Source organism: Bubalus bubalis, chromosome 4 (assembly GCF_019923935.1).
Source record: "Bubalus bubalis isolate 160015118507 breed Murrah chromosome 4, NDDB_SH_1, whole genome shotgun sequence".
Taxonomy (NCBI): Eukaryota; Metazoa; Chordata; class Mammalia; order Artiodactyla; family Bovidae; genus Bubalus; species Bubalus bubalis.
Window position 1 is genome coordinate 8,845,936 of NC_059160.1, and position 141,258 is coordinate 8,987,193.

Here is a 141,258-nt window from a genome sequence, read left to right on the forward strand (position 1 = left end):
ACTTAAAAGTCGTTTGCATATAAACATGTAATACAAACCCATATCGGAATAAAGGATATGACTATCATCCCAGAGGGGCTTCCCAGGTGTCTCAGTGGTAAAGAATCTGCCTGCCAATGAAGGAGACACAGGAGACTTAGTTTGATCCCTGGGTTGAGAAGATCCCCTGGAGAAGGAAATGGCTACCCACTTCAGTATTCTTGCCTGGGAAATCCCATGAACAGAGGAGCCTGGCAGGCTACGGTCCATGGGGTCGCAGAGTTGGACACGACCCAGCAACTGAGCACACGTCATCCCAGAAAGTGTCCTCCCGCCTCTTTGCAGGCAGTCCTGCCCCTGCTTCCAGAAGGCAACCACTGTTCTGATTTGTTTCCACTACAGGTTAATCTTCCTGTTGTAGAATTTCACATGATGCAGAACAGGATTCATAACACAGGGCTGTGTGTACTTGTGTCAAATATCTGCGGCTGTATAACAAATTACTCCTAAACTGAGCAGCTTAAAACATCACCACCTAAGAGTTCACAGTTTCTTTGGGCTGGGAACCGGGATATGGCTAACTGGTGTAATCACTAAGCCGTGTTTCTTTTGCGACGCTATGGACTGTAGCCTGACAGGCTCTTCTGTCCATGAGATTTCCTGGGCAAGAATACTGGAGTGGGTTGCCATTTCCTCCTCCAGGGGATCTTCCCAACCCAGGAATCGAACCCACGTCTCCTGCATCACAGGTGGATTCTTTACTGCTGAGCCACCTGGGGAGCCCCCTGGCTTAACTGGACCCTCTGGCTTGGGGGTCCCTTAAGGCTGCCATCCACACACTGCCAGGGGCTGCAGTCTCTCATCTGCAGGCTTGGCTGAGGGAGGTCAGCTTCCCGGCTCATGGTGTGGTTGGGATCAGCACTTTGAGGGTTGTTGGACTCGGGGCCTCACCCCTGTGGATGCTGGCCTGAGGACTGCATCTTTCAATCCTTCATCACCTAGGCCTTGCATAGGGCAGCCCACAGTGTGGCAGTTCCCATCAGAGCAAGGAGGTAAGCGGGCCAGACAAGGCGAGGAAGATAGAAGTCAGAGATAGAAGCCAGATTCTTGCCACTGGCTCTCGGAAGTGACATCCCATCACTTTTGCCATAGTCTAGCCATCAGAAGGAAGTCACTAGGTCCAGCCCACACGCTAGGGGTGGGGACTCTACAAGGGAATGGGTACCAGGAGGAAGGCTCACTGAGCACCATCTGACAAGCTGCCACCTTCCCTGGGTGAGACACCCAGGGCCTGTCCATCCCCTGCTGGGAACGGTCTTCCTGGATGCTCTCTCCCAATCTTCCTCTGGCTCTGGGAGGTAACCATGGTGATGGTGCCTGTGTCCCTTGTTGTGGTGGCCTCCTGGAGGGAAGATGCTCCTCTCTGTGGTTGTGGATGGCCTGGGCCTTGTCCCAAATCCAGCTGGGACTCTGAGTTCCTGATCTTTGCCTCTCCATCCTCTCGGGATGGAGTGTCTTGTGGGGAACACCCTTCCGGGTAGTATGTGATATGGGGTGCCCTGGAGTGGGGGTGAGGACCCCCCCAGTTCTTCATTTAGCTGACAAATCCTGGTGGCATCTTTCCTCAGGGCCAGAGCTGGCCCTTTTCAGCACCAGCACAGCAGGCTGTCCCCTGATTTGCCCAAGCAGGATGACTGTGGACCATGGTAACTTGGTGGGCAGGACAGGGACCCTGACCTGAGTGTCCTTCCCATCTCCCAAGACAGAGGAGGTGAGAGCACATTAGACAGGCACCGTGTGGGGAGGAAAGAGAATAGAATCAGGTTGGGGCTCTGACCCAGCCTCCAGCCCACCTGCAGACCTCCGCGCCCTCCCTGCGGGGACTGAACACAGAGGGCCTAGGGTGGCCGCATGGCTGGTGACGTGCTTTCTGTTATTGCAAATATGCAGGGGAAATGGTCAGGACACCAATGGAGAGTCAGAGATGAAGGAAGATAAGACAGAGAGACAGAAGCGGATGGAGAGATGGACAGAGAGAGACAGACGTGGAGTGGGGCAGAGAGGGAGGGACAGCAGCAGAGGAGACTCGGGGGCCAGGAGGCCAACGCTGGCAGGCTGCAATGGGGTGAATGGGGGTGGCGGCGGCAGCACGAGGAGACCTTCCTTCCTGCGCCTGGCATCTTCCAGGGGAAACTCAAAAACCTCATCCTGAGGAGCTGACATCTGGAGCCATCAATGGGTGGGGGCGCTCAGGGATCCCAGGCAGCCACTCAGGAGAAGATCAGACCAGATCCGACCTGGGAAAGTCAGTTACCTCCTCCCTCTGATAGGATTGGCAGATCAGCAAATAAGAATCTGACGTCCAGACAAACCACAGATAGGGCTTCAGCGTCAGTATGTCCCCAGTATGGTATGGGACATACACTAAAAGTTTATTCATGATTTATTCGATATTCAAATTTAACCGTGCGTCCTGGATTTGATCTGGCGGCCCGACTCTCTGAGGGGTGGCCAGTGCCTTTGCATGGCTGTCTACCTCTTGTCCTCCAGGCTCAAAGGACTCCCCTCCAGAGAGGTCTCCCCTGGCAGAAGGACCTTGCCCCCTCCCCTCAGTCACCCTCTGTCAGAGCCCCTGGTCCAGAGCAGTCCTGGCGCTTTCAGGTTCTGGAACAACCCCACTCATGTGTTTGTTTGCGTTTATTTTCTATCTCCCCATCTGAGACAGCAGGCTCCTGAACTCGGGGACCCATCAGCACTGTATCCCCAGCAACTGTCACCTGGTGCATAGTAGGTGCTCAGCAAACATCTACTGAAACACACAAGCGCAGAGCCATCAGGAAGGGGAGTGAGAAAGAGTCGTGGGTGACGTGGGGACGCTGTGCGTACCCCACCCCTCCCACTGGTGACCTGTCCGCTCGCCCGTGAGTCTCCGAGCTGCCCCGGGGGACAGAGCCGTGGGGGCCCAGCCCGAATTCGGGGGCCTGCAGGTCCGCACCAGCCCAACGGGGCCCTCTGGCGGCCCCTCCCCACAGGACCAGTCTCCTATCCACTGATTCCCAGAGCAACCCTGTTACCATGACAACGGCAATCCGAGGTCACCGCGCAGGAAACTGGAGGACGCCTCCCTCCTGGAACGCTACCTCCGAGTCAGAATCTAATTTTCATTACAGCCATAATAGCGGTTTTGCATAATCGTCCATATATTAATACCTAACATGCCAGTGTTTATTTGGTTAAAATTCATGAATTCAGGTCTAAATAAAAAGTGCTTATGGGTGAAGTTTTTCATTCTCTTAAAATGTTCTTTTTTTTTTTCTCTCTCAATCTCTCTCCTTGGCAGCAACTTGCCTTTAATCCCATTATTAACGCGTAAGGGAGAGCAAAACAAAGCACGGCTCTGCTGTCTAGGGCCCGCAGTGGCCTCGGTGCGGAGAGGGCTGCTGCTCCGCAGCTATGGAAGGGGCGGGCGGGCCATGGTCACCACTGGCACCGCCCCCTTGTGTGACTTGGCACAGGTCATACCACCTCACTGGGCCTCAGTTTCCTCGGGGGAGAAATGAGGGAGGGGGTTAGCTGGGCACTAGGCTCTCGGTTGGGTGGAGGGACCATGGTTGCCATTGTTGGACTGGTGCCCTGTGATGGGGACTCAAGAGATAGACAGGACACGGGGATAAAGAGTTGGTGTGGAGGGAGAAGTGGAAGCTGGAGAGCAAAGCCATGGGCAGCTGGGAAGGCTTCCTGGAGGAAGTGGCATTCGGGTAAGCTGAAGTGGTAGGCAAGAGCCAGGGGAAGGGGAGAAAGGGAACAAGGGACACTAGGTGGGGGAGGGGCTGTTCTTACAGGACACAGGGGAAGAGGCGTGGGGTTGGCAGCACGTGGGTGGTCTGCAGAGTGACAGAGGCTGATGAGGCTTGGGAAGGAGGCAGAGACAGCCTGGGGGCTGGGAGGGAGCAGAGTTCCAGGAGGAGGGACAGTCACCTCCAAAGGGCCCTGCAAGGTGAGCCAAGGGGCCAAGGAATGTGCCCTGGGGGGTCAGCAGGGAAGATTGGGAGGTGGTGAGAAGGAGCTGGGTGGGGGAGCAGAAGGCAAGCAAGGGTGAGGTGGGCAGTCAGGCCAGGGGCCCCTGGTAGGGGAGGAGAGGAGTCTGGGGCCCAGGCTTCCAGAGAGAGATGGGTGTTGGGGGTCAGGCGTCTAGAGGTTTTAAACAGGTGGAGTCTGAAGCACCCTGTGGAAGAGTCCAGCAGGCCTGCCTCTGGGGGCTGGGAGAGGAGGGGCTGGAGCAAGGCGTCTCCCCAGGGAGTCAGGGCTTGCTGGACGATTTGGCCATGAGAGCCGAGGCTGGGCAGCTGGACCAAGTCTCACGGGTAACGAGCGAGGCTCAGGCTGGGGCCTGGACGTACACTGGGACTCAGAGCCCTGCCTGCTCTGGGGAAGGCCTGCCCTGCCTGTTTCCTCATCTAAAAATGGGGGTCAGACCCCTCCCCAGGTGGAGGCAGGCCGGTCCAGGAGTGGGGGCGGGGCCTCATGCACCAATGTGTGTGCAGCAGCCCCCACCAGCCGTCGCCGCTCTCCCTGCCCCCATGCCTCATCTATGGTGAGGCAGACGCCCAGGCCTCGAAAGGGCTCCTGGTGAGACCCCCTCTGCCTCCCCCTCCTCAAGCAGGGAAGACCTAGTGCTCTGAGCAGCAAAGCCTGCGGCTGGAAGCGTCCACGTGGGCGCCATGCAGAGAGACCTGGAAGGCTGCAGTGATGTCTCTGTCCACACCACCACCACCCCACCCAGAGCCCCCCGGGGCCACCAGAAGGGGTCTCAGAGCAGATGGGAAAGCCGGGGTTACAGGCCTGTCTGTGGGGTGGCCCCAGGTCTTCCTGTTCTCTGCCGTTCTCTGAAGTGGACACCACTGGAGGTCACCCACGTTGTCCCCAGGTCCCTCTCCTGTCCAGGCCAAGCCCTAGTTGGCCCTCAAGTATAGAGAGCACACACCAAGGGGGTGGGGGGACTAGATAAGGCTGGTGGGGACCATGTAGGCCTCTAGCCACTGCTTGGCTGTTCCACTCCCACAGCTTGTAGACACCCAGGTGCTCAGCCTCTGGACCTCTCTGGGTCCCTGGTCTGATCTGAGGGGCAGTGATGAGAGCACCCTTCCCAGGGATGAGGCCGCACGCAGCTTAGCCGGAGGAGAGACAGCCCAGGTTTCTCTGCGTATCCAGCCTTCAGCCCCTCCTTCCAACAAGCACACAGTGGTTCTCCTTGACAGTTTCTCCCTTTCTTGCTCTCAGACCATGATGCCGGTGGGTCACCCCCATCCCTGGATCCCAGAGTTCAGACCTGGCCAATCAGAGCATGGCACGTACCCCAGTCAACCTATGAGAGTCCATGAACTTTGCCAGACTGTCAGGGAGAGACGCCCTCCTTCATCTGGGGCTGGGCAGATAGGCCCCAAGCCTGGGCTTCTGGTGGCCACTCAGAGAGGAGGGAGGTAAACTCAGAAGGAAGCAGAGACAAGAGATAGAGAGAGACTTCGTCCTAGCAACATAGTTGGAGCCCTTGATCCAACTGCATCTGAAGCTGACTCTACCTCTGGACTTGTTAGCTACTTGAGCCACTAAGTTACTTTCATCTTATTTCTCTCTTTTCTCCCTGCCTTCCTTTCCTCTCTTCCAGCTTTTTCTTTCAAACTCATTTGAGTTGGATTTTTGTCCTTTGTGAACTGTGGTGTTGGAAAAGACTCTTGAGAGTCCCTTGGACAGCAAGGAGATCCAACCAGTCCATCCTAAAGGAAATCAGTCCTGAATATTCATTGGAAGGACTGATGCTGAAGCTGAAGCTCCAATACTTTGGTCACCTGATGCGATGAACTGACTCATTGGAAAAGACCCTGATGCTGGGAACGATTGAAGGCAGGAGGAGAAGGGGACGACAGAGGATGAGATGTTGGATGGCATCACCGACTCCATGGACATGAGTTTGAGTAAGCTCCAGGAGTTGGTGATGGACAGGGAAGCCTGGCATGCTGCGGTTCATGGGGTCGCAAAGAGTCGGACACGACTGAGCGACTGAACTGAACTGAACTGAACCAAGAGTCCTGAAAATACCCACAGTATGACTTTAGGTAACAGTGCCAGGTAGGTAGATGACTTCTCTCTTGTTACTCTCTCACCCAAGTCCAGCGTCTTCACTAAAGAGCCAGGTTCTGCTTCCTCCCCAGCCCAGCAGCCCCCAACCCACGCCCAAACCAGGAGAGAAACTTCCATCGGTGTCTCTAGGTCCCAGACACCCCAGGCCCCGCAGCCTGGGCATAATAAACACATCACCACCACCACGCCCACCCACCCCCCCAGCGGGAAACCCCCCAGTTCAACACCCATGCCACTAGGGAAAGAACAGCCCAGACACACAGAACAATTCTGAAATAGGCTTCGGGTTTTATTCAAAACAACGCTGGTGGCGGCTGCCACTTGCTTGCTCTACCCCAGGCCGTCTGGGCCAGTAGGTACCAGCGCCATCAGCAACTAGGAGGGAAGTGTATTCACACCATAGAAACTGTACAGCGACTGGGAGTGCGGTAGTCACGGCAGCAGGGCTGGGTGGAGGGCTTCCAGGAGGAGGCGGCCTCTGTCTCCTCCTCAAACCCTGGCTCAGCCCAGGCTCCGCCAGGAACACTGATTATTGCACAAAGACAAAAAAGAGTATGTGTATCTGGGCTAAACAGCGGTTTCTAAGACCCCAAGCCCTTACACAGCGCAGCAAAGGGGGCCAGAGGTGGCCCTGGAAACAGAAAGCTCCAGTGGGAAGATTTGTGGGGGGAAGACAGGCAGACAGGCTGATACTGTGCACATTTGGTCCACTTTTAGGGGGCTGCCTGGTGCAGGAGAAGGCCTGGCAGGAGACAGGAAAAGGGTTTGGCCAGGGCAGGCCATGTCCCATCTGGTCTTGGGTCCCTTTGTATAGGTGTTGAGGTGCATGCCAGCCACCATCCTGCAGAGATCTGCAAACACACAGCTTGGGGTGTCCAGCACCAGGGTCCCCACTCTCCTCAGGGCCAGGCCACGTGGGTTAGGGTAGGTTTGTGCTTTTGTGATAGACAGGCCGCAGGATCGGAGAGGGCAAAGGGGCTAATCACCCAACCCTTAGCCATTTGGGCTTCTCCTGGCCAGCCAACCACAGCTTCCCTGGTCCCCTATCACCTGTAACTCCCAGGAACAGGACCAAGTGCCTGGGTTCAGCATTTGAGGCCCTCCAGGAACAAGCCCATCTCTCACGACTCCCTCGGGCAAAGCTTCTATCTTCTGTGTTCAGCTCTGAGACACATCCCGCTCTGACCAGATCTCCCACCATCACTCAGGTGACGGCTGGATCACTCTTCCCACGTGTCTGCTTGTTCTGAGGTCACACAGATCCCAGTAAAAGGATGGCTTTATGTCAGACACAGCCAAGATGTGTTCCCTGCCCAGCCCCTGATAACCTGGGGACATCAGGAAAGTCAGTTCCCTGGTCTGCGCGTGGAGCAGCAGTGCGCGCGGCTCAGGGCCTCCCGACAACACCTGAGCCCAGAAAACGGGAGCTGCTGACCGGAGTCAGACGCCATCCCCTGAACCCCACTCACCCTCCACACGGGCCTCCCAGGCCCCACTAGCCATCCTCCAGCCCCTGGCACACACGTCCCTCCAGGAACACGCTGTCGGGCACAGCTACTGTGTGTGCGGCCTCCCCTCCACCTCGATCGCTGGGGCCAGCGTGGCTCACGGAGGGAGGGTGAGGCACAGCCCAGCAGGCTACCCGCGCCCTCTTTTTCCCCAGACAAGCAAGCACCCCCGTGATGAAACCACCAGCATGGCCAGGGCAGCCAGTGCAAGGCTCTCTGGAGCAAGCAGCTCAGGACTAGGGCCCAGCCTCCGCCTCCAGCCAATGGGCCCCTGGGGGGCAGGAGGGGACATGACCCCAGGCCCAGCCAACCCCTCCCCTGGAAGCTGCCACCTGAGAGAGTGCAGAGCGTGTAGGTACCGCCTTGTGTGGCCTCACAGCGACCCCTCAAAGAGGACTGCCCACCATCACACTTTCAGGTGAGGAGAGGGAGGCTCCAGAGGCTCAGGGGCAAGTCCAGGACTGACCACCAAGATGGCCCAACTCCCCCACTGCCAGCAGAGAGGTCTGCAGCCCGGCTGTGACTTTCTGAATCCACCTGCTTTGAAACACAGGGTCCCTGTTTCACATTTCAGGTACTCGGGGGCTGGCCGCCCACAGCGCCCCCGCCTCTTTGCTCCCCGGGTTCTGAGGGTCCTGGGGTGGCCCCTTCACCCCCTGGGGTGGACCTTGGCTTCCTCAGGTGTGAAGTGGACCAAACAACCCTTCCCCCTACCAGCTCTTGGGGAAAGGCTTTGCAGGCCACATTACCTCCTCCCTTTGCACGATGCCCAGACCCCAGGGGTCCCTCTGCCACCTAGAAGACCCAGAGCCTGTCAAGAAGACCCTTCTCCCGAACCCGTCTGCCCAGCCCAAAGCCAAACTCTTTAAGGTCAGGTTTGGGGAACAAGGTCAAGGGCCCCTCAGCGGGGCCAGCCGAAGCCTTTGAGAGGCTCTCACACTGGCCGAGGGCCTGGTTATTGCTGAAGGGCTGTGAGTCCCCAGCTTTCGGCATTTCCCACCCCACAACCTCTGCGTGTCTGCAGATCACTGCATCGCTATGACCCAGCCTTCTTCCTCAAAATGACTTCAAGTCCATTCACTGCTCAAAACCCAGCCCTGATCTGAGCACTATGTCTGTGATGTCATGGGTCCAATGTACTGGGTTTTTTTTTCCTAATAAGTACTGAAATAAATGCACAACTATTCAAATAAATACCCATCTGATAAATCTAAGACTATTCAAATAAATACCCGTCTGGGAACCCATTTGAGAAGTATTGCAGCTTTGGGAAAGCTGGGAAGGGGAATAAAACAGAGACTCAGAGGCAGGCAGCAGGGAGAGAGGATGTGGGGATGTGGGTCTCCAGGTGCCAGGCGGGCGTGGGAAGGTGTAGGGCCCAGGGCTGATCCCAGGGCCCAGGCAGCTACCCCCACCCCTACTTAGGGTCCTGTCAGATCTATTTTACCCTGAACTCCATGGAGGATGGGGGCAGGGAGCAGAGTTGGTCAGGGGACAGGGAGTGGAGGGGTGTGTACAACCTCCAGCAATAGCCATGGCTCAGGGTCCACCCCGGGCTGGGGGTAAAAGGCAATAAGTAACCGGCCACTGATGGTCAGAACCCAGGAGCCCTGGGGGGCAGCACGACCAGCATAGACCAGGAGGGTTCCCTTGACCTCCAAACATCTCATCTGCTTAATTCCTCCACTGTCCCTCTCCTTCCTGCAGCCCTGCTGCTCTCAGCTCCTTGGGGGCAAAAGCCCCTGAAACCTCACCTAAATGTGAGGCCCCCCCACCCTGCCCAGTCGTGGAGCCACTTTCCACCCCCACCGCTGTCCTTAAAGTAATACCAGGACTCACCCCTGGTTTTTCTAAAGAAAGACATCTAACTGGTTGACTAAGAGAGTTTGTGTGCTCTGGGGCATCTGTGAAGGACTGTCAGAACAACTAGACGGTCAGGAACAAGACAGACACCCCAACATGTAGAGGGGCGGGATCTTAGCAGCGTTTCTTCTTTAAAGGAAAAAAAAAATGCACCCTGAATTCCACCTCTTCTTCTGGGCCTGTCTCCCCGGCCACGGTGGGGACCCTCAGAGGCCTGAGAGCCCTCTCCAAGCCACTCTCAACCCGGGAGGGAGACACCAGAAATTCCAGCGGCCAGTACCCCGGAGTGGGCCCCCACCGGCTATGCTCAACTTTAGCACTTTCTGGAAGTCATAAGCTCTCGGTAGAAAAAATAAATATATATGTCTGTCTCTCTCTATGTATATGCATATGTATACACGTATACGCACGGGCAGGACCACCGTTGGGCCCTTCTGAGCCTCGGCTACCGGGCGGGCGTGGGGGGGCCTGCTCCTCCCGCCCCGACGGCGGCCCCCCGGCGCGGCGCCCAGGTCCAGGTGGTGGACTGGACGAAGTATTGCTGTCTGCCCCTGGCTCCTGAGGTAAAGAAGTGAAACGGGGCGGGCGGGCGGCGGCCCTCATCTCCTCCCCTGGCTCGCGGCGTCCCCGGACGGCGGCTCCCCCAGCGGCGGCGGCGGCGGCGGCGGGGGCTGTGGCTCGGGCGCCTCGGGGTCTCGGGGAGCGGCCGGCTCGGCCGGGCGCGGCGGGTCCTTGCAGCGATCGGCGGCGGCCCAGGAGGGGCTGCGGGCCAGGCCGCGGGGCCCAGGGGCGGCGGCGGCGCGGGGGCGGCCGGGCCCGGCGGCCAGGCTGCTGGCGCTGCTGAACCGGCGCGCGGGCGGGAGGCCGGGCGGCGGGGGCGGCGGCCCGAAGAGGGAGGTGAGCGAGAGGCTGCTGAGGGTCTCCGAGTGCTCGCTGCCCGCGCCCCCGCAGCCCCCGCCGGCCCGGCCGCCCGCGCCCTCCTCGTCCGAGGGGTCCATGGAGTCGTGCCGCGTGCAGCCCGGGCTGGTGGAGCCCCCGCTGCTGTGGCTGCGCTGGTGCGCCCGCAGCCCGCGCAGGCTGAACGTGCCCCGGCCCCGCGGGCTCGGGCGGCGGCGCGCAGCGGGCGACGGGCCGGCGCGGGGCCCCGGGACGGACGCGGGCAGCCCCAGCCCTCGCCGCGGGCTGTCGCTCAGGGTAAGGCTGTCCTCCAGCGTGGTCTGCAGGCTGCCCGCCGAGCTGCTGCGGCTGACCTCCAGCGACGTGTCGCTCCCCGTGGCCTGCGGGGAGGGCCACAGGGGATGGGGGTGCTGCCCGGTGTTCCCCTCCCCCGATGGGCACCCCTCCAAGCCCCTCCGACCCCTCAGGAACACACCGGGCCTGGCGAGGCTTTCCCGCTGTCTGAGCTGCAGGGTGGCCCTCCTGGTGGTCCCTGCAGTAGCCTGCGACTGGGCCCCACCCCACCCCACTGCCTGGCCCTCAGGGTGCCACCAGCGTCATCCTGCTTAGACCCCAGTCAGGCACCTAGCAGAGGGGGATCCAAGTTCACTGGGAGGAAAAGCTCTTGGGCCCCACCCCATCCCTCTTGACCTCCCTCCCCCCTTACTCGCCTGGCTCCTCCCACCCCACCCCGCACCCCCACCCCCACCTCTGGCTGGAAAGCTCTTCCCTGATACACCTGTGTCGCCACTCACAGCCCTCCCAGTCCCTCCACCTGAACTGTCAGCACCCCACTCCCCCGCCAGCTCCCTCCCCTCTCCCCTGCAGCATTCCTCCTGGCCCACATCACTGCCAAACAAACTGTACTTTCCCTGCATTTATTCTGATCATCTCTCCTGGCACATCCCTGATACACACTAAACGGTAAACCCTCCCCTCCCCGGAAGGCAGGGATTTTTTCACCCTGCAGCCAGCTGTAGCCTGGCGGGTAGCTGGGGTCAACAGTCACTGGGCGAACAAGTAATTGCAAGAGCCCTGGGCTGACTATGCCTCTCACTGTGCCTCTCCCTGAGACCTGGTCCCCTCCCCCGCCCCCGCTGCCCCCCATCCACACCCCCTGACCAGGGATGTCAGGTCTGCAGACCCTTCTGCTCTGTGCCCTGAGGGGTGCCCAGGTGGTAGCCCTGGCCAATGCAATACAGGCGGCCCCACAGACCGAGACCTCCATTCCTAGCAATCACACGCCAACCCCTTCACCCCACCCCCACACCCTGCAATGACTCCCAACACCCCCCTCCTCCCTGTCCCCTCAAGCTAGAGCCCAGGTCTTCCTCCAGGGCCCCCAACCTGGGCACTCCCCACACTCTGCTGTCCCCAGATGCTCTAGGACCCAGCCCTGTCCACTTCATCAGCCTCTAGTGTCACCTCCTCCCTCCAGTCTCACCACTATGCCCCTCTTTCCCAAGTGTCCCTGGAACCACCCTGCCTGGTGCCTTTGGTTGGGCCTGTTCCCTCCTCCCTCACCTTGGATTTCAAGATCCCCCTCACATGTCCCCTGACAGGAGAGCTCTCAGAGCCAGGAGGGACCGTACCTGTCGAAGGAGGGTGCAGTTGACGCTAGGCGACCGCAGGGAGGCCCAGGAGCCCTGCAGGGCGATCTTGGGGAGGGTCCCGGCTCTGGCGCCCTTCTCCTGCCCTTCCTGGCTGGCGGCCACGGCAGGGTGGAAGAACTCCGCCGGCATGGGCAGGAGCGGGCTGGAGGCATCCGGGGAGAAGGGGCTCTGAGGCGCTGCTGGGGAGGGAGGAGAGGGACAGGGGAGCAGGCTCAGGCTGGCGGGCCCCTGAAGGTGGGCTGGCAGGAAGGGCCCCCTGACAAATTGGCTGTGACTCCACAGGCGAGCCTCCCTCTCTGAGCCTCAGAGTCCATTGTGAGAGCAAGAAACACTGAGCCTGCCTTGTGAGCCCTGGGAGGACGGGCACTGGGTGATGGCAGTTTCTGGAGCCAAACAGACCCAGGCTCAAGGCCCCCCAGGTTCCTTCCTCTTTAAATGGGGACCGGCTGCCCACCTCGAGGAGTGCAGACGTGGCTGTAAGAGCAAGAGGCAGCTATGGAGCTCAAGCCCCATGAACAGCAGCGCTCACTAAGACACTCACTCCCCAGTGCTGACACCCTCAGGGCATGGCCAGGCCTGGGGGCCCCCCACCCAAGGACAGCACACAGGTGGGCACCACGCTGGACAGCAGAGCAGACAGAGTGCTGGGGATGGAGGGGGCAAAGAGAAGGTGAGGTGGAGATGAGGGCAGTTCTGCAGGTGGGGGGCAGCAACTTCTGCCCATGGTCCCCTCAGTGGCTTCCAGGATGAGGATGGAAGCTCGAATGTCCCCAGGTAAGGGGGATTCCTCATCTTTGTCATCTTATTTAAGGAAAAATGCTAATGAAAGGTTAGGTAAAGAAGATGGGACTTCATCTGATCAGAATGGCTCTTCGGTCCTGTGCCCTAACTTTTGATTCAGGAGGTCTGGGGTCTTGGCACCTCAGCCATCATATCCAGGCCAGAGGCCATCAGCTTTAGGAAAGTCCTTGAAAGAGTCACTCCACCTTTAGCTCCTGGAAGGTGCTCAAGGCCAAGCCTCCTCCCAGAAGAGTACGTGGGGTGGGCTCAGGATCTCAGGGCCCCTCTTCCGACGAGTTCATCTTTCTGCCCCCCTTCCCCAGCCGGGACTATGAAGCCAGATCCCATCACCTTCCAGAGAGACTGGAGGTGAAGGTGAACCTGTGATGGACCAGTCAATTGAGTCCTCTGTCCTCAAGCCCAGAGCCCAGCCACAAGCCCAAAGTGCAAACAGAGGACACTGAGGGTAGGGCTTTGTATGAAAGAGCTATTGAGGACCACAGGCATCTGCTGTTCAACATCACCTTGTATGACGATCTTGTGGGATAAACCCCTCTCAAATTCAGCTCTAGAAAAACGCTTCAATAATTAGGCAGCTTGCCTTCTGCTTGATGAGAGCTGTGTGTGCCAACCTGTTTCCTTTTTCACCACAGCTCCCAGGACACTCAGTATGAATCATCCATTAGCCCAGATTTTTGGTATAATTATGACCTCATCTCTCTGTATTATTTGGCTCCTGGTCTTTTGTCATTGTTCTATCAGGCCTGAGATTCCTATCTTTTATTGTCAATTAACCATCTGGTTCTTTCTGGACTCGATGTAATAGTCTAGGCAAAATTACTCAGGAAAAATCTCAGCCAGCTCCCTCTGAAGCCAACACCCGAGATCAGGGCCATGGGAGCTGGCGGGGTTCCCACTCTTACCTTGGCTGCTCTCGTGTTTCAGCCAGGACTGGACGGGGTTGAATGGGATGGCCTCCATCTCGCACAGGAAGTTCTCCGGACCCGATGAGACGGCCGTGTTGGGTAAGGGGAAGAAGCATTCGCCCAGGTCCCCTACCCGCATGGGCTCAGGCGGGTCAGGCTCGCCCTACAGGAAAAGGGAGGTAGAAGGGGCAGGATGGTGGAGGGGGGAACAGCCCACCATAGCTGCCTTCATGCCCCTGCTCTACACCCCTTTGCTTCACTGCTCTCACTGCCTGGGACGGCCTTCTCCTCCCCTCCTTCCCCTGGCCAGCAATAATCATCTTCCAAAACTTTCTGGAGGTAAAAGGACCCCACCTCCGGGAAGCCCTCTCTGATGTCCCAGGCAGGTAGCAATTTCCCCACTCATTCCCCTTGTGACCCTGAGACTCTTGAGGCTCTTCTTTGTCTCTGTAGCCAAGTGGTACAGACCCTGGCCAGCAAAAAGGCCAAGCCTAGGCTAGTGAAGGCACCAGAAGACAGACCAAGCAGCTTCAAAGCCTCCTTGTGAGCGTGGCCCTGGGCAGGTCCCTTTCCGTGGCTGAGCCTCAGTTTCCACATCCATAAATGAGAGAGGAACCACTCCTTCTGGCAACCAGCTCTCCTTCCTGGCACTCCCTGAGCCCTGCCCTTCTTCAACCCTGCAGCCCAAGGTTACCTCTGAACAGTATGTGTCTCAAAAGCTGCCTCTATGCCCCCTCCAAGGTAGATGAGCCCCCTATGAACTATTATTTGAGTCCTAATAAAACAGCACTCACCTAACACCCACCAGACCCTAGAAACTGTGCACCCCAACATCCTGTGTGGGAAAATAGTGCAGCGGTGCAGGAGATGCAGGAAGGGGCTGGGGGCGGCGGGGGACAAGGGCTGTCAGCTGTCAGAGGGGGACAGAAGGGGTCGGCAAGACCCACCCCCCATCCCCACCTTCCTGGAGCTGATGGAGGACAGCCCTGGGGGCGGTGGTGCCAAATCCAGGTTGTGCCAGGGGTCAGGGGGACAGAGACTCTCTTAGCGGAGGCCCACTGCGTACCTACCTTGGGCCGGGGGCTCTCGCACCTCCCCCAGCCTGGGCAAGCACGACTAGAATGCCTCGGAGCAATTAAGACCCCCGATGCAACTACTGGGACCACGCACAACAAGAGTCCGTGTGCCGCAACAAAAGACCACACACGATGCAGTGAAGACCCTGAATGCCACAGCTAAGACCCAAGTGTCCCACTCCTTGCGACCCCATGGACTGGAGCCCACCAGGCTCCTCCGTCCGTGGAATTCTCCAAGCAAGAATACTGGAGTGGGTTGCCATTTCCTTCTCCAGGGGATCGTCCCAACCTGGGGATTGAACCTGGGTCTCCCACATTGCAGGCAGACTCTTTACCATCTGAGTCACCAGGGAATCCAAATAAAGAAATATATACTTTAAAAAAGAAAAAAAAGAACGACTCTGCCTCAAGGTCACAAGCCCGGTGGCAGACCTCCCCTCCCTGAGTCTGCAGGATCAACAGAGCGGCCCTTCCAGCTCTCCTGGCCTCCCCTAGACTGACCACCTTGAGGGCAGAGGTTGGGGACCATGCCCAGCTGTGCAACAGGACAAGCCACCTCACCTCTCAGAGCCCTCATGCCCTGGCCTGTGGAATGGAGTCACATCATCCCTAACGCACAGAGCTGGGGGACGGGCCCCCTGAGTGCAGACAGAAGGGCATGCAGTAGGTGCCTGCACCTGTTTAGACTCTCCAGCCTCCCCTGGTCCCCCTGTAAAGTGTGCCCACCAGGGACAACTCCCAGTGGAGCAAAAACATCCAAAGCTACAGTGAGTGGCCAGGGCCACTTGGATGCTGTGATTGGAGCTCTGGCTTGTTGCTGTGTGACTTCAGGTAAATCACTCCACCTCTCTGTCCCCAGCCCTCATCTGACCAACAGGAGATGAGGGCCCAGCATGCAGCAGGTACCACTTAAATGGTGCACCAGGAAGGGGCAGTGTCCCAGCATGGCAGGCAGAGGCCAGGCTGCAAGTTCAGATCTGCCTGCCCAGGAGCCCACTGGGTGTTCACCTTGCCGTCCCTGGGGCCGACAGGGCAGGCTGCAGGGTCCTCCAGACTCAGGTCATCGCCAAGCAGGATGGACGAGGACCTGTCTGAGTTCAGGGAGAAGGCCTCCGTCTCGGCCAGCTGCACCTGCAGAGAGAGCGGGCCACCTCGGGTCACCCCTGGGGCAGGGGTCCTCCAGAGAGACACAGGGCAGTGGTCAGAGAGGGCAAGAGATCTGAGCACAGATGGCACGTCCATCCTGTGCAGGGACCTAGCCTGGGCTGGGAACGGGAGATGACCCGAGGATGTCACAGACGGCAGAGTGCCGGGTCTAAGCTGGGCCAGCGGGCAGGTGAGCTGCTGAGGGCTGTGAACCAAAGCTGGTCCACGCAGACCAAGTGCCCTTCAAGGCTTCTGGGTCTGACTCACCTGTAGCCCTGTGCAGGCTGCCCTCATGGGCTGGGGGTGCTTGTGAGCCCCTAGGACCTTGGGGAGTCTGAAGTCACCTCAGGCTAAAGGGGATCCCTGGGGGCTGGCCACTCCTAGGGAGGTGCTCAGGGCCCCACGTGGCTGGGGAGAGGGGACAGGGCCCTCCTGAGCCTGCACAAGACAGGCCCAAGGCCACAGATGCCCTGCGGTGCCCATCAGGGAAACCCCACCTGCAGAGGGCGGGGCTGAGCCCTGGAACCAGGACAGGGGCCCTGGGAAGAGGCTCCGGGGTGCTCAGGCCTTGAGCTCTGGGACGATGGTCCTGGGTGACCCCTTCACAGAAACACAGAAACCCCTTCACCCCGTCACAGAAAAGGCACACTGCACCAGAGGTGACGCCTGGGCTTCCTGCTGGCGCCCGCAGCTCACCACCATGGTGGGCAGCCGCCCTTTCTGAGCACCTGCTGTGTACAGGCTCAGAGCAGGGCCTCGCAGCTCCTGAGGCCACAGCACAGGCCTGGACCGAGCAGAGGATCAGGCCAGGCTGGGCTCAGGGAGGAGGCCTGTCCACCACAGCCCCCTGGGACCAGCCTTGATCTAGTAGGCCCTGGCGGGCTTCCACCCAGAGTGGCTCGCCCCTCAGGCTGGCCCTCCACCAGGACTGGAGCCACCCCCCAACCCCGAGGCCCCAGCTCCCTTGGGGGTGCTGCCATTACCTCCTGCTTGTCGTGGTGACATTTCTCGCAGCCGGCCGGCGAGGAGTAGTGGTAGAAGATGGACCCGGACAGGTTGTCGATGATGGTCAGCTCCCCCTCCAAGGAGTCCTTGATGATTAAAGAGACGCTGTCCAGCCACAGGTTCTCCTAGGCGGACGGGGACGGGGTGGGGACAGGTGGGATTATCGGCCGGCTCGGGATGGCTGGGTGGGCGGGTACGGGCTGCCTTCCTGGTTCTCCGCCCGTGGCCTGGGCCCGACCCCGCATCACAGGGTCGCCCCTGAAACGGAGCTGAGCAAGCGGGGCCCGGAATGACTGAGCTCTCTGCCCAAGCCCCCCCGCCAGCCCAGCTGCCCTCCCAGCCCTCGGCGACCCTGCTGTCCTCTCTGGGCCCCGCCCACCTGGGCTGGTGAGTAGCAGCTTCGGCGCAGGCGGCCCTCGGGGTCACCCTCGCTGGCCGCCCCTCCCGGCCCGTGGGCGGGCACGGACGCCCCCAGGGCACTGGCAGGTGGCCGCGGGCTGGGGCCCAGGCCGTGGGCCAGCTCCAGCTCCAGCTCGGCGTCCATCTCGGCGTCCTCCTGGGCCTCCTTGTTGCTGTCGTCCAGGTGCTTCATGAGCACGGCCACCACCACGTTGATGAGCACGAACTGGGCCGTGAGCACGAAGCTGACGAAGTACAGCGGTGACACGAACTGCAGGCTGCTCAGGCAGCTGCGCTCGTCGTGCGTGCAGTCCCGCAGCGTGTCCTGCACCGGGGACGGGGGAGAGAGGGATGCAGCAGGGAGCTAGCCATGAGGCCCGGGGGTCTGGGACACAGGCCTCATCTCTGTCCTCATGAGGCCCCTCTCCACTCAGCCCAGGCTGAACTGCAGGCCAGAGCCAGGGAACCGGTGCTGGGTGATGGACAGTGAAGCCCAAGCTAAGGAACAGTCTGTTTGGGGGGAGGGTGTCTCAGGCCTCCCCACCCTGCCGGGACCCTCCCTCCACTACCAGACCTGTTCCATAGCCCACCCCCCAGGCTGGCTTCAGCGTCAGAACAGTGGTGTCTGGAGTCCCTGGGCTCGGGCCCCCAGCACCCCCTCTGGCCCCGGGCAGAGTCCTGTCCCCTAGATTCTGAGGTCTGATCCCAGCGCAGCATTCAGGGCGGACAGAAAACCCATTCTGGCCTCACGTCCACCTTGCTGTGCCCCAGGGCCGTGGGTGGTCCCCACGCGTCTCTGTGCCCTGCACACCCTCCGTGTGCAACAGGCCACTGGGCAGGCAGAATCCAGCCTGACTCTCCCTCCCCTGCCCACCACGTGTACCTTCATGATCCCGTTCCAGTTGTCGCCAGTGGAGACCTGGAAGAGCGTGAGAAAGGCCATGCCGAAATTCTCGAAGGTGGCGTGCCGGCTCATGCCCTCACAAGGGTTCTCGTCGTTGCAGACTGGAAGGAGAGTGGGGTCAGCCTGGCCCGCTGCAGAGTCCCCTGCAGGGCCTACCCTGTGCTGCTGCCTCTCAGCCTCATCTCAGACAACCTCAGAGGCGTGTGCGGACTGTGCACACCCACAGATGGAGAGACTGAGGCTCAGAGAGGGGGCACGCTGGTGGAGACTCAAACTCAGGTGAGCCTGGCTCCTTGCTCCACCCAGATATCAATTTCTGAGGGAGAAGCTGGGCTAAGGTAGGTAAGGGCTCATGCCCGGAGGAGCCCGGCTTGCTGGAGCTGGCCCTGTGCAGGGCTGCCTGGATGTGGGCTGCGTTGCCCTCAGTCTGGGCCCTCTCCACTCTGCCTACTGGGGTAGCACTGACTGGGGATGGGCACTGGCAGGTGGGACTGGAAGGGGCATCCCTGAGAGGTCAGACAGCTAGGGGGGCTCCAAGTGGGGGGTCCACTGCACAGGTATGGGAGTGCCCATGGACCCAGGCGAGCATCTCTCCAAAGCCTCTATTCACACTGGGAGGGGGATATGGATGGCAGAGGGTCACCCATCCAGCCCCCAAAGGCTCGCTGTGGGAACATTTCCCCATCACAGAGACCGTGGCATGACAGTCTGTTCGGGAGAGGGTGTCTCAGGCCTCCCCACCCTGCCGGGACCCTCCCTCCACTACCAGACCTGTTCCATAGCCCACCCCCCAGGCCGGCTTCAGCATCACGCACCCAGCTTCCCGAAGAGCTCCACTCCCAGGGCGGCGTAGATGAAGAAGAGCAGCATGAAGAGGAGGCCCAGGTTGCCCACCTGTGGGGACAGTGGGTGGGGCTGAGCAGGGTCCGAGGAGGGGGCACGGCAGGCTCCAGGCAAAGGGCCAGCCTAAGGGTCAGGGCAGGCTCTGCGTCCGTGTCAGCCACCCCCCGTCCCACCTCCTGGAGGGCCGGCTGGGTCCAGCACAGGGCACAAGACAATAATATAACACGTGTGAAGCCCTTACTGGTGGCCCCTATGGCTCAGTGGTAAAGAATCCGCCTGCAGTGCAGGAGCCACAGGAGACGCGGGTTCGATATCTGGGTCAGGGAGTTCCCCTGGTTAGGAGAAGGCAGCCCACTCCAGTACTCTTGCCTGGAGAATCCCATGGATAAAGGAGCCTGACGAGTTATAGTCTATGAGGTCGCAAAGAGTCAGACAGGACTGAAGTGACTGAGCATGACGCCCTTCCTATGAGCGGTCCGATTTCAAGCATTCCTTAGTCATGGCTGCACACAATGATCTATGGACTCTCTTTTACCCCTATTCTTCAGGTGATTAAACAGATATCCTGAGAGGTGAAGTCCTTGCCCAGGACCACATCGCTAATAGTGGTAGGACTGGGGTCAAGCCTAGTAGGCTGGCCCCAGGGTCTCTGCACACAGCTTCTACACCTGTGTATGGTCAGTACCATCCCACAGATGAATGGAGAGAGGGAGAAAAGGAAGTTACATCAATAATGCTACCTCCTTCATGAAGCCTGCCTGAATTCCTTCAGATAGACAGGGATTCAGTCTTACAGCGTGAGTCTAACTGGTGTATCCCTGTCACTGTCTCTGCCAGTCTGGGAAGTCCTGGAGAGCAGGGGCATGGCTGGAGTAATTCAGATCTGCTTCCTTGGGTCAGCACGAGCCCTGGCCCCAGAAAGGCATGAACATAGGAATCATGCAAGACTGGGCCCCCCAGAAACCTCCTGCAGACCCAGCCACCCCCCTCCCACAGCTCCGGTGGGAGAAAAATATCGCAGATTTCAAAGTCTATCTATAGGCCAGAGACCACCTTTAGCTCATGTTATGGGTAAGATAAGGCTCCAACATGTTCTTGCCCTAGAAAGGAAGTGTCTCTGAGAACCCTCAGAAGACCTGCATGAATGGAATCTGAGGATGTTCGTGTTAATTGCTGAAAAGTAAACCGTGTTAATCACGGGCTCCTAATGTTTCTCTACTCCACACAAGGGTTTCCTTCTGAGCTGCGCCACAATCACACCAACAGAGTCTAATTAAATGATGCTGGTTTATTAAAGAGACAAGCTCTCACTGAGCACCTCTGAGGCCAGGTGTGAGGCCCCAGCTGCTGGGGTCCAGCCCTGTGGACCCCTCCCAGACTGATCACCCAACTCCAGAGTCCAGCCACACAGAGAACAGATCCCATTTGCATATTCTGTTTTCTCTACCAGGAAGACCTTCTCTCTGCCTTTGCCTAGAAAATGCCTACTCCCCACCCCTCAATACCCGGATCAGGGGTCACCTCCTCTGAGAAGCCTTCCTTTAGGCCTCCTCTCTGGGTGCCTGAGATAAAGCCTGGAAGGAAAGGGCTGAGGTTTCGTTTTCATGTCACTTTACAAAGAACCAAAGAAATGTCCAGCATCAGCTAATAGATTTTGAGGGGTAAGTCCTCACCCCAATACCACATGGTTCCAGGCACACACATCTCTTAAAGTAGTTGTAATTACTATCCCATGTCTCCTACCTGAAGCTGGGACCTCTTAGGCATCTCCATGTGCCCCATGCCAACATAGGGTTAGGATGCCCAGGGGTCAGAACAAGGGGAAAGGGAGAGGGGAAAGGGCCAGGAGGCCAGGCAGGCAGGGGCACACACTTGCCACCCCATTCCTGTCCTTAGCAGACTCTCCCATGGTGCTGCTTATGAACCAGTGCTTTACAAGCTTTAACTATTTTAAGCCTCACAACAACCCTTTGAGATAAGATCTACTGCCACCACCACCCCTCGCCCCGATTTCACAGGCAAGAAAAATAAAGGCACCTCGTCCCCAGGCTCTCACAGGGCACTAGGCTTTGACCATAGGTTCCCTGGTGGCTCAGATGGTAAAGAATCTGCCTGCAACACAGAAGACCTGAATTTGATCCCTCGGTCGGGAAGATCCCCTGGAGAAGGGAATGACTACCCACTCCAGTATTCTTGCCTGGAGAATTCCATGGACACAGGAGCCTGGTGGGTTACAATCCATGGGGTTGCAAAGAGTCGGACACGACTGAGTGACTAACACTTTGACTCTCAGGGAGGCTTGAGTCTGGTCTCCAACCCATTTACTATCTGCCCAGAACTCACCCCCATCTCCCATGTGACAAATTCCTCCAAAGGAATTTCATGTTAGGAAAGACCACAGCTCTCTGAATGAAAGCCCTTGCTTTCCATCCAGACCGGCTGTCTGCTGTGTCACTTGCCCTTTGCAACGAGGCTGCCAGGAAGCTCCCACCAAACTTGAGAATGGAATTCAACATCCTCAGCCCAAGTGCCTGAGAGAATTTGCTTTCACTCTCCCTGGGCTGTTAATCTTTCATCCTCATCTTTAGCATGCTGTATCTGTGCCTTTTACCTTAGGACAGCTAAAGTTCCTTAAGACTAGATGAGTCATCGTGAATAAATGAATGTATATGAGGCTCACCTCAGAGCGAGGTGAGGCCTCACTGATGGGAGGGAGAAGAGGAGCCATCGGTAGCTGGGACAGCAGGGGAGGAGGAGCCTGGGACTGCAGAGCTCCCAGGAGGACAGAAGATGCACCCTTGTGGCCCTGACCTATCTCCCTTCCCCTCACCAATGGTGGGGGGCGCTTTCCTAACTTCCCAGGGTCCCCACCCCCAGGTCAGTGTCTCATGCTATCCCCTCCTAGAATGTCATACCTGTCACCTCTCTATCCACATCACCAGCTCTTACCAAGCCACCTACAAGGTCAAGCCGCCCTATAAGGTCAAGCCGCCCTATAAGGTCATGCTCGAAGTGCCTTATGCCTTCTCCGATTCCCCATGTGCGGGCCTCTCCCCACACTGCCCTGAGGCCTCTGTTGTTCCCCTAGACTCCCGAGGGCAGAATCTGGGTCCTCAGTGGCCAGCTCAAGGGCGGGGTACAGAGCAGGCAGGTGGGGGAGGGGTGGGGAGAGGGACCAAGTGCTCAGCCAAGAAAAGAAGGAAGAAGTAGATGGGAACCCGCCCATCTCTCACGCCCTGAGTTCACAATTGCTTCTCTGGAGGCAGGACTCTGCCTCGGCTCGGCTCCTGGCAGATCTGGAGAGAAGGGAAGTCACAGCCCGCGCCCCCCAGGGGGCCCAGCGTGACACCGATGATGGCCAGGTTGGGGGAGAGGCGGCTCTTACCTGGGGTAGAGCTTGCACCACGGTGTCCAGCAGGGCCCGCATTCCCGTGGCCATCTTCAAGAGCTTCAGCACTGTGGGCAACACCCAACCCAGCCCACTCAGCCCAGACCAGCGGGGACAGGCCTGTGCGTGTGTGTGCGTGTGAATGCAGTAGAGCGAGAAAGTGGAGGAGCGTGAACGAGATGCCGCACTACAATCCCCTGGGTGCAGATGAATGGGCGTGGTGCACAAAAACACGTCCCCCCAGGGTGGGTGTCGGTGTAAAAAAGCCCAAGAGAAGGAGGGCAGGCATAAGGGAGCAGTGGGATATCAAGTGTGTGAGTGGGCACGTAATTCACCGTGATGAGGCCACAATGTCCAGCGCGTGAGGGCCCCTGGGTCTCTCCCTTCCTCTCTGGCTGGAGAGGCCCCAGGGTGACTGCTGAGTTTCTCCACCGGATCCCTCACCACCTCGGAATCTGGGGGCACCGGGCGGGGCAGGTAGAAGGGTGAGGCCAGAGGCAGGAGGTGTTTTGAAACACGTATGAGGACAGCCTTGGGGCGAAAGGGAGGCTTCTGGGAGAAGAAAGAGGGTTTCAAGGACAGGGTGTCCCAGACAGAGCTGGAGAAAGGCTGGTGAGGACCCAGTGTCTTCTTGGCTGCACTGGGGTCCTTTCAACCCCACCTGAGACTGGACCACACTGGGCAGGGTGTTATATGGAGGGGGCATGTCCAGCTGCAGTACAGAGCTGCCAGGACGAGGGCAAGTGTGGGCACACAGCATGGGGACGTCGAGTGTGTGTCAGGGACGGGCTCCTATTCCACCCGCTCAGCAGGCGGCCCATCCTGCCCCACCTGACCCTCACCCCGGGCGATGCGCAGGACCCGCATAATTCGGATGATAGTGGGGTTGATGGGCAGCGCCGCGTTGATCTCAATCTCCTCCAGCGTGATGCCCATGACCGACAGCAGCACGATGGCCAGGTCCAGTTGGTTCCACCTGTGCAGCCGAGCAGAGGAGGGCGGGAGTGAGATGCAGGGCGAGAAGCACTTGAGTTTAGACACACTCCAGCTGGGAGGAGTTTCCCAGCCCTCCACCCTCCTGCCATGGCCCTTGGGGATCCCTAATAGCCCCTCCAGATCCCAGTGGTTCCAGCTCCCTTGCTGCCCCCCAACCCCAACCCCACCACAGCCTCTATCCCTCAAGCAAGAGGCTGACCAGGCTAAAGGAACATCTGAGGAGGAATGGGTTCTGACTCCTAGGTCTGAATCTTGAGCCAGCTGCTCCCTCTGTGTGGCCTTGGGCTAGTCCATCAACCTCTCTGAGCTCCACTTGTTCCCTCTGAAAAGAAGGACTTGCATGAGGTACGCCCTGCTCTACCTGTGGGGTATGGAGGACCCATGAGAGGGGTTCAGCAGAATGCCCGGCACCCATCAGGGCTGAAGGCAGCACCTGGGGTCAATGGCCATCAGTCCTCGGACTCTCACTGGTTCCCCTCCTCCAGCTGCTCCAAGCTACCCCTGGGGTCAGGATAGCTTCCCCGGGGGTCAGGACTGCTTCTCTCTCCTGCAGTGCACTCTCCGCTGCCTCAGCCCAGCCCAGTTTTGCTCACCGGTCCTTGAAGAAGCGTCTCAGACCAAATGCCACCAGCTTCAGCACAGCCTCCAGCACAAAGACAGTGGTGAACATGTAGTTGCAGTACTTGAGGGCTGTCTCCAGAGACTGCAGGAGCAACAAAAAGAAGCATGATCCAGGCCCCATGACCTGTCCACCGCCTTTACTCCAGTCAGAAGAATCTCTGCCTTGTAAGGGGAGAATTTACTCCATTCACACTTAATGCAGTGATTTACATATCTGCTTTTACTCTTCCCACCTTACTTAATGTGCACTATTTATTTTAGATTGCTGTTTCCTTTTCTTTATTTCTGCTGGTCTGGTCCAATCGCCACTCAGTGGAGACAGTATGGGGTAATGGTTAAGGTAGTGGTTAAGAACCAGGCCACTTATTAATCGATGTGAATTCAGACTCAGCACTTATTCCTTGTTTGAAGCCTTGGCAAGTCACTTGACCTCTCCAGGACTTAGTTTTCCAGTCTATGAATTGGATGATAATAGCACCCACCTCAGAATTAAACGCGGTAATAGTCCAAGACCAGACAGAATAAATACTTGGTTAATATGAACTTATTCCATTTCTTCATGTTAATTTAAAAGTTCTACCATTACGGCCGCATCCCATCAATGGCTGCCTGCACTCATTGTATTTCACTCCTACCATTTAAAATAACGCACCAATTCCTCATCTGGAGGCCCTGCTCTCGCCTCTTCCCCCAGTCCAGTAAGTCTTCCCAGAGACTCGCCCCTACATAACACACCCCTCATGTCCCTCATGAACACTGCCTGCAACCAGCTGGGGACTGGTCACCTCTCCTACCCCAGTTTTTGCCCTCAGAGGCCCTGCCCCTCTGCCAGGCTCCATATGCCCAGTAGCAGTGGAGCCAGGTGGCAAACCAAAGTTCTAGTCCCACCTCCACTCACTGGCTGAATGACTAGGGCAGTGTGTTTTATGTCTCTGAGCCTCGGTTTCTTTATCTACAAAATCTGGAGAAAGCCCACCACACACACACATTAAGGTTGCTGCAAGGATTGGAGAGTTAATATCTGTAGTGTGTCCTGCAAAGAGTCTCCGTGAACACACCACGGCTACTGTCACCCATGTTCAAGGCTGGACCCAAATGTCATCCCCCACCCCACTCCCACCCCATCCCACCCCACGCACCAGGACCTTGCCCTGGAAAGGAGTGACCTCTCCTCTCACTCATCCATCCTACCAGGCCCTGAGCTTCTTAAGCATAGGACCCCGTGCAGGACCTGCTCAGACCCTGGCCCGCCCATCCCTGGGGTGGGGTCCCACTGAGGACCCGACCCCACCACATGACCTCGGGCCAGGGGCCAGGCCAGGGCTCACCGTGGGCTGGTTGTAGTGCTCCAGGGACATGGTGACCACATTGAGGCAGATGATGAAGGTGATGAAGATGTCCAGGTAGTGGCTGGTGCACATGGAGTGGATGAGCAGCCTCGTGGGACAGTAGGTAGCGTAGTAGGGCAGCCGCTGGGCCTCTGCAGGGATGCGGGGTGGGTGGCACAGACCACAGAGGGTTGGAGCAGAGGTTGGGGCAGAGCACACAGAGGGAGAGGCAGATGGGAGGGAGGAGGCGACGGGGAGAGATCAGGTCCACCCCAGGCCCTGGGAGTCAGCTAGGTCCACCCCACCCAGCCAGGGCACCTCGAGGGAAAGGGGTTAGCACGTGAGGCAGGGTGGCAGAGAGGGATTGTCCTCTTTGTCCTGATTGTCCTCATCCACCCCAAGTGTGCCCATTCAGGGGCTCTGGGCCTGCTGGGGGCAGGATAGGGGTCCCACAGCTCAGGGCTGGGCATCCGGGCTCTGTCTCTGTCTGCTCTCTTCCTGGACTGAGCTGCCGGGCCTCATTTGGGCAGGCAGTGGGGTCACCATCAGACTCTGGATGGACACTGATGACAGAGGTCAGGTCAGGCAGATGCTGGGGAAGGGCAAGGCCAGGGGCACAGAGACCTCTGTTCCCTCTGGGTCCAGAGGCCCAGTGGCTGGGGTCAGGCCCGGGCCTCCTCAGAGCAGCAGGCAGAGGAGCCCTGGGGCCAGGGGGCCGTCCCCCTCCCCCACAGGTCACCCACTCACTCCGGCGCTTCTTTTCCAGCCGCCGCAGCCGCTTCTCCTCGCGCCGCCGTGCCTCCTCGGCCTCCTGGTGCTGCCGGCACTTGTGGAAGTTCTCCACCACGACGCCCACGAACATGTTGAGCACGAAGAAGCTGACGATGAGCAGGAAGGAGATGAAGTAGAGCAGCATCCAGGGGTTGTGGTTGGGCACGGGCTGCGGGGACCAGAAGGGGCTGAGGGAGGCTGGCCAGGCACCATGGGGCCCACTGAGGGGGGTGCCCTCCCTCGACGAGCCTCCGTGCAGGGCGGGCACTGGTAACAGCCTCCTGGGCAACTGGGAGATTTGAAGGTGGAGGTAGGAAGTGCCCACCCTGCCTGGCACAAGGATGGTGCTCAGCAAAGACAGTGCCCCCCTCCCTGCCCTCTGTCTTCTTTCTCTACCCACCATCTATTCATCCACCCGCTGACCTATTCATTCATCCACTCATTCATCCATTTACCCATCCATCACCCACTCATTCATCCATTTACCCATCCATCCATTCATTCATCCATTTACCCATCCATCCACTCATTCATCATTTACCCATCCATCCACTCATTCATCCATTTACCCATCCATCCATTCATTCATCCATTTACCCATCCATCACCCACTCATTCATCCATTTACCCATCCATCACCCACTCATTCATCCATTTACCCACCCATCCACTTATTCATCCATGTGCTCATCATCCATCTATTCATCCAACCATTCATTCATTTATTCATTCATCTAGAAACAAACCAGGAAACAAAGCAGCCAGCAGAGGAGTGATTACAGCCCTGATGGGGGGTGTGTGTGTGTTTGCATCTGTGTGTGTCCATGTGTGTGTTAGTGGGGGTGGCAGGCAGGAAGAGTGTACAGACAAAGAAGTGGAAGGTGATGTCACCACGTGTTCTCATTCCTCCATATCCCCAACCTCCACCTCTATGTCCACTCCAGAGCCATCCAGGGTGAAGCCAAGAGCCCAAAGGGGCCTACAGGCCTAGGGGCATCCCCAGCTCCGATGCCCTCACTGAGTGGGTCCTGGCATGACCTAGAGCATCTCCCTGCTCCTTCTCCCGATGACTTCCGTAGCCAGGACACTGCTGACCCTGATCAGCCATGTGTCTTGCCTAAGGCCCCCACCTAGCCCCTGAGGGGACCCCTGCTCTCAGAGGGATCTTGGGGGTGAGGGCTCAGACCTAGCCTCCTCGCTGACCCCTTCCACCCTCCCATTCCCAAATCCATCCTTACCCAGCAGGCCCAGGAGGCTCCCACAAGCTCACCTCACTGTTACCCCTTCACTGATGCCCACTGCCCTCTGCTCCAGCCCCAGCTGTGCACCTAGGCCTTCCTGCCCTTTCTGCCCTGCTTACCTCCTCCACCTGCCTCCTGCCACTCTCCTTCCACCTCCTACCCCCAGCCCTGGCCTCATGACTCCCTGAGCCTGTCACTGTCCTGCCCAGGCATGCACCTGCTGTCCTCGCAGCTGGCCCAGCCCTGGGCCTCCTCTTACTCTCGTTTCTCCATCCACAGGCTCTGCAGCCCTCTGGACAGAGCCAGCTCACAGCGCTCTCCCTGCAGAGAGCAGGCTTGCAGAAGCAATCGGAGCACGGACTTATACCAGCCAGAACACAGCCCTGACGGAAGGGCGCAGGCCAGGACAGGGAGGGGCGGGTACGGCTGACAGGGGGAGACGCCAGCTTCAGACCCCGGGGGCCCCAAAGACACCATGTCCCTCCCCTGCTGCCCGGCAGACCCAGCCGGGCCATGCCCACCTGCTGGTCCACTGCGACGGCATCCAGTCCATTGTACATAATGTTCACCCAGCCATCCTTGGAGGCCAGCACGAAGAGGGACATGAGGGCCTGGAAACACGGGAGGAAGGGGGTGGGGAGACGGCACGGGCATCTCAGGCTGCATCTGCCCCCTCTGAGGGACAGAGAGGCCTTCCCCGAGTCAGGGCAGAGCTGTGTCCTTGACCGACAGACCTTTTCTGAGAACACACCGCGTGCCTGCCATGTGCCCTGCAGGCACTGCTGCAGGAGAACGAGCACTGGACTGGGAGTCCTGGGCTCCAGCCTCAGCTCTGAAATTAACCAGGCAAAAAATTCATGACATCTTTTCCCCTCACCCACAGAATGGTGCTAACCCTTCAGGGCCTGCCTGCCACATTGGCTGGGAGGATCAGCGGAGACTTTAAACTGGAAGCTTCCTGAAAACACGAGGGGCCCTGCCTCTAGCACCTGAAACAGGAGCTCTCGAGAGAAGCCAGGACCAGCTCAAGTTCTGCCACTCACTGGCTGTGTGTCTTGGGGCAGGTTCCTTCATGTCTCTGGGCCCCAGCTTCTTTGTCTGTAAATGGCAATATTTACCCTTGCTAATGATATTAGAAACAGAGGTGATCCCCAGGGGATAGGCAGCCAAGGCTTCTATATGGACAGCAGGCCAAAGCATCCACGGGAGAGGTCTCCTGCCCTGTACCGGTCCCTCCGTCCTATCCATCCAGGCCTCAGACCCTTCCTCTTTGCTTCCCAGAGGGAATGGTGCTGAGGGCTGCCTGGAAAGGGCTCAGGCCCAGGAGCAGGACAGGGGACAAAAAGGGAGCCCTCTCAACTAGGGAGGCACACGAAGCCCTTACAGCTCAAGAGGCAAATGTCCCTGTGAGCCCTTAGATCACAGAGGACTGAACTGCAGAGAGACTGGGGACCTTGGAATCACAGACCTGCTATCACTGGTCCCATTTACAGATGAAGACACTGAAGCACAGAGAGGGACAGAACTGGGTGAGGGCACACAGCTGCCAAGAGGTCCAGGAAGGGACCTAAGGCTCCAGGCCATGCTGGAACCTCCCACGTGGTTCTGTAGAGACCTACTCAGGGGCCTAAGGTCATCAGCCTGCCATTAAGCAGATTTTCCAGAATGGGAAAGGGCTGGGCGGGGAAGGGGACCAGGAACCAATGTCCACTAAGGCACTTACTAAATGCCAAGCACCTGCCAGACACTCTGTATTCAGGGTCCCTAAGCCTCACACTACCTGTGAAGGGAGTTCTACCCCTACCCATTCTACAGAAAAAATCAAGGCTTGAAAAGCAGAAGCCCTGGCAGGGGAGGACTGAAGCCTGGTCTGTAGTCCTGTTGGCACTGAAGAGGGCTGTTGGCACCGAAGAGCTGCCACCCCCACCCATCTGGGGTGGGGCAGGTCAAGACCAGGAGGGGGTGCTCACCTGGCCCAGATTGTCGAAGTTGTACTTCTGATGGACCCAGCGGTAGTTGGCAGCCACGCAGTCGGAGCGGTTGGTGATGTTGCGGGTGTCTACACCCAGACAGTGGTAGAACTTGCCCTTGAAGAGCTGGGGGTAGGGACACAGGGCTAGTGACCATCTAGCCAGTGCTCCCAGGGGATGGTGGTGGATGGGGTACAATTGGGGTGCAAATCAGAAAAAGGACCTGCCCTTCCAGGGGCACGTCCTCTGTGCATGCCTCAGCCAATCCACTCTACCCTACCCGCTCTCCAAGTCCTCCAGTATGAGGCAGGGCTACGCTCATCCCATCTCACAGGTGAGAAAACTGAGACCCAGTGATGTTAGGTTAATTTCCCAAAGTCATTCCAGGTTCAGGAAGCAGCAGAGCCAAAGTTCACAGCCTGGTCTGATTTCCAGCTCTTCCACAGACCCCAGAGATCAGACCCCAGTACGTACACTGAGGATTCGGGCAGGGACTTCACACAAGAAAGTTGCCTGTACTTCCCCAAGGGAGAGAGAGAAAGAAGCAAGGGGACCCTCTTAGGGACCCAAGCCCTGTCCATGTCAGCTGCCTAGAAGAGGCAGATCCACTGTCTGCACGAAGCCCTTCCTGCCCAGGCAGCCACGCTGTGATCTCTCAGCGACCCCAAAGGACACCTGTGCACGGGGCTCCTCCAAAGCTACAGCCTAGAACACAGGACCAGGCGGGGAGCCTGGGGGCCTCGAACAGGGCTCAAACCCTCAGGAAACAGGGTCTCAGTGGCACTCGGACCACAGATGGCCCAGGTCATTCTGGCCACCCCCCAGTACAGTCTATGGTCTGCAACCCCTCATCCCCGCCCAGCCCTGAGGCTCCATCCTACTCCCAGACTGGGCTCCAAACCAAAATCTGAGTCAGCTCAGGGCCCTGCCTGGGTCAGAGGCTCTCCATGGTGCCCACCCCAGTGAAGCCAAGCTGCCCTTCCAGATCTCGCCCTCCTTGGTCCAGCTCACCTCTCCATGCCAGTCGTAGCTCCAGGGCTCTCTCCACCAGTGCTCTGCTTGTCCCTGCCTCCCCATGTGCCCGTCTGCCCCTGACATTCATTGCCCCTACTGTGACCTGCCCAAACCACTTGTCTTTCAAGGCCCGGTGAAAAGGCCACCTCCTTCCCCATTGTCCCCAGCCCTGTGTTCCTGCCTCCCTTGGCCCCCTGTGATCCCATGTACCCCACCTGCTCTGCGCTCAGCCCTTGGGGGCCTGTCTGCCTCCCTGCCTGGGATGGGAGCTCCCTGCATCAGGGCATCTGCCACAAGGTCCCGAGAGCTGGGCAGGAACATGGAGCCTCTTACTCAACTATAGAGCCCAGCCTACTGCCAGCCCAGCCTGGGGCCCCTCACCTGCACCCCCAGGATGCCGAAGATGATGAAGAAGGCGCAGCAGATGAGGACGATGTTGCCGATGGGCTTTAGGGAGGAGATGAGCGTCTCCACCACCAGCTTCAGGCCAGGTGCCCGGCTGATGACACTGCAGGCAGGGAGGGGCCAAGGATACCATGAGCCATCAGCCAGGCCTGGGACAGCCCCTACTGGGCCCGAGTCACCAGAGCAGAGGCCCCCAGGCCACAGATTATATGCACAGCAAGGCAGGGTGCTTTCACCCCAATCCCTTGGGATACGTGCTGCCCCCTCCTCTAGATACTAGAGGCCCAGAGATGGCAGTGAGCCCCCCAAGGACACACAGAGATTGGGTAGCAGCCCTGGGGACCACCTTCAGCCCCCTCCTTCCAGCACCTGCTGCAGACCCCGCCCCCAGGAGTAGGGCCCACAGCCCGGGGTTCAGATGGTGCCCTGCACATGCTACAGAGGACCACGTGGGTGCAGAGGGGGAAAGTGAGGGGTCCACTTAGACCCTGGGAGATCCCTCCGGCAGTGCAGGGATCCCAATCCGCGGGGGCGGGGTCCTCACCGCAGGGGTCGTAGGGTGCGCAGGAGCCGCAGGACCCGGAGGACGCCCAGGATCTTGGCTCCCCCAGCCGAGGCCACGGACACCACAATGTCAATGATTGACACGAAGACGAGGAAGCCGTCCAGTACGTTCCAGCTGCTGCGCAGGTACGCCTGCTCCCCGAAGTACAGGCCCAGCGAGACCACCTGGGGGCGGGGCGATGGGTGGGGTCAGGTAGGTGTCCAGGGAGCAGGTGGGCGGGAGTGGATGCGTCCACTGCCACCCCTCTGAAGGCAGGCTACAGGTGTCCCCTTACCCAAGGGGCCACTCCCTGAAGCACAGGCCCACGACTGCCCGGTTCCCTTCTCCCTGCATATCTGGCTAACCCCCATTGGAAGCCAAGCACTCCCAGAAGCATCCTACACGGAACCCTCTCCTGTGCCCCACGCCTCCAGCAGGTACCTCCATGACACTGGAAATGCGTTGTGAGCGCCCTCCCGGCAGACATGAAGCTGACCTCGCCCCCCTCCTCCTTCCTCCACCCCCCCCCCTCCTTCCTCCGCCCCAGGAGCCCAACCCAGTGGCTGGCACCAAGTGGGGATGGGCCTCCAAGGCCCCCTGTGGAATGCTGCTGAGGGGCAAGTGGATGACCAGCTGACGGAGGCTGGACCAGAGCCTGGGGCCCCGGGCAGGGGGAAGGAGAGGTCCCTTCCTTCAGTGAAGCCAGTACCTTCAGTGTCATCTCGCCCACGAAGATAGCTGTGAAGATGTAGTTGGACACAGTGAGGAAGATGCGTTCCTGAAAGAGCCGGGAGAGGCCGTGGGTCCAGGGGCCTCCCAGAACTGTCACCCTCTGCCTTCAGCCAAGGGGCACCCAGGAGAGGCTGCCACTTCACAGTCCATGGAGGCGGCCCCCCCTCCAGAGGCATGCTTCCGGCCACACCTCCCTCCATGGCATCCGGCCTCATAGAGCTCTCCAACCCCCTCCCCCCAGCCCGGCATGCTGTCCCACAGCAGGCCCTGGCAGTCTGTCCCTCTGGTTTGTCCCCTGCACCGCCTGAAGGGCCCAGCCACTCACGGTGCTGCCGGCCTCAATCTGGGGCCGCTCCAGGGCGATGGTGATGCAGTTGAGGAAGATGAAGGCCAGGACGACATAGTCAAAGAGCTTATGGGCAATGATGGTCTGACACAGGACCCGGAACCTGGGCAGGGTGGGCAGGGGACCACGTGAGTGTCGGTTCGTCCCTCACCCTGGCTGGAAGGAAGGCAGAAGGCCCCAGCACACATGGGGACCAGGGTGTCCTGGAAAGCTGACCCTTCTCTTCTGGACACATCACAGGTGGCGATTGCACATCTTCTCAGGATGCCACCTGACCACACTGCAAGCTCCTAGCACCCCAGGATGAAGGGCGCCCACCTAGCCTCAACACTCAAAGCTTTCCAAACACCAGCCCATGTCCCTGAGCCTTGTCCTCAGCCGCATGGGCACACACGGCCAGATACCCTCAGCTCTTGCCCCCAGGCCTTTCCTCAGGCTACTCTCTCCACCTGGACAGCCTCCATCTTCTCACACCCCCTTCTTCATCTGCAGAATGCTGTCTGCTTCCAAAGCCCAGAACAAAGGCCACCTCCTCCAGGAAGCCCTTTGATGCTCCCTCCAGAGGGAAGAACTCTAGGTTCTCAGAAGATTTATCCAACCTGGTGCCCAGCACAGGAATGGCTTAGGGTAGAGAAGATGCTCAGAAAAGCCCCCACCCGAACCCCTCACTCCCCTGCAGGCTCTGAGGTATAACTGACGCTCCCTCAATGGTCCTGCTTGGCTTGGCAGAAATCTCTCCCTCCCAGACACGTCAAACCCCTACACTAATGGCATCCCAAGCCTGGCCCTGCCCACCTGTTCTCGGGGGAGAAGAGGTAGACGGACCAGTCCTCACGGACTTCACACCAGTCAGGCTTGTAGACGTCAATCATCTTGCGGACTCGGAAGCACAGAGTCTGGCAAGAGAAGGCTGCGGGGTCAGGCAGGTCAGCGCTGCCCAGAGCTGCTCACCTCCACCCATCCTGGCCATCTAGCAGAGTGTGGCCACTGGATGACCTCCGAACTCTCCTAGCAAGACCAGAATCCTCGACCCACCCAGGGTAGGCCAGGAGGGCTTCTGTGCTAGGGGTAGGCCCACTCAGAGGTGGGCAGTCCAGGCCCCGCCCCCTGCTCACGCACCTGAAGTCCTCTCACCACGCCCACTTAGGTGGGGCCCCACTCAAGCCCCGCCCCTCGGCCCCTCCCTGTTCTATGCCCGCTCTCCACCTCCTGGTCCCTTCAGCTGCCCCAGAGCCCCGCGCACTCACGTAGTCGATCTCCTCCTCGTCCTCCCCGCGATCCCGGCGGTCATCCATCTTGGTGAAGACGTCCTTGGCGATGCTAGGCATCCTGCCATTGCAGTCCTCGTGCCCGGGGGCCGGGCCCGCCACCCTCCAGGCCGCCCGGGAGTGGGTGCCCACGGCGGGCACCAGCTCGGCCAGGTCCACTGAATCTCTGGTGTCGAGGGACAGCGTTCGGCGGTGGTGGCGGTGACGATGTGCCGGGTGGGGACCATGATGCGCGTGGTGGGCATGCGGAGCGTGCAGGGGCGCGGTCCGTAGTGGGCCCTCGTCCCGGGTGCCCTCGCAGCCCCGGGCGCCGCCACGCTCAGAGGAGAGCAGGGACTCATGCTCCGCCGATGGTTGCTTGTGCTTGAGGCTGTTCCAGCTGGAGCGACGGCTGGCCCAGGCCCCGCTGCGGCCCCACGGCCCGTAGTAGGAGCTCCGAGAGCTGGACTGGGAGGAAGCCCGGGGCTCTGGTCAGCGCCATCACACACAGTCACGGCTGTGACTGAAGGCAACCTGCACACCCGCTGAGGCCCAAAGAGGGCCACGCACATGGCCACTGGGGGACAGAATGGGCCAGACCCCAAGAGACCTGTCCCTGCTCTGCCTCTCACTCCATCCTCATCTTGGGACATTTGGTCACCTCCACCCTGTGGTTCTGTCCCTCCTGCCACCTCATTTCTCGTGAGAAAGGTACACCAAGTTAGAGCATCTACCCATTTTACAGGAAAGGAAACTGGAGGATTAGAGAAGCATTGTAACTTGGCCACGGTTACAAAGCTTCGCGGTGGCAGAGGCCAGATTGAAGCTCAGGTCTCCCCAACCCCAAAGCCCAGCTCTTTACCCTGCACATTGCTGGTAAGACAAAAACCCAACTCTACACCAGACCCACTGGCACTTATTCATTCATTCCTTGTTCCCTGGGCACCCAGGAATACAATGACATGGTCCCTGCCTGGTTCTGGCTGGGCAGTCTGGTGTCCTAAGCCTAGGTACCAGTCTGAGTACCAGTCTGGTACCAGACTGGCAGACACATCTTCTCTGGGTCACTCAGCACACACCCGGCAGGAAGCAGCCATCCAGAGCACCCCACAAGGACTCACCAGGGAGCGCTGGTCGTAGCTCACCCTCCCCAGTGACATGACACTGCTCTTGCGGGAGCCCAGGGCCATTAGCACGGGGTCTGGCTGCAGTGAGAGGCGGGGGGCAGATGCTGCAGCCCCAGTGGGGCCCAGATGTCCACCCAGTGGGAGATTGGGGTCCAGGTGCCCATTGGGGGTCATGGGGATTGGGCAGAGCTTGGGATCTGGAGGGTTCAGATAGAGACAGAAGGAGGGGCAGACAGGAGGACAGAACAAGAGCAAAAGAAGCCGTGAGATGAAGAAATAGACATGGACAGTAACAGAAAAGAATTTTTCTGGAGAGACCTCCTCCACCAGGAAGTCCTCCTGGTTGGACCCCATTACACGTGCCTCCCCTATGCCCATCGCCAAGGCTTTCAGCTTTGCTTTTGGATGAGTGAAGCCCTTGCATTCCATGTTTAGAGGCCAGCTCTGGGCTTCACCCAGCATAGGAGCCTCACTCCTGTACTCATTGCAGGAAGAAGGCAGAACCTGTCTAGCCCAGCTGCTGAGAAGGACACAGCATAGGCTGGGGAGGTTTCTTCCCAGCTGCCCAGAAGTACTCAACAGAACCCCAGCATCCTGAGGCCCAAAGCTCTTCCTAACAGGCCAGTTGTGTGGAGGGGTGAGGGTGGGCTGCATGGCTAGAATTCGGGAGAGCCATGACTGTCCCTGACCTTTTTGAGATTCGGCATTTCTGTCTATTATAAACGTAAACAACAAACCATAGAGAGGTAGCAGCCCTGGAGCCTTGGCTTGAGGGGAAACTAGATGCTGTACCCTCTGCCCACCTGGAGCTCTGGGGGAAAGTCCTGGCCTCCCAGGTGATGAGTGGAAATCTGTTTACCTCCACTGCAGTCCAGGCCCTCCTGGAGCTTGTCAAACTCCTCCATGTTGGATGAGCTCTGGTCCTCGTCCGAGTAGGAGCGATTGGCATCACCCTGGGAGACCATCCCTCACATTGGAACGAAAGTCAGTTTAGCCCTCTCCTCCCTCCTGAATTTTTCAATGGGTGTTTTTACCATTTCCCCTACACACACACCATTTTACAGATGGGGAAACTGAGGCTCTGAAAAGGGAAGTGAGAAGCTAATGAGGACCTCAGCCAGAAATCCACATCTGCCTGACTGCAAGTGTCCCCCAAGCCTCAGAAAATGGATCAGGCAGGATCCAGCATCCCAGATCTTGGGGACTCTAGGATCTCAGAGATGGAGAGGCTTATTCCTACATCCCTGGGGGATAGGCAGGGGTCCTAGATGCAGCCTCCACTTGCATGCTTCCTGTGATGGGAAGCTCACCACCTCACTGGTAACACCCTCCTCTGGAGACCCGTTGCCTGCTAGATGTTTGAATTGCGGTCCTCCTCTATCCAAGCCACCCCCCCCAGTCTCATATGGTCCCCAAAGGGGTGCTTCCTCCACCAAGGCCACAGTCACCTCCGCCTGGAAGCCCTCCACCAGGATGGCCACCAGCAGGTTGAAGAGCACATAATTGCCAAAGGTCATGAGGGCAACGAAGTAGAGGGAGGCCCAGGGGGAGGTGGAAGCCATGCCGTTGTAGAGGACGACGTTCCAGTCCTCCTGGGTAAGGATCTGTCGGGGGAGAGGATCGACTGCTTAGCCCCTCAGTATCCCAGGCCCCAGCCCCCTGGGTGTCCTAGCTGCAGGCACACAGCAGCCCATGCACACCTACATACAGCATCCTCTCACAATCGTGCACACCCAGGGTCCTCGCGTATCATGGCCTCGGCTGGGGCACAGCCACAGACCCAAGTGCATGCGCATGTGTGCACACACACACACACACACACACACACACCTTTCTCTTCCTGCTGCCTGGCTTGCCCACACCCTCAAGGCCTGCATCACACACTCCTGCCCTAACACTCGCTCCCCGGTGACCAGCGTTCCCTCCTGGCTGCCCCCACAACCCCACCCCCACGACCACAGTACCCATGAGGAAACGGTTTCAGGGAAGAATCCTAACCCCAAAGTCTCGGGGCAGGAGTGGATGCACAGGGACGGGCACTGGGCGGTCAGTCCAGCTCTCACAGCCAGAGCTGTGGCAGCCTGGCCACTGGAGGCTGGGGTTGAGGGGCCTCCTTGCAGGCTGCTGTTCTTCCCCGGACTCTCTGAGGCTGGGGACACCTCCAAAAAGTGACAGACACCCGTGGACACAGGCTGGGGCTCACCTGGAACACCGTGACGATGGCCCACAGCAGGGAGTCGAAGTTCTTCCTGTCAGGGACTGTGTCTCCCGTGTCCGTGCGCAGGCTGAATTTGCAGCCAAAGATGTGCATCCCGAGGATGCTGGGGGAAGGATGGAGGTGGCTCAAGGGACTCACACACACACTAAGCTCTCTGCCTGCCCACGCTGTTTCATTCTCAGAACAGCCCACTAAGAGGAGAAGCACCAGAGTTGGTCCCATTTTACAGATGTGAACACTGAGGCTCAGAGGGGCAGGATTTGTCCAGAGCCATCAGGGATGAAGTGATGGTGCCAGGATTCACACCCAGGTCTAGGGTGCTGCGTGGAGAAGCTCAGTCACACTCCCCCAGGCCCCTGCCCACGGGCCCTAGCAGACCCCGCGGGTGTGGCGCCAGGGTAGGCAGGGCTCACCTGAAGATGAAGATGAAGAGCATGAGCAGCATGCAGAAGGTGGCCACGTTGTCCATGGTCTTCATGAGCACCACGAGCTGGCGCCGCAGCGCAGGCATAAAGCGCACCAGCTTCAGCACCCGCAGCAGCCGGAAAGTCCGCAGCACCGACAGCCCGCCGTCCGCCTGCCCCACGATCTCCCAGATGCTGCGGCCGGGCCAGCAGGCAGGGCGGGGAGGGGAGAGAGGCAGGAGGGGTCAGCGGGAGGCCGGAACGGGGGCAGAGGAAGAAGCGGGGCCGGGGAGACAGAGACGCACGCCTTCTGTTCAGACACTCATTCACCCAACAGATACTGTTTGCCAGGTCGCTGTGGCTCGTGCACCCTAATCCCGGGGCTCTGAACCTGGATTCCACGGACCGCCCCATTCAAGAAGTCTACAGCTCATGAATATCTGACCTCTTTTTGAGATTCAACATTCCTTTAATTATGAAGGTCAACAACAAACAGCAGAGAATTAATTAGCAGTCCCTATGACCCTGTGGCCAATCGAAATCACTGGTAGTTTTCTATCACGTGATGGCTGATACAGATATTTCCAGACGCTAGTTATGCTCATCCTTTCTCTGGAATGTGGTTGTCATGGACCCACTACTATTGATCTTGATATTTAATTCATTCACCCAGAAGCACATCTATATTGATAAATCAGACATTTTCAAATATTTTCATAACTGGTTTTCAGTATAATTGACTTCCTTTGATCTTATGTACTTTATTTACATCCATAGTTGGATGGCATCACTGACTCAATGGACATGAGTTTGAGCAAATTCCGGGAGATAATGAAGGACAGGGAAGCCTGGTGTGCTGCAGTCCATCGGGTTGCAAAGAGTCGGACATTTACTGGCTGGGGTCAGTGCATTTAATCCCCCTCCCGCCTCGCTCTAAGTCCGCAGGCTGGGGAGGTGGGGTCAGCACCTGATGATGACGATGATGCTGTCGAAGATGTTATAGGGGTTGCGCAGGTAGTCGAAGAGCCCGAAGGCGGCCAGCTTCAGCAGCATCTCCAGGGCAAACATGCTGGTGAAGACCACATTGCAGATCTCCAGGATGTTGGTCAGCTCCTCAGGCTGTGGGGATGTTGGGGCAGGCGACAGGGACCCGGTCAGGCCAGAGGGCAGCCGTGGGTCCCCCACTCTGGACACCCATCAGCTCTCAAATCCCCAGGGAGGGCCTGGCTCTGCCACCCTGGCCCCATGGCCCGCAGGCCCGTGTCCTCGTTGGACCTCCATTCTCCCCCTGCGCTTGGCCTCTGCATCATCTCTGCTGTCCCAAGAGGGTTACTGAGATGAGAACACTTGGGGCCGACCTCCCATCAATGGGGCAATGATGCCCGTACTGCTCACTGAGGGCCACGTTATGATACCCAATTTACAGATAAGGAAGACAAGGCTCAGAAGGCAGCCTGAGGTCACACAGTTAGGCAGAGAGCAAGACAGGAAGGCAAACCAGTGACTGCTGAAATTCCTGTTTGCCCACGACCCCAACCCATTTAGTGAGTGTGTGCAGGTCCTGTTCTGTGCACTTCATAAGTATCATGTCACTTAGTCCTTCACAAGAGCCCATCTGTATGCAGGTCAAGAAGCAACAGTTAGAACCAGACATGGAACAACGGACTGGTCCCATACTGGGAAAGGAGTACGTCAAAGCTGGATATTGTCACCCTGCTTACTTAACTTATATGCAGAGTACATCATGTGAAATGCCAGGCTGGATGAAGCACGGGCTGGAATCAAGACTGCCAGGAGAAATATCAATAAGCTCAGATATCCAGGATGTTGGTCAGCTCCTCAGGCTATGGGGATTTGGGGATGTATACCTGCTGATTATTAGCAGCACGTGACACCCCTACACGTGGGACTACCCAAGGAATGCCAGTGTATTAAGCAAGCTACCCTATAGCCATGACATTCCCATAGCTCCTCAGGCTATGGGGATGTTCAGATAAGATACCACCCTTATGGCAGAAAGCAAAGAGGAACTAAAGAGCCTCTTGATGAAAGTGAAAGAGGAGAGTGAAAAAGCTGGCTAAAAACTCAACATTCAAAAATTGAAGATCATGCATGGCATCCAGTCCCATCACTTCATGGCAAATAGATGGGTAAACAGTGGAAACAGTGAGAGACTTTATTTTCTTGTGCTCCAAAATCACTGCAGATGGTGACTGCTGCCATGAAATTAAAAGATGCTTGCTCCTTGGAAGAAAAGTTATGACCAACCTAGACAGCATATTAAAAAGCAGAGACATCACTTTGCTGACAAAGGTCTGTCTAGTCAAAGCTGTGGTTTTTCCAGTAGTCATGTATGCATGTGAGAGCTGGACCATAAAGAAGCCTGAGCGCTGAAGAATCGATGCTTTTGAACTGTGGTGTTGGAGAAAACTCTCGAGAGACCCTTGGACTGCAAGGAGATCAAACCAGGCAATCCTAAAGGAAATCAATCCTGAATATTCATTGAAAGGACTGATGCTGAAGCTCCAATACTTTGGCCATCTCATACAAAGAGCTGACTCATTAGAAAAGACCCTGATGCTGGGAAAGATTGAAGGCAGGAAGAGAAGAGGACGACAGAGAATGAGATGGTTGGATGGCATCACCAACTTGATGGACATGAGTTTGAACAAGCTCCAGGAGATGGTGATGAACAGGGAAGCATGGCATGCTGCAGTCCATAGGGTCGCAAAGAATCGGACATGACTGAGCAACTGAACTGAACTGAAGAGCCAATTATGCAGATGAGGAGACAGGTTCAGAGAAGGCCAGTCCCCTGCCTGAGGCTGCACAGCTAGTACCTGGATTTGAACCCAGGCAGCCTAACTCCAAGGCTCTGCCCTTCGGCCCTCCATACCCAGCCCTCCCCCCACCTCCTTCCTTCCTTCGCAATTGCCTTCTCAAGACTGTGGGTGGCTGGAGACCACCAGCACTGTGAAGGGCAGACAGAGGCCCTGCCCCTACCGTGTGCCACCACGGCTTTCAGTACACTGGGCCACCCGGTCAGTGGGGCTTACTTCACCTGCTGCTCAGAGGAGAACACTAAGGCCCAGAGAGGTTGAAGGTCAAAGGGAAAGTCACTCAGTCGTGTCCGATTCTTTGCGACCCCATGGACTGTATGTAGCTGCCAGGCTCCTCTGTCCATGGCATTCTCCAGGCAAGAACACTGGAGTGGGTTGCCATTCCCTTCTCCAGGGGATCTTCCTGACCCAGGGATCGAAACCAGGTCTCCCGCATCGCAGGCAGATTCTTTACCATCTGAGCCATGAGGGAAGCCGCTGAAGGTCAAAGTCCCAGCTACTCAGAGGGAGACTAGCCCCTCGGTCCACAGACCCACCCTCTGTCCCTGGAGCTGTATACCTGCCGATTATTAGCAGCACGTGACACCCCTACACGTGGGACTACCCGAGGAATGCCAGTGTTTAAACAAGCAACCCTATAGGCACGACTGGGGGTGGGGTTCCAAGTCCACCCTCACTGCCCAGGCCTCAGTTTCCTCATCCATAAAATGGGAGATGGAGTGAGGGGAGGGCTATACAGGGCTCCAGCCCCTTCTCTCTCCACCCCTCTCCCCTCCCCTGGTTCTGCCAGGACTGGTAAAGTGTCTGGTCTCTACTCACCACCGGGTCAGGTTGTTCCTGCCCAAATCATGCAGCAGGAAAGGGCCATTTGTCAGGCCTGAGCTCACCCCAACTCAATTACTGACACCTCAGCCAGCCTGCGAGGCCACTGTTATCGTCTCCGTTTTACAGATGAGGAAACTGAGGCTCAGAGAAGGGAACCGCCGTGCTCAGAGTCACGTGGCAAGGCTGTGGCAGAGCCACCAAGTCAGACTTCAGACTGCGCTCCCAGCCCCCACCCCCGACCTCATCCATCCATCCATCCACTCGTCCATTGCTGCAGGCTCTCCCCAGCATCGGTCATGGGCTGGGCTTGTGCCACCCAGGCTGGGCGGTGGTGAGCCAATCGTGACATTCTTCCTGCCCTTGAGGAGTACAGGCTCCACTGGCAAAGCCCACCATGCAGCTTAACAAACCAGTTGGCAGGTGATAAAAACAGAGGGAAGTTGAAGGTGGTTTGGGCCATAGGGTCAGTGGAGTCTGGAGCAGCTTCCTGGAAGAAGTGACATCTCAAGGAGAGCTCAAAGCCAAGAGGGGGAGTAGGAAACAGGGAGAAGAGAAGGTGTCCAGGCAGAGGGACCAGCTGGAGCGAGGGAGGGAGGTGGGAGAAATCCCAGTATCAGGTCCGCCTGCTCTGGCCCAGCTCTCCCACAGAGCGACAGGGACTCAGGGCCTGACTTTGACTCCACTTGGGTCAAAAGGAGAAGAGAAAAAAATAGCAACCCAACCCTCTGCTTCCCGCCTGGTGCCTGGGAAATCTAATAAAACTGCCAGCTCCTCTCAAGGCCAGATCAAAGGAGAAGGCACCATTTCCATCTGTAATTACATTTGACTCACAAAATGGTCCCAAAAGGGGTGTGGGACCTCGAGAGAGGCCCCCAGAGTGGGAGGGGCTGGGGCCCAGCATCCCAGGCTGAGCCAGGGCCCAGATGCTCTTGAGAGTCACCAATTTCCCAGCCCGCCAAAAGGGAGATGAGAGATGTGGCCGCTGACAGTCTGAGACAGCGGTCACCCCACTTGGGGCCACGTGCCGCACACGCACCCGCCCACCCACAACCGATGGGAAGCCTGCCGCCTGGCTCTCCCCGAAAGGTCACCTGCTTCCTCCCCTCCTCCCTCGCAACAGCTGTTTCTCTACTCAAGCACACACCTGTTAATCTTTTTCTAATGGACCATCCATCACTCCTGCAAGCATTTTTCTGGGAGAGAGGCAGTGATGGGAGACAGACAGGTAGACAAACCTAGACACAGTGAGTGAGAGACCAAGAGGGGAGGCATGTGGAGAGGAACAGGGCAGCCGTCAGAGAGACGGACAGAGGGAGACCCCAAAGACAAATGTACAGACAGACCAATATGGACCTGGAGTGAGAAGCTAACGCAGGGTGTGGAGAGACAAGACAAAGAGAGGAAAACAGAGATAAACACAGAATGAAGGACTGAGATCATGACACTGGGTAAGCCAGAGAGAGAGCCAGAAAGTGAGAGCGCTGAGGCAGACAGAAGAGACTGCAGAGAGGTGGCTGGAGATGGCAAAGACCCACCCAGGGGAAGGGGAGGTGCGGAAGGGCAGAAAAACCAGGTTACACCAGAGGTGGGAGGATGGAGGGCCGATGAGGGGGCTGCAACTGGAGGAGAGGCCAGAAGCAGAGGGAGACGGGGCAGGGGCAGGGGCAGGGCTAGCTCACCCCTGATGGATGCCAGGCTTGGGAGGGCTGGCTGCAGGGGCAGATAAGGGCCCAGCTGGGCAAGAACCTAAGCTGCCCCCCAGGAACCCCTCGAGCCCAGCATCACCCCCATGACAACAATGCCAGCTGGTGTTAAAAACATCCCCATGAGCCAGGTGGCACTAAGCACGTTCCATGAATTATTCCATCAAAGCTAAAACAGTACCCTATAGTAGCCCCATATGACAGCTGGAAAACCTGAGACCCAGAGAGGAAAAGTGACTGCCCCTGGCCACAGACAGGCAGTGGAAGAATCAGATCTCACACACAGGTCTCCTCCCTCTGGCCCAATACCTCCCCATGGTCCAGGTGCCTGCACCTCCCCTGCCTTTCTGATTTGAGACTCCAGTTCAGCACAGACTCACTGCCCTGCTTACAAGCCTTCCATGCCCTCTCTCCCCCACTGGATATCCCCCCTAAGGATAAAGCCAGTCTCAAGACCCTTCATGAATGGACAGCCCCCGGGCCTCCTGGGCTGTCTGCCCTGGCCCATGTGCATATGCACCTTGAGGGCTCAGGAGGGTCTTCCATAGAAATACCTATGTTCCTGGTGCCTGCATTTGTCTCTCCTCTGTCTACTGAAATCCCAGTCATCCCTCAGGATCCATCTCCAGTGCCACCACCTCCAGGAAGCCTTCCCTGACTGCAGCCCATGTTGGTGTGTCTCTCCCCTAAGCCCCCATAGAGCTGGAATGTCAGGCACTAAGCTATCCCATCTTCCTCTTTCTAGAGTCACCCCAGATCTAGGTTGGCAGTGACTTGACAGGACTGCTGAAAAGAGAATAAAACCTGTTCTGACCCATCCACTGATTTGGAGGACTTGAATGCTGTCCCCTGGGAGCTAGAGCCAGTGGACATACCCCAGCTGGGGTCAGCCTTGCTCTAGGGAGGGTTTTTGCACCCCTGCCTTGCACTCCATTCAACCTGACCCTTTTTCTTTTTTGGCCGCACTGCAGCATATGAGATCTTAATTCCCCAAGAAGGGATTGAAACTGCGCCCCCTGCATTGGAAGGCAGAGCCTTAACCACTGGACCACGAGGGAAGCTTCTGATCCTCTTTGTGTTGTCCGACCATCCTCTAGTCTCAGGAAGGCCTTGCCCAGCTTAGGAGGAGTCATGGGCATGGTCAAGAGAGTGCCAGGAGAGGGTGGGGCTGAGACAGCCCCCTCCCAGGAATGGTGCCTCCCCTTCACCTCCTATCAGCCTTCTGGAACCTCCAATGCAACCTCAGCATCTCGGAGCCCAGCACTGACAGCCGCTCACCATGCCACGCTGGGCAAGCCAGTTCACCTCTCTGAGCCTCAGTTTCCCCACCTGCCCAGTGGGCACAAGACACTCGCCCCGCCTGCCCCGGGGGCTGCCGAGAGGTCATACCAGGAAGAGATATGACAACACAGGACAGCAGATGACGATGGAGGAATCTGGCTGCCCAAGCCATCCCCACCCACCTGCCTGTCACACGGACTCTGTCCCAGATGGTTCTGGGCCCCCTCCCCTCCAGGGCTGCGCCAGGTCGGGAGCAGACTTCAGCACCATCTGACTGCCTGGTGGGTCACACACAGGCCCCTGCCTGGCTGACTCCTGCTTTTCCCGGTCACCTCCTCCCAGGCCAGTCCCTGCACGGAGTATCCATGACCATGAGAAACCTGGAGGCACTCCTTCGTGATCTTGGCAGCAGTGACCACCTAGAGGCCATGGGCACCCCCCATCTCACCTCTCATCTGAGCCCCTGTGACCACACAGGGGTGGCCCCTTCACAGACGGAAAAGGAAAGTGACACCTGACCTCTGTCATGCCCTCGTCACCTTGGTGACCACACCAAGCTCGCCGCCTGCAGGGTGTGCAGCCGGGGCCATATGAGGGACCCCCCAGGACGCCTCCCCTCTGGGTGCCCTCCCCTGCAGGAGACGGGCTGCATGTGTTCCCCAGCCTCCGCTTCCCGCTCCCAGCTTCTTTCCCTGCCCCTTGGCAGCCCTGGGCCACCTTTCTCTCTACCGGCACCACCTCAGACGGGAGTTGCTCAAAATAGACTCGGGGGCGGATCGCTTCCTGCCAGCACCGTCTGGGATGGGAGCAAGGGGCGTGGAGCAGAGCTACACGCGCCCGAAGAGCGGCCCTGCGCGGAGCTCCGCCAAACAATGGCTGCTGCTCCGAGCTGCTTTAAAGAGAATATTTTTAAAAATCTTCCCTCCCCCTCACTTCTTCCTTAATAATTTTTTTAAGCTCCAGACGGTAGCTGGGTAAACTCACCCCAAGGGTGGTGTAGTGAAAGTCGCTCAGTCGTGTCTGATTCTTTGGGACCCCATGGACTGTCCATGGAATTCTCCAGGCCAGAATACTGGAGTGGGTAGCCTTTCCCTTCTCCAAGGGATCTTCCCAACCCAGGGATCTAACCCAGGTCTCCCGCATTGCAGGCGGATTCTTTACCAGCTGAGCCACAAGGGAAGCCCAAGAATACTGGAGTGGGTAGCCTATCTCTTCTTCAACGGATCTTCCCAACCCAGGAATTGAACCGGAGTCTCCTGCATTGTAGGTGTATTCTTTACCAACTGAGCTATGAGGGAAGGCCCAAGAGTGGTGTAAGGTTCCAACAAAAGTTCACAAACCATTCCTAACTAGTGGGTGTGGACTATGCGCCAGGCTTCTTAATGCACTTGACCCTTCCGGCTGCTCTGGGAGGAGAGGTTCATGTGCCCACTTCCAGATCGGGCTACTGGCTGAAGGAGGCCAAGTGACTTGCCCAAGGTCACCCCGCTGGGCGACAGCAGAACCAAGGGATGAAGCAGCGGGTTTCAGCATTCCGGTGGTAGATGTCAGGTTGCAGGGTGGGGCAGGGGGTGTTAATACCTGCTTTGAGGATGGTGGTGAAAACTCAATACACCAGGCTGGCTCAGGGCCTGGCGCTTAGTAGGAGCCAGGGAGCCAATCCCTATGAGGGAAAGGGCACGAAGTCAGGGCATCTGCTTGTGGACGAGGAGGCCAGGGAGGATCCTGTGAAGGGGCAGAGGGTGCCAGTGAGGGCACCCCAGCGGGGAGACCAAAGGGGGCCTGTAGTACCAAAAAGAAGAGCCCCCCTCCCTGCCATCTGACCAAAGGGGGCCTGCAGCACCAAAGAGAAGAGCCCCCCTCCCTGCCATCTGACCAAAGGGGGCCTGCAGCACCAAAGAGAAGAGCCCCCCCCACCCCTGCCATCTGAAGGCTGGAGTGTTTGCCCAAAAGGATGCGGCAGAAGGAGAAGGCGGGACAGGACAGGCGGGGAGACCCTGAGAGGACTTGAGCAGGGACCATGGCCTGGCCTGAGTCTGGGGCTGCAGGGAGAGGGTGAAGCCGGACGCAGAGGTCAGAGCTGCGGCCACCGTGTTGCCTGGGAGGGATGGCTGAGGGGCGGGGACCAGTGGCACAAGAGCACAGGCCTCTGAAAAATAGCCCTGATTTGCAGCATACGGCAGTTTCTATGGGGTGAAACCATTTGAAAGGGTGGGCTTGCAAAATCCTGGAATCTGAGAAAACGGGCTCCTGCAAGCTGGTTCCACAAGCCACCAGCAGGGACCGTGCTCAGGCGCTGGTGGGGCAGGACCGCGACGGGCACCCTGGGTGCTGCTCCATCCAGAAGCTAGAGCTAGCACCCCGGCAGCACCAGTTCACTGCAGCGCCTTCCCCGGGGACGCTGGGTCAGGCAAAGGCCAGCAGACTAGACCCGAAGTGAGGGCGTCTGGGCTACCAGTCTCACCAACTTTACCCTTGCAGAAAGCCTCCCCACTGGCCCTCCCCAGAGACCCTCGTAATTAAGCTGGAACGGCTGGCAAACGGGCAGCTCCGAGCAGAGTGTGGCGGCAGCCCCAGGGGCCACATTTAAGTAAATTGAATGGAGCCTGTGCCTGGTGAGCTAATGAAGAGGGAAATGAGAGTGGGGCCCACCCTGGGGTGCTGTGGGCAGGTGGGAGGGCCCCACAGAAAGAGGACCACTGGGAAGCCAAGGGGGTGTTGAAACCCTATGAGGGATGAAATCTGACCCCAGCTGGCTGTGGGATCTTGGTCAGTAACATCCCCTCCCTGGGCCTCAAGCCTCCCCCTCTGGCTCCTAGATAGAGTTCCTTACACAGCTGGGGCGCAGGTTAAGGGAGGGACCCCACCTAGCAGCTGGGGAACAGTGGGAGCCAGAAAATGATGTTTTTCCAAAAGAGCCAGGGCTGGACTGACTTGTCCAGGCTGTCAGCCAAGTGTGAGCTATGGAGACATCTGTGCTAACCCCCTAGCCCTCCGTCCTGTGCCCCCATAAATACCCTCTGGTACCACACATCCTCCCTGTGTTCCTGCCACCTTCCAGTAGCTGTCCCCGCCCCCATGGGCAGCTACCGCCCCCCCTTGGGGGACCCTTTCTCTGAACTTGCTGCTGCTGCTGCTAAGTTGCTTCAGTCGTGTCCGACTGTGCGACCCCAGAGACGGCAGCCCATCAGGTTCCCCCATCCCTGGGATTCTCCAGGCAAGAACACTGGAGTCGGTTGCCATTTCCTTCTCCAATGCATGAAAGTAAAAAATGAAAGTGAAGTCGTTCAGTCGTGTCCGACTTGCCTCACCTCTAAACCCTGGGCAGTACCCCTGGCGGCCCAGGGGACCTGGGACCCACCATTTAACTCCGTCAACACAGTCTCTGTCCCCCATGCCTCCAGAGCTGAAGACAGAAGAAGCCACGGGTTCAGCCAAGAAGGGAGACAAGGGCAGCAGGGCAACCCCAGAGGGGTCCTTAGTGCCATGGGGCTACAGTGGAAGGGGAGAAGAAGTTGGGGTGGGGGTCAGGGATAGGAGGACGCCCCACCTGCTGAAGGTGTGTCACGGGTAGAGCGCAAGGGGCTTTGACCGTCAGTGAAAAGGTCTGCATTTTGTGCCGAGGGCGACAGAGGCTGTGGAAGTTTGGGGCCAGGGCGCTCCCAGCCTCTGGAAAGACCACTCCAGGGGTTTTGGAGAGAAGAGACAGGAAGGCTCGGGTGCAGAGGTGAGGCACGGAAGTCAGGATTCAGTGGGGACTGGCAGGGGATGGGCTGTGGGTGAGCAGGTGTCCACGCTGAGAGGGACAGGAAGTGCTCCCCCTGGCTCTGAACCCAGGTCGCCATTCAATCACTTGTCCACCCTGAGCTCTGCCTCCTCCGTGCCTCACCCTGGGCTGGGCACTGAGGTCACATGGCTGAACGGGACCCAGGACAGGGGAGACAGACACACAGCAGGTGTGTGCCAGGCCCCAGGCACACACATGCCAGCCCGCCCCGTGCCCCCCCCCGCCCCGCTCCCCACTGGCCTGCTGATGGTGCTCGATGCCCATGCTGACGGTGTTGACCAGAATAGCCATCATGATGCCCCGGTTGAAGTACTTGCTGTCCACAATGCCCCGCAGCTTGGCTCGCGTCTCCCGCCACACGTCTTCGCACAGCCAGGCCGCCCTGTCGGCCGGCCCCTCCTCGTCCTCCTTCCCCAGCTCCGAGGAGGCCCCGTCCTCGCTGGTCCGGGCCACATCCGCACAGGCTTCATCCTCGCTGCCCCCTGCGTCCCCGGAGCCCGAGCCCTCCTGGCCCGAATCGCTGCTGCTGCCTGGGCCTGAGGGTCGCCGGTCGGTCTCGTGTTGGCAGCGGGGGCAGCTGGCAGGGTCGGAGGCCAGCATGGCAGAGATGGGCTGCACCAGCGTGTGGGGCGTCGGGTCCAGGGGGCTGTGTCGGGGGCATAACTCTGGAAAGGAAGCAGGGGTCAGGGTCGTGGCCTTGGGTCATGCAGGAGGCAGTCCCCACCTGCAGTGGGTCTGGCATAACCTGGGTCACCACCCGCGTGAGCCTGCAGGGTCTGCCTGGAACCCACCAGCGCTGCTTGGAGGCCGACAGATGGTGGTTCCTGGGGAAATGCGCTTCCCCTTCTGGGCTTTCCTGGCCCCCAAAGAAAAGCAGGGACCAGAAGCACCCACCCCACAGAGCTGTGGGGTGGGTTCTATTGGTTAAGACGCAGATGAGCCCTGAGGAGTGTCCTTGCTCCATCACTTCCTGACCTGTGGCCCCCCAAGATTAGTCACCAAAAGACCCTTCAGGTACCCCAGCCCGTCCCCACTGTTTTGCTTCATGGCATCATGGAGCCTGGAAAACGGCTGAAAAGGCCGGTGTGGAGGGCAGACACCCCTCAGAGGAAGCCGAGGTGGCTTCAACGTTCCTCAACTTTCCTGGGGTCTATCGCATCCAGGGAAGAAGGAGACAGGAGCCCTGGGCAAAGGAAAGTCCTCATTCTAGAAGCACCTCTCCCCACCCCCAGGCTCCCCTCCACACAGCTGAGTCAAGGTGGGCCCTGGGGAGCGGCAGGAGGTCCCCACACACGGCAGGGCAGGAGCTCTCATCCCAGGGCTGTCCCCCGAGACGTGAGGAGCTCAGCCAGCATCGGATCCAAGTTCTGTGATCCATGAACCATTTCAAAGAGGCATCAGAGAGGCTCCGTCTGGGTGGTTTGGTTCCTTCTTTATATTTGTCTATGTTTTCCTAGAATAAACAGGTTTTGCTTGTGTAGCAAAAAATATATAACGTTAAAGGGGAAGAAAAGCCTGAAATGTCTACCCTTCATTTCCACACTTGCTACCAAATACCTCTGGACAAGGCTCTCTGACTCACTCACCCTCTAGACCGGTGGGGCTTCCAGGGGTGGGCCCACCTCAGCATCGGAGGTCAGAGCAGAGCACTTCCCAGCCCAGCTGAGCATGGGGTCGCCCCCGCTAAGGCTTGTTTCCCAAGGAAGGGAGGAGTTGGGGGAGGCACGGAGGCCCAGGGCAGGGGACGACCTCCCTCCAGAAGCCTTCTAGGGCTTCTCTCCACGCAATTTCTCCAGAGAGAGTGGTGGGCGGCAGCAGGAAGTCCTCAAGCAGTAAACACCCTCCCCACATCATCCAGGAACACGGGGTGCCAGCCTTGCCCAGACCCCTGCTCCCCCGGCCACGTGCTGGGCCAGCCCACGGGCCACCTGGAGCCTCCTCCAAGACCACGCCTAGATGGCTGGCGCCTGGGGACGGGTGGGCGGCCACCCTGAGGATGAATTCTCCAGCTTGTCTCTGAGCATCTCAGATTCCCAGAACATGAGAGCTGCAGGAGCGGGGCTTGGGGTGGCTGACTCCACAGGGCCTGGCCTCATCCTCACTCCACGGATGGAGGCCGGAGGGCCGCAGAGGAGCCGGGCCGGCCAGGGTCACAGCTGCCGCTGCTCTGGGGTGCAGTCCTAAGGCCGGCTGCCTTCCTCACTGGCACCAACTTGGTGTCAGGGCTGGGCCGGGGGTGGGGCTCACCTCCTGTGGCTCCTTCACCTCCTCTTACCGGAGAGGTTCACGTCCCCCTGGGTGGTGGGGGGCGGGGAGCGGCAGAGCCTGTAACTCTGATGTCCCTAACACACTGTGTGACCTTGGGTGACTCCCTTCATCCCTCTAGACCTTAGTAGTCCCATCTGAACATGGGAGCCAATATTACTCTGCTCCCTTCTTAAGACTGTTTTCTAGAACCGATGAGAAAATGAATGGAAAACCCTTTGAAGCCTAAGGGGCTAACTCTCTGGGACCATCTACAGTCGAGCAAGAGAAACAGCCCCAATGCAGGAGCAGATCAGTGTGTGAGGTGCCCGACATGCCTGCTCAGGTGTGCTAGCAGGCAGGCAGGTAGCAGCAGGAAGCCATGGGCGGGGACAGGGAGGGGGGATGGCCTGCAGCGGAAAGGGATTTTATAGTTTCATAAAACTAAGGAAAACTATGAAGGAAACTAAGGAAAACTATAAAGAAAGCTGAACGCCTAAGAATTGATGCTTTTGAAATGTGGTGTTGGAGAAGACCCTTGAGAGTCCCTTGGACTGCAAGGAGATCCAACCAGTCCATCCTAAAGGAAATCAGTCCTGAATATTCATTGGAAGTACTGATGCTGAAGCTGAAACTTCAATACTTTGGCCACCTGATTCGAAGAACTGACTCATTTGAAAAGACCCTGATGCTTGGAAAGATTGAAGGTAGGAGGAGAAGGGGACGACAGAGGATGAGATGGTTGGATGGCATCGCAAACTGCATGGACATGAGTTTGAGCAAGCTCCGGGAGTTGGTGATGGACAGGGAGGCCTGGCATGCTGCAGTCCATGGGGTCGCAAAGAGTCAGACATGACTGAGTGACTGAACTGAAAACTAGGGACAGATGCTTCAGTACTTTGGCCACCTGATGCAAAGAGCTGACTCAATGGAAAGACCCTTATGCTGGGAAAGATTGAGCTCAGGAGGAGAAGGGGATGACAGAGGATGAGATGGTTGGAGGGCATCACTGACTCAAAGGACATGATTTTGAGCAAACTCCAGGAGATAGTGAAGGACAGGGAAGCCTGATGTCCTGCAGTCCACGGGGTTGCAAAGAGTCACACACGACTGAGCCGCGGAACAACAAAAGACAGATAACTGTTCATTGTTTTGTGCAGGGAGCCCATGGTAGAGCCTGAGTCCTGTGCACACACGGGGTCAGAAGGGAATTCCTCCAGGGTGGGGCTAGGCCCCCTCAAGTCCAGGGCTAGGCCAGGCCAGCCCAGGCCCCAGCAGGTGGTCGGGAAAGGAGACAGGGAACTGAGAGTGTGGACTGCAGCTCCCGGGGAAGGCCCAGGTTCTGAACTAGATGGACACCTCTGCTTGTGCTGGAGAGACAGGCCACATTTTCAAACTGCTGCTTCTGAGTTCCCAGCTGGAGACACACCAGGCCTGGGTGGAGCACCCTGGAGGCCCCGCGACTTACTGTAGTGCCTGGGCTCCTTGGCGCGGGGCCCGGGCGTGGCGGAGCCGGGCGTCCCCGGGGCCTGGCGCCGGCTCCGCAGGGCCTGGTAGAGGCCCAGGGCGCGGCGCTTGGCCTTGCGCAGAATGTGGCAGATATACTGGAAGATCTCCTCGTAGCAGTCGCCGGGCTCAGCATAGCTGGCCACCGTGCTGGAGGACAGGTAGCGCTGCCGCTGCTCCAGCATCAGCCGGTGCTCCCGCTGCTTGGTCTCCGAGAACTGGGTCGCTATGACAACGAGGCACAGGTTGATCATGAAGAAGGAGCCCACCTGTGACCAATGGGAGGAGAGGACAGGGACAGAGGGGATGGTGGGGTGAGAGGGGGTGGAGGCAGGTGGGCGCCGCAGGACAGTGGGAGAGGGAGAAGGAGAGACGGGGCGGGAGAGGGAGCGGTGGAGACGAGGGATGGCGGCAGGGCAAGAAGCAGAGGGGATGCAGAGGCAGAAAGAGGACCAGGGGAAGGGGTGGGGCAGATCCCAGACATGAAGCAGTCAGAGAGATGGCCAGAGACAGCAGGATGCAGAGAGAAAGGCAAGGAGAGACGCCGAGGGAGGGTGAGACAGGCTCAGAGAGAACAGAGGTGGGGGGTGTGGGAGGCACGGAGATGGGGGCGAGTGGGGGACAGGGAGAGAGAGGAGGGGGTAGGGTGTGGAGGGCCCAGAAAGACGGAGAGGCACGGGCACAGATAGGAACAGGAAAAGATCACTGAGGCCTGGCTCCCAGAGGAGGCTGGGACCCAGGACAGGGGTGGCCCGGGCAGCCCCCCAGAAGGCTGCTTCCCTGAAGCATGCTTCCAAGCCCACCTGCTTCAGACCCCTAGCTCCTGACCACAGCTGCCCTCCCACCTGGGACATTGACACTGAGGCAGGAGAGAGAGGCAGAGACCCCGCAGGCTCTGCTAGCCCTGAAACCCGCCCCAGCCCTGCCCTTGCTATGGCCTTGACTTGGGCCCTAGTTGGGCCTGCAGATCCCACTAGAGAGGCTTGCTTTATTTTTTTATTTTTATTTTTTTTAATTTTATTTTATTTTTAAACCTGAAACACTGTATTAGTTTTGCCAAACATTAGAAAGAATTTCCTTGTGTGCTTAGATTAGGTGGTAGGGAAAGGCTAGGAATTCTGCTACCTCAAGTCCTCAGGCCCCACTCCAGGGGCTCCCAGAGCCAGAAGAGCCCTTCCCGCCCCAGTTTCCAGAGTCAGGCTCCTCCCAGACACGTGCTGAGCCTTGGACCAGACTCAGCTGCAGTGAGAGAGGCGGCAGCGTTGCACCCTCCTTCAGGTTGCCCACCAGAAGGTTCCTGCAGGCAACAGTCGGTCACTCATCCCCTCTTCCTTCCTCTCCCTGACAGCACAGCTGGGAGCTGGGGTTCGGGAGATGAGGTGTGAGGGTTGTAGGGGGCTTCCTGGCCCAGAGGACTCTGGGAAAATCCCCTGCTTCTAAAGTAAGAAGATGCCTCATTCGTTCACTCTCTGTATTTCCGGGAGATGGGCTCCGAGGCCCATGTGAGGGGCACGGACCCCGCCCGCTGGGAGCTTACACTTGGCAGCCTCTGCCCAGCCTGCCTCTGCAGCCGCTGTCCCTGGGTGACCAGACAGCACCCCATTTCCCTCTGGACCTCCATTTTCCCCATCTGTCAAATGGAAGGCTCAGACGAGCTTAGGACTTATCCAGCCAGAAGGAGCACAGGGGACCTGGGTCTTAGGGCTGAGAACCCTCACTGGCTGCGTGGTGAAAGCCAAGCGCCTCACCTCTCTGAAGGTCAGGGTCCACACCTGAGAAATGGGCAGGTGACCCGGCCTGGCCAGGGCTGTGAGGGTCAAAGGACAGCATGGTCTCTCAGGCGCTGCTCACTACCCTCTTTCTAGCACCTGGCCAACCCAGCACCCCGGCCTCCCGCCAGCCACCCTTTTCCCTGAGATGGGGTCACCACCCAGGGCCCAATAATTGCAGCAACAATAGCAGCAGGACTCATTTACTGAGCAAGTACTGTGTGCCAGGAGCTGCACAGGCGGCAGGCCCTGTCTCCTCTAACCCTCCCGGGGCCCGTGAACCAGATGTTACCACTGTTCCCCACTTCACCATGAGCTTGGGAGCCAAGGGGCCTGCCCAGAATCACGCTGAAAGGTGAAACCCCCAGACCCAGTCCTAACTCCATCAGGAGAAGCAGATGAAGCATCTGGCCACTTCTCGCTGGATCTCAAGGCTCCTCTCACCACCCCAGTGCTTCAGAGTCCACCTCACTGCAGGATTCTGTCTGGGTTCAAGGTCTTTACAAGGCGCCCCCTGCCCAGAAAGGCGCTTCCTCTGGCTCTTCCCCCTCCAGCTTTTAAGGTTTGATTCCGGTATCACCTCCTCCAGGAAACCTCTCACTTCCCCATCCCTTCTCCAGGCTGGACAAGAAGACTCCTTCGGACTCCCTTAGCCTCTTGGGCTTCCTTTTGCGGCAGCTCCTAAGATGCGGCTGGTCCCTGCCTGCTGCAGCCTGTTTTCCCCAGTGAGACTGTGAGCTCCCAGAGGGCAGGGCAGGCCAGATCCACTGCTCGATACCCAGCACTCGGGGCCTGGCACAGTGCAGGCTTCCCTGAAAGTGCTGGGGAATGATCAAACCAGTGGATGGGTAGGGATGCTGAACAAAGCCTGGGATCGTCTCCTTTTATCGGCAGTGTTTCCTTATGGAAGGCATTCCAGCACCCCCAGGAAGGCATTCCAGCACCCCCAGGAAGGCACTGAAGCTAAGCCAGCAGTGGGTGTGTCTCAGCTTAGTTTGTCCTGAATCCCCAGGTCAAAGTCCCAGCAGCCCATGAGGGCGTGCAGCGCCAAGCGCACCCCCTCTTAACACTAGGGAGCCAGACAACCCAGCCCTACAGCAGGGAGCCAGCAGTGACTTTCCTGGGAGTGAATCACCTTGACATTTGAGGATTGTGTTGTGGCTGAGACTGTCAGGCATGACAGAGTGGATGAGCTCTAAGCTTAGAGGAGACTGTGGTGGGGGTAGAGGGGTTGGCCAGCAGAGGGGCCCTCTCTGGGGGTAGAGAGAGCCCCCCTTCACCTCCAAGTCTCCCCCACAAGGCAGAGATGCCCAAGAGGTGTGGGTCCCTCCAAGAATTCCAAAGAGCTCCAGGAGCCCACACCCAGGCTCAGTCTCCCCTCCAGACCCTGCCTGGGAAGCCACCCCAGGCTTCAGTTTCACAGCATCTCATCTTCCCGCCCCAGGAAACAAGGGAGATGCTGGAGCTCTTGAGAAGCTTCGTCTGGGGGCTGCATCCCTGCTATGGTCATAAAAGAATGTATTCCCAGAGACTGCAAGGCAGAGAAACTCGAGTGCTGGGTGGACTTCAATGCCCAGAAATGAGAAACGAAGGCAATCAGAAGTGATGGATGCCTCCAGCAGCCACCCCCAACGAGCTCCTTCAATCACCCGTGGCTCGGGTGCATTTAAAAACTGCCCCTCCTGCTCTCTCCCACTCAGCTCTGTGGGCTCGGAGGGTCTCCCTGGGGACTCCCAAAGACTCTCTGGTCCCCTGGCCTGTGGGTCCTGGAGCTTGCCTGGAGAGCACCAGCTCCCTTGACACTTACTATGATGAGCAGGATAAAATAGATGAAGTTGTAGAAGGAGTGAGCATCCATCACATAGTACATGATCTCCACCCAGCCTTCCAGAGTGATCACCTGCAGCCAGAACAGAGCAGGAGAGACAGGCTGAGACGGCCGAGCCTCTGGAAAGGCAGGCAGCAAAACGAGTGCCCCAGACAGAGGTCCCCCAGCGCACCAGGGCACTACATGTGTTCTCTCTCATACTTCTCCCGAGGGCTCCACTGGGCAGGCATCCTCATCCCCAACATGCAGGTGAGGAACTGAGGTCCAGAGGGATCAGGACACTTGTCCAATGTCACACAGCCAGCAAGGAGTGGATCGGGGACTTTTAACCTGGTCCCTCTCGCTCCAGAGCTCCCTACCTTTCAGTCTTCCACAGCAAAGCAGAAGGACTGGAGGAAGCAGGTGGCCGGGAGTGGGTCTGGGTTGCAACTCCAGCTCACCCCCTGGGCCACTCACTCTCTGAGCCTCAGCTGCTTTTTCAGTGCATGGGATTAACAGAGCCCGCCTGGCAGGGCTGGGGGCGCAGCTCGGCTGAGCCAGGGACAGTGGCTGTGCTGAGCTTGGTGTGACTCTGTCCCCCATGCACTTCCCCAGAGAGGAAAAGCAGAGCAGTCTTGGGCAAGACGAACGCTGGATCCTCCCCAGCACTGCGGTCTTGTTGGCTTCTGGGCAATTGCACAGAGCAATTCCCCTTCTTGGGGCCGGAAGGTCTCCAAACACAGATGCTGGGCTATGATCACATCACACCTTCGGCTCTGAATTCTATGATTCTGATGCTCCCCAGAACAAAGCTCGCAGAGCAGCCCTCTCAGCAGCTTCTCAGCCACCACACTCTGCACCTGCCCCATCCTTCCTTCCAACCACAGCAGAAAAGTAACCCTGACCGAGCACTCACTGCACGCTGGGCTCTGCTCACATCGTCTGGTTTATTCTTCTCAGCCACTCAAGGTTGGGGAGCAGGGGGAGGGAGCTGTTATAACCCCCATTTTTTTAATTAAAAAAATTTTTTTTGATGTGGACTATTTTTAAAGTCTTTATTGAGCCTGTTGTAATATTACTTCCATTTTATGTTTTAGTTTTTTGGCTGCAAGCCATGTGGAATCTTAGCTCCCCGACCAGGGAATGAACCTGCATCCCCTGCATGGGAAGGTGAAAATCTTAACCACTGGACTGCCAGGGAAGTTCCACCCCCATTTTAGAGATAAGAAAAGTGAGGCACAGATAAGACTTCAGGCAATACACCCGAGGGCCTACAGTCCTTTCTCCAAACCTCAGTTGCTCTGTCTGGAACATGGGCATGACAGTGCTTGTCGTGCCGGCAGGTCAGGCAGACTTCAGTGGCACAGGTGGCAAGCGCCTAGCACAGAGTGCTGGGTGAAGCTGCTCCCCCCACCCCTGCCCACCTCCAGCCCCCAGCACAGGGGCCGGTGCCAAGCCCGAGGGCCTCACCTGGAAAATGACGATCCAGGCATAGCCGATGTTGTCAAAGTTGATGGCGCCCTTGTGGGGGTTGGCGCTGCCCGTGCGGCACACGTTGTAGTAGCGGTTCCAGTTGACGCAGAGCCCACTGGCGTTGAGGTCCTGGCGGCCCGCCCCGAAGTCGTAGACGTCGTCCTTGGACAGGCAGCACTCGCGGCCCTGCTCCTTGAGCGGAGGGATCTCATGGCAGCCCATGATGCCGTTGTCCCCCGACAGGGAGCAGATGAAGGGCATCTCGTCGTCCTCCTCCGGCTGGTAGTAGGGGGGCAGAGCCACGTCCCCTTGTCTGCACGGGTGACAGAGGTGCAGAAAAGAGGAGAAGGGGAGGGGTCACCACCACGCTGCACGGCAGGACTGGAACCACCAGCAGTCATCCCTTCGAGGCCTTCATATGTGCTGTTCCTGCTGCCTGGGACACCTTTCTCCACCTCTGGCATCGTCACAAAAACTCCCACCTCCTCACTGAGGGATGTTCCAGGGTACCCCCTCCTCAGGGAGCTTTAGGCCCTGCACAAACTCCCATTATTGCTCTTGGGGAAAATGCACCCAACTTCCCTGGGAACCTGGAGCTCTTTCAGGGCGAGGACTGGGTCTCAGCACCCCTAGTGCCTGCATACTGTCTGGTCAGCACAGATCAGGTGCTCAATGTACAAATACTGAATTTTACTGGTTCAACGAATCAAGGTAAAATACCTTCCTGTCCCATCTATGTGACCTTAGGCTGGTCAATTCCCCTCTCTGGATCTCAGTTTCTTCATCTGTAAAACAGAGATGGCAATCCCTGCCCTGCCCATCCTGTGGAGCTAATCTGTGACTCATGGCAATCCCAATCAAAATTCCAACATGCTTTTGTCTATGAAACCTGGCCAGATGGTTCTAGGGTTTATACAAATGGGAGACTAGTCTAGACAATTTTTTAAAAGAATAAAGATGAGTGGAGTACAGCCCTACAAGAGGTCAGAATATACACTGTGGTATGCAGATGACACCACCCTTATGGCAGAAAGTGAAGAGGAACTCAAAAGCCTCTTGATGAAAGTGAAAGTGGAGAGTGAAAAAGTTGGCTTAAAGCTCAACATTCAGAAAACAAAGATCATGGCATCCGGTCCCATCACTTCATGGGAAATAGATGGAGAAACAGTGGAAACAGTGTCAGACTTTATTTTTCTGGGCTCCAAAATCACTGCAGATGGTGACTGCAGCCACAAAATTGAAAGACGCTTACTCCTTGGAAGGAAAGTTATGACCAACCTAAAGCAGAGACATTACTTTGCCAACAAAGGTCCGTCTAGTCAAGGCTATGGTTTTTCCAGTGGTCATGTATGGATGTGAGAGTTGGACTGTGAAGAAAGCTGAGCGCCGAAGAATTGATGCTTTTGAACTGTGGTGTTGGAGAAGACTCTTGAGAGTCCCTTGGACTGCAAGGAGATCCAACCAGTCCATTCTGAAGGAGATCAGCCCTGGGATTTCTTTGCAAGGAATGATGCTAAAGCTGAAACTCCAGTACTCTGGCCACCTCATGCGAAGAGTTGACTCATTGAAAAGACTCTGATGCTGGAGGGATTGGGGGCAGGGGGAGAAGTGGACGACAGAGGATGAGATGGCTGGATGGCATCACTGACTCGATGGACGTGACTCTGAGTGAACTCCGGGACTTGGTGATGGATAGGGAGGCCTGGCGTGCTGCAATTCATGGGGTCGCAAAGAGTCGGACACGACTGAGCGACTGAACTGAACTAAACTGATTGCACAGGAACAGAAAGATTCGCGGAGCACCACAGAACACAGGCACAAACCCAGGCATAAAAGAGAACTTGGTATATTACAGAGAAGCCTTTTCAGATCCATGGAGAACAGAAGGACTAGGCAATAAATGGTGTTAAGACATCTGCTATCCATTTGGAAAACAATAAAGTTAGATCCCTACCTCACACCACATACAAAAATAAACTTATGGAAGACATGGTATTGAAAGGAAAAAAGAACATCTATTTTCTCCTCAATTGTTTGTATTGATGGCACACTGAAAATAGCATTTTGGACATACTAGGTTAAGTAAAATATATCATAAAATTTTAAATAAGAAAATCCTGGTGAATAAAAAAGCATAAGTGCAACAAAAATAACCGCAAAAACTTTACAAGAAAATATGAAATATTTTTATTAACTCAGGATAGGAAAGACCTTCTTATATAAGACACATAAAATCCAAAATCTATAAAGAAAAAGGTTGACAAGATTGAGTGTATACAAAATTTCTGAGACAAATAATAGTATACAAACAACAAATTGCAATAAAGCAGAAGTAGGCAAACATTTTCCATAAAGAGACAAATAGTAAGTTTTTTTTTTTCTTTCTGCAAACCACATGGTCTCTGTCCCAACCACACAACTCTGCCACTGTAACATGAAAACCATCACAGAAAACGGATAAACAAGTGGGCAGGGCTGTGTTCCAACGAAACTTTATTCACAAAAACAGGCCAGAGTTTGCCATCCCCTGTGATAAAGTATTCGAAACACATAAAACAAATACAATATAACCATCTAAAACATATTAAAATCTCTTATAACTCAATAAGAAAAAGAATCCACTAGGGAAATAAAGGACGAAAGAATGGAAAATTCACAGAAGAAACCAAAATGACCAACATACAGGAAGAGATGCTCACTTCACTAATAACAGGAATATGCAAACAAAAATTACAGTGAGATCACTTTACATCCATCCAAACAGCAAACACTTCAGGGTTGATAATATTGAGTGTGGGGAAGGGTGAGTGTAAACAGACATGCTCATACGCTAGTGGTGGGAGTTTAAATTGACACCACCCTTCTAGAGGGCACTTTGGCAACATCCATCAACAATTAACATGTAGACATATGACCCAAATACATATGGTCCCCCAATGGTAATAAAGGCACTCTGACAATTCAATGGAGAAAGGATGGACTTCTCCAGCAGCAGCGCTGGGACAACTGGTCATCCACATGAAAAATGAATCTTGACCCCAACCGCATGCCATACTAAAAATGACTTGAAATGGAATATACACCTAAATGTGAGAGATACAAACAAGAAAGCTTCTAAAAGAAAACACTGGAGGACAGTTCATAACCTTGGGTGAGAAAAAGATTTCTTAAACTGGATACAAAAAATAATACTAGAAAAGTAATTGATAATCTGGTCCTCATTATAACTGGGGAGCTTCTGTTTATCAATTAAATGATACCATTAAGAAAGTGAAAACTGCAAAAAGAAAATTAGAAAAGAAAAAATACAGAAGTACAAAAAAACCTTTAAAAAGAAATAAAAACGGAAGAAGAAAAAACAAAATTAAGAAAAATTTTAAAGAGGGAGAAAAGAGTGAAAACATAAAATTCAAACTGGAATCAAATATATGATATATGTCATAAATACATATATATCCACTGAAGGACTCAAATCCAGAATATAAAGAACTGCTACAAATTTATAAGAAAAATAAAAGCAATTCAATTTTAAAATGGCAAAAACCATACAGGCACTTCATATGAAGATATACCAATGGCTGATAAACACACAGAAAAGTGCCTATCACCACTAGCCATCAGGAAAATTCAAATTAAGTTGCAAATTAAAACCACAATAAGGCGCCACTGCACTCTCACTAGAATGGTAAAAATTAAAGGACTGACAATTCCAAACATTGCCATAGAATGTGGGGCAACTGGAACTCCTTAGACTTTGCTAGCGAACATTCAGTGCAACCATCCTGGAAAACGGCTTGACAAAATTTACAAGCCAGTAAACACAGGCACTCCCTTCACCTGGCAATTCTACTCCTGGGAATTTACCCAAAAGAAGGAATGGCCATATCCACCCAAAGACATGGGCAAGAATATTCATGAGTCACTGAACCAAAGAACCAGAAACCACCCACATCCACAGGAGAATGGAAAAACACAACACGTTCTGGTGTATTCAGTCAGTGGGAGCCTCGCAGCAATAAAAAAGGAGCTACTGATACATGCAGCAACTTGGATGAACCTCAGAGACACAGGACCATGAGCCAAAGATGCAGACACAGAAGATAACCGCCTGTAGGATTTCATCTAAAGAAACCTCAGAAACAGGCAAAGGGAGTCCATGGAGATAAGAGATCAGAATAGGGACTATGTTGGGGCGAGGAGGAGGGTGACGAGGAAGGGGCAGGATAGAGCCCTGTTGGGCACTGTGAATTTCTCGGGGTAGATTTATACCGGTGCTTAATCCAGGGAAAACCTCACTGAGCACCCCGCCCCCCACAGCACCTAATAGCTGTGCCTGGCACTGAGTGTAATTTATACCTTAACCTAAAAAGGCAAATAAAAAAATGGACACAGAGGTTCAAGAGGGAGGGAGACATATGTATATCTATGGTTGACTTATATTGATATTTGGCAGAGACCAACACAATTCTGTAAAGTAATTATCTTTCAATTTAAAAATTTAAAAAAATATATTTTTTAAATGGACACAGGGCATAGCTCATTTTATTATTTTTAAATATTTATTTACTTATTTGGCTGCACTGGGTCTTAGGTGCAGCACGTGGGATCTTGGATCTTAGTTGTGGCATGTGGATCTTTTTAGTTGGGGTGTATGCAAACTTGCAGCATGCGGAATCTAGTTCCCTGACTGGGGATCAAACCCCAGGCCCCCTGCATTGGGCATGTGGAGTCTTAGCCACCGGACCACCAGAGAAGCCCCCATACCTCATTTTATTAAGCTTTGCTTTATTACCCTTCTTACAAAGTGAAAGTTTGTGGCAACCCTGCCTCAAACAAGCCTACCAACACCACTGTTCCCACAGCATCTGCTCTTTTGGTGTCTCTGTGTCGTATTCTGGTAATTCTTGCACTATTTCAAGCTTTCATTATTATTATGTCTGTTATGGTGATCTGCGATCAATGATGTTTGTTGTTACTGCTATGAGTCTCACTGAAGGCTCAGCAGAGATGGCTAGCATTTTTTGGCAATAAAATATTTTCAGTTGGGGCGTGTTCTTTTATATATACTATTGCACAATTAACAGACTCCAGACGACTTGCCTGGTGGTTCACACTCCCAATGCAGGGGGCCTGGGTTCAATCCCTGGTTAGGGAAGTAGGTCCCTCATGCTGCAACTAAGAATTTGCGTGCCGAAACTAAAGATTTCACACGCCGCAACAAAGATCGAAGATTCAGAATACTGCAGCTAAAACCTGGGGCAGCCACATAAATAAAAAGAAATATTAAAAAAAAAAAAAAAAACAGACCACAGGATGGTGTAAACATAACTTAACATGCATTGGGAAACCAAAAAATCGCATGACTCACTTTATTTCCGTGGTCTGGAACTGAACCCACAGTATCTCAGAGGTGTGCCTTACACTTCGACTAGCAGTTATGAGTCTAGTTATTGATCACACAAGGGCATACAAAGATGGCAAGCATACACAGTGCTCCCTGCAGGCTTCCACATAAAACCAGAAACCTGGTAGCCACACAAAGTCCATCAACAGAAGCTGGCTCACTGAACTGTGGCTCATTTGTGGAATAAGAAACACTGATGGAAGACACGCTCAAGACACATTGCCAGAGCAATTCCCATTTTTAAAACCTGTCTGGGGTGTAAACAGTCGTGCATGTGCATTAATGCCTAGACAGAATCTGCCAGAAGGGAGCAGATGCTTTGCAGAGGACACGAGACGGAGCCCTGCCACTTCCTAGGTGGGTGACATCACCTTTGCTCATCAAGAACCCTCCATCTGGCCATCTGGGGTCTCCCTGGGGGCCTATGTGCCTGGGGCATGCTTTGTGCACACTCACTGGGGGGTGGTCACGGGAGGCTTTGGAGGTCCTGGAGCAAGGTTCTCCTCTCTCAGTCTCAGTTTCCGGGTCTCCGCATGGGGTCAAAAGTCAAGCACCACCGTCACCACCCGTGTCTCACAGGAGCGTGTCATCCTTGCTAACCAAGTCAATGAACTGGACTAGAGATGCCCAACAACCCAGAAGATAAACTCACAAGTGAGACAGGTTCAGACAGAGACAGTGCCAAGAAAATCAAGCAGGATAATGTCTGGGGGAAAGGGGTGGTGAGAGAAGGCCTCCAGGAGGAGGTAACACTGGGGTTGAGCTGGGTGAATGTGAGGGGGCCACCTCGGGATGAACTAGGAAAAGATCCATGGGGGGCAGAGGGGCCTGGATGTGACCTGAACCCCCAAAGCTGAGAGCTCACACCTGCCCATCTCCATCTGTGCAGGCCAGACCAGGAGAAGCAGGGCCCACCCCTTACAAATGACTGACACTGTGTGCTCCCCTCCCCCAAACAGGGCCCTGACCCACAAGGGCTGGAACTCCACCTTCTGCTGCATCCTCCCCCGAGCTGCGCAAGTGCCGCCGCTTCGGTGAGCGTGTCAGGTCACAGGATGAATGAAAATGCTTTCCTACCTCTGTCCCTGGGGCCTGCACACAGCAGGAGTGCACTAACGCATATTAGTGAAACGAAATGAAAGCTTAGTCATGTCCAACTACATATGGCCATGTATGTGTACTCAAAGGCGCTACTTACCCCTCCTCGCTGAGATGCTACAGAGGTCCATTTCTCTGACGACTCAACCCAACTTCTCCAAGAGCCACAGCTCAATTTCTGTTTACATAGCTTTGGACAAGCCTCTCTCTAGGGAGCTGTCCACCCCCACTGCTTTTAGACACACGTGGGCCAAATGCAAGCTGACCTTTCCCTGATGACTCAGAGTCACCGATTGGAATGTCTGTGCTGTAATTAGACAGCCAGGTTTCATGTCTGCTTTTGAGGTTTTCTGTCTTGTTTTCCCTTGCTGTCATCACTTCTGCTTGGGTCTTCCCCTCCTACCCAAACTCCTTCTGGTTTGCTGCTTCCACTCTTTTGGTCCCAACTACCAAGTAAGTTGCTTCCTGCTTCCCTGGTGGCTCAGAATCTGTCTGTAATGCAGGAGACCCGGGTTCCATCCCTGGGTTGGAAGATCCCCTGGAGAAGGGAATGGCAACTGCTCCAGTATTCTTGCCTGAGAAATCCCATAGACAGAGGAGCCTGGCAGACTACAGATCATAGGGTTGCAAAGAGTCGGACACGACTGAGCGACTAACACTTTCACTTTCAGCCAGTAAGTTAAAACTATGTGTTAAGTAAGAGTCAGTAGGAGCTGAATTAGCATCTAAGGGCCCATCTTGGACTGGGACTTTGTGATAACAGTTTGGAGGGCTCAGAGGCCTTTTGCGCTCATTTTGGTGTCCAACCATTCATGGGAGACCTACCACTAACTCACCTGGGCACATTCCTTAATCTCTCTGCTCCACCGGGAATAAGGATGGGGACCAGGTGCTCAATGGGGAGATCTTCCTAGCCTGGAAACATTCTGCATGAACAATGCCCCAGGTAAAGCCGGCCAGGAGTCCCAGGGCAGGGGATGGGGGGCTGCACTCACATGGTGAAGTTCTCCTCCAGGAAGCAGCGGTTGCGAAGCAGGCCAGCCCAGAGCTGCACGCCGATGATGCCAAAGATGAAGAAGACAAAGAAGCAGAGCAGGAGGACATTCCCCAGCATAGGCAGTGTGTCCAGGAGCAGGTTCACCAGGATCCGCATACCTGGGCAAGGGAAGGGTGGAGGGATTGGCAGACAGGGGCAGAGGGCCCAGAGAGGAGAGAGAGAGAGCAGGGTTAGAGGAACAGAGAGGGGGTGGTGAGAGGAGAGGTGGGACACGTGGGCAGGGGCTCCTTATTGCCCTCAACCTGCTCAGTGGCCACCAGACCCCTTCTCCCAGAAGCCATGCAAATGGCTCTGCATCCCCCTATATTTCCACTAGATCACGGGTGAATAAGCAGATATTTACGGAGCACTTTTAATGTGCCAAATGCTTTTCGGGGTAATGCACAAATACGAGCTCTTCAGTCTCCATGACAACTCTATGAGGGTGGTAATATTATCCCTATTTTATAGAAAAGGCAACTGGAGGTTCATAGAACTGAAGCTACTTGCCCAAGTTCGCACAGATAGGAAGCAGCAGGGTCTGGATTTAAACCAGGTGTCCTGACACCAAGTTAGCACTCTTTTCATAGCCCCCAAGTACCCGGAGGTCTGAGACTGAGGTTATCTCATCTCCCTATGCCCAGCACCCACCCAGGATGGGCACTGGTGCCCTAATAAATGTGTCCTGAGTGTCCTTTATCTCTGAAACAGTCAGTGGTCCCCTGACCGTGCCAGGACACATCAGTACCAACCAAAACCATCCTGCTGACCCACCCCACTGCATGATGAAATCAGGAAGAGTTCTCAGAACCACCTAGAGAAGAACCTTGGCCAGCCAAGGTACCCAGACCTGGCCTGATGCCAGAGGAAGAGGACTTTTCCTTTCCTTAGAAATAGCTACAATGAACAAACCAAGCCAGAGGCAACCAGAGGAGAAAACGGGGAAATGAGAGAGGAGATAGACGTCCCCAGGGAGGGTGATGGAGTGCCCTGTTTGGGGCTTCAGGCAGGCATGGAGAGGGGAATAGAACATGTCAGTCACTTCCTGGGGAGGTCTGACATCCCAAAACTCTGCAGGTAGGGAAAGCCTGCGGAAAGCACATAGCCCCTGATGAAGAGAGAACAGGGTTCAAATCCTCACGCTGCTGGCCTCTGGGACCTGTGGGACCTTGAACCAGTCCCTTCCCCTCTTGGAGGATAAGACCCCTCAGCAGAGGGGCCCAAGAAGACAGCAACCACTCTATAAAGATCCCCCAGCTCAGGGCCCACACCCAAGTCTCAGCAAACATTGGGGCTCCCACCCCACAGAGGAAGTGGAGAACAGGCTCAGCTTTTGGCACCACTCCACACACTTACCGCTCTTCATGTCTGTCTCCCCTACCCTTCCCTTCTGCCCCGCCTGCCTGGGCTGACCCATCTGCACCCTCCAGGCCCTCTCTCCCCATGGGCTCAGCCCCTAGCTGTGAAAAGCACATGCTCTCTCAAGTCTGGGTGATGTCATCCACTGTCATGGCTTCGGTAATGGTCTGCATTCACCCACTCCCTCCCGACTCCTCAAGAAGATCCAGCCACCCCAGTCACTGGAGAACCCATGGGAATGCATGTCCCAGACAGGTGGGCCACCTCTGTGGCTTTGCCCAGCCCCTCTTTCCCAGTCCTCTGAACACAGCATCACTCTTCCATTCCAGTTCCATGGTTTGCGTGCGCTGACATGGAGATCACATGACCCAGGCTTGGCCAATCAGCATAGTCTGTTTCCCTAGCCTCCGTGATTGGTCCAGGATGAGTATGTGACTCTACCTAGGACCCATGAGAGTTGGCAATGAGACTTCTGATGGAATTACAGGAAAAGAGACGCTCTCTTACTGCAGGGATTAAAGTTGGGAGGAGTGAAGCCTGGAGTTGCTGGGGCCATCTTGCTTCCCAGGGATAGCGCCTGTCTGGGATTGAAGCCAGCCCAGGGAAAGCAGAGCCCAGGACAGAGAGGGGACAATTCCTGGTAACAGCCACTCTAGAACACAAATGGGAACATGTCATCACTATGTGTACAAACAGATGGCATTCTCTTCAGCAACCAGGGTTTGTGGACCCCTGGCAGGTGGGGGGAGGTCACTGGAAGGACTACGAGAGGTCATTGAACCTTATGAAATTGCTATAAAATATGCAAGTATGATGCCATGAATTTTTCTGGGAAGAAGGTCCACATAAGTGTCTGTGGCTCCAAAGAGTGTCAAGAGCTAGTGGGTCACCCTTGAGTGTACACCACCCAAGATCCTGTGATTCCTGTGTACCCTCTCTAGCCTCATCTTCCTCTCTCCCTCCCTCTGTCCCCAGGTACACCCTAGGTCTCAGGTGGCACGAGTGGTAAAGAACCCATCTACCAATGCAGTAGACGTAAGAGACGCGGGTTTGATCCCTGGGTCGGGAAGATCCCCTGGAGGACGACTCGGCAATCTACTCCAGTGTTCTTGCCTGGAGAATCCCATGGAATGAGGAGCCTGACAGCCTGCAGTCCATAGGGTCACACAGAGTCGGATACAACTGAATTGACTTAGCAAGCACACATGCACAAAGATACTATGGGATTTCACACCTCCATGCTTTTTTTGTTCATGCTGTTCCCTCTTTCTAGAACACTCTTCCACCTCTCTTGTGCCTGGCAAACCTTTATTCAGCCACCATAGCTCAGTTAAGGATCTGCCTTCTCTCTGTGAAGTCTCTCTGTGACTTCCCATACCCCTTCTAAACCTATCTCTCGCTCATCTGTTCTGGGCCACCTTAGCACCTCTGACCTAGCATAGGCTGTCATGTACAGTTGTGCAGGTTGCATACTGCACAACCTTGGAGGCACCATTTACATCAACATCTAATCTTCTAACCCTAATATATAATTATCCATTTACTCTCCTGTTTTTTCCACTGGGCTATACGCTCCTGGGGACAGGGTCTGTCTGAGTCACCTCAGTACTCCCAGAACCCAGCAGGTCCTGGCCCAGAGCAGAGTCTCAGCCATTTACAGTCAACATTTATTGAATGACTGCTTGTGAATGAACAACGTGCAAAGTCATGGGAAGGGGTGGAATATTGGAGAGGGGAGGATGAAAGGATGGCGACAAGAAGACTGGCTCTGTCCAGATTTTTATTTATTCCAGGGGCAATGGCTGAGGTAGTTATTAATGAGGATAATTATTTGGGATTTGCATCACGAGCTCTGTATGGAGCAATTTCCAATCAATAATTAATGCTCACCCCCATCCTCCCACCCCACAAAACTAGGTCAGCCTCCTCTTGGGAAAGGCAGTGGGGCTCCCTTGCAGGCTCCTGCTCTCCAATTGAGAGCAAGCCAGGGTGAGTAAGGGCTCAGTACCCCGCTCCCTTGACATCCGCCCCCACAACAGGGGGTGTGCAGAAAGAGGGAAGTGAGAAATCAGAGCAATCAGCTTGCAGTCCATCCAAACATCAAGTCAGTCAGTCGCAGGCCTTTCTGGTGCCCCCATCATTCATTCATTCATCAAACATTTACAAGAACTGTTGCATGCCAGGCACAGTGCTGGGCTCGTGGGAAATCCCAAATCCCATTTTTCACCCCTTGCAGAGTTTGCAGCCTGCCAGCAGAGGGACAGGGGACCCCAGTGTTGGGGAAAGGGACAAGGCCTGCGGAGTAAGGGAGCTCTAGGCACATCGCTGGAGGCACTGACTCGAGCTGGGCCCTGCAGGATGACAGGAGCCGTGGCAAAGGCACAGAGGTGTGACCGGTCAGAGAGGGCATCCAGGGGTCTCTGCTAGGTGGCTACTTGGGAGATTTCTAAGCAGGCTGAGCCCTTGACCAGCTCTGGGCTTTAAAGCCGATGTAACAATCTTGGAGGACAGGACAGAGGCAGGAGGCAAACATGGAGGGCCAGGCAGCAGCCCTGAGAAGCGGTGGGCTCAGAGAGGCCTGCAGGAGGCCGCTCTGCACCATCCCAGCCTGGCTGCTCCTGCCTACTCCCCCCGGGCCCAGCTGTTGTTGCTCAATTAATTACATTTCCCAGTTCTCCAGGACATTGAAATTCTGAAAGGCTCCTGAGAACCTGCCTGGCCGCCGGCTTCCCTGAATGGCAGCCCGGTCTCTCCTCCCCTCCTCCCTCCCCTCTGCTGAGCTGAACCCCAGCTCACTTCACAGCCCCCCTGGGGCCCAGGGAGTCCCAGGGCCACAGATCCAGGGCATAATTAGCTAATTAGGGACTCAGAGCAAGTTCATCGCTTCCGTGCCAGGGAACAGGGGCCACGGGATTAGGGAGCCAGGAAGGACCTCACGAGAACCCAGCTAATCCTCCTTTCAACGCCCACAGTCAAGTAATTAGCTCAAGCAAGTCGGAGGGTTCCGCCATGGCCTTGATTCCCCTGGCAACCGCTACAGGAGAGAGAGACAGAGAAAGTGAAACAGAGAGAGAACTGTAGACAGAGAATAGAGGCGGAGAGAAAGAGGCAGAGACTGCTCTTAAGACCCATCACCATCTACCTCAGACTATCTTTTCTGCTCATCTTCCACACCTCTCTTCAGCCAACGCCTCCTCCTCCAGGCAGCCTTCTCTGATTCTCACCCCCAGATACTTAGAAGGCTTTCTGCCTCTCACTCCCTTATGGCTCTCCCTTTTCCTCTCCCGGGATGAGATTACCTGGTTTTGGTCTCTGTGACTCTTGAGCCTTGGAGACCAGGTGGGCCTTGATGAGGGCAGGCTGCAGGTGACCCATGAGTGTGGCTTGGGGCCCTGCTCCCCTAGTTAAGATGGAAGAGGACCCCAGAGTCCTCAGAACATCCAGTGTAGCCCTTTCTCTGATGAGCAGACAAAGCACCAACTCAGGACAGGACATCTGGGGGCCAGTTCTGGCTGGGCAGCCTTGAGGCAGAGCTGGCCCTCTCTGGGCCCCAGAGGCCTCAACTACAAAAGAAGACAGTGGTTCCTGTCCAGCCTCAGGAAGACCCCAAGGCCAGAACACCTCAGCGGGGGGTGCCCCCAAAGTCAAAGCCTCCCATTCCAATGGGGAAAGTATAAATCCTTATCCCACCCCCCAATCGCAGGACCCCCAACCATCAGGCTCCAGTCTGCCACCCCAGCCTCACCCCGCTCTGTCCTCCATGCCACGCCTGAACCTGCTGCTCCACCAGACTGCAGACACGCCCAGCACGCCCACTCCCCACCTGTGCACACATCCTGCCCCCCACTGACCGCCCCCCCCACTCTCTGCCAGGGGGGTTCCTTTATTATTGTGCTGCTGAGAGCAATGCCAAGTTCACTTGCCAAGGCAGGATAGGGTCCATGCTGGAGCCAGACTGACCCACTTCCAATCCCTGGGAAGCTCAGGTTCTGGGTCACTGCCGGGCCCTCGCACATGCTCAGGAGGCCATCTCTCCTCCGTTTTCAGACCTCTGCTGTGTGGTCACCTCTCCTGGATCCCAGGGCTGGGCTCGTGCCCCTGCAATGAGCTGTCAGAGCCCCGTCCGCCCTCCAGCACACCACTTATTACACTGTCACCCTTCATCACAGCTCCGCCCTCCTCTCTCCCCAGAAACCAGGAGTGCACAGCCCACCTGGGTGCTCTGCATCCCCCAATCCAGCCTGGGGCCCAGTACAGGGTAACCCCTCCGAGGGGGGCGGCCTGAATGAATGTAGGAGTGATGGGCTGGGTGGATGGATCCGTTCTACAAATGTTGCTGCTGCTGCTAAGTCGCTTCAGTTGTGTCCGACTCTGTGTGACCCCAGAGACAGCAGCCCACCAGGCTCCCCTGTCCCTGGGATTCTCTGGGCAAGAACACTGGAGTGGGTTGCCATTTCCTTCTCCAATGCATGAAAGTGAAAAGTCAAAGTGAAGTCGTTCAGTCGTGTCCGACTCTTCGAGACCCCATGGACTGCAGCCTACCAGGCTCCTCAGCCCATGGGATTTTCCAGGCAAGAGTACTGGAGTGGGATGCCATTGCCTTCTCACTACAAATGTTGAGCGAGGGCCAACTACATGCCAGGCACTGTTTTAAACTCTAGGGATATATCAGTTTAAAAACACACACACAAAAACAGATCAAACCCTTGCCCTTGTGAAGCACACATTCCAGGTTAAGGGTAGGAAGAGGCAGGGGCTTCCCCGGTGACTCATCGGTAAAGCATCTGCCTGCAATGCAGAAAACGTGGATTTGATTCCAGGGCCAGGAAGATCCCCTGGAGAAGAAAATGGCAACCCACTCCAGTATTCTTGCCTGGGAAATTCCATGGATGGAGGAGCCTGGTGGGCTACAGTCCATGGGGTCTCAAAGAGTTGGACACAACTGAGCGACTTCACTTTCTTTCTTTCTTTCAAGGGGGTGCCCAGGAGAGACTCAGGCTCCTGCCCAGTGCCCTCCCTGCTGAGGTTGCCCAGGCCAGATGCTGGGACTGGGCACTCTCCAGGGACTCTCCAGGGTGGGGACCGGGCCTTCAGTCTACCGGCTCCACTTCAGGCCACCTGGCCTGGCCCAGCCTTCACGCACCTGCCATCCTGATAACACACATCTGGCTGGGTTCAGATGATGTGGCAGCAGAGAGGGACATCGAGGCAGGGTTCTAGAGGCATTCCAAAGGTTGAGTCAAGGGTAGGATGTGGGTGTGAGTGGAATAGAGGAGCTGGGGCATCTCCAAGGTTGGGGGCTTGAGTCCAGAGGCACACAGCAGCCCTCAGTGGAGAGGGGAGTCTGCGAGGATAGGTGGAATTGGGGGTGCCTGGTGTATACCTGTGTGAAATCAGATCTCAGGGTCTGGGGTTCAGAGGGAGAAGTATGGCCTGGAGCATCACGTGGGTGGCATCAGGGTAGAAACAGTTTGTAGATGGCATTTTATTTTTTAATTTTTTGGCCGTACTGTGAGGCATGCAGGATGTTAGTTCCCAGACCAGGAATCGACCCCGCGCCCCCTGCATAGGAAACATGGAGTCTTAACCACTGGACCACCAGGGAAGTCCCTCTAGTTGACATTTTAAATGCCAGGAGCTGGGGGAAACGATGATAGGTGGGCAAACTGATGGAGCTGCTCAACCTTTTCACCCCTTTCTCGCCAGCGAGCCCCTGGACCAGGCCCTCTGCTCTAAGGAAAGATGGGCGTCAGCCAGACAAGGGCCCCTGGTGGCAGCAGGGTGCCCAGGAGACGAAGGGGGTGCACTTCCTGACAGGCCTCTCCCCTGGAGGTCTGGGGTGCTCTCTGCAGACAGGAGCTGTCAGCCCAGATTAGCACAGCCGCTCTGCCAGGGCAGCTCAAGTAGGAAGAGCCGAGCTCATGCCAGCCTCTGCCAGGGGCTCAGCCCGCAGCCAGGAGGACGGGAGTAGGCCCGGGGCAAGGGGCCGTGAGGCAGCGGCTGGCCCTGGGGCTCCCCTCTCTCCCTGGTCTGCCCAGGTCAGCAGAGGCTGGGAGAGGCCGTGTGCTGCTCCTGCCACGGCCAGCGCCAACTAATCAGAGGCACAGTGGGTGCCCGGGAGGCCGGGCCAGGCAGCATACGGCCGGGCGGCCGAGGACACAGCTGCTGGCCCCAGCCCCAAGGGGAGGGGCCTGTGGACTGAAGGGGGGCCTCAGTGCCCACTCCTGAGACGAGAAGCAGTGCCCGCACAAGGGGTCTGCAGCACCGTGCCCTCCACCCCAGGGGAGGCCTTGGCTCCTCCCCAAGGCAGTCAGAGCTCACACCCTGGAGAGGGGTGCCCGGCCCTGTCCTGCTGAGGGTCCCCATCCCCACCATGGTTCCTGATGTCCTCTCGCTCACTCTTCCAAAGTCTCTTGCCCGCTTCTCTCTGAAGCCTCCTCAAAGTACGGTGTCGGGATCCCCTCCCCTCAGCCTGGCTGCCAGGCCCATAGCTGCCCAGCTTGAGCATCTGCCTACAGAGTCGGGGCAGCATCAGAGCCTTCTCCATGACCCCCACGTCTGCCCCAAGGCCTGGCTCCGTGGCCCCACAGCGGATGCTACTCCGGATGAACGGATGAAGGCGTGAACACACGCGCAGTGGCTCTCTGCCTTGATCTGGTGTCCTGTCCAGGAATCACACCCTCCTGATGTGTAAAGCGGAATTTGACCCAGTGCGGAGGCAAAGCGGGGAGGAGAGGGCTGCCTCACCCCAGCCCCACCCCAAGCATCTCTCCTCTCGCAGTCCTGGCTGCTCCTTCCTGTTTCCGAGTCAGGCTCTCATCAGATGGTCTGTCCGGATGCTCTCCGGCCCACCCCCATCTCTTCTGAAAGGCAGCAGCCCTGGGGAAATCGGGCCCCTGCTCACTGTCTTCTCTTTTCTCTCCCACCTCCCTCCTTCCCTCCTTTCCTTCCCGGGTGGCTGCCAGACCTTTCTTCCATGGGGCAGCTGGGGGAGCTGGGTGGGTGCCAAGGACAGACAGTCTGAAGTTCAAGGTCCTGCTTGGGGTCAGAGCCCCCTTCAGCTGCGCCTCAAGCCCCACTGAACACACGTACAGATTGAAAGTGCTGAGGTTCTCATGCAAACCTTGTTTCCAGGTACCCCAGCCCCTCTGCCAATAGATCTAGAGTATGACATTTGGAGTATGAGAAGTCACTCGAGCTTCCCCGGGGGCTCAGTGGTAAAGAATCCACCTGTCAATGCAGGAGACGTGGGTTCAGTCCCTGGGTCTGGAAGACCCCCTGGAGAAGGAAACAGCCACCCACTCCAGGATTCTTGCCTAGAAAATCCCATGGACAGAGGAGCTTAGCAGGCTACAGTCCATGGGGTGGCAAAAGAGTCAGACACAACTTAGCGACTAAACGACAACATGAGACCCAAGATCAACGTACGGTATTGGCACCTTCACTGGGCACCTTCTAGGAGCAGGTGTCATGAAGATGCTTTGCTACTCCAAAGCCTAGCGAGTGAGGGCTGGGGCCCATCTTATGGACCAAGAAACCGAGGTCTGAGAGATGGCCAAGATCCCAGGCACAAACCCTGGTCTAACTGCTCTGGATGCTGTAGCCCCGACACTGGGACCCTCCCTCCGAGGGGGCAGGGATGGAGCAGCTCGCCAGGCACCTGCTCTGCATCTGGCACTGCAGACTATCCCACGTTGAGGTTCCATGTGTCATCCCCCTTGTGCGGACAGGGGTCCAAATCAAGAGAGGTTTCTTTTCCCAGGTCCTGCAGCTAACTAACACAGGCCCACGCTCTGAACACTGGCAGGGCAACTCAGACACCATGCTCCGCACTAACCACTCTACCTTCCTCCTTCCTGCCCTGACTCACCCCCTCAGGCTGCAAAGGGCCCAGCACCACGAGAACTCTTCACCCTGACAGTGAAAGGCGTTCAGAGGTCTGGAGCACACCAAACTTGGGGGTAGAGAAGGGGCCACTACTTCAGCCCATGGGGACTTTCTGCTTTGACCTTGGATGTGGGCAGGTGTCTTTCCTCATGCCCCTATGCAGACAGAGTGGGTGGCTAAGATGCCTACCCAGTAAAAGGAAAGGAAGGAGGTTGCGAAAGGGAGCATAAAGCGCTGGCCAGCTGTGTGGCCTTGGGCAGGTTACTCAACCTCTCTCTGCCTCAGTTTTCCCATCTGTAAAGTGGGCATCACAATGGTACCAACATCCTAAGACTGTTATGATACAGTTTGTGTAAAGCATATGATAAATTTTAGCCACTTATCATTATTAGTAAATCCCTAGAAGATGTGGAACGCTCACCTCACGCCTCCCCGTGACGGGCAGTGCTCTGCATCTACACACTGAAACGTGCACACAACCCCACATGTGCACATACAGATACACACAGTCCCAGGAGAGCTCCTCTCCTCCACCCTGGCATGTGCAATTCTGCTCCGTCTGCCAGGACCACCCTTCCCAGTTCTCTGTGTTGCTGGTGAGCATTTTCCACAGGCAACCTCTGTGAAGAGGTCCTGACGCCCTCACCCTCCAACCCCAATGCTCCCAAGCACCTTCTTCATTAGAGTAGCACCTGTTGACCACCTACTGCATACAAGACTCCAGGATAAGCTCTCTATACACATGGGAGCATTTTGTCCTTAAAAAACCATATAGTAACTGGTATCACTAATGCCATCTTATCACTGGAGAAACAGAGGCCCAGGGTCCCACAACAGGTGGGTGGAAGGACCAGAACTGGGGCCTGTCAGTAGAGAGCTAATCTCCAGTCCTGAGCCTGCAGCTGGGGCCTGACAGGGGCCTTCCACACAGCACTGTCAGCTCTGCCCCCCCCCTGTCCCTGGGCCCTGCCCAGCCCAGCCAGAGCCCAGAGGCCCCTGCACAGAGGTGGGTCCTTGCTGACCCAGGGGTTGTCAGCCAGATAGGGCTCTAGGAGGTGGACAGCTGCCCCAAGCTCCCTAGGCCTCCCTCCCAACCCCATCCACAGCCTGGGTCAGGGCGTACAGGGGCACAGGTGGGCCAGCAGTTCATACTCAGCCAACAACAGACTGGTTCCAAATAGGAAAAGGAGTTCATCAAGGCTGTATATTGTCACCCTGCTTATCTAACTTATATGCAGAGTACATCATGAGAAACGCTGGACTGGAAGAAACACAGGCTGGAATCAAGATTGCCGGGAGAAATATCAATAACCTCAGATATGCAGATGACACCACCCTTATGGCAGAAAGTGAAGAGGAACTAAAAAGCCTCTTGATGAAAGTGAAAGTGGAGAGTGAAAAAGTTGGCTTAAAGCTCAACATTCAGAAAACTAAGATCATGGCATCCAGTCCCATCACTTCATGGCAAATAGATGGGGAAACAGTGGAAACAGTGTCAGACTTTATTTTTCTGGGCTCCAAAATCACTACAGATGGTGACTGCAGCCATGAAATTAAAAGATGCTTACTCCTTGGAAGGAAAGTTATGACCAACCTAGATAGCATATTTAAAAGCAGAGACATTACTTTGCCAACAAAGGTTCGTCTAGTCAAGGCTATGGTTTTTCCAGTGGTCATGTATGGATGTGAGAGTTGGACTGTGAAGAAGGCTGAGTGCCGAAGAATTGATGCTTTTGAACTATGGTGTTGGAGAAGACTCTTGAGAGTCCCTTGGACTGCAAGGAGATCCAACCAGTCCATTCTGAAGGAGATCAGCCCTGGGATTTCTTTGGAAGGAATGATGCTAAAGCTGAAACTCCAGTACTTTGGCCACCTCATGTGAAGAGTTGACTCTTTGGAAAAGACTCTGATGCTGGGAGGGACTGGGGGCACGAGGAGAAGGGGACGACAGAGGATGAGATGGTTGCATGGTATCACTGACTCAATGGACATGAGTTTGAGTAAACTCTGGGAGTTGGTGATGGACAGGGAGGCCTGGCGTGCTGCAGTCCATGGGGTTGCAAAGAGTCAGACATGACTGAGTCAGCTGACTGAGGGGTGTGTAGGGTAGGTGAAACCTGGAGTCAGCTGGTGCCAGGAGGGAGCACTTTCATAGATAAACCAGCCCCATCTTGCCAAGGCCCAGAAAGGGATAACGACTTATGAAAAGTCACACAGCAAGGACTTATAAAAAGTCAGAACCTAGCCTTCTGACTGGCAGTCTAGTGCTTCTTCCTTCCCTCCCCAACTGGCTCCTCTACGCCCTCCTGCCCTTTATCCACCAATGGTTGAGTGGCCAGCACACACCTACAGGGGCGGGGTGGAGGGACACATTTTATGATGTTCTGTAAAGAGCACGACCCCCAGGTGCCCCACCCATCCTGGACAAAGTGTCTCCTCCTCCTTTGTGCAAATAGGAAAACAGGCCCAGAGACTCCCAAGGGCTTCCCAGGTCACACAGCAGACTCTCAGCAGAGCTCAGAAGCAGAACTTACATTCCCTGACAACCCAACTGAGTCTTCCTGGTTGCTTGCGTTTTTAAACTTCAGGCAGCCACCTCCCTCTCCACAGCTTTGCAATTAATAACCCATAATTTGACTTCGCCATCCCAATCTTCTAGCCTGCCATCTAGTGGCCAAATTGAAAGCTACAGGCTATTGTTGAACGAGTCCCAGGGCAGAAGCAGCAATAAAGATAAATGGGGGACTTCCCTGGCAGTGGATAACACTCCATGCTTCCAATGCAGGGGATGTGTGTTCAACTCCTGGTTGGGACTAAGGGAATTAAATCCCCCATGCCATGTGGCACAGCCTAAAAAAGATAAATGGGAGTACTTGGAATGTTCAGGGAAACAGCTAGGAAAAAAGAAGGCAACCAACCAAACCTCTCAAAGAGACACTTCTAAGTGACCCCGCACCCCTACAGGCCACTCATTCCCAGTGACTCTGGGCAGAGCACGTGGCACCTGGGAAGGAAGTGGCGAGGTCTGGATTAGTGCACGCGCTCCAACAGCTTGAGGCTCCTGTTAAGTTGCTCGTGAAGATGGATTTATCTTAAGGTCCCTTTCAGGGAGAGGGGTGAGGCACATCAGCTATATTTTGGATCCCGGAGGGTTCCATGCTCTCAATAACTCTCCCCCAGGCCAGGTTCTGAGAAAGCAAGAGATTCGTTTGTCAGCTGAGAGGCAGAAACAGCTCAGAGCGAGAACAGAACTGCCCACCTCAGGCAGCCCTGGGCCTCCTGGCAAAGCCTATTAGCAGGAAAGAAGCCCCTGAGGAAAGACCCGGACTCCTCTCTGGGCCCTGGGGGCCGCCCAGCCTCCGAAATCAGAACCTCCATGAGCGTGGGGCCCAGCCCGGCCCTTCTCTAGAGAACTGGACGGACTGGCACGGGGGGCCTGCCAGTGACCCCCGACAGCCAGGAGCCACAAATGAGTTCCTCACACGGGCAGTGAGGGGCGGGGGGGGGGGGAGGAGAGGCACGTGGGCCACACCCCCACATGTGCACACCCCCATGTACACACCCCCACATGTGCACACCCCCATGTACACATTCCCACATGTGCACACCCCATGTACACACCCCCACATGTGCACACCCCAATGTACACATTCCCACATGTGCACACCCCATGTACACACCCCCACATGTGCACACCCACATGTATACCCCCCCACATGTGCACACCCCCATGTACACGTTCCCACATGTGCACACCCCCATGTACACACCCCCACATGTGTACACCCCTATGTACACACCCCCACATGTGCACACCCCCATGTACACGTTCCCACAGGTGCACACCCCCATGTACACACCCCCACATGTGCACACCCCCATGTACACGTTCCCACAGGTGCACACCCCCATGTACACACCCCCACATGTGCACACCCCCATGTACACACCCCCACATGTGCACACCCCCATGTACACGTTCCCACAGGTGCACACCCCCATGTACACACCCCCACATGTGCACACCCCCATGTACACACCCCCACATGTGCACACCCCCATGTACACGTTCCCACATGTGCACACCCCCATGTACACGTTCCCACATGTGCACACCCCCATGTACACGTTCCCACATGTGCACACCCCCATGTACACGTTCCCACATGTGCACACCCACATGTACATGTTCCCACATGTGCACACTCCCACGTGCACACACATATACACACGGTCTCTCAAGGAGAGACCCTCACACACACACACACACACACACACACATGCACAAATGTACAGAAACCCATCCACAGAGACCCATACCCTGTGTGTCTATCCCATCCACCCCCCACCCAGACCATCTCTCAGAAATGCCCTGTCACATTGCTATCACCATGCCTGTCAGACCCTGAGACCTGACGGGAGATGCAGAATGTAGGATGGCCTCCAAATGCCCCTGTATGACCCCGGCACACGTGTCTCTGGAAATGGGGCCAGGCCTGAGGGCTGCGTGGCCAGGAGGGTGACAGTGGCCATGTGGTCACCGCCCCCTGGGGGCAGCCCTGCCTTTCTCTGGGACTGAAATGGGGAGCCCTATGGGGGATGCCCAGAAGAGATGCAGCCCCTGCCTGCCCTCCCTGTGGGGTTGCCCAGGTCAGACACTTGATTTCCTCCAGGACTCTCCAGAGTTAGGACCAGACCTCCCAGCCACCTGCTCCTCTCCACCCTGCCCAGCCTGGCCCTCGTTCACCCACGCTGCCAGAGCAGTCTTGTATCCACTTGCCCACTGCTGCCAGGCGTCTATAAAACACTCCCTTGTCAGCTCAGTCCCCATGCTCCGCTGGGTCTCAGCTCAGACACCACCTCAGACCCCCAGTGCCCCACGCTGTGCCCCTCCCTGCACCCCTGTGCCCTCCACATGCCCGGCACCCCTCGGTCCGAGCATGGGCAGCACAGGACAGCTGCTCGATATACCTGCCCAGCGGGCCCACTTCACACCTATTTACTGAGCCCCTGCTACACACCAGACAGAGTTGTGGGCACTGCGGGAACAAAGGCTGCCTGTGGCCGGCCTCCCAGGAGGAGATGGGGCCTGGGGAGGGGAACATGCACCCCTGGGAGAAGCATGCTGCTTAGAAATGGGCTCCAGTTTGGTCCCTGCCACTGACCTGCTGTGTGACGTTGGGCTGGCCATGACCTTCTCTGGGCCTCACTGGCCTCATTTGTTAGAAGGGGTAAAGATGGTTTAGAATGAGGTGATCTTTAAGGAGACTCCTAGGCTTGGTGGCAAGTGGGAAGGACAGAAAGGCTGCCAGCCAGGATGGCCTCTCTGGATGCCCCTTCTCTGTCCCAAGGGAGTCTCCCTAGGACCAGGAGGGGACAAAGATGAACTCCTCCTTCCACTCCTAGACACCTTGAGTTCCCACTGCCCACCTCTGGATTCCTACCTCTCAAGTCCTCCCTGGGGACCATCACAGCAGCTCTCAGGGGCCCCCGAGTTCCCCATCATGTCAAGGCTCATGTGTGGGGAGGTGACCTTGTACATGTGATCTTGAGACATCAGCCCTTCCCCCTCTGCACCTCATCCAGCCTTAGCCAGCCTGCCCCCTCCCCAAGTTCCTCTGCTCCACAAACATCCCAAAGCACAGCCTCCCCTGCAACGCCAGGCCTGCCCTGGCTGACCGACATGAGCCCAGAGTCAGGCGGATGGCTACAGACAGGTGGGCAGGCTGGGAATGGGTGGAGCGGGGTCTGTACCAACTGGGGAGGAGAACGAGGTGCCAGGAGCCCCCTCCCCTTCTGCAGAAGAAGAAACGGAGGCTCAGGAAGGGAACAAAACTAGAGTTCAGATGGAGTCCAGTAAGAGCGGGGCTCGGGACAGACAGAACTCTGCTCAGATCCCTGCCTTGCCCCTCAATTGCTGTGTGACCTTCTGCAAGCCATTTAACCTCCCTGAACCTCACATAGGTTGTCAAGGGGTTAAGTCAGCCATCAGCATGTCAAGAGCCTGACACACAGGAGGTGGGCGGATGCTCCTGGAAGTTCCTGTCCTTCTCCATCAGGACAGAAGCTCCCTGGGGCAGGGCCCCTCACTCCTTTCCCGAATCCCCATTCCATCCTTGACACCAAGTGGAAAAGAGTCAGGGGACCTCCTGGGCAGGTAACCTCGTGTCTCCTCCAAGTCTCAGTTTTTTCCATCTCAGTTTTTCATGAGTACAGCCCACCTCCCGCTCCCGCCCAGGGGGACGGTAAGGCTCAAAAGAAATCACAGAGATGAAAGGCTTTGAAAGCGGTGTGAGTCTAGGCAGATGTCAGGGATTGTTGTTCTTAGATAACCTCTCTCAGTACTAGGTGGGTGGATGGATGGGCACCTGGTCAGATGGGGGAGCCAAGTGGGTGGATGGACCTGCATGTGGGGGGGTGGTGAACCTATGGGGGATGAGATGGGGGGTCAGGAGCTCAAGTTCCAGGTCACTTGGCACAAGTGGGGAGTCCAGGAGCCCCTCCTCAGTAGAAAGCTTCATGACACCTCCCTCCAACCAACCAGCTTCTTTTCACACACCTGCCACCTTGACTGCCCCCCACAAGGACCCTTGTCCCCAACAAGCCAGAAACTTGCTGCAATACGAGTGCCTTGGGGACCCAGAGGCATCAGGGCCACCCTCCCGCATCTTCAGGCCCGAGTAATGGCCCAAGAGGCCCGGGCAGCAGGGCCCACATCTGTCCTATCACAGAAGGGTCCCATGCCCAGCACAGGCCTGGCACTGGGAGGTGCTGGGCAGTCTTGCTGAGTGCATGAGTGGCAGGGTGGGCCTGGGGCAGGGCCGGGGGCGCCAACTCACTGGGCACACGGTTGATGGCTTTGAGCGGCCTCAGGACGCGCACGGTACGGATGGCCGACAGGTTGATGTTCTGGAGGTCCAGGGAGTACTCGACCATCCTGCAAAGAGAGGGGAGGAGAGTGAGACCCGGAGCTCGAAGGACAGTGGGGCCACGGCCGGACCAGCCATGCCCACACCTGCCTGGATGGGGTAAGAAAAGGGGTCAGCATCCCCGGCTAAGCCCCAGTCAGCCCGGTGGCCTCGGGCTGTCCCCTTGGGCCCATCTCCTCCTCCTTAAGCAGGGCTGGTGACGTCCACCATGTAGACTGCCCAGAGGAGCCTGGTAGATGTGGCCGGGGGCAGAGGGAATAAGGAGCAGAGGCCCTGGGTCCCCAAAGCCTGTCCAGCAATGTGCTGGCAGCTCCTGCCCACATTTCCAGGGCAGCCTCCAAAACGGAGCAGTCACCCTGTTCCCTAGGCGGAGAACAGAGGCACCCAGAGGCCCCAGGCTGAGCTCAGACGGAGACTGGCCATCAGAGCCACAGCTGCAGAAGCAGCGTCTGGTGGAGCTCCCTAGTCCCTCCATCTCCCAAGTCCCCAGGAACCCCCCAAGCCAGGGATAGATGCCTGGATTTATGATGAGATAAGGCTGTAGGAGAGGTGATGTCACATGTCCCAGGTCACCTAGTGAATGGGTTTTAGAAGCTCAGTTCAGTTCAGTTCAGTTCAGTCGCTCAGTCGTGTCTGACTCTTTGTGATCCCATGAACTGCAGCACGCCAGGCTTCCCTGTCCATCACCAACTCCCAGAGTCTACCCAAACCCATGTCCATTGAGTCGGTGATGCCATCCAACCATCTCATCCTCTGTCATCCCCTCCTCCTCCTGCCCTCAATCTTTCCCAGCATCAGGGGCTTTTCCAATGAGTCAGCTCGTTGCATCAGGTGGCCAAAGTATTGGAGTTACAGCTTTAGCATCAGTCCTTGCAATGAACACCAAGGACTGATCTCCCTTAGGATGGAGTGGTTGGATCTCCATGCAATCCAAGGGACTCTCAAGAGTCTTCTCCAACACCACAGTTCAAAAGCATTAATTCTTCGGTGCTCAGCTTTCTTTATAGTCCAACTCTCACATCCATACATGACCACTCGAAAATCCATAGCCTTGACCAGACGGAGCTTGGTTGGCAAAGTAATGTCTCTGCTTTTTAATATGCTGTCTACGTTGGCCATAACTTTCCTTCCAAGGAGTAAGCATCTTTTAATTTCATGGCTGCAATCACCATCTGCAGTGATTTTGGAGCCCAGAAAAATAAAGTCTGACACTGTTTCCGCTGTTTCCCCATCTATTTGCCATGAAGTGATGGGACCGGATGTCATGATCTTCATTTTCTGAATGTTGAGCTTTAAGCCAACTTTTTCATTCTCCTCTTTCACTTTCATCAAGAGCCTCTTTAGTTCTTCTTCACTTTTTGCCATAAGGGTGGTGTCACCTGCATATCTGAGGTTATTGATATTTCTCCCGGCAATCTTCATTCCAGCTTGTGCTTCCTTCAGCCCAGCGTTTCTCATGATGTACTCTGCATATAAGTTAAATAAGCACGGTTACAATATACAGCCTTGACGTACTCCTTTTCCTATTTGGAACCAGTCTGTTGTTCCATGTCCAGTTCTAATTGTTGCTTCCTGACCTGCATACAGGTTTCTTAAGAGACAAGTCAGGTGGTCTGGCATGCCCATCTTTTTCAGAATTTTCCATAGTTTATTGTGATCCACACAGTCAAAGGCTTTGGCATAGTCACTAAAGCAGAAATAGATGTTTTTCTGGAACTCTCTTCCTTTTTCCATGATCCAGTGGATGTTGGCAATTTGATCTCTGGTTCCTCTGCCTTTTCTAAAACCAGCTTGAACATCTGGAAGTTCACGGTTCACGTATTGCTGAAGCTTGGCTTGGAGCATTTTAAGCATTACTTTACTAGCGTGTGAGATGAGTGCAATTGTGCGGTAGTTTGAGCATTCTTTGGCATTGCCTTTCTTTAGAAGCTCAAGCCAGGAGCCATCCCAGTTCTGCCCCCTCTCCCGTCTCTGAGTTTCACCTGGGCTCTGTGAGGTCAGGCTTCACAGGCCATGGCTCGGGGGTGTGGCGGACAGGTGGTACTTGCCCTGTAGGAATAATCCCCTCTTTTGGGGCACACCCATCGGCCAGCCCCTGCAAGGTGCACAGGCTCCAGCCTCGCGGGCTCACTGCACTGTCCCACTCCAGGCCTTCCCCGCACTGTCCCTTCCGCCTGGAACACCTCCTTCCTCTATTGAAGCCTTAATCAGGTTTTGTACAGAAGTCCCTGGAGACTTAGCAGTTTCTCCACACCCGGGTCCATGATGAACCAGGCCAGTCCAAGTGCTATGGACCCAAGAACAGCTCAGAACGGCCCCTACCCTCAGGAGTTCGCATGGAGGCAGGGCAGAGACTCAAAAGCAAAGATGGCCCTGGAGCCCTCACCGTTGCCCTCCTTCTCATCCTTGGGGCCTCTACCCACAGGCCCGCCCACCCCTCCCACCGTCCACCAGTCCAGCAGCAACTCAGAAACAGTCTGCCTCCTCCAGGAGGCCTTCCTGGATCTCCGCAGCAGGCAGATCTCGGGTGGGGGGGGCCTGTAGTTCCCAGCACGTCCACCAGATCCTCCCTGCTCAGTTGCTACCTGCTCCCCACCTCTGAAAGGCAGGTCCCAGGGGCCTGCCACCCCAGCCTCACCCCAGGCGCCCCAATCACCAGACCTGGGCAACTCAAGCCTGAGGCTCGGGCCAGGCTGCCAGTTCCACCTGTCACTGCCATCAGTGGGAATGAAGGCTTTTCCTGCACACCATGCAAACCTGTCCAACTGTTGTGAAGCTGCCCGCCCTCCCCTTCCCCCGCTGCTTGAAGAGTAATTGAGTGAAAGCCTTGCTCGCCTCAAATGCCTCCATCCATCCCCCAGCTTTCTGGAGCCCAGGTTTCACTCCCTTTCTTTGTCTCTCTCTCTCTTTCACACACAACCCAGAGTCAAACCCCTGCACACAACCTCTGGTGCGCACACACACATACACACGCACTCCTTGAATGCCCTCATCCACACTCGCTCCTACCAGAGCCTAAATTCGGATGAAGGAATGTGACAGACCTCAGAACTAGAGACAGAGACCACCCGGGGGACCAGAGGAGGGGGCGGGAGGGGATGCAGCAGGGGGACAGGGGGCAGCAGCCAGGCAGAGAGGGCGAGGGCCGAGGCACCCGGGGGCAGCAGGTGACGTGAGAAGGGGCGCCGGGGAAGGGGGACTGCGTGAGGATTCCGTGCGTGGGCAAGCCAAACTGTTGTTTTCCTATCTGGAAGAAAGAGCTCTCCAGGCAGCCCGGGAGATGTGCGTGATGGAGGCGCTGCGGGGGTGGCACACGTGGGCACACAAACAGGCTCTCACACTGGCGCACGCACACACACACACACACACACGCGCCAGGCCAGGGACAGCCACCCCAGGGCAGGCAGCCAGGCCCAGCTCCAGCCCGCCCCTCCCCCTTCCCCCATCCCCACTAACGCAGACCCTCCCCCTTCTGCCTCGTTCTATTCCATCCTGACAACCCGCTCGGTTGGTGCCTTGCTGTGTGTGCTGGAGGTGGGGGGCTCCCCAGCCATGCCAGACGGAACCCACCCAGGGACTACATTCCAGGATCCTCGGGCACACCTCTGAGCTCCAGCAGGTGCCAGTCCAGGATTTGTTCACGTCTCACAATAAAAATAAATAGCTGCTTCACAGGCAGAGGGGTAGACAGAGAAAAGAATGGCTTTTGAGGGCCTCTTGCGTGTGTTCTCATTATTCACCTGAGTTAACCTCCTGAGCGCCCTCTACATCACTCAGATTCTGCCTCAACCCTCTCCTTGCTCCCCTGGACCAGGGCAGACCCACGCTTACAAGCCACACAGGGCTCGCTCCACGCTGGGAGCCCTCAGGACAGTCGTGCCTGGTCCCTGACTCCCCTGCCCAACTCTGCCAAGTGGGCTCCGTGCTGTCGATCCCCTCTCAAAGAACCTGCAGTCCACAGTCTGGGACCAAAGCTCTTAATTAAGTCAGGAGCATCCACCATGGCCCTGACCCAGGACAGGCTGGAGGGCAGGAATAGGAAACTACTGATGCCCTGCGTACTCAGGACTGACGGTGAGAAATCGGGTTCACCCTCCTCATGTGTTTCTCTAAAACAAGCTGGGCTGGCCCCTGCCTCCTGAGTGCAATGCAAGTTATGACTGGATGTCACCAAGGCTCACGATAACCCAGAGTCAGTGAGCCCTAGGATCTGAACACCTCCTAGACCCCAGCCCTCTCATGGAGGCTGATCTGACTCTTGTCCCATCTCTGAAGGGAACTACACAGCCACAGCTTGGCAGACCCAGACCATCACAGTGGCTCTGCCCCTTCCCTTCACCTCTGACCTGATCCTCTACTGCAAAAATCCCCCTGAGAATTCGTCAGTTGCAAGCCCCCGGGTCCCCACTGAAAAACTCCCCCAGAGAAATTTCTTGAAGAACTTAGTGCCAAGATCTTGGCTCTGAGCTTCCTGGCAGTCGAGTCAAAAGGGGAAATGTGATGAGTCACTGAGTTCATGGCAGCATGATCGACCTTGGCCCTGGGAATTCCTCTGCCTGAACACTTCTCCCAGGTCCTAACTCTCTGTGAACCTATCAGGGTGTCCTGCCGCAGCCGCATCTCCTGTCTAGCGGAGCAAGACCAGGTGTAAATGCTCTCAGAGGTAAAGAGTAAATAGCAGGTACATGGTGAGGAATCCAGCAGATCTCATAGTTCCCTGAGAGGAAGAGGATAGAAAGCTGCATATTGGACCAGGATGGGGAGACAGGCGCCAAGCGAGGGGCCGGGAGGTAGGAACTGCCGGTCTGAGTCTCTGCCCTGGAACCACACTGTCCTGATGGTGACTGTACCCACCAGCCCAACGTGGACAGTCACTGACAGCCTCAGCACCCTGCCCCTGCCCAGCCACCGTCCCTCTCTGCTGACAGCTGCGGCAGCCTTGGTGAGCCCAAAGCTCCTGAAACGCAAAGCTAGCTGCGTCACTCCTGGCTTAAACCCTCAGTGGCTCCCCACTGCCCTCAGAACAAAGTCCAAGCCCCTGAGCAGGGTCTTCATGGCCCTGCAGTCTGGCCTCGGCCCCCTTCCCCCACCCCTTGCTCCAACTCCACACATCTCGGGCACCAGGAGCACCAAGCTCACCAAACACACTTCCCTGTCCCTTTCCTTTGAGTGGAGCCCATCCTCCTCACTCTCCGCCTTCAAGACCCCCTCCTCCAGGAAGTCCTGCTCTCCCCTCCCTGCACCGCGGGCTGCCCTCACCCCTCTGGGCTCTGGTTCCTCCCACACTCTGTTCACACCTCCAGTCTGGCTTGGGATCCCCCAACACTGCCTCAGCCAAGGACTCAGGAGACTCAGTTTACCTGGAAGGTGATCCCAGGAGGCCCAGAGAAGGGGCAGAGAGGGAAAAACCAGCAAGGGGCTGTTCATGAGCAGGTTACCCTGCAAACACAAACGGGGTGCAATCCCAGTGGGGACCCTGACAGGCTGTGTGCATCAGACCTGGACCAGCGGGGGTGGGGCCGAGGCGTTATCCTTGGACAACCGGCTGGATGCTGGCCAGGCATCTCTCAGACACAGCCTGCTCCAGCCCCATCACACAGAGCTGGCACAGCACTGACTTGGGGAATCTATGCAGCACGAAGAACACCTGGGACGGAAGAAGCCACCTCCCGCCTCGGGAGAGCTGAAGGAGCATTCTCCCCCCAACCGACAAAAGAAAAGGGGAAGAGAGCTGCTCTGTGGGTGAATAACCATCCGGCTGACTTCCCTCAGGACCCAAGTAAGACATCACTTGCGGGAGTGAGAAATTAATCCCTAATTACACAGTTACTTTATCGCACAGCTTCAGTGCTAAAAGTCTAAAAAAAAAAAAAAACCAACAAACCCCCCCCCCCACTACCTCCTGCCAGCTCCCAAGCGCCTAATTAGGTAAGTAATTTTGCTTTAAAGCGAGCACGTTCGTCCTGACATCACCCCTGGAGGAGGGTGACTGCACCCAGCTCCCGGATGGGGTGTCGTCTGGGGAGAGGGGCTCGGGTGTGGCCGTGCTGAAGTGCGGGCCATGCCAGAGTGGGCAGGCAGGTTGGACACCTGCTCTTAGGGCCCTCCCCATGCATTCCTGCTAAGAAGCCGCCCCCTTGTTCTGTTCCCCTGGTTCCCAGGAGAGGCGCAGAGACCCAGGCCCAGTCTACCGCCAGACACCAGGCCCCACGACCACCACCAGCCACCGTGACTACTTCAGGATGGGCCGTGAGGAGCTGCCGGCCCTTGAGCCGGGACTGCAGAGGAGAGATGCTCTCCCTGGCTAAGCCACCACCAGGAAACCCGGAGGCGCTAATGGCCATCTTGCCTCCGTGGTGGCCGGAAAGCTCTGCCAACACAGAGGAAGGCGGAGGCCAGAACCGGGGCGAGGCAGGATCCTGACCATATGGCTGGAGCACTCCTCCCCAGCTGCACCCGAACCGCGGATCTGTGCTCTGTTCTGCCCAGACACACGAGCCAGCCCCTTCCCTTTGGGGCCTAGGTGTCATGTGAACTGGTTTCTCTCCCTGGCAACTTGCAGGGTCCTGTTGCTTCAGAGGGCTTTCCGGAGCACTCGCCGTGTGCCAGGCACTTTATGCCCCTTCCCCTGGAGGGAGTAGGGCACCCACCCCAGAAGCTGAGCCACAGACAGAGCCCAACTGAGCAGTGGGGGGCCCAGGAGCTCTGCACAACCTGCCCACCACACTTCATCAATCATCAGGTCAGGCAGAGCAACTCCCACAGCCAGCCAGTAAATCGGACCGGCAGCATGTGGAACAGGGCCAGCAACCATGGAGGCTGTGTTACCCGATGTTTAGAGCACAGAGCCTGGGTTCCAATCCCAGCTTGGGGTTTGCACTGGGTGACCTTGGGCAAGTCACTGAATCGACCTCATGGGGTTGATGAAATGCATTCATATGTGGATTCAGCACCTAGGACTGGGTTTGGCACATGAAAGCCAGCCATTATTACATCACAGCCTTATTCGCTGCCTCGGGGCACACTGGCCCACGAATCACATGCTACCTGCTTAAACCCTTCCCTGGATCCCACTTCCTCCCAGGGGAAGCCCAGGCGATAAGGGCCTCTGGAGGCCCCCTGACCAAGACTCCATCACCGCCCACCATTTGCCCTGCAGTCCAGGAACACCCTGGAGAAGGCAATGGCACCCCACTCCAGTACTCTTGCCTGGAAAATCCCATGGACGGAGGAGCCTGGTGGGCTGCCGTCCGTGGGGTCGCTAAGAGTCGGACATGACTGAGCGACTTCACTTTCACTTTTCACTTTCATGCACTGGAGAAGGAAATGGCAACCCACTCCAGTGTTCTTGCCTGAAGAATCCCAGGGACAGGGGAGCCTGATGGGCTGCCGTCTATGGGGTCGCATGGAGTCAGACATGACTGAAGCGACTTCACTTTCACTTATCACTTTCCTGCATTGGAGAAGGAAATGGCAACCCACTCTAGTGTTCTTGCCTAGAGAATCCCAGGGACGGAGGAGCCTGGTGGGCTGCCGTCTATAGAGTCGCACGGAGTCGGACACGACTGAAGCGACTTAGCAGCAGCAGCAGCAGCAGCCAGGAACACCCTAACATCTCAGTTTCCCAGAATACACCAGCAGACACGCCTCTGCATCTGTCAGCCTCTCTCCCTGGGATGCCCTTCCTGGCTTTCAGATCCCACCCCAGGGCACCTCTGGCTCGAGGGGGTGCTGTCGTATCCCTGTTCCTCAGGTCATGGCTCAGAGCCCTAGTTAGGTCCCCAGCCCCTCGTCCAGCACCCGGCTTGGAGGCGGCTCCCCCTGCCAGCTTGTCAAACAAATAACTTGAGGGACAAGATCAGAAAAAAGAAAAAAATCTAGGAGCCGACAAGAAGCAACATAAAATGACTGAGACTTAACATCTTTCCAGGAAATACCCCTCCCAGGAGATGATTTCTGAGTGTTACTGATAAAAATAGGGTGTTTCCTCAGTCTTTACAAGGGACTCACAGGGGCTTTCTTAAAATGTAATGTAAGATGTAGCTAATGGAAAGGAAGCTGAGATGCTGGAAATGGCAACTCATCTGTCAGGAGGCAGCTCTATGATGACTCAGGCTTGTGTCAGGTGGTAACTAGACCACCAGCTTATGCTACTGTCTCAGCACCCAGCACATAGTAGGTGTTCAGTGGAGGGAGGGCAGGCAGGAGAGAGGAAATCATGGAAAGAGAAAATTAGGGACTGATAATGTTAACCCTTGACTCTGGCCAGTGTTTTATGATTGGTAGGTCGTTATTGCCCAGATACCATCACACAATTCTTGAGACCAGAATAAAGTTTCTTTCTTTTTTGGGGGGGAGGGGATTGCACTGGGTCTTCATTGCTACATGTAGGCTTTCTCTAGTTGCGAGCAGGGCTACTCTTCATTGGAGTACGCGGGCTTCTCATTGTGGTGGCTTCTCTCATTGCAGAGCAAGGGCTCTAGAGTGCAGGCTCAGAAGTTGTGATGCATAGGCTTAGTTGCTCCACGGCATATGGAATCTTTCCAGACCAGGGATCAAACCCATGACCCCTGCACTGGCTGGTGGATTTGTATCCACTGTGCCATCAGGGACGTCCAAGAACTGGGTTTCTTAAGCCTACCTGACACACTGATGGGCTGAAGCCAAGTCAGACCAAGTTCAGAGTAAAGGAGGAACTGGGGGCCACAAAAGAAATTTGGGGACCTCGGCAGCAGGAGACCCTGGACCATCTCTCCACAAGGCTCTATGCAGGGGACAACACTCAGTGGCTTTATCTCTGGGTAGAGTTGCCAGGTAGATAGAGGATGCCCAGTTAAGTCTGAACTTCAGGCAAACAGTGTTATCATTTTTTAGTATACATCCCAAATATACCTCCTGACTGCCTCCCACAACATTCAGCTCCCTTACTCCAGAGTAGTCTTGGCACCATGGGCACAGCTGCTGGAAACCAGATAGGGATTCTTTTGGCTCCACCACAGCCTCAGGGAAAAAAATCCCTCTTCCGGGACTCATCCCACATCCTTCTGAGAGCTGGTGAGGTCATCCAAGTCCTCCAGGGCAGAGCGACTAGGATCTTTTGGCCTCTGGAAGGGTAAAACCCTTCATGTTGTGAGTCAGCATGGGTTCTGGGGACAGTTATACCTGAACACATCACACAGTCCCTACAGGCTGTGTGACCTGAGACAGGCTGCTGATCTCTCTGAGCTTCCATTTCCCCAGTTGGGAAATGAGGTTAACAACCTCAAGTTCTCAGGACAGTGGAGGAGTAAGAAAGCACAACCCAGTCAGGAAACCTGAGTTCTGGCAATCCGCCTAGGCATCATAACTGATTTGTGCCTACCTGGAGCTTCCTTCTCTGCTTGTAGGATAACAATCCTGGGATTTGCCAAATGCACCCTCCCCACTCTCTGACCATGTGGTATGAGAGAGGTCAACCTCACACCTGGCCCAGGGCATAGACCTTGACCTAGGTCTGGCCAATCAGAGTGCTGCCTCATTTAGGCTACAGTGATTGGCTGAAAAGCAGAGACATTACTTTGCCAACAAAGGTCCATCTAGTCAAGGCTATGGTTTTTCCAGTGGTCATGTATGGATGTGAGAGTTGGACTGTGAAGAAAGCTGAATGCCGAAGAATTGATGCTTTTGAACTGTTGTGTTGGAGAAGACTCTTGAGAGTCCCTTGGACTGCAAGGAGCTCCAACCAGTCCATTCTAAAGGATATCAGTCCTGGGTATTCATTGGAAGGAATAATGCTAAAGCTGAAACTCCAGTACTTTGGCCATCTCATACAAAGAGTTGACTCATTGGAAAAGACTCTGATGCTGGGAGGGATTGGGGGCAGGAGAAGAAGGGGACGACAGAGGATGAGATGGCTGGATGGTATCACCGACTCGATGGACATGAGTTTGGGTGAACTCCGGGAGTCGGTGATGGACAGCGAGGCCTGGCATGCTGTGATTCATGGGGTCGCAAAGAGTTGGACACGACTGAGCGACTGAACTGAACTGAACTGATTGGCTCAGGGATGAGCACATGACCCTTTCCAGCCAATCCAAGCCAACGAGGCTCTCTCCCACTCTGCTTAGAGTGGCTAAGGAAGCAGAGGTGTCTTTCTGTTGAACTGGAGGGAGGAGTTTGTGCTCTTCTTCTGCCCACCCCCCTCCAAACCAGAGGAAACCTGCCATGGATGGAAGTCCTTGGTCAAAGGACTGAGAAGAGCTGTAGGATGGGAGGACACACTGCCTGGTGACATCTTTCAGGATTCTGGATTGAGCAGGTCCTAAAGTCAGAGACCCCTCGACTTTCAGGAAAAGGGATAGTAAGCTTCTTTAAACAAGGTTCAGAGGCTTCCTGTTCGTATACACTGAGAGAATCCTGACTGATTTATGACTGACTGGTGTCTGGCTTGTCAACCTGTAGCCTGAGAATCTCTGGTGATTTACCCCCTACCCAGTCCTCCATGTCATCTAGCATCCTGTTTCCATGGAAACGGGCCGGAGTGGTGATCATCATGCTGTCTCTCCCGCCCACTTTATTCCATATGCAAATGAAGAATCATCCACACCAGGACTTTCCCTGGAACCTTCCCAGGTCCACACCCACCCAAGGGCCAATTCAGCTAAAAGAAAATGGCCCCAGATCCCCCAGCTCTGCAGTGACGGGACACAAAGATACAGAACAATTATGGAGCTTCCCCTCTGTGCTGGCCCTGGGGCCAAGTTCCAGGGACTCCAGGATGAAGGCTCGGCCTTGGCCTTGCCCTGGAGCACACAGGTCCTGGAGTAGACAGACCTATAGAGCCCAGGATAAGTCAGGGTCTAAAGTCATAGAACCAAGAGGATTCTACCTGGGCCTGCGGACACGTGCCGTGCTTCCTTGACCAGAGATCATGCACATAGAGCCATGCAGGAGGTGGGCAGGCAGCAAAGGCTTCTGGAAACAGCCCAGTCGTGACCCTCTCACACCAATAACCACAGCAAGTCTGCTAGTGGGCACCAGCCTCTGCGGAGATTACACGAGTCGGTAATTGACTTTAGATTTCTCAGCAGATCACGTACATCCCCAGACAGCCCAGGCAGGGCTCCTGAGGCTCCAATTAGGGCTTGGAGACATAGTAGGGCCACAGCTTTGGCCAAGAGCAAATGAAGAAACACAGACTGTAGGAGAAGAGGGTGGCAGACTCTGAGAGTTGCCCACCCAAAGTGTACTCTCTCTCCTTCCAATCTTGCCTAGCCCCAGGGAACAATTCTTGATTGATTTACCCAAATTCAATGATGTTTTCTATTCTCCTAGCTTCCCTTGCAGCTAAGCACAGCCATGAGACCCAGTTCTGGCCAAGTGTGCTGGGATGGGGAAAGATCTAGAAAAGAAAATGTTGTTTTCCAGATCCAAGTAGATACGCACAGCTGGCATAGTCCTGTCTCCCTCCACCCTTTCTGCCTTCAATGCAGACAGGATGCCCACAGCTTCAACAGCCACCCTTGTGCCCATGAAAAGAAGATCTGGAAAATCACAAGGACGTCAGTCCCCACATCACAGAGCCATCACTGGTAACCACTGACCTCGGAACGTCATGTTATGTCGGGAAAAACATCCCAGCATTTGCGCTGTGGTCAGATGTCCTGTGAACATGCAGTCCAATGCATCCCTGACAGATACACCCAGCAAGTTACACAGAACCAGGATTCAATGCCAGCCCACGGAGCCAAGCTGCCTGGATGCAACTCCTGGCTCTGCCCCTTACCAGGTCTGTCGTGACCTCGGGCAGGTCACTCCCTGTCGCTGTGCTCATCTGTGAAATGGAACTGACCACAGTGCCTCCCTCACAGTGCCAGTCTGAAGATTAGGCCAGATAATGCACAGCATCAGGTCTACAGTGAGTACTCTGCAAACAGTAGATGCTCTTATTTTTTTTTCACCTGGATAATGCCTAAGAGGATTCAATTCCTTTTGCTTTTTAAAGTCCCACTGATGGGCCACTTTGGACAATAGGAACTCTCAGCGAGCAACCACAGAGGGGACAAGCCTGCCTGATCTCTTTAGAAAGCTCTAGTTCAGGGATAAGGAACAATTCTTATTGACATTTTGTTGCCCGAGAGCTTGTAAGAGTCGGGTTGGAGAAGCTGCTCCCCACACACTCTGGGGAGAAGCTGTTTCCAGGGCACAATAGATCCTGGCCCAGCCCCTCCTCCTTCCTCCCTGGCCAAGGTGCAGAGTTCCTGATATTACCGCTATTCGTGTTAATATTATTAACGATGGCAGAAATTTTTACGAGTCCCCACTGTTTCATTGACAGAGCACATCTGCTTGCCTTGAGAATTAATTCAGATCCTGGGCACAGATCAGAGACAGAGCCCTCCCCAGGACTCTTCTCCTTCCTGTGGTTCCCAGAACTAGGAATCATGCTCACCACTCGAAGGACTCCTGATGAGGGGCTCTCTGAGGGTCAAAAGAACCCAGACCCACCTGGGCATTTGCATAAAATGCAGATGCCTAGGCCCTCTGTACCTGCTGGGTCAGGATCCCCTGGATGAGGCCCCAGAATCTGTATTTTAACCTTGCCCCAGTAACCCTGTGGCTCTCTTAATTTCAAGGAGCAGAGAGAAGGGGTACAAGGTTGCACATATGTTTAAGAGCCCATTCCTGATCGGCTCATGCTTATCCTTCAGCAGCTTCATTTTCCACGCCAAGGCCTTCTCCAGGATACCATCATAGTCAAAAGCTTTGAAGGGACATCAGACTCAAGGCCACTCCTGTTCCCTGAGCTCCTCCAAGGCTTGAGGACCAGCCATGACCTTGGCGAAGGCACTGGCTCAGACTCATTCTAGAAAGGTCCCTACCAGCCCAGCCCTGCAGCCCTTGCTCACCATACCCACCCCTCCTCCCAGACACCAGTCATCAGAATTCTTGGGAAAGACTTTAACAGAGGAACCCAGACCCCTCTCCACAGCTGTCAATGGCCAGTTCATGTGGTTTTATTTTTTTGGTTAAGGGAGGTGGCAGTATTACCAGTATGATGCAGCAAGGGAGATATATAGATAAAGAAAATCTCAAGTTCAATGAGAATGTCATTGAATATTTCATGACCTCCTAATGGACTAAGGCAGAGAAGCATAGCTTAAATAACACAATGAGGTAGGTTCCACTATTGCCCACTGATGAGTGGGGCTTTGTCCACACTGGAAGAGCCTCTAGTGAGGTGCCAAGGGCCTCGCTGTCCTGGGCTGATCAAGCACAGGAAGAAAATGTAATGAGTGACGGAAACAAGACTCCAAGAGATCATTGTAAGATGAAATTAATAACAATAAATGCAAAGGTGGGTATTTGTGTGTTTTTTAAAAAAATCACCTGTGTTCAGTTCCAGGGTAGGAGAGGCCTGGCTTGGAGACTGCACACAACCTAGGGGTGGCAGGGAGCGCAGCCCCTCCGCAGGCCACACTGCCGCATGGTCCCGGGAGAGGGCAATCCCTTTTCTCTCCCACAAGTCATCAGTGGGAAGCCGGGGTCCTTCCCCCCAGCCAGGGACCAAGACCGCCTAAAGTAGGTCCGGCAGGGGAGGCCACCTCCCCTCCTTTGACAAACAGCGGGAGAGGCTGGAAACATTCTATGTGGGGAAGGGGAGACTCGGGGAGGAAATGAGCCGCTTTCCAACGTGTGAAGGCTGTCACGAGTCTTTTGGGGACACCCCTGCCGCAATGGCAATCCACTCCAGTATTCTTGCCTGGAGAATTCCATGGATGGAAGAACCTGGTGGGCTATAGTCCATGGGGGTGCAAAGAGTCAGACACGACTGAGCCACTAACACCTCTGGGCGGTCAGTCCCCTGCGCCCTCTCTGCCTCATCTCTCAGCACCCACCCACCCACCCCACGGGTCCCTGGGCTCTGACAGCCTCCTTTTCCTCAAACAGCCCCTCCAGGCCCCCTGCGTGCTGTCCCCTCTACTGATGACACCCTCCCCGAACCCCTGCTGGTCAACTCTTATCCCCAGGCCTCTCTTCCTCAGGAAGTTGTATACAAACCCAGTCCATGCCCTCATGGCCCTCTACACTTTGCTGCAACGGCTTTGGTCCCAAGTAGAATTTATCTAGAACTTTATTATCTGTTTTATATTGTTTCCTAGATCGTGAGCTTTATGAAATCACAGCAGCACCTGTCTTGTTTCTTTCGTGTGCTCCCTGCATAGCACCTGGTATGCAGCAAGTGCTCAATAAATGCTGACTTTGTCAATGAGTAAGTGTCAAGATCTACCATCGAGCGGGAGCTACAGGAAGACAAATTTCAAACTCCTTGAAAGAACTTTCCAGCACATTAGGCTGGACATGAGTTTGAGCAAACTCCGGGAGACAGTGAAGGACAGGGAAGCCTGGCGTGCTGCAGTGCATGGGGTCGCAAAGAGTTGGACACAACTTAGGGACTGGACAACAAAAGTTGTCCCAGTTTGCAACTGGCTGCCTTGTGAGTTGCCCCAGTGGCAGCACGCAAGAGGGGCTGACTGGATACGGAGGTGAAGGCTCTGACCTCTACAGGCACCTTCCAGTGTGGGGGTTCTGTCTCCTCTGTCACTTGAAAAGGGAGCCAGTAATTTGGGGATAAGGAGGAGCATGAAGGAAGAAAACGTCCTCAGGATGGCAAGCCTGTTGCTCAGGAAACAGGACATTTATAGCTGCAGGCTTGGGTGGGACTGGGTGGGGGGAGCTGGGCTCTGAAGCCCAGGCTTAGGGCTCCCCATCCTGCCTTCTGCACCCACACCATCCCTAGGCACAAAGGACAGGAAGGACCCAGAGTTCCCAGCATCCCACATGGGGCTGTTCATGACTCACAAGAATGTCTCTGTTGAGCCCACCGCCAAGCCAAGACTGGCTACATTACTCCCAGGACCCAGTGCTAAGTGAAAACGTAGGGCCCCTATTCAAAATGTATTAAGAATTTCAGAACTTCTCTGGTGATACAGCGGTTAAGAGTCTGCCTGCCAATGCAGGGGACACAGGTTGGATCTCTGGTTCGGGAAGATTCCACATACCTCAGGGCGACTAAGCTTCACAACTGCTGAGCCCATGTGCTGCAAATACCGAAGCCCAGGCATCTACAGCTATGCTCCGAAATGAGAAGCCACCGCAATGAGAACCCCACGCACCACAACCGGAGCCCCTGCTCGCCCAAACTAGAGAAAGCACGCGCACAGCAACAGACTCAGCGCAGCCAAAAGTAAGAAAAAATAATATACAGTGAAATCTTTTTATGAAGAGAATTGCAAATATTACATGTTAACACACATATACGGAATCTAGAAAAAAGGCATAGATGAAACTGTTTGCAAAGCAGAAATAGAGACACAGACATAAAGAAGAAATGCACAGACACCCAGGTGGGGAAGGGGTGGGGGGGAGAATCGGGAGACTGGAGTTGACAGAGATACGCTGCTACATATAAAATGGGGCTTCCACGTCTAAAACAGGTAACTAACGAGAACCTCCTGTGTAGCACAGGAAACTCTACTTAATCCTCTGTGATGACCTGAATGAGAAGGAAATCCAAAAGAGAGAGGATATATGTATACATATGGCTGATTCACTTTGCTGATATAGCAGAAACCCACACAACATTGTAAAGCAACTATCCTCCAATAAAAAAATTTTCAAAGAAAGAATTCCATTGTGGAAGACCAGCAACCACTAGAAAAAGAAAAAAGAATTTCAAACTGATGAAAGCAGAGCATTAACCCAAGTATGGGGCCCTATGGGGCTGCACATGTACCCAGCCCTCCCTGACCCCCCAGGAGGCTGCTGGCCTGTGGACCCCATCCCCGCCCCGTCTCCACCCCAAAGACCAAGAGAAGATGTCAAACGGAGACCTCGCCACAATGCTGAAGCCAGCCCAGATCCTTAGACCACTCAGTTTAGATCTTTATTGTCTTTTTTTATAAATATAAGCAGACAGAGGGGAACCGCTAAGCAATAGAGGAGACTCTTCGAGGCAAAAGGGCAGGGCAGGGGCACTCATGGGAGGCAGTCAGCGGAGCCAGCAAAACAAATGACTTCCCTGAAACAGGAGTTAAGAAAAATCGTCCTAAAATTTGGAATTTCAGCAAAGGAAGGGCAGCATTTCTCGTGATATCATTTGGAGCATTATTTAACAGACCCGTCTAAAGATTATTTCATTATCTGGGGGAACACACCTTGGTCTGATTCACTCTTTACTGTTAATTAAAGGTCTGGCTGCTATGAAATTACATGTGAACTTGGAGATATTTGTAAGTGGTTTCTGCCCAATATAAAAAGATAACCCCAAAGATTACGGTTTTATGACCCTATAAGTCCATTAACCAGCTTTGATTCTAAGCACCTCATGTCCCCAGGTTTTTTTTCCATTACCTGTTTTCCTTATTCTGACGATTACCATCCTGCTGATTCCTCATTAATGAGTCGAATAAATCTGTAATATACATGTTCCTTCTAAGATTTGTGTGAGGGTAATTTTTTTTAACTTTCTGGAAATTATACTTTGACTTCAGGATCAGTAAAGCCTAATTTGTATCTACGAAGAGATGTGAGTGAATATTGCATCCATAAAAACAAGCTGCTCTGAAAAATAAGAAATTCAAGAGCAACAAGCAATCCTGAGAATTAAAAAGACACAGAGGAGATGAACACTTCCATTAGGGGCAGTAAATTGAGAAAAGGACATTGTTAGTGATTCAGAAGGCCAAGTCAAGGAATTCTCTCTTAGTACAGATGAAATCTGTAAGAGAGGTGAATGAAACATGCAGAGAATAGAGAGAGGGTGGAAATAACCACTTACTGGGAATTCTAGGAGAGAGCAGAGACAAATGGCCAGTCACCAAACAAGATACGGAATAATTTTTTTCTGACCTGAAGGATGCACAAGTCTTGAGTACCAAAAGGCCCCACCAGAAGCGATCCTTCACTTAACACCTGCCCTTCTGAAATGTCTGAATTCTGAAGGTAAGGAGAAAAACCTTCAAGCTTCTAGCAAAGAAAAAGCAGGTTTCTCCCAACAAAGAAGAACCAGATCTATAGTGGCCTTGGCTGCAATATATGGTGTCGATTTGGACAGTACCACACGCGGGGCTCTGAGGGAGAAAAACTGCGAGTCTAGGGCAGTGCAGACAAAAACTGCCCTTCACCCACCAAGGTCAAAGGGATATATGCGTGGACAGGCAAGACTGAAAAACGACACTATCCAAGCACCTTTTCTTTTTATTGAGTTGGTCAAAAAGTTCGTTCGGATTTTTCCTTAACATGTGATGGGAAAACCCAAATGAACTTTCTAAAAAACAAAACCACTTAAGGATGTCCTCCAGCCAAACCAAGATGAGAATGAGAAGGAAGAATCTGACAAAGAGGGTGATACAGCTCCCACGTAGGGACCCAGTTTAACTTCTAATTTGGTCTACATCATCGCTGATAATGTGGCTGTGGAACAGAATACAGCTCTGAGGAAAGGGTACCGTCACGTTCTAAAGAACACCAGCGAGCAACCCACGGCCCTTCAGGACACATCCTCGGAATTCAGTGTGTACATGGTGATACTGACTTCCCGTCTCAGCCACGTGCCTGGCCACCCTCCCTGCAACTTCTCAAGGGCATCACACACATATCTTGGCACACACATGTATGCAAATAGATGCACATGCTCTCAAGGTCACTGACACGTGTACACACTCACACACACACTCGTGGGTCTCTAGCCTTTTTGTCCCTGATTTTCACTTCTGCCATATTGACCATTACTGGGCATGGTTGACACCTGTCTATCTTCCAGCTGTTGTGTGTGCATCACCTCCTCAGGCAAGTCGTCAAATCCCCAAGCCCCCAGCCTGGCCCAAAGATGCTCTCAGAGAATCATAACTCTTTCCCAGGGCCCTGGTCTCAGCATGTGGCGTGCTCACCCATGTAGCTGCTGAATGCCTCTCTCCAGATGGTACTTGGGAAGGATAAAGTTTATGTCTAGATTTGCCATCCTCCCTGCCCTGCATTGAAGACAGTGTTGACACTTAGCAGGAGCTCAGTCAACTGCTGACTGTGGAATGAATGTGTGGATGGGCCACCAGCCTGGCTTAACCCAGGAAAGGAAGGACAAGGCACAGAGCAGAATCCAAGAGGCTCCAAACAGGTTAAGTTGCCCCCTGACCTCTTTCTGACTATAGCTAACATCTTGGCAGAAATAACCACAGTTTGGAGTCAGACAGTAGAGCCTGTGCTGGATCTCTAACTTGCTAAGTGATCCAAGATGATAATAATAATGGCTCACATTTGTTGGGTGCTCACTTTAATGGAGCTGGCCTTCGTTATACATTATCCCCATTTCACAGATGAGGAAACTGAGGTTTAGAGACGTTAAGTAGCTTTCTTAAGGTCACAGTTAGTTAGTGTAAAACAGATCCAGTATCAGCTGACAGCACAGGAAGACACACAGTTCACCAGAATGAGGGGGAAGGAATGTCTGTTTGTCCAGGCCATTCAGGGAAGGGACATCATTCCTTCCATCAGAGAGGCCCAGGAGGAATCCAGACAATAACACACAGCTTCATCATTATTACCCAGAAGCCCCAGAGATTATTTACATGATGTCTGGCATGCATCAGGGGCTAGGACCTGTCTGATATGGTCTACCTACCCTGCCATGACAATGAAGAAATCCAGTCGGTTCCATGTGTCCCCAAGGTAACACTTCTTGCCAAAAATGCCCAGGGCCACCATCTTGAGCACCATCTCCATGGCAAAGAAGACAAAGATGAAGTCATCAAAGACCTGCAGGGGCAGGAGGAAGACAAGAAGCAAGGGACAGCGTGAGGTCCCAGATCAGGACACAGGGTTGGAGCCACGGTGTGAGGTGGGAACATGGGGATGGACACACGGGCCCAGGGAGAGACCTGGAAACATCTTCTCCTGGTCCGGGAGAGAACCTCAGAGATCCTAGTCCAAGGCATTCATTTCATAGAGGAGACTGCCCAGGGTTTTCCAGCCCCCTCTATTTGTTCCCTAAAAGCAAGCATAATGACAAGGGACCCAGATGGGAGTGGGCAAAGGGGGGTCTCCCTAATAATTGCCATGCCCTGGGCTAGACCTTTGCACTGCATTCTCTCTTCAGTTCTCTGAGTGACTCCTTGAATGCTGCCATTTTACAGATGAGGAACCGGGATCTCAGACTGCTTCAGAAACTCGTCACAGTTCCCACAGCAGTGAAGGGAAGAAATGACACTCAGGTCTCCTTGACTCCTAAACACACATGGAAGGAGCTTTCTCAAAACAGGCCTGACACCTGCACTGGGCACAGGTCCCCGTGATGTCTTCCTCTGCTCAGAAAGGAAGGCCCCGAATACGGCCACAATCACGGGCTCATGGGAGCGTCTATTTCCTGAGGATGGGGCCTGGGTGGAATCCCTCTTTCCAGAATCAATGAAGGTTGAAGACAACTCAATTCAGCAAATGGACGCTGAGCACCTTCTCTGGGTAGCTCATTAGGCTGAGTGTTGGGGGCCCAGAGATGAATGCTCGCTAAATTCACCACCTAGTAGGGAAGCCAGTCTAGTACTCACTGAGGTTAATAATGGGTTCTAACTCCACCCAGGACCCTGGGGCCGGCCCAGGAGCTTGTTACCCGCTTGGACCCCAGACCCACCTCAGAGATTCTAATTCTGTACGTTTTGTATGGGGCAGGGGTCTGGATCTTGAACATGTACCCCCAAAGGAATCGGAGAAACTGGGCTGCTTGGGAACCTCTGAGTCCTGTGGGAACACAGGAAGCAGAGGGCAGTTCCTCTCAGGAGGAATCTGAGTTTCTAAGGGAGACAGAATTAGATGTTTCCACATCTGTAAAATGGGTATAAACCTAACACCCTGCACTACAGGTGTACATGAGCCACAGGGGCCAAAGGCCAGGCCTCCACCTGGGATCTCTGTGAGATGAGAATAGGAGAGGTCCAGGAGGCGGTTCCTAACGGCATCAACATAGTGATGGAGCTCGGCCTTTATCCCGATCACTGGGAGTGAAGGGCAAGGCTTTCTTCAGGGAGTGTCAGGTCACTTGTGCTTTACTGGATAGCGGGTTGGGGATGGGGAGACCAGGAGGAAGTTGGTGATGGGAGAAAAGGAAGGGCATGGACTAGGGCAGAGGCCTCGAGACAGAGAGGAGAGGACGGGAGGGAGAGAGGATGGAAGGGACGCAGGTAGGACCAGCTGGCAGTGAGGCAGAGAGGATGAGCGCAGCGAGGGCACGACCAGGAGTGAAGCGGTGGCTGGGAGGGGCGGGGCCTAGCTAGGATGGGCGGGGCCTGAGGGGCGGGGCGGGGCGGGGCAGCCGGCCTCACCTGCAGGATCTTGCAGCGCTCTGACAGGCAGTCCATGTCGTCGCACGGCTGGTACATGCCGAGGGTCACGCAGTTAAGCAGGATCACCAGCATGCTGATACATTCAAACCACGTGCGCACCAAGTCAAGGACACAACAGCTGAGGGGCCACTCCCCCACCACCAACACAGATATCCACCCCATTGCCCCCCAGGTGCCTCCCCTGGTGAGTCAGTGCCTATATTTTCAAAGACCTTTTAAACAGCCTACCCCGACTCCTCACAACAGACATGGCCAAACCCACCAGAGAACCTGAACTCCACTAAGCCACCATCTGCCAGGATGCCTTCCCCAGGGCCCTCCCCCGACCTCTTTGCCCCAGCCTGAATTCCCCCAGAACCAGAAAGGAAGAGGTCCCCAGAGACCTGACTGGGGGACCATCTCCAGACTCTCCCAGCCTCTCTAACTCTGACTTTCTTCCTCTGTCACTGCCTCCCTTCTCTGACCATCCCTCCCCTCCCGCACCCACACCCCCTCCATCTCTACCCAAGCCCTGGAGCTGAACCCTGCAGAGCGTCCATCCAGCATGGCTAAGACTGGCCAGACACCCTGTATTTCTCTCCTCTCCTGTGGCTGGGTTACAGCTCATTGCCAGACTCCAGCAGGTCTGTGCCTGGGCTCCCCCCGACCCCTGCACAAGTCAGGGTGGGGCTCAGCCTCCTCAGGCCTGTCCAGGCAGAAAGGCTCCTGCAGCCAGCAGCCTGGGCCGGGCCTCAAGGGCATGTGCTTAGACACGGGTGAGTGGGCTTTCCAGGCCAGGCTGCTCTCCTCTCTAACACCTTGCTCCTTCCTGGCTGGTTCCTGCTCAATCTTAGAACACAGCCCACTGATGTTCAGCCCCATCCCTCCCTCCCAAACCTAGAATCCCCAAGCCCCCAGGGGAATCAGGGGAGCCAGAACCCAGAAGGGCCCGAGGGCCTGGGTCATTCACGGGTTAACTTGCTGACAGGCTCATTGTCTTTATCCAAGGCTAGAACCTACATTCCAAGGGGACAGGGGGGTGGCATTCATGCCCCAACAGTGCCAAGCATCTAGGAGGAGCAAAATAAATGTCTGAGTAAACCTCTCTAGGTGCTGCCCACTCTGACACCCAAAGATTCTTGAGTGTCCCCACATGAAAGCTCTGGCCCCTCAATTTCAAAGCCCTTTCTCTGAGCTCAGATGCAGCTATGCCAGTCAGACTCTCAGCCAGACCCCACCCAGCAGTGGGGTGAGGATCTCTTGCCTAATGGAAGACTGACCTGGTTTCCTTGGCAACCGCTTCCCTCCCATCCCCGGTCCTTGCTCACCTTGGGATACTGCCTTCCCTCCCGCCTCCCTGTCAGACCCTCCTTGCCCCAACTCTGCTCCTTCCTGCCCCCTCAAACCTCTGCCACTCTCCCGCCACAGCCTGTAATTAACTTCAGTCGTTGCCAGGGCCCCCTTCTAGCCTGAGCATCGCTCCAGCAGCAGCTTCATCATTAATTAACTTTTTTGAAGTTCAAACGTTCTAATTACCAGCAAACGTCCCCCATCCTCTTTGCCTTTTCCCCCGGCCTGTCGTGCTCTCTCTCCTTCCAGCCACCTCTTCTGCTCCCTTTGCCCTTCCTTCCAGCTTCAAGTTCAAAGTGCACTTGGCAGGTGTCTTCCAGGAACCTGGCACTCCCACTTCTTCCTCACCAAGGCCCTGAGCAGTGGGGGTCAGCAGACCTATTTTACGGATTAGGAAAACTGAGGTTTAGAGAAATGAGGGGCCTCTCCCAGCTCACACAGCTGGGAAGCGCTGGAGCTGAGATTCACCCCAGACCTGCTCTCCTCTGTGATGCAGGGCTTGTCTCTGCCTATGTCTTTCCTTGCCCGCCTCTGAGGCCTCAGCTCATCTTCAGCACCTCTCACCTGAGCCCTGCCCAGCCTCCCTGCTGGCCTCCAGCTCTGGTCTCTGCCGCTCCAATCTGCCCTGCATACAATCCCAAGGTGTTTGTTGTGTGGCCAATACTATCCAAGCTCTTTGCAAGCGTTATCGCATTTAATCCTCCAGCCCTAATACAAGCCCCAGTTACAAGTGAGGAAACGGAGTCACAAAGGGGAACACAATTTTGCCCAAGGACCCCAGCTGGAAAAAGGCAGAGCTGAGCTACAAAACCAGAGCCTCCTGTTCTTGCCCCATTTCGTCATCGCCAAATTAATCTGGCTGAAGTCCAATTCTGATTAGACCTCTCCCCTATTCAAAAGCCTTCCAGCCTCCCTAGCCTGACACCCACAGCCTCCTACACTCTGACCTCAATGAACTCTTCTGGCCTCTCCCACCAGCCTTGGCATGCACTGAACTTCATGCTGTCCCCAATTATACCCTTTGCGTGAGGTATGCATGCATACGTTTCTACCAACATGCATATCCTTCTACCAACTTTACCAGGCAAACTCCTACTCATCCTTCACAGCCCAGGTCATCTGTCACCTCTTCTGGAAGCTTTCCTGAAGCACCTTTCCCCACTCACCTAGTGGTTGCTCAGCCTCCTTCCCAAAGTGCTCCCCACCCACGTGATCTAGCTCATGTTGCGTTAATGAATTTGGCAGTAGTCATGACTACTGCCTGCCAGGCCCCTAGGGACATGGCCCTAACTCTTCTCATAGCCCACAGGGAGCAGATGGAGAAATGGCCTGGAGAGCTGGAATGACCTGGCCAAGGTCACAGTCAATGAGATGCCCGAACGGTCTGACTTAGTGGTGCCAGAGCCCCTGCCACAGGGCCACCTCTGGTGCACGTCCCTCGAAAGGGGCAGATGGAGCGGCTTTCACCTCTAGATGGCTCAGCTTCAGGGATGGACAGTCTCAGCCCTGCCCCAAGGCACTCAGGGAAATCCCAGATGGCAGGGCTGGGCCCTTTCCAGGAGCCTGCAAGGCTCAGAAGTCAGGCCAGAGCTGGCATCGCTGTCTGCAGATCCTGACACACTCCCCACTGGCTCGGGGATCAAAGGCATAAGCCCTCCTTGAAGTTAAACCAGACCACGTGGCGCGGGGAAGGAGAGTGGTGGAAGGCGTGAAGGGCCTGGCCCAGCGCCCACAGCTGCCATCATTAGTCACAAGCACCGGGCAATTCTGAAAGCTGTCAAGCAGAGCTCCAGGACTCTGGGACAGCACAAGAGAGGACAGAGGCCCAGAGAGGGTGGTACAGGATTGCTGGGTAACAGGGCAGGCTGGGGCCTGGGTGCCAGCTCCAGGTGGGAAGCTGGTGCGAAGCTCAGGGCCCCCGCCTGGCACCCAAGGCTCTGTGGTTAGGACACTACCACTTTGCCCACTTGGCCACCCAGACCCTCACGCCTCTCCAGGTGACCTTTGCCACAGAACAACCCTATCCCGGCCCTCAGAGAGCCCCTGATCCCATCCCCCACTGCACAGAGGGGACACAGAGGGGCAGAGAGCATCCCAGGGACACGATGACCCTGGAGCGGAAGTGACCCTCAGGAAAGAGACTCCCCAGCCACAGGGTCCCTGAGCTTTTCACTTTTCTAATGAAATAGCATATATTAATAATATGTCATTTAAACCTTACAGTAAGCACATGAGGGACCCCAGAGGCCCCAGAACACAGAACCCATGTGATTGTGGACAAGAACCAGGGCTTGTCATGTATGTGCAACAGGGAAGCCCCTGTCCTTGTCCACCTCTTCTATAACAGGGTCCAGGGTTTCTCATTCTTTGACTTTGGGGCGAAAAAAAAAAGCCACCTCACCAGCAAAGGACTGAGAATCTCAGACTGGTGTTATCTGCTGATTACTTAACATGACCTTGAGTAAGGACAAGAGATGCGATCACAAACCCTTTAGACCATGGCTGCCTCCCAAGGACGGAACCTTCACTCACAGGCTTTAAATACAATCAATCAACAACTTGGAGAGTCGTCCTTCACCTTCAGCCAAGTCCCCTCAACTGGCGGGTGCTACTGTTACCCCATTTTACAGATGAGGAAACTGAGGCACCAGCATTGGCTCCAGGGCTCCAGCCACAGCCACCTAGGGTCATACCATGGCTGGTATGTGGCAAAGTCAGGATTTGAACATGCTTCTCCTGACTCCAAACCCCATGTTCTCAGCCACATGCTGTGGCCTCAGGGAACAGGGCCTGGACTGGCACATGCTCAGTGGAATATTTGCTTTTCCCTTCCGACTGGGAGACTTCCCTGGTGGCTTAGACGGTAAAGCATCTGCCTACAATGCGGGAGACCCGGGTTCAATCCCTGTGTCGGGAAGATCTCCTGGAGAAGGAAATGGCAATCCACTCCAGTGTTCTTGCTTGGAAAACCCCATGGACAGAGGAGCCTGGTAGGCTACAGTCCATGGGGTCGCAAAGAGTCAGACACGACTGAGCGACTTCACTCACTCACTCACTCACTCACTCTGACTGGGAAGGAAGGAGATGGTGGAGGAGAGGATGGGAGAGGAAGCCAGTGAGGAGAGGGTGCCAGCCTCAAAGTCCCCAGCAAGAGCTGAGCCAGACCAGGACCATCTCCACCCCATGCCTGGCTGCTGTCTTAAGAAGCTGGGGTGTGACCTGGTAGGACAGAGCCACCAGCAAAGCTACGATGCCAGGGGCCCCCTCGAACCCGCTGCTTCCTAAAGAGAAGAGTGACTGGCTGGGCAATGTCCAGAGCCCAACCAGGCCCCTCAGGGCAGCCTCCTCTCCAGGAGCCAGAACCAGAGGCCTGCACGGTTACCATGGCAACCACCACCCTCCATCCTGCAGGCTCAGCTGACAGTCATGGTTTCTGCAATTCCAGGGGGCTCGGGGAGGGTAGGTAGGGGATGGGAGTGCTCGGTTTGGCTGGGGCAGCCAAGTTTGTTTTTATTTTTGTCAAATCTGAAATCAGATCCATTTCCCAGTGTGCACTTCAGTTGTCTAAATAAATCAAGTGGAGGAAGCAAGCTGGGAGCTACATCCTCCTAGACCAGGGAGGCAGGGAAGGTGAGCCTGCCCCTGTACAGAACTCCCTCCTCTGTCTGTCTCCAGGGAATCCAAGGATGGGCACCCAAGGATGGGCACCCAGGCCTAAGGCCTTCATAGACCACGGCCCGGGGTTCCAGACCCTTGTTCTTGGGCCAGCTCTGTGCTCTTCCAAGGCCAGGTTCACAAGCATCCATGGAGCACCTACTGGATACCTGGCCTGTGCATCAGTGTACTGAGATGAGCCAGGCTGGAGGTGCCCAGGGCGCTTACCTGTTCTAGGACCTGCCATGGTCTGAGGCCACGTAGTATGCACTGTACTAGAAGTGGCTACCATCCTGAACGTCAGCTGTGCTGCAGGCCCTGGGCTTTAAGGAGGAGATCCGTTCACTTACTCACTCATTCACTCGACTTATCTTTATGAGCCACAACCACTCTGGAAAGCTGCTTGGCAGCATTTATTAAAACTAAACAGAGGGCTTCCCTGGGGATCCAATGGTTAAGAACCCGCCTGCTAAACCAGAGGACATGGGCTCAATTCTTGGTCTAGGAAGGTTCCACATGCCACAGGGTAACAGCCATGTGCCACAAACCACTGAGCCCTCACTCTCGAGCCCACAATTCCTGAGCCCATGTGCCACAACTACAGAAGCCTGAGCACCCTCGAGCCTGGGCTCCACAGCAAGAGAAGCCACCGCAACGAGAAGCCCACGTACCGTGACTACAGAGCACCCCCCACTCTCCGCAACTAGAGAAAGCCCTGTGCAGCAATGAAGCCCAGGCACAGCCAAAAATTAAATAAATAAGTATTTTTAAAAAAAGAAGGGTGACTTTAAAATACATAAGCCCATGCTAGGATCCAGCTGTGCCACTCTTGGGTCCACGCCCCCCAGAGAAATGCCCAAATAAGTCCACAAAAAAGCACGTGTTACCCTTAACAGTCCCAACTTGGGAACAATCTAAGTGTCCATCGACAGGAGAATGAGTCGGGCAGGAGATTTCAACTGGAGATGATTTGGGCCCCCGGGGGGACATGCGGCCATGTCTGGAGACGTTTTGGGTTGTCACAACTGGGTTTTGAAGGAGGCTCTCGGTATCTGGTGGATGGAGACCAAGGATGCCACTCAATGCACCACAATGCACAGGGCAGCCTCACCACAAAGAATTCTCCAGCCTGAAATGCCCACGGTGCCAAGGCTGAGAAACTGGGACACATTTCCTTTGACGGAACACTACTCAGTGACCTAAAAGAACACGCTACCACAGCTGCGTGGATGGAGCGGCCAGACCTGATGCTGGTAACAGGAGCCAGAAGAGCAAAGAGCGTCCAAGTCATACGAAGTGAAAACCCAGGCAAAGTGAAGCAACAGTGAAAGAGGGCAGCAACTCTAGAGGAGAGTTCATCCTGGGTGGGGTGAGGAAGCCTGCGAGGGCTGGAGATGTCCTTGGACGGAGTGAGGTCACAGGAGTGTGTTTACATGGAAAAATGCCTTGAGCTGGACATTAAGATTTGCGAGCTCTATTGCATGCACATTTTATCACAATGAAAAGTGTAACAAAAAGTGATGCCGAGCTACAGCTATAGGGAAATATAAAATGCAACAATTAAAAAGCCACAACCCCTGCTGGGGCACTGGCTGTCGGGGACCCCCCCCAGAAGACCTTCACCACAACCTGCAAAGGAGCGGTGTCACCCCTGTTCCATAGACTTGCCCGAGGCCACAGCAAGGGACAGAACGGGGATCTGAACCTCGCAGCATTCTGTCTTCGTTTAAGAATTTCTTCTGTCCAAGCCCACGGCAACCTTGGAAGATGGGTATGGCAGACATCATTCCACCCACTTTACAGATATGAAAATGAAGGTCCCAGGACTTCACTAGCGATCCAGTGGTTAAGACTCCCCGCTTCCACTGAAAGGGGCATGTATTTGATCCCTGGTCAGGGAACTAAGCTCTCGCATCCCACATGCCTCGTGGTGTGGCCAAAAAAAAAAAAGAAAGAACATGAAGGTTCAGAGATGGCAGGATTTGGCCAAGCTGCCACAGTGGTTCAGCTGAGACAGAAAATTGTTCCACAAAGTGAATGGACCCGCTGGGCAGATGGTCCTCATCCTCTTTCCACTTACGTGCTTCTAGTGTCAGGGAGCTCCCCACACGACACACAGCCCTTCCCCGGGCTGACTGGTTCTAGTGATAAGCTATAAGTTCAGTGGGCTGAGATCCCTTAGAAAGAGTGTCGCTGCCCCCAAGCCCACTTCTTAGAGTCTGTGTAATTTGACAACTCATTGAATTTGGCCAAAGTCTTTGATTCCTAGATGCCCAGCAGGCCTCCGTGCCCAGTGCAGACAGCCGAAGTGGAGGAGGCAGTGGCAAGGGAACTGGGGCCGCCAGCCTGGAAGAAAACCGGGGTGGATGGTCCATGGAAGGAAGCTCCCGCCAAGGAGACCCACCAGATGCCGCACTTCAGCCACTGCTGAAGAGAAGGGCAGGGAAGGGCCCTGGGGACCAGGGTCCCGCTGTCTGCGAGCCGACCCAGCCTCAGGAGCCCATCCACAAAGAAGGTGCACCTGCCGGGGAGCCTCTTGGAGTCCTAGCAGGGGCTGCGGAGGCCTCCCCTGGCCCCTTACAGAACCTCAGATGTGCCCCTGACGACAGTGTGGTTCTGTCCTGGCGTCCCGCCCCCAACCAGGCCGTGCTCTCCAAGGGCAGCGCATATCCGACCTTCTCTGTACCCAGAGGCCCACCTGGAGCAGCAGCTCAGGGCATCTACAGCCTCAGGAAGGAGTGAGGTGCCCGTCACTTGGAGGCATCAAGGAGGCTAAAGGGGGATTTCTGTGTTGAAGGGATCTGCAGCCCCCCTCCCCACCTCGAACGCCCCCTCCTCTCCTTTCTAACATCCATCACTCACTATTCTTATACTCAGCCCCTCTTCACTGAGCCCCCACCCCCGCTCTGTCTGGCCCACAGTGACCCTGGAAGCCCTGAATGAAGATGACATGGTCCCTGCCCTGCAGAAGCCATGGGCAAACACAAAGACTAACGGAGATATGGTTGGACAGAGTGAGGGCTGGACAGAGGGTGATGCCGCTCTCCCTTGGCCTCCTGGGGGCCCATCCCCCACCACATGTCTTCTCTGCCTGCCCCTGACCACACATGTGTACATGTTCACATGTGCATTCCCACGGAGCCCCTCCCACACTTACACACGCCAAAGTGTGTGCACACCAGCCTCCGCGCCCCCCTGGGGGCAGCAGCACTGGGCACGGCCGACCCACTCTCTCCCCGCACCAGCAGCTCTTAAGCATTTCTGTATTCCTGGGCAAGTTCATGAACCCTTTCTCAGACTACTGTTTTTAAGTGCATAATTTTTTTAAAAAAAAGCTTAGTATTAGAAAGGAAAGAAGACAGTTATGTTAAAATAGTTGTCAAAATATTTTTTAGGAAAACAAATTTGTGATGGAGAACTCTGTGTGCTTCGTTATCAACACAATGAATAACCAAAGCCAGGGGCGGGTCTGAGCCTGTGTGCCTGGGAAGCCGGGGAGAATGACAGTGACATTCCCAGAGCTCTACAAGGAACCGTGATGTGGCTCAAAACATCGGTGACTGCTGCTGGTGACAGTCGCGGGAACTGCCGGCAACCCCATTGTGCTCGGCTGCCTCTGTTCATAAAACAAAGAAATGCTACATTTCAGTCGGAAGTCAATGAAACCAAACACGCAGCTTGTCCCGATTCAAGTGGACGAACCTCAGTTTAAGACCCTTGTTCCAGAAACTCCTGCTGGGCGCTGGGGACATCACAAGCCCCTGGACAGACCCTCATCCTGCTTGATGGACCTCACCCTTTAATTGCTGGCCTTTCCCGGGCTCCCCAGGCCCCTGAGATTCCCTTTCCATCCACTGAACCCACACCCAGACCCACAGCCTCGATGATCCGCCCTGGACTGACAGGTCCAGAGTGAGCCACAGCCTCCCAAGCACTGCTCTGGGATGTCCCAGGGAACCTCAAAGTCATCATGTCTAAAATGGGATAGGTCATCCTCTCTGCAGACCACCAAACTGCCCCCTGAACTTCCCACCCCATGAACAATGACCCCAGCCACCACCAATCCTGCAAGCTGTCCAGGCTAGAACCCCTCAGAGCCCTCCTTCCCCTCACTCCTGACGTCCATCTCAGAGACCTGTCCATCTCACCCCCTAAATCTCTCCTCTCCATCCCCCCTCTGAAGCCCACTGCCCCAGGCAAGCCTCGCTCTCTCACTCCTAAGTCCATGAACAGCCTGCTCCTCCTGCAGCCCTGCCTTCTCTGACACACCCTCCACCCAGCAGTCCCAGGGCTCCTCCAAAACCAAAAGCCTTCCATGGCTCCCCACTGCCTTCCAGAGAATTTCCACATTCGTTGGCTCTGCGTTCCATTGTGTAAGAGCTCTTGGCCAGCCTCCTCTCTGTCTGTATAACCTCCACCTCCAACCTTGTTGACTAGGATATGCTTTGCTGAAAGCTTTGCTGCACACCCACTATGTGCAGCATAGGGCTGAGGGTCAAGGCTGAAGAAGAGACATGCATTAATGGAACATGGAGCCTGCCCTCAGGGAGCTCACAGTCTAGCAGAAGGTGAAAATAAGAAGTCAGGTATAAGAGGTCTTGTAAGTGCTACAAGGAGAGAGTGATGGTGCCCAACAGAGGGTTGGGCTGGGTATTCTGCATTTGCCAAATAAGTGAATGGTTGATAGATGGGTAGGTAGGAGGGTGTGAAGGAGGCCTTTGTGTGGTTGGAGCAATGGATGATTGAATGGGTAGATGATTGGGAAGGTGGGTAGATAAATGCACAGATGTAAGGACTGAGTGAATAGATGGGTGGGTGTGCAGATAAACAGATGAAGAAATGAAAAGATGAATGGATAGATGGGTGGATGGATGGATGAGTGGGTTGGGGAGTGGCTGGATGAATGGATGCATGAAGCAAAGGAAGGCGGGTGGGGAGATGGGTGGGTGGAAGGAAGGGGGTGATGGAGAATGTGATCCTAGTAAATGGCAGCTGCAGGTCTCAAGTCTAGGAGACCACAAGAAACCCTGCCAGTTGGGACTCTGCATGTCCTCCTCTTCTCTCTCAGTGATCATCCTCAGCTTCCCTCCGTCTCAGCCCTCCTCCTCACAAGACCCTCAGCTCCATGCTTTCCACACTCTCGGAGCTTCAGGAGATCTCAGGGACCTTCTGAGCCTCCGCACTATTGGCATCGAGGGATGGAGGACCCTTTGTTGTAGGCTGGCCTGTGTGTTGTAGGATGTCTGACCTTTACCCACTGGCAACCAGTAACACATGCTGACACTGGGAAAGATAGAAGGCAAAAGAAGAAAGAAGTGGCAGAGGATGAGATGGCTAGATAGCATCCCTGACTCAATGGACATGAGCAAACTCTGAGAGATACTGGAGGGCAAAGGAGCCTGATGTGCCGCAGTCCGTGGATGGGGTCGGAAAGAGTCAGACACGACTTAGCGACTGAAAGACAACAATGCCCAGTAGCACACCCTCCCTGAGCTGTGACGACCAACAGGGTCTGCTGCTGCTGCTGCTAAGTCGCTTCAGTCGTGTCCGACTCTGTGCGACCCCAGAGACGGCAGCCCACCAGGCTCCCCCATCCCTGGGATTCTCCAGGCAAGAACACTGGAGTGGGTGTCTGCAGACGTTGTCAAATACCGTGGGCAAAATCACTCCCAACTGAAGATCACGGTTGATACGGCTCAACCCCTTCCTCAGTCCTGGTTTTTTTGTTTTTTGGAAATTGAGATGAAGACAGGAGGAGTGACCGCCTGAGGTCACAGGGCTTACACATGGGCTGGATCTCTTCCTCTAGCCCAGCCCCCAATATTCATACAGAATCTCACAGTCAGCCAAGGCTTCTCCTTCTGCTTTCTCATCTACATACAGGAGTCAGATAGAAATGGGAGCCCAGAAAGGTCAAGTGGCTTGCTCAGTACCACACAGCAGTCAGCAGCAGAGTCAGGATTTGAACTTGAGGGGAGACAGGGGACGCAGGACTCCCCAGGGCAGCTGGGGAAGGAAACATGGATGGCGGCCCCATAGGAGAGCTGGAGGGAGATGAGCAGGAAGACCTTCTGGCTGATTAAAAAGACATATTGATTTCTCTCCCAGGGAAATGAACGGGGCCATTTGTCTCCCAACAGGACCGCGAGGCAGTCTGAGGGAGGCGACAGGTCAAAGTCGGCTTCTGACACGAAGCAGCAGCTGAGGGGGGACTGACCAGTAAAAATCCAATCGTGTTTTAAATGTCCCAGGAGGGGGTTGACTCTTCATTAGCCAGCCAGCCCTCCTTCTAATCCGCCCGCTCTATATCAATCACAACGAGGCTTCCCAGCTGGGCTCACTTCGGGGCTTCGAGGGGCTGGCGACACAGGCCCGGGCCCTCGCCCCAAGCCTCCTCAGCCACCGCCTGGCTGGGTGGTCTGGACAAGCATGTCCCCTCTCTGAGCCTCGGCTGTCAAATGGGAAATCTCAAGGAGGGACCTGAGCTGCACCCAGCAGCACATGGGAAGCCCTTAGGGATCACCAGCATCCTCTCTGGCACAGCCTTCCAGAATCTAGACCCCGAATGTCCCTCTGTGCTCAGACCCCACTCCTCTGGTCTCCCAGCCCAGCCCCCAGGCTGTAGTCAGCAACCTTGGTGACCCCAGCTTGACTCTGAGCCTCCGATCAGGCTGTTTCCTCAACTGGGATATCATGCCCCGTCTCCCCCTTCTCCCCCACCAAAGTCTCTCCTGCCCCACTCCTTGTCCACGGAGGGCTCCTGTGGCTTCCCAGTCACAACAGACTGACCAGCCTCCTGGTGCCCACAGCCCACTCAGGGTCCCTCTGACCAGTCTTTACCCCGTTTTTCTTCACTGGAGTATGATCTGGGTGTGGTTCTGCCTCCCCCATCAGATTGGGGTCTCCCGGGGGCCAAGGCTGGGTGCCAGGCCTGGGACACTGTGGCTCCACCCAACGTGGCTGAACAGCCCTCCACTTCTGTCTAGGACAGTGTCCAACACTTCTGAAGCTGGACTTCGCTAAACGCTTGTTGACTCCATCAATTGATTGATCTATATCTATTATAGGTGGTTTCTGCTTGGTCTTCGGACCTTAGTCTCTCTCCCTCAAGCACCTGCCATTCTGCTCCAGGAGGAACTGTTCTAATAAATGAAATTACATGTGCCCTATCCCTGCTGGACATCCTTCAGTGGTTCCGCAGTGCCCACAAGATGGAGAGTAAGCTCTAACCTGGCATTTCATACCCTGCTATCCCGCCCCTCCTCACACCACTCCAGCCACACTAAACTCCTTCCTGTTCCCTACACTAGTCCCCCTGCCTAAAACACCATTCCTCATCTGCCCTCCTGGGAAACTCCTACTCATGGAGCAAGACCCAGCCAAATGTCCCCTCCTCCAGGTAGGCTTCACCAACCCTCCTAGGCTTTGTCAAGGGCAGCTTCTGCACCTGTAGCTCGTTTATATAGACATCTCCAGGTGACAGTACCTGAGACTGCCCTGTGGGTCAGGCTCTCCCTGGCCCAGCCAGGCTCCTCTGACTGGCCGTCAGGTCCACCCTGCTGACCAATGAATGTGCAGCATCCACTCTGACCACCACGAGCATCCCCAGGGCACAGCTTGGTGCTGACTTATACTTCTGAGAAAAACAACCTTCTCTACGCCAGATGGAGGGAAACGGACAATTTCCCAGACATGTGCTGCTTCTTCCAGCAACACTTGCCATCCGTCTGGACGTTCCCTTTGGGCCAAGGCTGAAGGAGGAGGGGATACCCTCCCCGAAAGAACCCCTTCCCCAGCCACTAGCAGGCCCTGGCCTGAGATTCCTGGGCTCTGATCTGCACTGGCTTTGTCCACTACTCAACATGTGCCCTCGGGCAGGTCAGGCTCCCTTCCTCAGCCTCAGGCTTCCCAGGTGTAGAATGGGGAGCTAGCAGACTTCTGGTCCCGGCACCCCACGGGAGGAGAGTATCTGAGAGGTCGTGGCAAGCAGGAAAGTACTTTGTAAAGTGGAAAGTGATGAGATGCCTGTGAGTTGGAGACAGAGTCAAGTGAGAGCCACGGGCCCAGCCCTCTGGGACCCCACTGGGGGAGGAGGAGACAAGGCTAGCCACCAACAATCTCCCGAGGCCGGAGGCTAGGGAAGGACTGCGGGAGGATAGAGAGGAAAAAGCTGAGATTCCTGCAGGTGGTGGCCAGGAAGCTGGTGCTGGTGGGGCTGGCAGGATTTGGCACCCTGGAGACTGGGGGAGAGGGTGTCTCAGGGGGCAGACCCAGCGTAAGCAAAGACGGGCGGGCAGGGGTGTCAGGAAACACGAGCAGCGTGTTTGGGCTTCAGGATAGAGTGTGTGAAGGGAAACAGCAGAAAGGCGGCTGGAGGCCAACCAGGTGGATGGTGGAAGGCCCCGAATCCAGGCTAAGTGAGACTATTCTGGGGGTGAGAGAGCTGCTGAAGGTTTCTGAGGGAGGAATGAATAAGCAAACAAATGGAAGAAGGCAGCGAGGGAGGGAGGGAGCGAACAGCCCTTGACTGATGACAAACCGCGTCCACACCCGGAGCCCAGGACCCCCGGAGGATGAAGGCGCGTGGGGAGGAGAGGGCTGCAGGAAACAGGCACTCAGCAGAGGGCGCTACACTCTGGGTTCCTGCTCGGGGGTTCTCTCCCCCATGCGGAAAAGAGGAGGGAGGAAGATGCCAGCTGTCAGTGGAACAGGACGGGTGAGATCCCAGAGGCCACCTGTTTAGACAGGAAGAGGTAGAGGAATACAGGCTCAGATTTCCCAATGGCCCCGACCCAGGGAAAGGGCTCAGAACAGGAGGGCTGGGGGTTAGATTAAGGAGGACTTCCTGACAGTCAGTCTAGAGCCTCAGAAGGCCCAAAAGGTGCTTATCAATTGACCCCAGGCCCATCTGATGCAGCAGAGAGGTAGCCCACCAGAGGCGGGGGATGGACTAAATGACCAGAGCAAGGGCAGCAGGGCAATGGGAGGGTAGTGACACCCCATTTCTCTTCCTGTGGTGAGGGCTTTCTTGGCCTTCTCCCCCTCACTCCCCAAATTTCATGCCCTCCCTCCACCCTGCAGGAGTCGGCACCTCTCTCCCTGAGGGCAACCTAGCCCACAGGCTTCTCAGACCATCATCCAGACACAGGACCCAGCGACCCACCAACCTTGAAAACCCTTGTCCTGAGCCGGGTCACCCAAATCACCCCAGGTGTGTCCCCGTCAGCTCCATCATTGGCTCCAGGGTGCACACAGCTGCTACTCCACACTTAGCAGTTTTCCCAGTCAATGCTTGCCCTGGAATTCTCACTGGAACCCTTGATATTCCCACCTGGGGGTCGTTGAAGTTCCCATTTCACAGATGAGCAAACTGAGGCTCAGCAAAGACAAAGGTCCCTTGGCCAAGAAGGTTAACATTCATGCTTGACCAAGCTACAATCCCTGGGGTCACCTCTGTGACCCCCAAGGCAGCCATGCCTCCACTCGGACCCCCTTTCCGGCCCCACCAGCACCCTCAGCCACCAGCCTCCCGAGATCCCCTCTCATGATGGTCTCCTGGCTGGCTTCTCGCCAAGGGAGCCAGAGTGACCCTCACCTGCACAAAACAGCCATAGTTGGCCTCTGAGCCTGGTACATGGCAGGCACTCAGTAAAGGCTTGCCAACCCAGCTCATGAATGGGTGAGTAAAGGATGGATGAACAAGAGCCCGTTCGCCCACCTCAGCAAATTCACTGAACCCTCACAGCGAACAGCACGAGGCTTGACACTGCAGGGCTGTGATGAGAAAATGGATCCTGTCTCTTCCTGCCCCATGATGACCCAGGTCAGAGGGTCTGCAAGGCAGCAGGGGTCTCAGCCAGGTGGGCTTCAATGCAAGCGCACCCACAGCCCCTCAGTCCTAGCAGCAAAGCCAGGCAGGGATGGAGGAGCAGATGAGAACCAGGACCACAGCCATGAAAGCACAGAGCGAGCACACCTGCCCACCGGGAACACAGAGCCCCATCCCTGCACACCACGGGGACACTTTCTGACAAAGGCAGCAGGGAAATGAGCACCCCAGACAGCCCCTCCTGACTCGGGGAGACTGCCCGAGTCTCCCCATCCTGCAGACAGGCAGGCCGAGGGCGAAAGAGGGGAAGTGACTTGCCCAAGGTCACCGGCAGCTGGTGTCTCCTGCCTCCCGGCCCAGGCTGGCGCCCTCCCCCTGCCCAGCAGAGAGGCAGCCTCCACAGCCGACTGGCTCCCACCACGCATGGCTGGCTCCCACGGCTCTGGCTCAGCGCAGGCTGGCATGGGGCAGGCAGCAGCCAGGGGCACGCGGGGAGGCAGGGGGCTGCGAAGTCCTCCTGGGGGGTGGCCCCTGGCAAGGCACAGTGAGGTGGCTGCCGAAGGTAGAAGCTGGAACCCAGGAAGACCCTCGCCCAGCCGCCCGGAACTGCAAAGCATCCTTGCTCCGGTGGAGTGTGGAGAACCTGTCTCCAGCCTCCGAAGGTGGCAGCCGTGTCCTGGATAAAAGCTGAGCCTGGGGAATTCAGAGAGATTGAGGTTTTTGTGCTAGCTTTACCACATCCTGGCTGTGCAACCTGGATAAAAGTTAGTCAACGTCTCTGAGCTCACTTTCCCCATGTGTAAATGGGGATCTGACAGCACCTACCTCCTAGGGGGTGGTTATGAGGGTTAAAAGGTGATACTGCAGGCAAAGCATTCAGCACAGTTTAAGTGCTGGCTCTTGTTATTATCACCGCCCCTCCTCCCTGACCCCACCTCTGGGCTGGACACATGGCTGGGTGCTTTGCAAGAATCATCTCTAATTGTCTTTGTCCCATCACAGAGATGAGAAAACTAAGGCTCAGGGAAAGGAAACCAGAGTACATACAACCCACCACTGGCCGTTCTCCCGCACGCCGCCGGTGACATGCCTAAGAAAGGCTCTCAAAATCTAATCGAGGGTGGAAAACGGGTTTCAAACTGATTAGTCATGCTGCCAAGGGTGCCCTGCTGGAGGACGCTGTGATCGATTAGCAATGTCTGCACAGATGAGGGCACGGGTATCAGCATGGTAACTGGCACAAATCTACCTAAATCACAGAGACAGAATCTGATTTTCCATGGGAACAATGCCATCTGAAGGCGTTATGTTCTACCTAAAGACATGATGCCCAGTGTCTTGTTGAATCTACCACGAGCAGTGTTTACTCAGCTGTAAGTGAGGGCCCTGATCACTTTTGGGCACAGGTAATAAGAGTGATAACCACATGTGTGGTTTTCTAGGCTACAAAGATTTGCTTTCCCATGTGCTAGTTATGTACTGCTTTGGTCTTCAATGCAATCCAGTAAAATGTGTAAATACCGTCTCTGTTTAACAGATGGAGAAACTGGGGCTCAGAGAGGTTAAGAAATCAGCTTGTGGTCACACAGCAAATAACAGGCAGAACCAGCCCATGGGTCTGTCTTACTCCGGTCCCCAATGCTTTCCACATGCCACCTACCCATGAGTCAGACAGCACAATGGGGGGGGGGGGGGACCTCCCTGGCAGTCCTGTAGTTAAGAATGTGCCTTCCAATGCAGGGGACGTGGGTTTGATCCCTGGTCGGGAAACGAAGATCCCACATGCCATGGAGCAACTAAGCCCAGGCACTGCAACTCCTGAGTCCACACACCACAACTAGAGAATCCCTGCACCTCAGTGAAAACCCTGCATGATGTAACAAAGACCCCATGGATGGCAACTAAGACCCACAGCAGCCAAAGAATAAATATTTTTTAAAATAAATTAGTTAATTCAAAAAAAAAAGAACAGCACAACGGACCCCCTGACATTTCAGATGCAGAGTCCTCCCAGCTGAAACCCGGCTGACAGTGTGAGCTTAAGGCCCAGGCCAGGTAAGGAACAGCGCTGACCTCTGGGTGAATGGACCTCTGCCACCCCAGCTCGGCAGCTTACGGAGGGTCCCAGCGGCCTTCTGTTTCTCCAGTGAGTCAGACGGTGACTCAGGGCCTGCCTCTGGGCTGGGGGAGGAGCTGAGTCAGGAAGCACCAAGTTTCAAAGGGCAGCTGGCTCTGAGCCAGGGCCCCTCAGCACCAGGGACTCCAGCGCTCAGAACAGTCTGTCCCGGGCGGACCTCCCACACCGCCCTGCTCCCAACCAGGCCTGCAGGTCCTGACAGCCTTTCCCTGCTGGCCTGACCCTGACACCTCCATGTCCACCATTTCTTTGGGTTCTTGATGGAGAGCAGACTCCTGCAAAGTCTGCAGATGCAATAGCTCATTTTTGGTTGTTGCAATAACGGAGGGCCACTCCCTACCAATATTTAGGGGCCAGGAAGAGCAAACGTGCTGTGCCGTGCAGGACAGCTCAGACCACACAACACCATCACACTCCAAATGCCAACCCTGCCCGCACTGAGGAACACTGGGTTACGCAATGCTCCTTTCCTGAGCTCCCTCCCAGGAAGGAGGGGCGGGAGGGAGGTTTGTGGCTGGGGAAGAATCCTGGAGCCCTCGGCACGGGATCAAAGAATCCCACTACATCCCCCCAAGATCCCAAAGCCCAGCCTGAGTGCCCCGTGATGGGGCCTCTGCTCCGTTCACTGTGGAGACACGCACCCAGTGAACACTGCAGGAGCATCCACGATGTGCCAGGCACTGTGCTGGGTGCTGGGGTCCCGCAGGCAAAAAGACAGGCTTGGTCTGTGTCCTGGTCACCTGGCAGTGCCCTGGAGGAGACAGTGTCAGAGTCTGAGTCCCACACGAGCTCAGGACAACAAGCAAGAGAGGCGGAGGAGGAACCACAGAGGGCTGCCCTGAGGAAGTGACATGTAAGTGGGGATTTGAAGGAGGCAACAAAGGATTTGGCCCAGTGAAGAGGGAAGGGAAGGCTTTTCAAAGAAGAGAGTGTGTGAGAAGGCCCTGAGGCCTGGAAGAGCAGGGGAAGCAGAATGAGGGGAGTGGGGCAGGGCCTGGGGGCGGGGTAGGACTCTGCTCGTGCCTCCAAGACCACGGGAAAGGGTGAACGGTCTTCACCAGGGGGTGACCCGAGCAGAGGAGACGCAGCAAGTGGAGGCAGGAAGCTCTGTAAGGAGGTGAGGTGGGTGGAGCCTCACCCTGCGTGTCAGGGTCACCTGCCAACGGTCCAGGCCCACAGTTTCTCGTCAGGCTCTCATCACCCCTGTGGTCAGCAACCCCCAAATGACTCGATCACCAGGAGCTGGGCCACAGGCCAGGGTCTGACATAACTCTGCTTCCTCCTGCAGACCTAAAGTTCACACCAGAGGGCTTCCTGAGCCGCCTGGACACTGCACTGACCACCCACGGTCATCAGCAACTTCCAGAACATTCACATCAGCAGGACGCCAGGTCCTCATCCGTCTGAGCTCTGTGATCCAAGATCTCCCAGGCCCAGCCCCTGAGCTTGCTAACCGACACCACAGCCTCTCAGCCTCAGTCCTGGCCGCAGGCCTCCTGGCCAGAGGGACCGGCGGGGCCCCGGGCAGAATCCAGATAAACCCAGGCCCCACAAAGGATATGGGTTACACACCATCTTGATGCACCAGTTCCGGGGGCTGGTGGTCTGTCGCAGGCAGAAGAAGGCAACGGGGGCCAGGTCCGGGTGAGGAACTTCTGGGTCAACTCCGTCCAGGGGCTCTTCTGGGCCAGGAGGGGAGGGAGGGGGGCTCTGGGGCCCCGGCTGCTCCGTGACTCCGGGTTCAGCCACCGGGGCTGCGGCGGGGGAAGGGGGCAGTGGGGAGTTCTCAGCCATGTCGGCGCTGAGCAGGGAGCCCTGCAGAAGAAAAAGAGGCGGCACTTGGCAGGGGGTTGGGGGCGAGCCTGGCACCCGCCTCCCTCGACAAAGGGACACGGCTCAGACAGCCCAGCCTCAAGCCCCGCAGGCCCCTCGCCCACACTCTGGCTGTGAGGGTCAGAAGAGCCGAGGGCCCGGAGGCACCCAAGTTGGAATCCACTTCCAGGCTGGTGGTATTGGGGCAGGTCTGGTCAACCTTGGTGAACCTCATTCGGAGGAGATGAAATGTAGAGAGAATAAAACCTTCTTAGAACACAGTTTTTGTTTTTTGTTTTTCCAATGAGACCAGAGTTGTATATTTATTGCATCATCGAAGAAAAGTTGCAGGAGAAAGACAAGAGTTATTGGGAAGACAGACATTACCAGGATGACGTGTGCTACAAAGCAGAGGTGCCATGGGACTTCTAGGTACCCGAGCAAGCCGGGGTAGAATCAGGGCAGACTTCCCTGAGGAAGTGACCCTTGAGCCAAAACCTACAGGGGAGCCCAGGGACACCCCACCCACTGCTCCATAAAGCTGAGAACCCAGAGGGACCTCACACACCAACCTCTTGGTTTTACAGCTGGAGAAACTGAGACACGGCAAAGGAAAAAGACAGACACAAAGTCAGAGACAGAACTCCACCAGGGCTGGCTTCCTGGTGTCTCAGAAGGACCCTCCGCTTGGTTTAATGTTCTGCTGTCACAAACTTGAAATCCTTAATACTTTTCATCAAGGGGCCCACATTCTCATTTTGCGCTGGACCTGCAACTCACTTAACTGGTCCTGACTTCCACTCAGAGGTACTTTGACAGCCTGGCTTCATCTGATGCTCATTACAACCCCAGAAGCCTTAATGGGCCCATTTAGCAGATGGAGAAACTGAGATGGGAGGGGCATGCCCAGGTTACACCTAGGCACAGGCTAAACTAGGGCACGTCTAGAGGCCAGAAGCCCAGCACCAGCCTCCAGATTCAGTGACAACTGACTGTGGCCTTGCTCAGCCCCCTCCACAGCCAGTCAAGGGTAGGGCCTGCCCCTGCCCATATCACCCAAGAGGTTAACAATCCCTGAATCCTCCTCCAGGGGAGTCTCCTGGGCCCTGACACCCTGGCAGTGCCAGGCTGGGCAGTGGGAGTCAGGGATGAGTGGTACCCACCCAGCTGCCGCCTGTGGCTGCTAAGCTGTCAGCTGGGCCACCCAGAGCTGATACATTTGGACATTTCTCTGGCTCTTGGGGGCAACAGGCAGGAGGTGGCACCTCCTGCCTCTTCGCCCAGCTGGTCAGTGAGGCCAAGTTTTCTCCTGAGCTCAGAGCTTTGCTCTTGGTTCTAGAGAAATAGCCACAGGCCTTACATAAGCTCCCAGGCACCTCGGCCCGCCACGTGTCAACCACTGGGCGGAAAAACATCCTCCCCGGGGTGGCTGCAGGTCTGCTTACGGCTATGCCAGCCCGAATCTACCGCTCCCCACACTGGCCCCGCGCTCCTGCCAAACACTGCCTCGTCCCATCCTGGGTGCAGGCTGCCTCCTCTCCCAGACCTCTGCTTACGCGGCTCCCTCTCCCGGGAACACCCTCTCCCCATCTCCCATCCTCCCTTCTCCCAGGCCCTGACGATTCATTCATTTGCCCAACACTGATTTCCTGAGCACCTACTATGTGCAGGCAGTGTGCAGGTTCAGGGGGCTACATTGGTGAAGAAGCCAGACTCGGCACCAGCCTTCATTCAGCCTTCAGTCCAGCAAAAGAGAGAGGAACATGGGTCAATTCATTTTTCTCTCTAGGCTTCCAAAGCTCTTATCACCACCCAACATGCTGCATAATTTATGTATTTACATATTTATGATTTAGCGTCTGTCTCCCGACCTGAAAGGGGGCTGCAAGAGAGCAGGGACTGTGGTCTGTGTCGTTCACCCCAGCGCCTGGACAGTGCCTGGAACATAACAGGTGCTCAGTAAACAGTTGGTGACTAAATAAATAAAAAGTGCTGGGAAGTAAACAAACAAGGGAGAAAGATGGGAAGAACCCATCTTGCCCTCTAAAGACAGATCTTTACAATAAAAACAAGAATAGGAGGCACTAGCCACGGATGCTCGGTGGGAAGAGGCCTCCAGGTACCAGGAACAGCTGGTGCGTCTAAGGAACAGAAATGAGGCCAGTGTGGCGGAGCCGGCGCCAGGGAGGAGGGATGAAATTGAAGAGTTTGGCAGGGCCTGCTGTGAGCCCACGGAAGGAGCTTGGGTTTTAGTCCAAGTGCGACAGGAAGCCACGGAAGGGTTTATGCAGGGAGTGGTGTGCTTGGGGCTGCGTTTTAACCCCACCCCTCTGTGGGCTGCAGGGAGAGGAGGTGGAGAGGCAGGGGAGGACCAGAAGGAGCCTGGGAGGATGGGCTGGGCTGGCCTGGGATGCTGGAGGAGGTGAAAAGAAAGGGGTGGCTTTGAGGTATATTTTACAGGCAGGAGAGCCTGGCCTGGCATTGGCCCCAGTGCCACCTCGCCCAGCTCCACCAAAGCCCTGCCAGGAGCAGCAGAGGTGGTAGCAGCTGCCGTGGCCTCTGGGACCGCACAGAACTGCCTCCTCTCCTCGCTGTCAGCTCATTCCACTCGGTACTAACTTGCTCTTTGCCTCACCTGGCCTGTGTAAAGCTGTCACACTGTGTCGTCCCTTGCTTTCACGCCTCTCCTCCCACACTGCAGGGCTCTTAGAGACCATGACTGCCAAGGCCACCAATCCACTCCCCACCACCCCACCAGCCTCCACCCTCTGACCTGCTCCCCCGTGACCCTCCAGGCCATCTCCTGCTGGCCTGCTCCCTCACAGCTGCCCAGGCCATAGCTCTCTGGCTTCAGCTCTCCCTTCCCAATCCCCTCCGCTCTGTGCCTCTAGCCCAGCTCCTGTCCCCAGCTGCTCATTGTCTGTGGCTGGAGGTTCTTGGGGAGTTGGCAGCTGGGTCCCCCTGGGCTTTGTCCTGTCTGCAGATGGAGCCTCAGAGAAAGCAGACCACTCACCTTAGGTGGTAGGCAGTGCTGATGAATTCAAACCCAGGTCCATCTGCCCCCAGAGTCTAAGCCGCCTCCATGTTCAGAGCCTCCTCCCTCTAAGTGCTCCCAGGGTGGCCCCACAGGCAGTGGTGTGTGACTAGACTGGCCTCCACGACCAGGGCAGGATCAGGACCCCACTGTATCTACAGCATACGCCCTCCTACTCCTGACTCCACTGGCCTCTTGGAGTCTCAGTTTTCTCTCTGTGAAGCTCAGCCTTCCTCCTGCCTCCCTCTGCAGGCTCCTGTGAAGAGGCAAAGTGACACAGATGGAAAGATGCTATAGGACCCATGAAGGTGGTTGCCCAAGCAGGTATGGGGCCAGTGGTGTCATCCCCAATGGCTGTCACCCTAACGTCTCTGTGCTGTCACCACCATCTCCACCACCACCACCACCATCATCTCCAGCATTACCATCACCACCACCACCATCACCACCACCATCACCACCACCACCATCACCACCATCATCACCATCTCTACCATCACCACCATCATCACCCTCTCCACCATCATCATCACCACCACCACCATCACCACCATCACCACCACCACCATCATCATCTCCACAATCACCACCACTGTCAACACCACCACCACCACCATCATCACCACCATCACCAGCACCACCAGCACCACCATTATCACCATCTCCACCATCACCATCACCACCACCATCATCACCACCACCACCACCACCACCATCATCAACACCACCACCATCACGACCACTGTCAACACCACCACCATCACCACTACCACCTCCACCATCACGACCATCACCACCATGTCCACCATCACCACCATCATCACCATCTCCACCATCACCACTACCACCTCCACCATCACCACCATCACCACCACCACCACCATCACGACCATCACCACCACCACCACCACCATCACCATCACCACCACTGTCAACACCACCACCACCACCACCATCACGACCATCACCACCATCACCATCATCACCACCATCACCATCACCACCATCATCACCACCACCACCACCACCACCACCATCACCATCATCACCACCATCACCATCACCACCATCATCACCACCACCACCACCATCACCATCACCACCATCACCACCACCACCATCATCACCACCATCACCATCACCACCACCATCACCACCACCACCATCATCATCTCCACAATCACTACCACTGTCAACACCACCACCACCACCATCATCACCACCATCACCAGCACCACCAGTACCACCATTATCACCATCTCCACCATCACCATCACCACCACCATCATCACCACCACCACCACCACCACCATCATCAACACCACCACCATCACGACCACTGTCAACACCACCACCATCACCACTACCACCTCCACCATCACGACCATCACCACCATGTCCACCATCACCACCATCATCACCATCTCCACCATCACCACCACCACCATCACCACTACCACCTCCACCATCACCACCATCACCACCATCACCACCACCACCACCATCACGACCATCACCACCACCACCACCACCATCACCATCACCACCACTGTCAACACCACCACCACCACCACCATCACGACCATCACCACCATCACCATCATCACCACCATCACCATCACCACCATCATCACCACCACCACCACCACCACCACCATCACCATCACCACCATCATCACCACCACCACCACCATCACCATCACCACCATCACCACCACCACCATCATCACCACCATCATCATCACCACCATCATCACCACCACCATCACCACCACCATCACCACCACCACCATCATCATCTCCACAATCACCACCACTGTCAACACCACCACCACCACCATCATCACCACCATCACCAGCACCACCAGCACCACCATTATCACCATCTCCACCATCACCATCACCACCACCATCATCACCACCACCACCACCACCACCACCATCAACACCACCACCATCACGACCACTGTCAACACCACCACCATCACCACTACCACCTCCACCATCACGACCATCACCACCATGTCCACCATCACCACCATCATCACCATCACCACCATCACCACCACCACCACCATCACCACCACCATCACCACCACCACCATCATCACCACCATCACCATCACCACCATCATCACCACCACCATCACCACCACCATCACCACCATCACCATCATCATCTCCACAATCACCACCACTGTCAACACCACCACCACCACCACCACCATCACCATCACCACCATCACCATCACCACCATCACCACCACCACCACCACCATCACCACCATCTCCACCATCTCCACCATCACCACCACCACCACCATCACCACCACCATCACCACCACCACCATCATCTCCACCACCACCACCACCACCATCACCACCACCACCACCACCACCACCATCACCACCATCTCCACCATCACCACCATCACCACCACCACCACCATCACCACCACCATCACCACCACCACCATCATCATCTCCACAATCACCACCACTGTCAACACCACCACCACCACCACCATCACCACCATCACCATCACCACCATCATCACCACCACCACCATCACCATCATCATCATCTCCACCACCACCACCACCACCATCACCACCACTGTCAACACCACCACCACCACCATCATCACCACCATCATCACCACCTCCACCATCACCACCATCATCTCCACCATCACCACCACCATCATCATCTCCACCATCATCACCATCATCTCCACCATCACCACCATTACCATCATCACCACCACCACCATCACCACCACCATCACAGCATCACAGAGGCTCTGACTGAGTCTGACCCTATACCAGGCAATGGGCAAAGGGCTTCCTATGCACTGTCCATGTTGATTTCCACCACAGTCCTATGATATACACACCATGCTTATTCCTACTTCATGGAGAATGTGACTGGGGACCAAGGAAGTCCAGCAGTGCCTGAGATCATTCAACCAGGATAGAGCAGAGTCAGGTTCCAGGCCTGGCCTGCCAACCCTGAGCCCAAGCCCACTGAACCATCACAGGCACCACCTTGGGACAAAGAAAGGTACCCTGGAGCCAGTCTTTCCCTCCCAGCTGAGTCACCAGGCACTGAAGATACAGCTGCTGGTCCAGCCAAGACCCCCAGTGTGGGCAAAGGCCCCTCAAGTCTTCCCAAGTCTCTGGGGTAATCTGCCTGCCAGGGTCTTTCCGCAGGCACGCCAGAGCATTTAGAGTATGGTATGGGGAAGCCTTGTTTCTGCAGAGCCCAGAGTCCTGGTGGAGAAGAACCCAAGGCCTGGCCGGGTTACCCAAGCCATGTGTGTGTGCATGTTTGTGTGTGTGTTCACAGGTACACACAGGCCAGCAACTTGTTTATCCCTTTGTCAACAACCACACATCAGCTAATGTCACAGCTCCAAGGACAACAGATTTATTCTGGGAATCCTAGAATCCAGGAATCTCAGAATCAGAATATCTTAGAATCGCCCAGAACGAACCTTAGAGACCCAAGATATTAACTATGATGACCTTACACTCTATAACGTGTGCTTCAGAGCACCAGAGCTGGAAGCCAAGACTTGTATCAGAGTCCAAGTTCTGACACCAACTCACCTTAGCACATGACAACCTGGCAGGGACCTCGGATGCCCTGCCTATAAAATGAGGCTATTGGCTGTTCTGTGGTGGGGCCACTGGGAGGATGAATGGGGTAACACACACATCAGCACCTGACCATGCCACCAGCCACTGGGCCGGTACACAAAGAACCTGTGATGGTTTCACAAGCGTGTTAGCGCATCAGCCGCAGAATTCCAGCACCCTGGAACTCAAGTGTCCCAGAAACGCAGTGGCTCCAGATTTCTACACAAGGAACTTCTGAAAAGACTGAGACCCCAAAAGTGACCTGATCATCACCACACACATTCACCAGCACAAGATAACACAATCACAATCACACACAGAGACATACCTACAATCACACACTCACACAGACAGATGTCTTACACATTGTCACAGTCACAAACACGCACACACACACACAGACACACACTCACCATGATACACACACACAGACACATTCACTCACACAAACATGCAGGCACACACTTCATACACTCATTATCACACACGCACAGACACACACACACAGACACCACACCCTCCAATGCAGAGCCTGGGAAAAAGTCTCTATGAGGCTGCAGGAAACCTGCCTACCAGAATCTTCCGGCTGGCATCTCAGAGCCCCCCGCACCCTCTGTCTGCTCCCTCTTCCAGATGACAGCCCAGCAGATGTGTGACAACCACCCGCCCACCCCCAAACCTCATCTGCCCCAGGCCTCTTGTCACCAGTTCCCTGATCCATTTCTTGGGTGACAATTTCCAGATCATCTGTTCCTTGGGCCCTCTCCCCTGTCATGCTAGAGTCTGCCGACTTCCCCCCTGCAAGGGCTAGACCAGGTTTGCACCATGTCACCCAGAGTAGAGCAGACAGGTCCGCTCCTGACTCTGCGGAGATGGAGAGGGAACTCTTTTGATGCAGTCTGGGAGCCTAGCAGCCAGACTGAAGCAACTATGAGGCGTGTGGTCCACCGGTCTCCTCTGATCTTCTTCAGAGGAACGGCAGCCAAGTCAAGGCTCCTCTAGCCTAAAGAGGAATGGCTGAAATCTGGCCTCTAAGTGAGGGACCTGACACAAAACTTGCTCTGGTCTGGCCAGCTGAGCCTGCCCACATACTGCAGTCACCTTGGTTCTGTCACCAGAATTAACAGCTCGCCCTCTATCCTTGCTGCATTCGATGAATTGGATGAGCAACCCCTCCAAGACAGCTAACAAGGCTCACAGCTGACACTGTTGAGCACGTGCTATGTGCCAGGCACTTTTTACAAACCAATGAAGTAAGCACTTTTGCCCTCTCCAATTAGAGACGAAGAACCGGGGTAGAGAGAGATGCAGGGATTTTCCCAAGGTCAAGGGCTACTTAGTCAAAGAGCTAGGATTTGGATGGAGGGGGTTCAAATCCAGTTCCCCAGTTAAAGAGTTGTCCAGGCCAGGCTGTAGACGGAAGGCTGAAGTCATGCTCTCGGCCCCAGGACCTGTCCATGTGTCTGTCACTAGGCATCATCATTTGTTCGTCGGCCCTCGGCCTCAAGACAAGTCCCAGCAAGTGGGGCTGTGTTTGAATCTCCATCCATGTGTTTGAACATCTCCCATCTGGTGACTCTGCTGATCATTTTTCAGTCCCTCTGCAGGACGTAGGGCCTCGGGTCTTACTTCAGTGAACCAGTCAGGGTGACGGTGGCCCCTGACGGAGGAAGAGCATTCTAGCAGAAAGAACCCTGGGTCTGGAGTCCCAGCTCCACCTGCTCTGAATCGTAGTCACAGCAAGCTTCATTTCTCTTGTATCAAATGCAACACAGGGTCCTTTCTCTATCTCTCAAAAGGGGCAGTGAATGGGGAAGGAGATTCAGAAAGCACCTTAAGGAAAAAAGGCAGCTTCCCTGTACCAGACCCCGTGCTAGGCATTGCAGAGACATTTCTGAGCCTCACAAAAATCCCTTAAGGTGGATGCTATTTTCCCAATTTTATAAGAAGCCAATGCTCCCATGATGCTAAGTGCCTTGCCCCTCAGGGGCCAGGCCTGTGACCCTGCACGGGCTCATGTCTGTCCAGGCTGGGACAAGAGCTGAGGGATCCAGGGAGGAAGCCTGAGTCCCTGGACCAGTGGCGAGTGAAGGGCAACCCTGACTGCTCATCAGGGCCGGTGGTCAGCAGTAAGAAGGAAAACCCTGACACTCTTCTCAACGAGACTGCCCAGGCCAGAGTGCAGGAGATGGGAAACTGGCAGAGTGAGGGCCTCCGAGATGAAGGGAGAAGGTCGGCAAGGCAGGACCAGACCTGTGCTGACCTTGGCTCCAAAAGACTGTGGCCTCCACCCTGGAGAAACCACTTCCCTCTCATCTTCTCCTGCTCAAGAAGCCCCGGAAGCTCCCAGCACTAGCTCCCAGGGAACCCAAACGCCTCGTGCTTCCAAAGGCTTCCATGATCTGCACCCTTCCCCACAGGTGCCAAACACAGCCTGGTTCTCCTCTCTGAGCACGAACGAGGAAAGCAGGCCCTATGACCACGTGCCCACACCTGGGCACCTGGCAGGGAGGATGGCCCAGACCCCTCCTAGGGACACAGATGCTCCAAGCCTTCGTCTTCTCCCCTCTGTTCACTGCTACATCCCTCCAGCGCCCAGATCGGGGCTTCGCACATAGTAGGTGCTTATCAAACACAAAAGAGAGAAGGGAATCCAGGAAACTGGATTTGTTTTCTTCCCTCTGTAGACTGGCAGCCATGAAGGGGAGAGACTTAGCCCACATCTTCCTGGATATGAGGATCCACAGACCCACGAAAGTGCAGACACACCGACCCACGAACCCACACATCTACCGGCTTGCAGACACTTTCACCCACAGTCCCACAGACCTAAAGGCTCGCAGACCCACACACTCACACATTCACAGAGATCCATGGATGTCGGAGAACAGGCCCACAGACCATACACTCCCAGCTCCCTGGGCGGTCTCTGGGCCCCCAGCAGAGCCACACGCCAGACTCCTGCAGGCAAGAAGGATTGAGGGCACTAGCCAAGAGTACCTCCTGGGAACTTGTGGGAAGAAAAGGCTCTGCAGAAAAGAACCAGAGGGCGGGGAGAGGTCAGAAAGGAGCAAGGGGAAGGGCAGACCAAAGGAAGCGGGAAGCCAGAAGAGGAGAGGGGATGGGGAAGAAGGGAGAAGAGCCATGCACCCCCTGTTGCCCCCACCCAGACTGGCAGCCTGTCTTTCCAGATATAGTTTTGAGCACACTGACTGGGCATCCGGTGAACAAGGCAGCCCAGGAGGAAATGGCACGAACCAAGGAGCCTCACGAGAGCCTGTTGTTACCTTGTGTGCCTTCAGAAGCTGCCAGGGACGGGAGCCCCTCGAGTGCTGGGGAGGGACAGAGCGGGGCCCAGAAGCAGACTTTCCCGAGGAGCCCTACTTGGGGCACAGGGTGAGGGGGCAGAGACGGCTGTGGAGAGGGACAGGGGGAGGTGAGTCGTAGGTGACTCCCCCGCCCCGCCCCCCGCTGCAGTTTCGGGATGTGGATCTGGGTCCAGGACCCCCGGGAGGCTGCGGTCACATGCCAGTCCCTGAAACTGCTTCCAGCTTGGCTTCAGGGCTCGCGAGGGGCAGGCTTGTCTGGAGCCAGCACCTGGGAGAGGAAGGGGAGGGAGGGGGTTCTGGCAGCTACCTCCGCCCTCACCTCCCCACCCAAGGTCAAGAGGAGTCAGGGCACAGAGAACTGCTGCGTGGTGCCCCCTGGTGGGCCTAGAAGATGCCCTCTTGGAAGCACCTGGAACAGAGGTGGAGGGAAAGGGAGCGGAGGACCTCCATCAAAGCAACCGGGAGAGACCTTCAGCCAGGCTGGCCGCCCCTCCCCCAAGCTGCCCCCCACAGAGCTCCAGAGGCAGCCTTGGGCAGCTCAGAGCTGGGAGCTGAGCTTCTGGGCTCCCTACCTTCAGCCAGGCAGGGAGCCCAGAGATCCTGGAGTGGTACCCAGGCCCCCCGGGGGTGGGGGTGTTGGGGGGCAGGGCAAGTTTGGCACCATCCAGCTTAGCACTCCCTCAGGATGTGGCTCTTCCCTTTTCCTCCCCCAGACTGCAGCCCCAGAATCGTCCCAGCTCAGCGCCACCTGCCCTGTCACCCCCTGGGTCCTCCCCGTCTGGGCTCAGCATGGATGGTGGAGGAGGGAAGGGGACAGGGAGGTCTCTAGATGCCCCAGCCCAGTCCCCATCCAAGGCCCAGGAGTCTGGAGCCTGAACAGAAAGTTTGTCCTGAAGGGTGGACAAGAGTTTCCAGGGCCAGTCCTGGGGGCTGAGGGGAGACACTGATCTGAGTGGTGGTCTGACAGAGTCGACAGGGCCTGAGCAGCAGGCAAGCAGCCTAGCTCCTCAGCCAGACCCTTTCCCACGGGCCCCGGCCCACGGACCCACAGCTCCATCTGCACAGCACCCTGGCCCGAGACAGGGCCAGAATCTGCTGGCTGAGTCCCCTAGGCAGCAAGAGACAGCAGGACAGACCGGCTCCCTGGTCAGACCATCCTGAGCACCCCAGCCCCTAGGATGCCGTCACACTGCGTGTCGACATGTCAGACCTGATCACACCCCACAGCAGATGCAAGCAAGCTTCCTCTCGCTCTCTCTCTCTCTCTCTCTCACGCACACACACACAAACACACACGCGCACACACACATGCACACACCTGGCCCCAGACCACAGACTCCCAGGGCCAGAATACAGCTCCGAGGTGTCTCTAGAGGCCAACCTCATTCACAGCTCCAGAGCCCCCAGGACCCTGAAGGGAAAGAAAGACACAGGCAGAGCAGCTGGCTGACGCCTCAGCCTGGGCCCATCTAAGAGCCCCCTCCCACCAGGCATCATGCCCTCCCCCCCCACCAGAGGCCTGCCACCCCTGCCAAGGCCTCCTGTCCCCCCACATCCTACACACACACCACCCAGCACACAATTAAAACCCAGTCATCATAAACACTCATTATATAACCAGCCCCAACCTACTGAGGTTTCCTTTTACCCCCTAGAGTCCCAGCTCCGACCCCCGCCTGGCTTCCCACAGCCAGGCTCTGGGCACCCTTGGGGTGCTGACCAAGGAGGGGGCCGGCTCCCACCCCGGCCTCGAGGAAAGTTAAACGCTGCCTGGGATTCCCCCATTCAATCCCCCTGCGGCCGCCCTGCCTCCGCCAACACTCCCAGCTCAGCCCCCTGGACACGGGCACGAGCTCTGGTCCCGCCGGCCGCAGAGCCGCAAACACGGAGGGACAGCGGGATAGACGGACAGGCAGCCTGGGCGCTCCCCCCAACCCCCGGCCGGCAGCCTGACTTGTTGAATAAATTTCTGCAGCGCTGGCTCAGCCGGCTTCAGCATTGGCACGGAGAGAACTTTCGTGGCCTTGGAGAAGGGACCGGTCAAAGTTTCCCGTCCTTCTTCCCAAGGCACCTACCCACAAGGCTTGGGGTGGGGGGCCGACCTGATGGGCACGCGCAGGTGGGGGGACCGGCCCCCAGAAATAAATAAACGCCCCAATAAAGAACGCGACGCGCCAAGAAATTGGCATCGGAGCGGAGCCCTCCCTTGCTTCCAGTTCCCTCCCCCGCTCCACCCCCACCCCCACCTACCTTGGCATGGACTTGCCGGGCCGCGGGGGGTGGGAGGGGGGGTCGTCCACGTTAGAACTACGGGGGCGACGCGTCCCCCGAAGCCGGAAATCGAGGGGGACCCGCAGCCCCGCCAGGCGCCCCCCGCCAATTCAGGATCAGCTGAGACCCTGGGGCGCTAGGGGCGGCGGGCGGTGGGCGGCGGGCACCGGGGCCCGGGCCATGGCGCGAGGAGGCGGCGGGCTGGCGGGAGTGTCGCGCGGCTCCGGCGGGCGGCGAGAAGCCGGCAGCGCGGACGAGCCGCGGACCGAGCCGGAGTTGGAGCGCGCGGCGGGCGGGCGGGAGCGCGGCGCTCCCGGGCCGGGGCCGGGGCCGGGGGCGGGGGCGCTGCGGGGACTGCGCGGCGGGGCAAGTGCCCGGAGAGGAGCCCGCTCGGGGGGCGGCCCGGGGCGGAGGCGCGGGGTTGGGGCCGCGTTCCTCGCCCGGCTCAGCTGGGCTCGCGCCTCCGGCCCCGGGCTCCAGGCGCGGGGTCTGCGCGCGGCGGGGGCTGCGGAGGAGCCCGAGCGCCTGGCGGTGCGGGGACGTGCGGCGGCGGCGAGACCGAGCCGCGCCGCGTGCGAGGCAAAGCCGTCCTTATACTGACACCAAATGTCTTCGGGGAAAGCTGCAGGCGCGGGACGCTGGAGGGGGGAGGCGTGGAGGCGACAGACAGACCGACGGCGGCGGCTGGTGAGCCCCCTCTTCTCCCGAGAGGACAGGAAGCCGCCCTAGCCTTGAGGCCACCTCCTCAACATTCAGGGTCGTGCCTGGGGGAGGGTCCTATCCCCTCCACAAGGGGGCTACGTCATGCATTAAAAAGGGAGGGACCCCATTACTGACCCGCTGCCTGGTTGGCCACATTACTGTCCGGATTCTAACCGAGATGCTGTGTGAAGGGCGGGGAGAGGGTCCTTGCTGCCCCGGTGAGGGGCTGCCTGTCTAAGACCACCAGCTTTTCCAAGGTGGAGCCCGGCTTAGAACTCAAATCCAAAGGTTCACTCCACAGCCCAGGCAGCCTCCCCTCCTCTCACCCACACTCAGCTTCTTCCCACTCTTCAAGGCTTGGCTGAAAAGCCACCTCCTCCAGGAAGGCTTCCAAGAGGGCTCTCAGGTGGAAAGGAAACCTCACCCTACCTGCAAATGCCCCAGCCTCACCACTTCCCTCCAGGGAAGCCGGGGCCACAGGACCCAGAAGGGTCAGAACCTCTGCTCAGCTCTCCCACCCCCACTTCATCTCCTTGGAGGCTGGGGGAGTGGGGACACCCTGCTGGGCTGGGGCTTTAGCGAAGGGATACTGAGACCTCCCTTGGAACCACTTGGTCTGCTAAATGGACAGAGTTGGAAGAGGATGCCTACAAGCTTGATCCCAGCTCAGCCCCTTTCTGTAGGAGGGCCTTGGGAAACCCCCTGAAGTCTCTGGGCCTCAGGTTCCTCTTCTGTGAAAGGAACATACAGATTCCCCATAAAAGAATTTAAGTTCATGCTCTGCAGAATGAGAAGTCTAAAAAGGGTTTAGCACCGTGCCTGGCACATAGTAGGTGCTCAACAAACATTCATTGCTCCTTACCTTTTCATCTGTCCAGGGAAACCAGACAAACCTTCATCACCAGACCACAGCACAAGGTCATGTAAGCACACACCAGCCTAGGCGGTGGTGTCTCACAGGCATGGACTGAGCAGGCCAGAAGGCGTCCGCGGGCGGGATGGATTTATTTCAGAACAGAGTGGGCTGCAGATCAGACGTCTCGGGGAAGACCTCATCCAGGGCCAAAGGCTTGCACGGGACCTCAAAGGCACGTGCAGGATTGAGATAAGAGGAGACGAGGTGGGTGGAGAACTGGCATCTAAGAGGGAAAAGGGACATGTGCAAAGACTTGGAGGTAGGAAGGAGGTGGCGCGAGCAGGCACTCCATGCCCTGACCGGCTGAGTACCCAGCTGGACAGCCCCAGGCTTAGGAGAGTGAAAGAGATCAGACAACGAAGCAGGGAGAAGATGCCAGCTACTGCTCGCTTTCTCTCCAGTCTCCTCTGGCAACATTTTCATTAAGTTCACAGGCTGGACCCTGAGAAGCCAGCAGATGGTGAATTCTCAGGACTGGGGCTTCTCTGTCACAGTCTCCTGAAGTGAGGGCCCAGCTCCCACTTGCATACCTAGGGTGACGTAGATCTCACCACCTCCTGGGACAGCTCCTTTGTTCTCTGAGCAACTCTGATTATTCACGATTCTTTTTCAGATTGAAGGAGACGTTTGCCCCCCTCCATGATCCCAGTCCCCTCCCTGTCCCGACAGGATTAACACCCCCTCCCCAGCCTCCTTCAAGCGTCCACACTGGCAGGAAGTCCTGCTTTGTGTCCAACCTAGATGCTTTCTGCTTCAGCAAAAAGCTTCCTGGTGCATTCCTTTACCCTCTGCCCACCCGACCACTCAACATCGGGATGGGTTCTGTGGACATGAAGGGTGCACATGGAGTTAAGGTCATGGAAGCAGTGTGGATGAGGGGTGACCCTCAAACCTGCTGGGGGATGGGATTGCAACTCCAGGTCTCCACAAGAAGCAGGGCTGTGCCAGTCCCTCCTGGAGGCCCTCGCTGGCTGCCGGAGCTTCATTTATTCATTATTGCTATTTATATTGCACCTGGTATTTGCAGAAGGCTGCAGCAGCCGCACACACTCATTAGGCCCTGTCCTGCCCTGGGAGCAGGGAGGCCCCTGCCAGGAGGTAAGTGAGCTGGGCCCTGGCCTGGAGTCCCCTTGTGCACCCACCTGACAGCTGGACCAGGCTCACCATCCCCTTCCCCAGAACAAAGTCCAGGCCTTGTTGGGTCCTCACACTCCAGCATCTGCTGAGCAGAGAAGCCCAGACTCCTTTCCATCCCTGAGGAGAACTTTCTAGCAATTGTCATGGCTGCAAGAGTAGGAAACATCTGTCAGTGGGGATAAGCAAGCTGGGACTAAAGGAAGCTGGGGTCAAATTTCTGCCCAAGGACATGAGACAGGTCCCTCCCAGGCCAAAAGATCCTGAGAGCACACAGATTCCAATTTCCTCCGAATCCACACTGATTTATTTCTCAAACACTTACAGAGCATTTATGTGCACCAGCCCCTGGTCTAAGTCCTTGACAAATAACGCATTGAGTCCTTTCTGCAGTCTTGTAAATCGTCACTACTGTGTTGCAGATGAGGAACCACTGGCGGAGAAAAGTTAAGTAACTTGCTCAAGGTCACACAGCTAATAATTTGAATTCAGGGGGCCAGAGTGTGTACTCTTCACTAGGCTCCTGGATTCTAAGACCCAGAAACTCTTAAGAGTCAAGGTTTCAGGGTTCCAAACAGGCAGAGTAACCCCATCCACTAGAGCAGAGAGGGGATGGCCTGTGATACCCTCACTTTGGCCACCCCGTGCCCTTCGAGGGCATCCCCTCCAGGGCATGGAGAGGAACTGCTTTCAGTCCAGCTCCCTGGACGCCTAAGAACCAGGCCCTGGAAGCAGCCCACCATGGGAGCAGCTAGCAAATCAATGGCAGAAAACAAACTTCAACATTCCAAGAGATTTTAAGCATCTATTGGGTACCAGGCCTGTGCCAGGGCTGCAGAATGTGATGAGATGGAAAGGTCCAGAAATGCTGACTGTGGATGAAACAGGAAGGAGATTTAGAGTTACTTTCAGAGGGAAGGAGAACCAAATGCTGGGCCTCCCGGGAGCAGGCGCTTGATGGGTTCAGAGAGGCCAAGGTGGACCCAGAGCCCAGTCTGGAGGATCGTGGCTGGATTGGTCAGGGGAGAACTGGAAGTTTCAGAGGGGAATGAGCAGAAAGTGATGGCAGAAGAGAGGAGAGGAGGAGGTGGAGTCACAGCGAGGGGGAGCCCCCAGGGAGGAGCCCCCAGGCAGGAGGACTTGGATATGCCAGTCTCCTCTCCCCACAAGCCCCGGGGAAAGTTGCTAGATGCACACAGGCCTTGTGAGAGTGGGGTTTTCAGTGTGGGGCTGGATTCCCGTTGGACCTGATGTGCACGAGGCCAGCCCTGGGCAGGTCAGCCAGTCCATCCCCCAACTCAACTAAGCTGATGGAAGCAAAGGTCAGAGCCAGAGGGGCCCAGGAGGATGCTGGCAACCCTCCAGAGTTGCTGCAGCCCCAGGAATTCCACCCAAGCTGGAAGGTGGGGGGGGGAGGTCCAGCCTCCTTACCCAGCTGAGGCACGGCAGCCCCCTCTGCCAGACAGGTGTCCTTCTCCTCATTAGCCCACATAACCTGACAGCAGTCCTCAGTGAGAGGGGTCAGGAAGCTCATTTTACAGATGGGAGAGCCGGGATCCAGAGAAATTAAGTAAATTGCCCAGGGTCACCCAGCTAATGAGCGGCAGAAACAGGATTCTGTGCTAGAGTGAGTGAGTGAGTGTGTGTGTGTGTGAAAGAGAGAGACAGAGAGAGCATAGAGACCCATCCCCCACTTGCCTGCCCAGGAAGAAGGCTGGAGATGGGCAGAGGGGGAGGAGACGGATCTCAGGACCCCCAGGTTACTGCCTGGTGGAAAGCCCCAAAAGAAGCCTCTGATGCCCTAGAAGCTTCCTGGGTGGGGCTTGAAGAATCTAGCTTGAGTGCAGATGGACAGGGTGACTTGATGCCCCAGCGGTCTGCAAAGGGCAGGAGTGGGTGTGGGAACCAGGGGGCTAGGAGCACCAGCACCTTTATTCCCGGGTGAACGTCAGAGAAGAGAACCACAGGGAGGACTGCCCAGACCCCCAGACGACACCAGAAACCCCCCTCACGTCCGGCTGGTGCTTGACGGTGAGCACACCACCCTCTTGGTGCCTCTCGACATCCGGCGTGTATAACAGCAGACAGTAGGTGCTCACTGTTTGCTCAGTGCGTTCCTGAATGCCAGCACTCTGAGCAGTTGTTTGCACGTCCACCTTACTGATGAGGAAATGAGGTCACGAGAAGATGTGGCACGAGGACAATCACTCCAGGGGGTCATTCAGTGACACTTAGGGAGCTTCTACCGTGTGTGAGGTGTTAGAGGTGTTGCAGCCCAGCAGGGGGACGGCCTGACAAGCCTGGTGAAGAGCAGTGGAGAAGGGGCCCCCCACAAGGAAACCATCTTTTCCCGTGAGGAGGGTCAAAGCAGGTTTTCTATTGCAGAGAGCCCTGTGAAGTTCTGGAGGGATGGTGGGCGGTGGGAGAGGTCATCCCGGGCAGGGGTAAGAGCAGGAGAAAAGGCCTGGGGCTCTGAAGGAGCAGAGCTTGTCTTGGGAACAAACGGCCTTGAATGCCAGGCCCAGGGGTGGGGGGTGAGTCGTGAGTGGTAACATCAGGTTTGTGGTGAAGCCTGGACCTGGGTACCTTGTGAGAGCCTGTTGCAGAGGGCAGAACCGGGGCCCAGAGGCCTACCGAGCCTGGGCTGGTTTGCTGACCGGAGGGATGGAAGCAGGCTCGAGGGATGTGCTGGAGGCAGAGGGACAGGACTTGGGGAAGCTGAGGAAGAAGGGTTCTGGTTTCTGGCGTTCCCCAGGCAAGTGGTGGTGCCTGATATCTTCCCCAGCAGACCCCCCAGGGCTGCTCCCAGCAAGACAGGCACTGGGATGGGAGTGAGATGGGCACAGTGTGGGAGAGACAGAGAGACGACACAGGAGAGAGAGAGAGGAGAGGAGGAGATGAAGGACTGGGGACAGAGGGGTGGAGGAAGAGACAGGAGACATGGGGGAGCCAGAGGGGAGAGCGAAGGAGGAACCAGGGAAAGCAGCTTCTGCTGTCTTTTCTCTTCTCTGTCTCTCTGTCTCTGTCTCCGTCTCTCTATCTCTGTTGCTCTCTCTGTCTCTCTGTCTGTATGTCTGTCTGTCTCTGTCTCTCTGTCCTCTGTCTCTCTGTCTCTATCCCTCTGTCTGTCTCTCTATCTGTCTGTGTCTGTCCCTCTGTCTGTCCCTGTCCCTCTGTCTGTCCCTCTGTCTCTGTCTGTCTCTCTGTCTCTGTCCCTCTGTCTCTCTGTCTCTGTCTCTCTGTCTCTCTGTCCCTCTGTCTCTCTGTCTCCGTCTGTCTCTGTCTCTCTGTCTCTGTCTCTCTGTCCCTCTGTCTCTCTGTCCCTCTGTCTCTCTGTCTCCGTCTGTCTCTGTCTCTCTGTCCTCTCTGTCTCTGTCTGTCTCTGTCCCTCTGTCCCTCTGTCTCTCTGTCTCTCTGTCTCTGTCTCTCTGTCTCTCTGTCTCTGTCTCTCTGTCCCTCTGTCTCTCTGTCTCCGTCTGTCTCTGTCTCTCTGTCTCCGTCCCTCTGTCCCTTTGTCTCTCTGTCTCTGTCTCTCTGTCTCTGTCCCTCTCTCCCTCTGTCTGTCTCTTTCTGTCTCTGTCTGTCTCTATCTGTCTCTGTCCCTCTGTATCTCTGTCTCCGTCTCTCTGTCTCTGTCTGTCTCTGTCCCTCTGTCTGTCCCTCTGTCTCTCTGTCTCCGTCTCTCTGTCTCTGTCTGTCTCTGTCCCTCTGTCTGTCCCTCTGTCCCTCTGTCTCTCTGTCTTCGTCTCTCTGTCTCTGTCTCCATCTCTGTCTCTCTGTCCCTCTGTCCCTCTGTCTCTCTGTCTCCGTCTCTCTGTCCCTCTGTCCCTGTCTGTCTCTGTCCCTCTGTCTGTCCCTCTGTCCCTCTGTCTCTCTGTCTCTGTCTCTGTCTGTCTCTCTGTCTCGGTCTCTCCGTCTTTCTCTGTTATCCTGCTCCTCTTTTCCGGCTCCCTCCTCCTCAGCTGTCTCCTGTCTTCTCTCTCCAGCTCTGCCCATCTTTCTTCTCCCCTCCTCCACCCCTCCCTCCGCCCCTCCCCCGCCATCCTGTCCCCTCTCCCCCAGCATCTTCCCCTCTCCCTAACTCAGGAGGGCTGCTCTGTCTTCATCCTCTGTGTGTAAGTCTCCCCCACACACACACGCTCTGGCTGCCTTTTTCCCTCTGTCCTGCCTGCTGTTTGGAGACAGAATAATAGAGCAGGCCACTCTTTCCTTTATCCTCGGCTGGACAAAGGCTGGCACCCCTGCAGTCAGGCCTCTGGAAAGCCATCTTCAATGCCACCCTCCAGGAGAGACGGCTGGGGGCTGTCCGGGTAGGAGCGGGGTCCTGGGCTGGAGAGGCTGTTCCAGGTTGGCCTCGGGCCTCCTGGCCTTGCAACCTCGGGACCCCTGCTGACTCAGGATGGGCCTTCTGGGGACCATCTCCTCGGCCACCCAGAATGGCTGAAATTTCTCCTTTCTTTTAAGGTTCTGATCTTTGTTAAAACTGGAACCCACCCCACACCCCTCCACCCCCACCCACTCCCACCCCCCACCCCAACCCTTGGCCCTGGGAAGAATCAAGGAGCCCACTGCCCCAGCTCTGGGGCCAGGTCTGTACCCATGCCTACTCTGAGCTTTAGAGAGTAATCCCCGTCCTGCCCTCTGTTCAGCCTTGGTCTTGGGGTTGTGGGGAGGAGATGAAAAACCACGATCAAATGTCTCCACCTAGAGAGCGCCTTTGCACCTTCAAGCCCCGCTCAGCCTCCCCTTCGCATCACACCAGCTGAGTCAGAGGTCCTCACTCCTTACCCCCTCCCCATCTTGATGGCCTAGCACTCTGTCCTGCCCTGCCAGACCAAGACCCCTGCAAAGAAGGGTATAACTTGGCATAGAGCAGGTGGCAGCACGAATGAATGGCTGAATGAATGAATGAATGATTATCACACAGGAGAGCATGACAGGGCTGCTTTGTCTGTTCATCAGCTCCTCTCTGAGCCCCAATTATGTGCCAGGCACATTTCTAGGCCCTGGGGGCACAGCAATGAACAAAATGAAGTCTTTGCCCCCTCTTGGATCTTATATTGTAGTGAGCAAGTCAGAAAATATTCCCTGTAGCTCAAACGGTAAAGAATCTGCCTACAACGCAGGAGACCCAGGTTCGATCCCTGGGTCAGGAAGATCCTCTGGAGGAGGGAATGCAGTCCACTCCAGTGTTCTTGCCTAGAGAATCCCGTGGACAGAGGAGCCTGGCAGGCTACAGTCTGTGGGATCGCAAAGAGTTGGACATGACTGAGCAACTAACACTGCTACTACTATTACTAAAAGTGTGAAATATATGTGTGCTTAGTCGCCCAGTCGCATCTGACTCTGAGACCCTGTGGACTGTCATGCTCTCCTCCAGGGGAATCTTTGAAACCCAGGGATCAAACCCAGGACTCCCACATTACAGGTCGATTCTCTACCATCTGAGCCACAAGGGAAGCCCAAGAATACTGGAACGGTAGCTCATCCCTTCTCCAGGGGATCTTCCCAACCCAGGAATCGAACCAGAGTCTCCTGCATTGCAGGCGGATTCTTTACCAGCTGAGCTACCAGGGAAGCATAGTACACCAGATACGATCAGCCTACACGTCGTGTGTTGTGCTGAGTTGATCAGTAGTTTCTGACTCTTTGTGACCCCAGGGACTATTGTCTGCCAGGCTCCTCCATCCACTGAATTTTCCAGGCAAAGAAAAATAAAGCAAGATGGACAGTGAGGACAGATGGGTCATTTAAAGTGAGGTAGTGATCTGACTCAGATCCTAAAAGATCTCCCTAGAGACTTCCCTGGTGGTCCAGTGATTAAGAATCCACCTTGCGATGCAGGGGACACGGGTTCGATCCCTGGTCAGGGAACTAAGATCCCACATACCACGGAGAAACTAAGCCCACGCACCACAACTAGAGAGTCTACAACAAAAGATCTCTCACGATGCAAAGATCCCACTCCCTGCAACTAAGACCTGAAGCAGCCAAATAAATTAATATTTTTTTAAAAGGGTCACCCTGGCTGCTGCATGGTGACCAGACTGGGAGGGGCACTGCTCACCCGTCTCGATGCGCTCTAGGGCCAGAGGACTGATGCTTTCTCAGCAGGTTCCTTGATCCCTGATGCAAATGGCCCCTGACATCGGGGCCCACCTGCCCAGCTGAAGGCCCAGGCTCCTACTTCTCCCTCTGGGTGAGCAGAGCCTGGGGCTCAAGCTGCCCCACTTTATCTCTGCCCCTCCCATCCACCTCTCATCTTCCATTCTCTTCTACTATTCCCAGGACACACACATCTCCTTTCATAAAATGCTTCTGGGGATCCCTCCATCAAGGGCAGAGACACAGACCATGGTGGGGGTGTTAGAGGGCTCACAGGGGGACGGAGGATACAGATACACACCTTTGGTGGAGATCTGGGAAGCTTCCTGCAGACAGTGGCTTTCAAGATGCATCTTGAAGGTGAGATTAGCCATCCATGGATTAAGATGGGGGATACTTCCAGTGGGAGGACCCAGCCTCCAATTCTTTGAACATCAAATTATAAACACACAGTTGGGGAAGCAACATGAGCCAACCCATTGAAGCAGAGAAACTCACACCTGATGGAGGGGCCTCAGGTGTTCTGGTGACCAGCGTGTCCTCACCAACTCCACACCCAGGACTTCCCTCGGTCCC

The 141,258-nt window shown here is 55.8% G+C and overlaps 3 protein-coding genes across 3 annotated transcripts; all 3 read right to left on the reverse strand.

The window, feature by feature from the left end:
- Positions 1 to 10,087: 10,087 nt before the first annotated feature.
- LOC123465705 (voltage-dependent T-type calcium channel subunit alpha-1I-like) lies at positions 10,088 to 23,008 on the reverse strand. The gene is made up of 9 exons (XM_045165499.1): positions 22,502 to 23,008; positions 19,089 to 19,167; positions 18,253 to 18,374; positions 17,350 to 17,694; positions 16,949 to 17,095; positions 15,828 to 15,950; positions 13,741 to 13,906; positions 12,017 to 12,216; positions 10,088 to 10,765 (listed from the first exon to the last, which is right to left on the reverse strand). Exons 1-9 carry the CDS (start codon positions 22,553 to 22,555, stop codon positions 10,088 to 10,090), a joined length of 1,914 nt encoding a protein of 637 aa, XP_045021434.1. The 5' UTR covers positions 22,556 to 23,008.
- Position 23,009: 1 nt separating this feature from the next.
- LOC102392700 (voltage-dependent T-type calcium channel subunit alpha-1I) lies at positions 23,010 to 35,882 on the reverse strand. Its single transcript, XM_044941948.2, has 14 exons — positions 35,706 to 35,882; positions 34,841 to 35,043; positions 33,720 to 34,187; positions 33,268 to 33,368; positions 32,452 to 32,575; positions 32,104 to 32,172; positions 31,395 to 31,579; positions 30,827 to 30,953; positions 29,432 to 29,557; positions 27,983 to 28,072; positions 26,197 to 26,389; positions 25,450 to 25,601; positions 24,094 to 24,203; positions 23,010 to 23,480 (listed from the first exon to the last, which is right to left on the reverse strand). Exons 1-14 carry the CDS (start codon positions 35,809 to 35,811, stop codon positions 23,297 to 23,299), a joined length of 2,238 nt encoding a protein of 745 aa, XP_044797883.2. The 5' UTR covers positions 35,812 to 35,882; the 3' UTR covers positions 23,010 to 23,296.
- Positions 35,883 to 36,060: 178 nt separating this feature from the next.
- LOC123465706 (voltage-dependent T-type calcium channel subunit alpha-1I-like) lies at positions 36,061 to 101,269 on the reverse strand. The gene is made up of 13 exons (XM_045165500.1): positions 100,768 to 101,269; positions 99,075 to 99,208; positions 80,327 to 80,424; positions 64,201 to 64,360; positions 56,701 to 57,016; positions 55,231 to 55,323; positions 51,617 to 51,923; positions 48,141 to 48,569; positions 46,035 to 46,159; positions 38,436 to 38,587; positions 37,478 to 37,663; positions 37,050 to 37,167; positions 36,061 to 36,450 (listed from the first exon to the last, which is right to left on the reverse strand). The coding sequence occupies exons 1-13, from the start codon at positions 100,948 to 100,950 to the stop codon at positions 36,061 to 36,063; spliced, it is 2,691 nt and encodes an 896-aa protein (XP_045021435.1). The 5' UTR covers positions 100,951 to 101,269.
- Positions 101,270 to 141,258: the final 39,989 nt, after the last annotated feature.

What these genes read in the sequence shown, in the direction of transcription:
- LOC102392700 (XM_044941948.2), bottom strand. Translation starts at nt 35,811, where the DNA reads ATGGTCTCCCAGGGTGATGCCAATCGCTCCTACTCGGACGAGGACCAG. An exon ending in GCTACGACCAGCGCTCCCTG is followed by an intron (nt 34,188 to 34,840) that starts GTGAGTCCTTGT and finishes GCTTCCTCCCAG; the next exon opens with TCCAGCTCTCGGAGCTCCTA. An exon ending in ACGAGGAGGAGATCGACTAC is followed by an intron (nt 33,369 to 33,719) that starts GTGAGTGCGCGG and finishes TTCTCTTGCCAG; the next exon opens with ACTCTGTGCTTCCGAGTCCG.
- LOC123465706 (XM_045165500.1), bottom strand. Translation starts at nt 100,950, where the DNA reads ATGGGGTGGATATCTGTGTTGGTGGTGGGGGAGTGGCCCCTCAGCTGT. An exon ending in CCTGGATCGTCATTTTCCAG is followed by an intron (nt 55,324 to 56,700) that starts GTGAGGCCCTCG and finishes TTCTGGCTGCAG; the next exon opens with GTGATCACTCTGGAAGGCTG. An exon ending in AGCATCATCGTCATCATCAG is followed by an intron (nt 37,664 to 38,435) that starts GTGCTGACCCCA and finishes GCCCGGCCGCAG; the next exon opens with CATCTGGGAGATCGTGGGGC.
- LOC123465705 (XM_045165499.1), bottom strand. Translation starts at nt 22,555, where the DNA reads ATGGCCACGGGAATGCGGGCCCTGCTGGACACCGTGGTGCAAGCTCTA. An exon ending in TGGTGCAAGCTCTACCCCAG is followed by an intron (nt 19,168 to 22,501) that starts GTAAGAGCCGCC and finishes CTGTCCCCACAG; the next exon opens with GTGGGCAACCTGGGCCTCCT. An exon ending in GTCACCACGACAAGCAGGAG is followed by an intron (nt 15,951 to 16,948) that starts GTAATGGCAGCA and finishes CTCTCTCTGCAG; the next exon opens with GTGCAGCTGGCCGAGACGGA.